Raw genomic sequence first — 108,915 nt, forward strand, 5'->3', positions numbered from 1 at the left:
TTTCTGTTGTTTTAAGCCACCCAGTTTGTGATACTTTGTTGCAGCAGCCCCAAGAAAGGACACGGGCATCTTGTATTTGCAAAGCGTCTTTGGTCTGGGCTCCCGCGTCCTTAGGTTTATGCCTTAGGTCTCTGGCGGACTTAGCCTTTAATGGGACAACACAGTACAGCAAGGCAGAGTTTAGGGTCCAGGAGCCAGCCTGCCAGCGTTCAGATTTCAGTGCCTCCCCTTACTAGATTGAATCTCAAAAGAGGGCCACATGATCCTCCACCCTCCATGCTTTCCTCCCATTGAAAAGTGGGTCCATGTTCCCTCCTCTTGAACCTGGACAGGCTTGTGACTATGGCAGAAGTAAAGCTCTGTGACTTCTCAGGCTGGGTCATAAAATGTTGAAGGAGTTTCTGCTTTGCTTGCCCAGCAGAACACTTGCACTGGAGGCCTGAGCGGCTGTGTAAGGAGTCCGACAGCCCCGAGACTGCCTGCCATGTTGTGAGGAAGCTCAAACTAGCCTGATACCAATCAGAATTCTTGGCCTTCCCCAATCAATAGAAATTGATAAGAGGCCAGACAAGAAATTCAGGCAAGGCTTTATTGAGGCCCCTGCTGCAGCAGGGAGGAGAAAAAAATGAGTAACAATTTCCCTTGCTCACTCCCTGAGGTGGGGGCCAGCTGCTTCCTTATATGGCATGAGGGTAGGGGTGTGTCCAGGGGTCGGGCTGGAGAGGTGGTTTGGGTGTTTTGCCCGCCCCTTTGGTGGTGGTGTGTGCAGGGAACATGTGCAGTGCCCTGCTTTTGCTCCTGACACCTGATTTTTGCTCCCAGCTCTTCAGAAGTGGCAGTTGGGTTATTTTTTTTTTTTTTTTGGTCTTTTTGTATCTTGTTGTCCATAATTTGCCCCAACTATGCATGCATGCAGTTATTTTTAGTCCCTTATAGTTTCTCTGTATTTTGTTGCTCAAGGAGACGTCTGCCCAGGTGCAAGCTCTGCAACAGAACGGCCCCAGGTCCCAGGTCCCAGCCTGTCTCAAGCCCACCTGGAAAAACCCTGAGGCCACATGAGGAGAGAGAAATGCCCTGGCTTAGCCCAGAAAACAACCCCCTTATAAAGGATTTAAACTTCCCAAAGGCGCAAACTCTCTCTCTGAGTTTGCCCGTGCGTCTTTCCGCATGTACTTTGCTTTCCCAATAAACTTTTTACCTTTCTCTTTACCTTCTGCCTCCTTGCCTGAATTCTTCCTTGACAAGGCAGGCAAGAACTGGGGATTTAGGCCCTAGCTGCTGGCCTCTGTGGTCTAGTGGTTAGGACTCCTGGTCAGGGAACTATGGTCTCGCTTCCAGCTACTGCTCGCTGCCCCTTACTGCTGCACGCGTCCGAAATCGCCAAGAACTAGTTAACATTTACTGAGCACGTCCCACAGGCTCTGACCAGTTCTACACGCCAAAGGGAAGCGTCTCACTCACGGGAGGAGGAAGTGGGCAGAGCCCAGCTTTGCAGGACAGATCAGGGAGGCGGCGGGGTGGGGGAAGAGGTTCGGATTTTGTCCTGGGGCATCTTCCCCACCCTTCTCTCACTCACCTCCTCCGGCCTCTGTCTAATGCGCCCCAACACGTCCCACCCCTTTTAAACTAATTTAACTTGTTTTAGTAAGCAGGCATCAGCTTTGAGACTGTACACACAAGTTGAAGTCTTTGAAGACAAGAAAAGCAGGAAACAAAGCAAGTCCTCTGCTCATCTCTCTTTATCCTTGCCGTCCTCTCCTCTCCTGTCCTGTCCCTGCAATGTGCACCTTCTGCCCTGTAGTGGGAACCCGAGGCTGAGCTGCGCCCGCGCTGGGCCGGGCTCCTGGCTGTCAGCACCTGCGGCCAGCAGAATTGTTGCAAACTCTGTCACTCTAACGGCTGATAAAGGCCCACGACCCGCTCGCCTGCAGCCTGGGCTTATAGTCCTGATAAGTTGGGCCTGTCAGCACTGTGTCCACACCTACTCCTGGCCCGGCCTCTGCGCGCCCACCCCTGCTCTGGGCTTCCTGCTGCCTGTTTACAGCCAAGCCCTGGCCACCGTGCCTAGGCCAGGCCCCAGTCACCTTGAGATGACCCCAGGGAGCCAGGCTTGCAGCCGCAGGATCAGGAAGGACAGTTTGCTCAGGACATGGAGTGGGTCCTCCGTGCTGGAGGTATTCTGTCCCCAGTGTTGTTCAGATCCCTACTTGCAGACTGGTCTGTGTGGGATTCTGATTGTACAGGGAGGTGCAGAAGCATCCTGGCCCTTCCTAAGGCAGCCAGCTAGACCAGGGCTGTGGTCTTGACCCCAGAAAGACTTGGCAATGTCCAAGACGTTACTGGTCGTCATAACTAGGGAGGGGGTACTACCTGCTTCTAGTGGGTAAAGGCCAGGGACGCTGCTAAGCGCCCTACGGTGTATAGGACAGCCCCCCAAGAAAGAATTTTCTGGCCACAAATACCAACAGTGTTGAGACTGAGAAACCCTGAGCTGGACAACACAGGGGCAAGCCTGGAAGTTGGACCTCCAAATGCCTCACCCAGAGATGCAAAAGCCAAGTCCACGCACTGCCTGGGAGCCTGGACCAGAGCAGGGCAGGGATCCTACCCTCAGGTACGAAACGCCTCGGGGAAAGGCCAACAAACTACCGCAACATCTCCCCAGGGCTGGCTCCCCACGGCGCCAGGCCCCGCCCTTCCCTCAGGCATCAGATTCACGTACAGCCTGACTAGCAGCCCCTTGGCGGATCTCATCCTAGGAAGGACACAAGAAATAACAGTGGCTGTTTTCCTGAGCACCGACTATGATCTGGGCGCTGTGTTTCTAAACAGCAGCTCTGCGATGGAGGGATTATTACCAACCCCATATTACACATAAGGAAACTGAGGTTCAGAGCTGATATCTGATTCACCCAAGGTCACTGTCATGGTCATGTTGAAGTCCCAAACCCCAGTACCTCAGAATCACCTTATTTGGAAGTCTTTACAGAGGTAATCAAATGTAAATGAGGTCTTTAGGGTGGGTTCTAATCCAATAGGATTGCCGTCCTCAAAAAAAGGAAAAATTTGTGCAGAGACATGCACACATTCAAACCTAAAGGCAGAGACCAGGGTGACGCATCTACAAGCGAGGAATGCCAGCGATTGCCAGGAGACCACCAGAAGCCAGGGGAGACACGACAGACCCTCCCTCGCAGCCCTCAGAAGGCATTAACCCTGCTGACACCGTGATCTTGGACTTCTAGCCTCCAGAACTGTGCAACAAGAAACTTCTGTTGTTTCAGCCACCCAGTCTGTGGTGCTTTGTACAGCAGCCCTTAGCAGACTAATACAGTCACACAGCTCCTAGGGGTGGGTCCACCGTGGAGCTCAGACCTGTCCAACTGCAGGCAGCCTCTGACCATGTTTCCATTACTTCTTCTGGGGCAGGTGCCCTAGCATTCGGCAGGTCCCTTGAAGTAAGGCTACAGTTTCCAGAAGTTTCATTGGGTTGCTGCTCGTTAACCTTTTTTTTTAAATAAGTTCTTGTGTTTTTTTTAATTAATTTATTTTTATTTTTTTTGCTTTATTGGGTCTTTGTTGCTGTACGCGGGCTTTCTCTAGTTGCGGCGAATGGGGGCTACTCTTCGTTGAGGTGCGCGGGCTTTTCGTCGCGGTAGCTTCTCTTGCTGCGGAGCATGGGCTCTAGGCACACGGGCTTCAGTAGTTGTGGCCCGCGGGCCTAGTTACTCCGCGGCATGTGGGGTCTTCCCGGACCAGGGCTCGAACCCGTGTCCCCTGCACTGGCAGGCGAATTCTTAACCACTGCGCCACCAGGGAACTCCCTCATTAACATTTTTAACATAACTCTGCTAAATAACATACAATCACTGTAAGTAAGCACCACCCCAGGCTGCTTGCTGCAGGACGGTTTTTACTGTAATGAATAATTCGTCAGGACCATGTGATTCGTAGGAACACTAGTAGGTGAGTCATTGGGAGTAGAACTTGGACTCTGGAGGTCTGAATGACACACGCAGGTCCAAATCCCAGTTCTACCACCCACCAACAGTGTGCTCTTAGGCAAATCTCTCAGGATCTTCCAGCCTCGGTTTTCCCAGTCTGTAAAATGGGTGTAAAAAGAGTGTCTGCCCTATGGAGTTTTCATGATGATTGAGTGACATCATGCTTGTGAACTGCTCAGCACAATTCTTGACACATCGTACTCCCTGAGTAACTCGCTGCTATCGTGATTATTACTATTAGTATGACGCTATCGTATGGTCCCAGGAAGACCTAGAGACGTGGCTGTTGACGATGACTGAATTCATCTCTGGGTCCCCCTGCCCTGTTTCCCAGTGCTCTGCCGTGTTTCTCAGAGCTGGGCCTAAGAAGACCTTGGAGATTCAGGATCGAGGTGCTGGGGCCCGCCCAGCACACTTTTCTTCACACGGTTCCCAGAGGAAGTCACATGGTGATCACACACAGAGCATGAAGTGCTGTCAGCAGCTCTGCCACGTTCCAGGAATTCTTTAGCCTGTGTGGGACCCAGGGGAGTGTGTAGTCTGATGCGAGCCTGGGCTGCCATTACACAGGATGGCTTTGCCCCCGCACAGAATAACCTGCCCCCATATGGTACATCGTTCTCCCATCCCACATCCCAGCAAGAGTCCCAACCAGGCCCAGGCTGCTCCCACCAGAACCTGTTACCAGAGGGACCGTACTTGCCGTCCTGGTAGGGAGGACAGTCAATGCCTGGTGCCCTTAAGAGACCCTCCGGGGCCTCCTGCTTCCGGAGACAGGCTGGGTCCTCTCCCACCCCCGGGGCTCAACAAACATCCATGAACACTGACCATGATCCTGACACTCTGTTGAGCAAAAGGGACCCCCCAAATGTCCCCAGTTTCAAGGAATTTGTAGTCAAGAAAGAGGGAAAGACCAATACATTTTTTGTTGTATTTTACTTTGCTACGTTACTAAATGCAAAGTTTCTGGCCAAAACCCAGAAATAAGTGATAGAAAAAAAAAACAAGGAGAAGTCCCCACACCATAGAATAAAAACTGGGAACACAGGCTGGGGTAGGGGACAGAGTGGGGATGAGGAGGTCATAGCAGATGACCGGCCTTCTGTTTTCTTTAATTTTACTGTTTGAGAAAAAGTAACACATGTTCACAGTAATAAAAAGGAAATCAGGGACTTCCCTGGTGGTCCAGTGGGTAAGACTTCGTGCTCCCAATGCAGAGAGCCTGGGTTCGATTCCTGGTTTGGGAACCAGATCCCACACGCGTGCCACAACTAAGAAGCCCACATGCTGCAACTAAAGATTGCAAGTGCCACAACTGAGACCCAGCGCAGCCAAAATAAATAAGTAAACAAATAAATATTTTTTTAAAAAGGAAATCAAACTTTTGAAAAGGATGCATCTCTCCCGATTTCATGCCTCATTTCTACTCCCCTCCCGGACACGCCTTCATCAATTTCTTCCTTCTCCTTCCGCGGATATCTCATCCACACATGAGCGCACACGTCTGTGTCTAATTGTGCTCCAGCATTTTGCATTTTTCTGCTTTTTTACTTAAATGATTAAGCTACACAATTACTAATTATCAAATTATCTTAGAGATGATTCTACATGATCATATGTAGACCTAATGGCATAACCATGTAACCTAAGGTCCAAACCAGGATGCTTTTGCGCATGAAACAGGTGGAATTAAACCAGGTGATGGACGTCAACCGAACAGCCTGGACAACTGTGTTTTAGAAGGAGCCCTGAGCAAGGTCCAGCTAAAACCAAGTTGAACAGAGATCCGTGAATGAACACATCGTTTCTGAGTGTTTCATGTATTTCCAAGCAGGCGACAGGAGGCCTGGGGGTGGGACACACCTCAAACCAGGCTCTGGGTCCCCCCAGTCTCTGAGCCACCAGTCCTCACATCTGAGAGACGCCTGGGGGAGACAGTGTGGGTTCAGAGGGGAACTGGGCTGGCCGGTAAGTGACAAGTCTCCGCCGTGGGTGAGCCCTGTGGACACTGCTGCAGCCCCTGTTCCAGCTGCGCCCTCCCCCGACGTCCCCTTCAGGCCTCCCTCGGGGCACCCATCCTCCTTCACCCAAGCAGCTGGCCTGCAGAAGGACACAGCCACTTCCCTGACTTCTAGAGCCCTGTTGTCCAAGAGAGACCAGGGCACTGCCCTCTCAGGTTCCATGGCAGCTCGACTACAGGTGTTTTCGAGCAGCTACTCTGTGCCAGGCACTGGGGTCACAGAAGTAAGCAGCTCTGTAGCTCAGTTTCCACGGGGCTCCCATCCCAGTGGGGCCACAAGCAATGGGCCTGATGAGTATTAGCACAGGGGCCAGGGTCACAGAGAGAAAGGAGCTTTGACCTGGGGTCAGGTCTGGGCAAGCCTTTCTGAGGAAGTGACATTGAAATTGAGAGTACGAGGCTCAGCAGGGCAAGAAGAGGTGGGCAGGCCTCATCAAAGGAACCTGGCAAGCTAGGGAATGGGACAGAGGCCATGTGGCTAGGAGTGGGGTGAGAGGTAGGCAGGGCTGGACCTCGTGGGCCTTTTAGACCCAAGGGCTGCGAGCAATCGTTAAAGGAATCCAGACAGGTACGGTGACAGGATCTAATTTGCCACCTTCCCTGCCTGAGAAAACAACCTGGGACAAGAGCAAAGGCAAATGACAAAGTCCTGGACCCCAGGCCAGGGCGCTGGGGAGGGAGCGAGAAAAGGCATCTCAGAGCCTGAGGCCCACGAAGCCTCACCCCCAGCTTCCTCGGCAGTCACGTCCATGAAGATTGAGGGGAAGCCCAGGGACCAAAGAAGGAGACAAGGAAAGAAAGCCCAGTGCAGTGGGCTTCCCTGGCCTGGAGGCCCAGGCCCCGCACTGGCTCACACTCTCAGCCCAGGCCTGGGAGCCCCAGCTCCAAGACGGTCGCTTCTTCTGAGCACCCCCCAATCTCCGTCCCACACACACCCCCCCGGAATGGAGCAGAAAGAACGCACAGAAGGCAAAGGGACAGTCACGAAAGGAAAAATGCAGCCTGGAGGGCCAGACGGCGCCGGGACTGGGGGGCTGTGCCCCCTCCCTTCCCGCGCACCAGGCGCAGACAGGAAGTGGTTGGAACCAGCTCCATTCTGCAGGCAGTGCAGCTGGGGGAGAGGTGTCCTGACCACTGGCCATCGGGCGGTGCCATTGGTCCCACAGGCTGACCTCACTGCCCAGGCCCGCGGAGCCCTTCCTGGGGTCACATTCCGCGCTGAAGAGCCCCTCTCCAAGGCCTTGGTTGGCGCCAATGTCTTTTTAGGAACCAAGGGTCTAATTTTAGTGTCCCAGCCTTCGACACCTTCCCGAAATAGCTCCCTGTTTTCCCTCTTGTCCCTGCGCCTTCCTTGGAGAAGGTGAACCCCCTGCGTCCCCGTGATCCGGGCTGGTGAGCGCAGGCCCACAGCCTTGTATGGGTCTCGGTGGAGGGACTCATGTCCCGGTGGCCTGTTCCCGGTGACCCGACCCAGAGGGCTCTCCTCAAGCAGGGCAGCTCAGCGCCCACCAGGTCACGGGTCCCACACTCAGGGGCCAAGCTTTGAAATGATCACCTATAGGAGCCAGCTGGGTAGTGTAAGGAGGGAAACAAGCCAGGTGACAAAGAGGACCTGACCTTTGACCTAGGTGTTGAGGATGTCACAGGGCTGTGGGGACCCAGAGAAACTTGTCTGAAAGAGAAGCTCAGCCTGCCTGAGCGTTGTCTTGAGAGGGGCACCTCTGTTGTCAGATGCCGAAGTAAATTCAAAATCTTCTGTAAAAACCTGATTTTTTAATCTTGGCCCAAAGTTATTATTATTATTATTATTATTTTTACTGCTGAGAGCTTCTAACAAAACATGTCTGCAGGCCATATCCTGAGGAGGCAGCATTTGCTGTGAGATTACGCTTTTCTTGTTTACAAAGTACATTGTCTTGTGTAATTGTCACTGGGCAGGTCTGCCGTGTCCATCTGACAGATTAGGGAAACTGAGGCCCACACGAGTGAAGCACTTGGCAAGTGTCACACGGCAGTGGCAGAAGAAGGACTCAAACTCAGGTCTCTCTGGTTCCCAAGGGATGCAGGCTGTGTGGGGAGGGAAGGGGCGCAGCTGCCTGTGGGAATGGGGGTGACTGCACTTTTGCACAGCTGAACCCACCCTGTTACCTGAGCCCCCAGTTCCCTGCTCTCAGCACCCCGAGAAGAGCTAAAGGCGGAGATAAGGTTGTCGAGGTGCTGATGGGGCATGTGACGCGAAGATCTTTGCAGCTTCAAAGATGGCCCTCACCCTCCCCATCTGGCTGGAGGAATGCAGAAGAGAAGGTCAGGTGATGGACAGGGCGTCCGTGATGGGCAGATTCCAGTGTCAATCCCAGGGGCTCCATGCTGAGACCTGCCTCACTTCCAGGGCCACCTCCCCATCCGTGGGTTTCCTGGGTCTGACCAGCCCTGGTTCCTCGCCCTCCAGAGGGTCCTACATCGCTGGGTATTGCCTGCCTCTTGGGATCCCACAGCCCTGAGATCCCAGGTGCCTTCCATTGGACTCATCCATTCCATAAGACAGGAGCAAACACGTTTGCTGTGAATCCTGTCTTTGAGGCCAGATGGCATCTCTGGTGCCCTGAAGGAGACCCCAGAGAAGCTACTTGGGGCCCCACCAGCTCAACGCACCAATACGAGAGGCCCCAGCCTCTGAACGCCCAAGACACAAACACTTCAGAAACACCTGTTTCCCTGGCTCTGGACTCGTGGCTCTCTGCCCACTCCTCCCCAGGGTAATCACTCACTGCCGGTGCCCCGGGCGAGGGTCTGTCACGGGTCCCGTCACTCTCCTGCTCTCCTCGCTGGGGGCTCCGGTCGACCCCTGACATCCTGCTCTCCCTGCTGGGAAACATGCCCTAAGAACCATGGGTTTACCAGTGCGGCCGACCCAGCCTTTCCAAGGGAACTAAACTGAATCCCCACCTCTAGGACTGGGTTTTGTTGCTTTTTAAAGAACTCCCTGATCTTTTATTATATTTTAACTTCACATGTTAACATTATGATGTGTGCCTTGCCAGGCTTTTTCTAGAAAGCAATGATTTTTGAAGTAGCATTTTCCCTCCAGCCTGTTGTGAAAGAAACAAGAGTTACTGGAAAATCAAGGTGATGCATCCAGGTCTCCCAAAGTGGAAGCAGACACTAGTGTGGCCGTTAGTGGGCTTGAGGAAGCAGTTTCTGGGACTTTCCTTGCCTGGCCCCTCAATTCTCTCTTAGCAGGAACCCAGTTCTATACTGGCTCAGGGGACAGCATAGAGTAGTAAGAAATGCAGGCCCATGCTGGGCTCTGACTGCCGGCAGGGTCACCCACACGAGGCCTGCAGATGGAGAGAGAACCAGTACTTGCCGACGACCTGTAGCGATGTGGTGCTTTTGTATGCTGACGCATTTAATCCTGATGCTAACCTGAGCATTATTACCCCATTTGACTGGTGACTAAACTGAAGCTCAGAGAGCTGAAGCAAGTTGCCCACAGTCACACAGCCCTTAACATCAGAGCTGGGATTTGAACTGAGGTCTGTGTAACTGCAAGCTCTATGCCTTTTCAGGGCACCGGGCATGACTCTCAGGGGAGACAGGGTGAGTTTGGCTCTGAGCGCTACGCAGCTGATCCCAGACCAGAAGGGAGACAAGCCCTCCTGCACTTTCTAGGAATGCCCACGCAAGGACGAAAATTTCATATGAGAGTTTCCCTGCCTGGTCTGCTGGCCTGGGGCTGAGCCACTGCCCTGGGTTCCCACATCTGGCCCGCCTGCTGCTTCCCGAAGCAAGGGCGGAACGGGCAGTGTCACCCAGGTGAAGAGAGGCCTTTCAGCGCCACCTGCTGGAGATACTGTGGCAGCATCTCCAGCGAACCCTGCATCCCCAGAGCATGTCATCATCCCTGGCCACTTGAGGGAATTGAGGGTGAGATATGAAGGAAGGCAGGGAGCAGGGCCAGGCTGCCTCTCAGGAGATTAGTCCTATACTTGACCCTATAAACAGGTGTGGGTATTCCTCCTGCCAGAACCTCAGAAAGCTGCACCTGGAGCTCAAGGTAGGTGCCTGACCTTGCAAGGATAGATGGATGGATGGATGGATGGATGGATGGATGGATGGATGGATGGATGGATGGATAGATGGATGGATGGATGGATGGACGGATGGATGGATGGATGGATGGACGGATGATAGATGGAGGCGTGTCAGCTGCTGAGGGCCAGGCTAGGAGGAAGGTTGGCTAATTGTTGTATCATGGAAACAAGGCAATTTTCTGAACAATGCCCTGGCTGTTTGAGTCCAGAGAGAAGATTGGACAGGCCAGCTGGAGCCTCATGTCATCTCTATTTCTGATCAGCCTGAAATTTTCACAACAATCATGACTATTAATGAGCCTGTGGCCACTGCCACTATAAACCTCCCCTATCTTCCCTCTCCCAGCCTAAGTGTCCACAGAGCTTCCGCTGAGGGTTGTCTGGGGTGACTGGCCTCAGGAACCCAGGAGAAGCAGGCAGCTCAGCCCTAGGGAGGGAAAGGAAGAGATCCAGGCTGTTCCCCACAGCTAACATCTATCAAGCATGTCCTTTGTGTCAAATCCTGTGTCCACACACAACACACAGGGTCACATGGACCATGGCTGTGACCAGTGAGGGAGGGACGCTTGTAACCAGAGTCGTAACCATCAGCGTCCACAGCCCTCTGCCTAGATGGAGGTCTCCAGGACCCAGTCCTCCTGACCACCTTCCACTGTTCAGGCCACAAAAGGAGAGGCATGGTTGGAGTGTTAAGCAGGCAGCCTCCAGAGCCAGACAGCCTGTCCTGGTCATCACCGATCAGCAGTGTGACCCTGAGCAAGTTACTTAACCTCTCTGAGCCCCACTTTCCCTGTCTCTGATATAGAGGTTGTGACGGCACATACCCAGGGCTCCTGATCCCCCAGCTGGCACAGCCAAGAGTCAATTCTGACTGGTGACCGTGTCATGTGGTTGTTACATTATTTTTCTATTATAAAAGTGTCAAACATCATAAAAGTGGAGAACATACTATATAAGAATGCCCACAAATATATCATCATCATTCTACCATACATCACCTGATCCTTGTGTTGGTGCTAAAACATTATACACGTAGAAAATGTTCTACTGAAAGAAACATACAGAAAGTAGCCATCTTGGTGGATTTTTCAGTGAATCAGATCAAGATATAGACCATTTCCAGCCACCCCACCTCCACCCTGAAGTCCCTCTCATGGCCCTTCCCAGACATGGGTAATCACCATTCTGACTTCTGTCATCATTGATTCATGTTGCCTATTGGGGGAATTTATAAAAGTGGAATCACCCAGTGTATACTCTTTTGTGCCTGTCTTCTTATTTTCGGCATCAAGTTGGGAAGATTCATCCACATAGTCATGTGTTCTGTGGTTCTGTCTCACTGTGTTTACATTTATGAATGTATCACAATTTATCCATTCTAATGTTCGCGGACATTTGGGATTTTTTTTTTTTTAAAGAGGAAGGTGAATATATGATCCAATTTTTTAAAATTTTTTATTTATTTATTTATTTTTGGCTGTGTTGGGTCTTCGTTTCTGTGCGAGGGCTTTCTCTAGTTGCAGCGAGCGGGGGCCACTCTTCATCGAGGTGCGCGGTCCTCTCACTGTTGTGGCCTCTCTTGTTGCAGAGCACAAGCTCCAGACGCGCAGGCTCAGTAGTTGTGGCTCACAGGCCTAGTTGCTCCGCGGCGTGTGGGATCTTCCCAGACCAGGGCTCGAACCCATGTCCCTTGCATTGGCAGGCAGATTCTCAACCACTGCGCCACCAGGGAAGCCCCCATTTGGGATGTTTTATGTTATAATTCTGCTGTAGATGTTCTTGTCCATGTCTTTTGGTACATATGTATACACACACTTTTTTTTGGTTATGCACCTAGGAGTGGAAATACTGGATCATAGGACATGTACATGTCCAGCCTCATTAGATGCTTCCATGTAGTTTTTCTTTTATATAGATTTATTTTATTTATTTATTTTTGGCTGCGTTGGGTCTTCAGTGCTGTGCACGGGCTTTCTCTAGCTGCGGTGAGCAAGGCCTACTCTTCGCTGTGGTGTGTGGGCCTCTCATTTTGGTGGCTTCTCCTGTTGTGGAGCACAGCCTCCAGGCGCACGGGCTTCAGCAGTTGTGGCACGTGGGCTCAGCAGTTGTGGCTCACGGGCTCTAGAGCGCAGGCTCAGTAGTTGTGGCACACGGGCTTCAGCAGTTGTGGCTCGTGGGCTCTAGAGCATAGGCTCAGTAGCTGTGGCGCATGGGCTTAAGTTGCTCCGCGGCATGTGGGATCTTCCCGGACCAGGGCTCAAACCCACATCCCCTGCATTGGCAGGCGGATTCTTAACCACTGCATCACGAGGGAAGCCAGTGGTGGTTTACCTTTTAACTCTCTTAATGATGTCTAAGCAGATCTTAACTTTAATGTAGTCCAGTTTATTGCTCTTTTCCTTTATGCAAAAGTGTTTTTAGACTCCTGTTTGAGAAATCTTTCAAGGTCATGAAATCCTCTCCTAGTTTTTCTTTTCGAAGATTTATTGTTTTACCTTGACTTGTAAGTCTATGGTCCACTTGGAATTGGTCTCTGTGTATAGTGTAAGACAGGTGTCAAGGTTCTTTTTCTCCATTTGGATGTCCAGTTGATACAGCACCATCTATTAAAAAATAACATTAGGGCTTCCCTGGTGGCGCAGTGGTTGGGAGTCCACCTGCCGATGCAGGGGACGCGGGTTCATGCCCTGGTCCTGGAAGATCCCACATGCCATGGAGTGGCTGGGCCCGTGAGCCATGGCCGCTGGGCCTGCATGTCCGGAGCCTGTGCTCCGCAACGGGAGAGGCCACAACAGTGAGAGGCCCACGTACCGCAAAATAAATAAATAAATAAAAATAACATTAGCTGACTAATATATGGGACTCTTGTACATCAGGTGACTGTATATACGTGGCTCTATTTCTGGACTTACTATTTTGTTCCATTTGACCATCTTTGCACCAATACCACACTATTTTAATATCTGTTGGTGATAATAACTTTAACATAAACAGCTTTATTTTAGCCAATACCATAGTCCTCACCAACATTTGGAGAAGTAGATATTTTTAATTTTAGCTATTCTAAAGGGTGGTATTTCACTGTGGTTTAATTTTCACTGTCCTGATGAGAGACGATGTTAAGCACCTTTTACGTGCTTACTGTGCATTCATATATCTTCTTTGGGGAAGTGTCCATCCAAGCCTTTTGCCCACTTTTTCTTGGGTTCTGTTTTTCTACATGGATTTCTGGGATTTCCTTATATAGTCTGCATACAAGTCCTTTTCTAGATGGTTGTATTGTGAATATTATCACCCTGTCTGCGGCTTGCTTTTTCATTTTCTTATTTTCATTCTCATTGACATAATGAGCAGAAGTTTCACTGTTGGTGGAATGCGAACTATATATTTTCTTTTCTATTTAATGCTTTGCTTATCTCTACAAGTAGTTTTGCCTGTGCCAAGGTCTATCTTTTCTTCTGGAAATGTTATGGTTATACTTTTTATAGTTAATTTTATGACCTATATTAATCCCCACTTCGGGGTTAATTTGCTCTTCTTTTTCTAGCTTCTTAAGATGGAAAAATAGAATATTTATTTTTAAACGTTTCATTTAAAGCTACAAAATTCCTTCTAAGGTCTACTTTAGCTTCATCCCACAAGTTTTGATATGTTCGTTTTTATTATCACTGACACTGCAAAATAGCTCTTAATTTCCCTTTTGATTTCTTCTTTGGACCATGGGTTATTTAGAAGGATAGTGTTTAATTATCTAATATTTAGGGCTTTTCTAGATAAGTTATTTGTTTTGATTTCTAATTTAATTCTCTTGTGGTCAGACAACATATTCTGTAAGATTTTAGTCCTCTTCCTTTAGTTCTGTCAGTTTTTGCTTCACTGCACTTTGAAACTCTGTTATTAGGTGAATAATCATTTAGGATTATGTCTTCCAAATAAATTGACCCTTTTATCATTATGAACTGTCCTACTTATCTCTGGTAATATTCCACGTCTTAAAATATACATTGTTTCATATGACTACAACCACACAAGCTTTATAATGCTTACTAAGGCGTAATTTTCCATCCTTTTCGTTTCAACTATTTGTGTCCTCATGTTTGAAGTGTATTACTTACAGCAGCACAAAGCTGAGTCTTGCTGTTTTTATCCTATTGGATAACCTCTGGCCTTTACTTGGAAGATTTCATTCATTTAGATGTAATGCGATTACTGATATGGTTGAGTTTAAGTCTAGCATCTTGCTGTTTGTTTTCTATTTATTCTATTTCTATTTATTCTATTTCTATTTATTTCTATTTCTATTTATTCTTCTTCTTTGTTGCTCTTTTCCTGACTTCTTTTAGGCTAATTGAAGAATTTTACATTCCATCTTATTTCTTTTACTAGTTTTTTAGCTATACCTTTTTATATTGCTTTAGGGATTATAATATGCATTCTTGATTTTCCAGAGTGTACCTAGAATAAATACTTTACCACTTCAGGTAAAAAGTAAATACTTTAAAACAGTATAATTCCATTTAACCTCCTCCTTTGCACTATCAATGTTATATTCTACCTATGTTATAAACTCCCAAATACAAAATCACTATTTTTGTTTTAAACAGTAGTCTTTTAAAGAGATTAAGGAAATTAAAGATAGTTTTATATTTAGCCATGTGTTTACCGTTTCTGGTGCTCTCCATTCCATGAATGTCAGTTTCCACCTTGTATCATTCCTTTCAGCCTGAAGTACTTGCTTTAGAATATCTTGTCATGCAGTTCTGCTGGAGACCGATTGTCTCAACTCTTTTCCTGTGTGTCTGAAACAGTCTTTATTTCACTCCTGTATTTGAAGGATATCTTAGCTGGACATAGAATTTTACATTCACAGTTGTTGTTTTTTTTCTTTCAGCACTTTAATGTGGGCATTCCATTGTCTTCTAGCTTCTGTTGTTTCTGATGAGAAGACAGTCATCAGTCTATATTCAAATTCCCCCAGTTATCTCCAAAATGACTTTTTATCATTGTTTAGTTCAAATCAAGATCCAGAAAGGACCCTCATATTGCATTTTGTAATTATGGATTTTTTTACTCCCTTTTAATCAATGGTTTTTGTTTCCTGACACCGTGTGTATGACTGTGTGTGAGTGTGTGTGTGTGTGATTTTTGAAGGACTGGATCAGTTGTCCTAAGGAATGTCCTCATAGTGAATGTGTCTGAATTCTCCCCTCATGGTAGGTACTTCTTCCTCCAAATTTAATTTGTCCCTATATCCCCTAAGCTTCTTGTAAACTGGACATCAGCTCTGCAAGCCTGATTAGATTCAGGTGTGTTATTTTAGTATTTTATATTGTCTGACATTAATTATATTGAACAAAATCTCTCCATCTACCTCACAGGGTTGGCAGGGGGATTAAAGGATCATAAAGTGTTTCTCAGCACCTACCTTAGAGCAAGTGAACATAAATGTTAGCTAGTGTCATTATTATCATTCAGTCAGTTATGCCACTGGTTATGCTACTGACAGCCCACTGGTTAAATCCAGACTACAGATGTATCTGGTCTTATTTTTTAGTTTTGAATTAATCGCCACTGTTTTTTTTAAAGATTTGATTATTATTTATTTATTTTTGGCTGCGTCAGGTCTTAGTTGCAGCATGCAGGATCTTCATTGAGGCATGCAGGATATTTCGTCGCAGCACCTGGGCTTCTCTCTAGCTGTGGTGTGCAGGTTTTCTCTTCTCTAGTTGTGGCGTGCAGGCTCCAGGGATCATGGGCTCTGTAGTTGTGGCGCGTGGGTTCTGGAGCTCATGGACTCTGTCGTTTGTGACACACAGGCTCTCTAGTTGTGGCGTGCGAGCTCAGTAGTTGTGGCACTCGGGCTTACCTGCCCCGCGGCATGTGGGATCTTAGTTCCCTGGTCAGGGATCCAACCTGCGTCCCCTGCATTGGAAGGCGGATTCTTTACCACTGGACCACCAGGGAAGTCCCTCTCAATGCTTTTTTAAGTACTGGAAATTTTATATAAAATTCTAAATTTATGGCTTCTCTGGGAAAACGAGAAGTGGCAACACTCGGTCTCTCTTTCCGCATAGCCTTGATCAGCTGGAGCTAAAGTACGGATGCTTCCCTCAGAGGGGTCCCACTCACCCCAGTTGGTAGTCATTGCCTCTCAGTCTATGTGGGTTTGTAATTCCTGGTCCAAGCTCACCCCGTCTCTTGTCTAAAGAGCTGGGACCATTTCTGAGGTCCTTTTCCTGTAGTTTCAGTACTCTGATCTTCAGAAAGGTTGTGACTGCCACTGCTGAGAAGAGTTCCATTTCAATTCAGCAGATGTTCATTGAGTCCTTTAACCACTCAATTAAAACAACAAAAGCCATTCTCAGCAACCATTCTGTCAATAACCCAGGGCTCTCCAAAGGGTTCTACAATTACTCTCAAGGGCCAAGTGAGCTAACCCTTGGGAAAAAAATTTGACTCCATGCTCGTGCTAAAAAATGGACAAACCTACCAGTGGACCAAAGGTGGGGAAATAGGAAGGACTTGCTATGATTCATGTAATTCATTCCTGTGTATAAAGTAAGACCAAGATAGAAGTGGCGTGAGCATCATGGTGGCGTGAAATGCTCTCTTTGTCTCTCCCCTTCAATCTACACACAGAGGAGGTGGAACTGGGGGAACAGTGGAAATGACACCTGCAGTCCCAGACTCCCAGCTGTGGCAGCTGAGTCTGCAGCCCCAGAGAACCCAGTGGCAAGAGGGGCGGTGGTGCATACAACTCCAGTCTCCTGGCTATAGCAGCTCCCATGGCCACAGATAACTGGGCAGCAGTGAGGGCTGTGAACCCATCTCTCTGGCTGTAGAGGCATCCATGACTCTGACCCCCTGTCCCCACCCACTGCGATGAAGCCTGAACCCGACGGACAAGGTATATGCAACCCTGACTCCCCGCTCCTTCCCCTTTCAACTGCAGTGTAGCCTGCAACTCAGGAGGTCCTGGACTAAGCACCTACCATTCTGGTGCCCCAGACGGTGATGCCAGTGACACCAGCAGCAGCAAGGCGCCGACAACCCTTAGAGGCACAAGCAGCACTAATGATGGCACTAGGTGACACCTACGACAGAGGCAGTGGAGGGTGGAAAGTGCTGACTCTCAAATATAACCAGAGGGAGCGCCGCTAAGAGAACACACAAAAAGTGTGCTATAGCGCCACCTACTGGAAAACTAAAGAAAAGCCTCTAATTTCTAATCCATTGAATTGTTAGAATGAATTTTTTTTAAAAAGCTTTACTTAAAAAAGAAAGGTATTCATTACTTCAAATGTGTCAGCAGAGGGACAACTCATCAAGTACCATGAATAAGCACAGTAACTCTATGTCACGAAAAGAAAATGACAATTCTCCAGAAAGCAAATGTAACGCCACAGAATATTGTGATCTACCTGATAAAAAACGTGTTCAAGGGCTTGTCTGGTGACGCAGTGGTTAAGAATCCGCCTGCAATCCACCAGGGGAGGGATAGGTTGACATCCACCCTCCAGGAAGCCTGAAGTTGCTCAGAAACTACCAAAGCATAGACAAAGCGGGTGGCAGCGTGGTACCAGGGCACCACACCACTTGGGGGCAGCTGCCACTGCCAGGCCTGGAGCAGGAATGTCAGGGCCACCATGGCAGCCAAGTCAGGGCCGGTCTTCAGAGCTGCGAGCAATTCCTTCTGGTCTTTCAGGAGCCGAAGCAGCTCAGAGATGGCACCTGAGAAGAGCAAGCTGGGCTCAGGGACCTGACTCCAAGGGCATGCTGGGGTGCCTGCTGCCGTCTCCACGTGTTGCTTGCAGACTAAGCCTGATTTCCCCTCACACTAGGCATGGTGGGCACATATCCTGCCCAGTTCCCCCTGACAGAGGGCCTCCATCCTCTGAGCATCAACCTGTCCAGGACCAGGGCTCAGCATCACCCAGGGCGTCCCAGCAGCAGAGGGCCTGCTCTGCTTGGAGGAAGCAGATCAGCAAGGCTCGTATGACATGCCTGCAGGACAGAGCCCCCAGTGGCCTGGTCCATGGCTGCCATTGGCCAACGCAGGTCCAATATGACAGCCCCCATCAAGGCCACCGGAGAAACTGCACAGGTGGCCAGAATCCTCCACAGCTGACTGGCTCCAGAGATGAAAAGGAGGCACTGGGGATGGAAAGCCCCACCGAGACGCCCAGGGGTGTGCTGCTGGACACCTCAATGAGGCCAGGGGTCCAGGAGTGGAAGGACGGGGAGCTAACAATTTTACAGGAGTTTCCAGGGACGACAAGGATTCATGGGAAAGTCAAGGTCCCGCATGAGAGTCAGCAGGGGTCTTGGACCCAGAACTATATCCAAGGTGATGGCCCTGACCAAGTTATATTTCCTCATCTGCAAATCCCTAATGATGACAACAGTTATCCCATTAAGCTGTGAGAATTAAATGAAAGGATGTGGGTAGAGCCCATGGGAGGGGCTCAATAAATGGTAATCTTTAGATTATGACTGAGGGAGGGTAGTGTCATGATTAGGGGCATGGACTCCGGAGAGAGTCTCCTGGGTTCAAATCCAGGCTCTGCTACTTACTACCTGTGGGCTTTCACCCCTCTGTGCCTGTTTCCTCATTTGTTTGTTTGTTAGTTAATATTTATTTATTTGGCTGCATCGGGTCTTAGTCGCAACATGCAGGCTCTTTCATTGCAGCGTGTGGGTTCTTTGTTGCGGCGCATGGACTTCTCTCTAGTTGTGGCGCCTGAGCTCAGTAGTTGTGGCACGCAGCCTTAGTTGCCCCGCGGCATGTGGGATATTAGTTCCCCGACCAGGGATCGAACCCATGTCCTCTGCATTGAAAGGCAGATTCTTTACCACTGCACCACCAGGAAAGTCCCCCGGTTTCTCAGATGTAAAGTGAGGATGGTAAGAATAGTGACAAACACATAGGGTTGATTTAAGGATTATAAGAGTGAAAATAACTAAAGATAATTAACACTCATATGGTCATCCCAGTATCAGCTCTCATTCTCTCTCGATCTGAAGGTGATTACCAGCAACAAATTTCTAATACTAGCCCTTCCCTTTCTCAAGCCATCTTCTGAAAAATGCAGAGGAATTCTTTTATCTATGACTAAACCAAATATCAGTAGGAAAGTAAATCTACTACAGAGTCACAGCATGCACTCCCAAGCCAAGGCAAAACGATGTAAGTTCCCTGAAGTTTTTGGTTTGCCCACTCTATCGCTGTGGATGATGGGAAGTTAACTGCGTTAGTAGGCGGGAGCTTGGGTGGGTGCCGGGAGTGAGAAAGCAACGAAGCAGGAGGAAGCCGCCTTCTCCTGGATGCCCAGGGTCTAAGCCCAACTGGGAGAAGCGCAGGGGCAGCTACGGAAGGAGGGCCCCCCCCCCCCAGCCCTTCCCTCACACCCAGCAGCGCAAGGTTCAGTCCAGACACTTGAATTCTGCAGATTCAGGGACCACCTGGGGTGAGGGCTTCATCTAATTATCTGCAGCCAGCAAGTCTATGGGAGGGCTGACTGGGGGGATCTTGGCTGGTCCATATTCTGGCTCAGAGCCCTGTGGAAGCCGGGGAGAGCGTGGAAACTGGTCGAGGCTGCGTTTGAAAAGGGGGACACCTCTGGGAAGGACCAGGGAGGTTGGAGGCTCAAGGACTCCAGCCTCTCACCTGCTCTGGGCTCGGCTTCCCCTTAGGGTGTCCCTGACGCCCTCCTCTTCCCTCCGTTCTTCCTTCCTTGCCTCCCTCCCCATCAGGCAGTGGAGACCCTTCGTTTCTGTCTGGGCTGGGCCAAGCGTGTCGGGCAGGGCGGGTCCTCCCCTGCCCTGACTCGAAACAGCACACCTGTCTTGGCCGCGGGGCGGTGGAAAATGAGGACCTGTCTGGATCCGAGGGCGGCTCCTGTCTGGATCCGAGGGCGGCTCCTGTCTGGATCTGAGGGCGGCTCCTGTCTGGATCCGAGGGCGGCTCCTGTCTGGATCCGAGGGCGGCTCCTGTCCACGGTGCTGAAATGCGGCACCCGCTACAGGCCCGGCCAAAGCATCTGCCCTGCGCGCTCCCGGAGGAGCCCTGCCCTCCATGAAGCCCCCGAGTAGGATTTGTGGTGCGGTGTTCATGGCTCTTCTCTCAGCCTCCGTCCTTACGTGATCAAATCCTGCTTTCTGTCCCCTAAAATTGTCCCTAGTGCTTCCTGGGGATCTCTCTGGGCGGACATCACAGGCTGGCCCGTTTGCTCATTATTTGCACCTTTGTCTTACACTCCACGCCACCTCCCAACTCCGCCCCCCACTGTCTTTCTGGGGGGACATTGACGTTTCCCACCCTTAACCAGGCTTTTTTTCTGATTATAAAAGTAACTCTTGGGGCTTCCTTGGTGAGGCAGTGGATGAGAGTCCGCCTGCCAATGCAGGGGACACGGGTTCGTGCCCCGGTCCGGAAAGATTCCACATGCGCGGAGCGGCTGGGCCCATGAGCCATGGCCGCTGAGCCTGCGCGTCCAGAGCCTGTGCTCCGCAACGGGAGAGGCCACACAGTGAGAAGCCCGCGTACCGGGGAAAAAAAAAAAAAAAAAGTAACTCTTGGGACTTCCCTGGTGGTGCAGTGGTTAAGACTCTGTGGTCCCAATGCAGGGGGCCTGGGTTCGACCCCTGATCAGGGAACTAGATCCCACATGCATGCTGCGACTAAGAGTTCGCATGCCACAACTAAGGAGCCCCCGTGCTGCTACTGAGGAGGCTGCCTGCCGCAACTAAGACCCAGTGTGACCAAATGGATAAATAAATAATTTTTTAAAAAAGATCATGTTATTAAAAAAACCCCTCTTATTTATTGCTGGGAATAAATTATTTATTATTAATATTTTATGTTTACTCTTAAACCTTTTATAGGCACACACGTCTTTTTTTCTACCTAACTGGAATATACTTTTGTATCTTTCTTTTCTACCAAATAAATTGTCAACATATTCATATGTCATTATACATTCTTTGGAGAAAAGCATTTTAATGGCTTCAAAATAGTCCAATTTACGGAGCTACCACAATTTAGTTAATTGCTTATTGCTAGATGTTCATATCACTTCCAATTTTATTTTCATTGTAAAAAGTGCATTTTTCCACACGTATATTTTTCTACATTTCTGTTCCCTTAAAATATATTCCCAAATGTGAAATAGTTGACTTGAAGTACATGAACTTTTTTTTTCTTTTTCTTTTTTTTGCGGTACGCGGGCCTTTCCCTGCTGTGGCCTCTCCCATTGCGGAGCACAGGCTCCGGACACGCAGGCTCAGCGGCCATGGCTCACGGGCCCAGCCGCTCCGCGGCATGTGGGATCCTCCCGGACCGGGGCACAAACCCGTGTCCCCTGCATCGGCAGGCGGACTCTCAACCACTGCGCCACCAGGGAAGCCCATGAACTTTTAAAATACTCTTTTTAAGACTCTTGATAACCAAGTGAAATTCTTTTTTTAAATTTATTTTTTTATTTATGGCTGTGTTGGGTCTTTGTTGCTGCACGTGGGCTTTCTCTAGTTGCGGATTCTTAACCACTGCGCTATCAGGGAAGCCCACCTGTGCTTTCTTAATAGCCATTTTCTCTACCAGTTGTTGACTGCAAGGCCTTGGGTGAGCTACTTCATGTCTCTGTTCAAACGTTTTTTCTGCATCTATTGATATGATGATGTGATGGACTAAATGAATTGATTTTCAAATATTGAACCAGTCTTGCATATCTGGGATAAATCCCACTTGGTTGTGGTGTATAATTCTTTTTATATATTGTGGGATTCAATTTGCTATTTTTTTAGTATTTATTTTTTATTATTATTATTTTTTGGTTGTGCCGGGTCTTACTTGCGGCAGGTGGGCTCCTTAGTTTCAGCTTGTGGGCTCCTTAGTTGTGACATGTGGGCTTCTTAGTTGTGGCATGCGAACTCTTAGTTGTGGCACGCATGTGGGATCTAGTTCCCTGACCAGAGATCAAACCTGGGCCCCCTGCATTGGGAGCATGGAGTCTTAACCATTGCACCACCAGGGAAGTCCCAATTTGCTATTATTTTGTTGAGGATTTTTGCATCTATATTGATGAGACATACTTGCCTATAGTTTTCTTTTCTTGTAATGTCTTTGTCTGGTTTTAGTATTAGGGTAATTCTAGCCTCATAGAATGAATTAGGAAGAATTCTCATCTATCCTCTGAAAAAAATTGTAGAGAATTGGTATAATTTCTTCCTTAAATGTTTGGTAGAAGTCACCAGTGAATGTATCTGTGCCCTGTGCTTTCTGCTTTGGAAGGTTATTAATTATTGATTCCATTTCTTTAATAAATATAGACCTATTCAGATTGTCTATTTCTTCTTGTGCAATTTTGGAAGATTGTATCTTTCAAAGAATAGGTTCATTTCATCTAGGTTATCAAATTTGTGAGCACAGAGTTATTTATAATATTCCTTTATTATCCTTTTAATGTCCAAGGATAAAAGGAACCGTAGTGGTGTCAAAAAATAGGATGTCTCATCCCCCAGTTTCTTTCAGTATTGGACTGGGAGTCCTGGTTAGTGCAATATGATGAAAAGGAAATTAAAGGTATAGAGATTTGAGAATTCCCTAGCAGTCCAGTGGTTAGGACTCCGTGCTTTCGCTGCCGAGGGCAAGGGTTCAATCCCTGGTCAGGGCAAGGGTTCAATCCCTGGTCAGGGCAAGGGTTCAATCCCTGGTCAGGCAAGGGTTCAATCCCTGGTCAGGGCAAGGGTTCAATCCCTGGTCAGGGCAAGGGTTCAATCCCTGGTCAGTTCCACAAGCTGCACGGCTTGTGGGAACTAAGATCCCACAAGCCGTGCAGCATGGCCGAAAAAAAAAAAAAAGGTATACAGATTTGGAATGAATAAATAAAACTGTCCTTTTCCACAGATGACATGATTATCTATGAAGAAAATCCAAATTTTTTTTTTTTTTGCGGTACGCGGGCCTCTCACTGCTGTGGCCTCTCCCGTTGCGGAGCACAGGCTCCGGACGTGCAGGCTCAGCGGCCATGACTCACGGGTCCAGCCGCTCCGCGGCATGTGGGATCTTCCCAGACCGGGACACAAACCCGTGTCCCCTGCATCGGCAGGCGGATCCTCAACCACTGCGCCACCAGAGAAGCCCCCAAATAATTTTAAAAAAAAAACACCTCCTGGAACTGAAAAGCAATTATTACAAGGTTGTGGGATAAAAGGTAAATATATTGATACAAAAGTCAATCAATTTCCTATATGCCAGCAATGAACAAGTGGAATCTGAAATTAAAAACACATTACCATCAAGAGAAAGAGAAGATAAGACACAGATTTGGGGAGAATATTTGCAAAAGACATATCTGACAAAGAACTATTATCCAAAATATACAAAGAACTCTTCAAACACAATAAGAAAACAACCCCACGGGCAACAAAAACAAACAGACAAGTAGGACTACATCAAACTAAAAAGTTTCTGCATAGCAAAGGAAGCAATCAACAGAGTGAGAAGGCAACCTACAGAATGGGAGAAAATATTTGCAAATTGTATGTATATTATAAGGAATTAATATCCAAAATGGATAAGGAACTCCTATAACTCAATGGCAAAAAAACAAAAAAGATAAAAAATGAGCGAAGGACTTGAATAGACATTTCTCTAAAAATATACCAATGGCCAACAGGGGTATGAAAAGATGCTAAAAACATCTCTAATCAGGGAAATACAAATCAAAACCACAATGTGTGGGACTTCCCTGGCGGTACAGCGGTTAAGGCTCTATGCTTCCGATGCAGGGGTGAGGGTTCCATCCCTGGTTGGGGAACAAAGATCCCACATTTGGATGGCTATTATCAAAAAATAAGAAGTGTTGGCAATGAAAAACTGGAACCCTTGTACACTGTTGGTGGAAATGTAAAATGGTGCAGGCACTATGGGAAACAGGATGGAGGTTCCTTAAAAAATTAAAAAGTAATACTATCATATGTTCCAGCAATCCCATTTCTGGGTATTTATCAAAAGAATTGAAATCAAGATATCAAAGAGTTATACACACTCTCATGTTCATGGCAGCATTATTCACAATAGCCAAAATGTGTAAACAACATAAATATCCGCTGATGGATGAATAGATAAAGAAATGTGGCATATCCACACAATGGAATATTACGCAGCCTTTAAAAAGAAGGAAATGCTGCTCAATGTAACAACATGGCCGACCCTTAAGGACATTATGCTAAGTGAAATGAGTCAGTCATTGAATAATTCCTCTTATGTGAAGTATCTAATATAGTCAAATTCATGGAAGCAGAGAGTAGAATGGTGGTTGCTAGGGGTTGGGGGAAGGAGACATGGGGAGTTGTTATTCAATGGGTACAACATTTCCTTGTGCAGGATGAATAACTTCTAGAGATCTGCTGAGTCGCATTTTGCCTATAGTTTAAGTGTATTGTACACTTAAAATGTTTTAAGAGAGTGTATCTCACATTAACTGTTCCTACTGCAATAGAAAGAAAGAGAGAGAGAGAAAAGGAAGGAAGGAAGGGGAGGAAGAAAAAGAAAGAAAAAAGAAAGAGAAAGAAAGAGGAAAGAAAGAAAACAAACATTCAGATTAAAAAATGGGCAAGACTTGAACAGACACCTCACCAAAGAAGACATACAGACAGAAAGTAAGCATATGAAAAGACGTTCAACATCATACGTCATCAGAGTTGCAAATTAAAACAAAGAAATATCACTACGACCTATTAAAATGGTCAAAATTCAGAACACTGACAACACCAAATGATGTTGAGGATGTGGAGCAACAGGAACTCTCATTCGTCATTGGTGGTCATGTAAAATTTTACACACACTTCGGAAGTCAGTTTGGGAGTTTCTTACAGAACTAAATAAAGTCTTACCATGTGATCCAGCAGCTGCACTCCTTGTGGTCTACCCAAAGGAGGTAAGAACTTATTTCCACACAAAAGTCTTCATGGGAGTGTTTATAGCAGCTTTATTCATAGTTGCCAAAATCTGGAAGTAACCAAGATGTTTTTCAATAGTTGTGTGTATAAATAAACCACGGTACATCCGACAATGGAATATTATTCGGCACTAAAAAGAAATGAGCTAGCAAGCCATTAAAAGACATGGAAGAAACTTAAATGCACATTGTTAAGTTTAAAAAAGTCAATCTGAAGGTCTACCTCCTGCAAAATTCCAACTGTATGACATCGTGGAAAAGGAAAAACTATAGAGACAGTAAAAAGATCAGTGGTTGCCAGGGGTTAAGGAGGAAGGAGGGATGAATGGGTGGAGCACAGGGGATATTTTACATTGATACTACAATGGTAGATAAATGTCCTTATACTTTTGTCAAAGCCTATAGAATATACAACACCAAGAGTGAGCCCTGATGTAAACCAGGGGTTTTCGATGGTAACGATGTGTCAATGTAGGTTCATAGATCATAACAAACGTGCCACTCTGCTTGGAGACGTTGGTAGTGGGGAAGGTTGCAGGGAGGTGGGCAAGGGTCTACAGGAACTCTCCGTACTTCCTGCTCAGTTTTGCTGTGAGCCTAAAACTGCTCTAAAAAATAAAGTTTGTTAATTTTTAAAAATCTAACGAAACAATTTCACACCAATAAATTTAAGAACATAGACAAAATGGATACATTTCTAGAAAAATATGAAGTGCTGAAACTGGCATAAGAAAAATTAATACATTTCTGTACATTAATAGCCAATTAAAAAATTGATATGAGAATCAAAAACCTTCCATCCCCAAAGCCTCAAGCCAAAATGGTCATAGATAAGTTCTACCAAACTTTTCAGGAGTATTTATCTCCTATCTTATACCAGCTGTTCCAGTCATTTGGAAAAATACAAAATTATATTCATACCTGACACCATACACCAGAATAAACTTCAAACACACCAAAGATCTAAATGTTTAAAAAAATGAAACCATATAAGTACTAGAAGAAAATATGAGCGAATTCTTTTTATAATATGCATGAGGAAGCCCTTTCTAACTATGACTCAAAACCTAGAAAAAAATAAATGATTGATAATTTGACTCCATCTTTAAAAAATACTTTTGCTCCGCAAAAATGAAAAACAGAAAGAAAATATTAGCAACTTACCTGGCAGATAGAGGACTAATATCCTTAAATATAAAGAACTCTTTAAAATTACTGGGAAAATCTTTCCTTTCTGCGATATGCAGCTGCAAGATGGTAGTGCAGGTTTCCAAGAAAAATTAACTGAAAACGCACACAAAAAGAGGTAGACAAATGGCCCTTAAACATACGGAAAGATGCTCACGGTTACTTTAAGAAAGAGAAATGAAAATTAAAACTATATTGGGGGACTTCCCTGGTGGCGCAGTGGTTAAGAATCCGCCTGACAGTTCAAGCGACATGGGTTCGACCCCTGGTCCGGGAAGATCCCACATGCCACGGAGCAACTAAGCCCGTGCGCCACAACTACTGAGCCTGCACTCTAGAGCCCACGAGCCACAACTACTGAAACCAGCGCATCTAGAACCCATGCTCCACAACAAGAGAAGCCACCGCAATGAGAAGCCCGCGCACCGCAACCAAGAGTAGCCCCTGCTCGCCGCAGCTACAGAAAGCCGGCGCGCAGCAACGAAGACCCAACGCAGCCAAAAATAAATAAATAAATAAATTTAAAAAAATAAATAAATAAAATAAAGGCCTTTCTATCACTTAAAAAATGTATGGAATCTAAAAGATTAAAAAAAAAAAAGACATCAAGATACCATTTCTCGCCTATTAAATGGGCAGAACTTCTCGACAATGTCCTATCGGCAGCTCCTAGTGGCCACCTGCACTTCTTGGCTCATGGCCCCTTCCTCCATCTTCAGAGCACATCACTGCAATCTCTGTTTCTACGTTCTCCTGTTCTGTGGTCAAATCCCACTCTGATGCCTCCTTAAAAGGACCATCTCAAGATGTTTAGTGTAAGCACATCTGCAAAGTCTCTTTTGCCATATAAGGGATTAGGACCTAGGTATCATTGGGGGCCATCTTTCAGCCTCCCACACCCACTACTGTCCATTCTAGAGCCAAAATCAGGGTACAGGGATTGGAAGATGTAATGGAAGCTGCTAATTTTCTACGTTGAGCCGCTTGCCCTACTTTTACCTGGGCACTGTGGTGTACTCAAAAAATGGGTTGTGGGACTTCCCTGGTGGCGCAGTGCTTAAGAATCCGCCTGCCAGTGCAGGGGACACGGGTTTGAGCCCTGGTCCGGGAAGATCCCACATGCCGCAGAGCAACTAAGCCCCTGCACCACAACTACTGGGCCTGAGCTCTAGAGCCCGTGAGCCACAACTACTGAAGCCGGCATGCCTAGAGCCCGTGCTCCGCAACAAGAGAAGCCACCGCAATGAGAAGCCCGCGCACCTCAACGAAGAGTAGCCCCCACTCGCTGCAACTAGAGAAAGCCCGTGCGCAGCAACAAAGGCCCAATGCAGCCAAAAATTTAAATAAATAAATAAATGAATAATTTAAAAATGGGTTGTTATACAACAGATAAAATGCATGACCTGGAACTAGGTCTACAGATATACCCACACAAATAAATATTGAAAACATAAATGTTGCATGAAAAAGGCATGTTGCAGAAAGATGGATCAAATATATTATAAATCTGAATTTTAAAAACACAAGATCAAAGCTTTTTGTGTTTGGAGGACCCACCTCAGCTTTACTGGAGAGGAAGCAAATGCAGGTTTCAACTGTATAAAAACAGACCTAAAGCATATTTGGAGAAATGTTGACATCTCTTAAATTCAGGTGTCAGATGCACTTTCATTGGTTACAATTTTCTGTGGAGTTAGAAGTATTTCATGATTTTTTTTTTGGTACTATTGTTGTTAATTTGTTTCCGCTTTATTGATGTATAATTGACAAATAAAATTGTAAGATATTTAAAGTGTATGTTGCATTAATTTAAAATACATATACATTACTAAAGGATTTCTCCCATCCAGTTAATTAACAAATCTATCAACTTACATATTTATATTTTCTTGCATGTGTGAGAACATTTAAGTTCTACTCTCTTAGCAAATTTCCATTATACAGTACAGTGTTATCAACTATAGTCACATGTTATACCTTATTTTTTTTACAGCTGAAAGTTTATAACCTTTTACCGAACTCTCCCTATTTCCCCCACCTCCCAGCCCTGGCAACCACTTTCTACTCTCTGTTTCTATGAGTTTGATTTTTTTTTTAAGATTCCACATATAAATGATACCATGCAGTGTGTATTATATCTGTCTGTCTCTGATTGGCTTATGTCACTTATCATAATGCCTTCAAGTTTCACCCATGCTGTTGTAAATGGGAAGATTTCACTCTTCTTTATGTCTGAGTAGTACTCCACTATCTATCTATCTATCTATCTATCTATTCCATTATATATATATATATATATATATATATATATATATATATATATATATATATATATATAAAACACATCCTTTTTATCCATTCATCTGTTGGTGGACACTTAGGTTGTTTCCATGTCTTGGCTATTGTAATAATGCTGTGATGAACATAACGGTGTATATATCTTTTCAAATTAGTGATTTAGCCTTCCTCAGGTAAATACCCAGAAGTGGAATTGCTGGGTCATGTGGTAGTTTTCATTTTAATTTTTTGATTTAATTTTGGCCTCTCCTCCTACCTCTTTGGAGCAGGTCCTCAGGGCTGTCTGAGGAGCTATTTCCCAGGCTGTAGTCCTCAGTAAGGTCCCTGAATAACGCTGAAAACCACAACTCTTTTTGTTTTTTGGTTTTGGGGTTGTTTTGGCCGTGCCGTATGTGGGATCTTAGTTCCCCTGAAAATTGCAAACCTCAATTGTGCATTTTTTATTGTGTTGACAAGGGGAAGATACTGACCAGCTGGTACATTTGGGGGTGGGAAGATAAGGCTCCTGTTCTCTCAGTGAAACCCTTGGGAGGTCATGGGCTGAGAGTGAGTCAGGGATGGGGGGCATGAAGGTGAGAGGAGAAAGTTTAAAAGGAGCATACTGGGGGTTGGACAGCCAGAGAAATGTCCAAAAAAACTGAGGCCCTCCTTCGAGTTTTGCTCAATTGTCTGATATTTCCAGCAGTTCAGCCGCCCCAGAGCAGATGCTGAAAAGGCAGAGGGTGGGGTATTCCCAGCTGAGGAAGTTGGAGGGAACTTGGGGCAGGCAGAAGGAGGTGGATGGAGGAACGGGCTCCATCAACGCCGGTCTTTGGGGTGGAGGGATCACCATGCTCCCCCTTCCCTCCTTTCCTTCTGCTACCTAGGGCTTGGGGTCCTTCCTCTAACCTGAAGTCAGCTACTGCCCCCTCCCCATTTCCCACCCCACCCTCATCTATTGTTTTTCTTTTTAAAATTTTTATTGAAGTATAGTTGATTTTCCATGTTGTTTAATTTCTGCTGTACATCAAAGCGACTCAGTTATATATATATATATATATATTCTTGTTCATCTTCTTTTCCATTACGGTTTACCACAGGATATTGGATATAGTTCCCTGTGCTGTACAGTAGGACCTTGTTTACTTCCCCTCTCCTGCATCTTCATTCTCTCCCTCTGCGCTGCCTCCTCCCCAGCGAAGTTTGAACCCCTTTAACACTTTCCTGATGTCAAAGAAAGAAAAAGTCCTCCTCTAACCTCACACCCCTTCCGGCCGGTCTCTCTGGAGCCTTCACTCTCCACCCCACTCACTCCCTCATCAGCTCCCCACAGTGGGGCTTCTAACACTTCCACTCCCTGAAAACGCCTCTGGTCAAGGTCATGACTTCTGTCCCGTGACATCCACTGGCCTTTACAGTCCCCACCTTAATTGACCTCTGGTGGACATTTGACACAACTGACTGCTCCCTTCTGCCCTTGATTTCTCGGTGGTCCCCAGTCCTGGTCTTCCTTCTGCCTCCCTGGTCTCTTCCTAATGACCTTCACATGCTTCTCCTGCTGCATCAACTCCCCTCAATGCCACCATCCCCTAAGGATCTCCCTAGAATGTTTTCTCTCCTCGACTTTGACCCTTTCCCAGGCCTTGTCCCCCATCCAGGCCACCGTATTTCTCTCTGCTTTAATTCTCAGGCTCCTAATTTGCTTCCCCAAACCTCCTTGCTTTCCAACAATAGCCACACTTTAACCAGAGTGGTTGTCCAACAGTGTTTCTCAACCCAGCCGGCATCACACTCACCTGGAGGGCTTGTTAAAACCCAGCTGCTGGGCCCCACTCTCAGAGTTTCAGATTCAGTGGGTCTTGGAGTAGGACCCAAGAACCTGCATCTCTAACACGTACCCAGGTGACACTGATCTGCTGGTCCCAGGACCACTGTGTTAAAAAGCTAATCTGATCATGTATTCATTTTTAAAGCTCTTCACTGCCTCCCCACTGTCCTCAGGGTAAATCCAAGCTCTTAGCTGGCACTGATGGCCATCTGGTTACTTGCCCTCTCAGCACTGTGCCTCCCTGCCCGGAATACCCTCACCACCCGGCTCCTGTTCTGCCCAGATGTCATCTTCTGTTAACAGTGCTCATCACTGACACCTGGCTCCCCATCACACTGAGCACTCCTTGAAGATGAAATATTACGGTTATCACTCTATCCCTAGAGGCCGGCACGGGGTTGAACACAGTGTTCAATAAATTTTTGTTGAATGAATGAAGATAATTATTTCAAGCTTTTAAATTATTTTATTTTATTCTATTTTATTATATTTAACTCCAAGAGAAATTTTTACTTGTAATGCCACCTATAAAACAGACTTTTTCTAGCTGGATCAGCCTCAGCTCTCCATCCCTGTTAAGTCTCGCCTCCGTTCTGCCCCCTGGCGGTAGTCTCGGTCCCAGCACAAGATGAATGAACTATTTGAGGTATTTCCGGAAACCGGAGAGTAAAGACTGCGGTTTTAATTTGCATATCCAGAATGCATTGCACCCAGGACAAATTTTCGACTAAAAATGACTCGATTCTCCTTCTTTCTTTAATTATTTTTTCCTAGAAGTGAAAACTCTTTCATAGAATTGTCTGAGAAAAAAGCAGATGTTAATAGCTCTTTCAGTTAAATAATCACCATTACTGTGTTAGGGGTAGCAGTTACCCGAGGAATGCGTGCCGCCCAAAAAAAGGTATACTCTGGTTTCTCTTCAGATCGTATAAATCTTTCGCCTTTTACTAAAGATTTCCGTGGAGAGGAACAATTCTGAGTTTGTACCCAATTTTTTGAGGTCTTGCGTTTTGCAAGGCCAATGATAACGTTTAAAAATAGATTATCAGTTTTGGTTGTTCTAGTTGGAGTGCGATGTTTAACTTCGCGCACCACGTTTGTTTTTCAGAGAGAAATTTGTTGTGGTTTTTCTAGACTGCTACCGTTTTGAAAACGTTGTTTCCGGTCTCCGTCATGGGAGTAAACGCTGTCAACCTACTTAAAACAGAAAAACCGAACTACGGACAGTGGAGTAGTTGCTGTTGTTAAAGTGGAAGGGGTGTAGTTTATTCGTATTCTTTGGTTGCTTTTTCAGTGCGAAGTGCGGCCCGCGGTGGGAGGATTTCTTAAACTGTGGCGTGCAAGTTTTGGCGCCCCGGGATTTAATAATGGTGGTCAGTGGGCATAGTTCCCCCGCGTAATGCAGAATCATAGTTTCGCGACCACGAACCTAGACGCCGTCCCCCGCATTAAAAGAGAGATTCTTAACAGTTGGACCGTGAAGGAAATCTTTAAAATTTTTTCTTCAGAAAGAATTTAAGCGTGGATTCATTGTTTCTTCTAGAGCGTAAGTATCGTTGTTTTATTTTGTTGAGGTAATTTAGGTTTAGAACAGAAACTCTACTATTTGCGAAAAATACCACTCAAGAAAGACGTTTGATCACGGTTACAACGAATTTGATAGAACCCGAACGGAAGTGAATATTTTAACCGATCACAGTGGCCAGAATTCAGCTTTCTGAGCCCGCATAACTGCAAAGCAGGCTGGGAAATGTAGTTTTTTCTCCAGGCAGCCATGACGTTTGCGAGATCCTAGGAGGGAGGAAGTGAATATGCGGAAAGAAAACTAGCAGCGTCTGCCCAGTAAAGAAAGGAGGGAATCCATCCGCACGTTTCCTTCTTGCAAGTTCCTTTGTTGAGTTTCGTGTTCCTGCCTTCCAGGTTTCTACCTGTAGCCAGATCTCCCATACATGTACAAGAAACCTCTCGGAGGCTGTCATGCGGCTGTGGGGATCACCCCTTCCCAGGCCCTTTTGAATGTTCTCTTGTGTAGAAAACCAGAATCCCAGGCTCAGGCAGTTGTCCTCCGTCTACCCCTGCCCCACTGGCGCGGGTAGCTTTCTTGTCCCCCTAGAAGAAGCGCTGCTTTTCTCACGACGAGGTCTGGTCAGTGAGAACGAAATACTGGTGACAGTGCTTTCTTGGGCTCTGAAGACCGAGTGTTCATCCAAAGTAGGGGTTCTAACATTTTTGTTGTTCACTTTCGGCAAAAGCAACGATCCAGAGTAACGAGCACGCCGAGCAGCCAGAGAGCTAGATATTATATGTCTCCGGGTGAAAGAGTGCGCTGCTCCCATGAAATTGTCTGGCCGGGGAAAATCGAACTTGAGTTCGCTGAAGACTAGATCTGACCACTAATTGACAGAAGAGCAGAACACAGTCGAGCTTGTCTGCATCTCTGCGGGGATGGACGCAATCAGCAAAGCCCTGGCTGCGAGGAGCTTTTCAGGGCGAACCATCAGATTTTTTCAACAAATAAATTACAAGAAGAAATGAGAGAGGGAGATAAAAAGGGAATCTATAGGTTAAAAGAGTTAAAAGAACCCATCTTACCAAGCAGAACTTACTGGGATTCCGGTTTAAACAAACACTATTTTCAGAACTTATTACATTTATGAGATGTCTTCATTTTTCAATCTGACCAGATATTTGATGATATTAAGGAATTACTGAAGAGTTTGGGGTACGATTATCATATTGTGGTAATGATTTTTGTTTTAACCTCCTTATACTTAGAAGTAGCTAAAGCAATATCTACAATATAAAGTTTTTTTGGGGGGTGGGGCACACCGCACAGCTTGTGGGATCTTGGTTTTCTGACCGGGGATGGAATCCACGCCTGCAGCAGGGAGAGCATGGAGTCCTAACCACTGGACTGCCAGTGAATTCCCCGGAAATATCTACAGATGAAATGATATTATATCTTGGATTTGCTTCAAAAGAATGAGTGCAAAGAAAAAGCCCCACCCCCCCCCCAAATAAAAAGAACAAAGACAAAAATAAAATTTTGTTTACGTGATGGTTGTTGGACTTGGTAACCAGCACACGGAGGTTCTTTATACTATTACGTCTACTTTTGTGAATGTTAAACATTACTCATAATTTAAAAGTTTTGAATATATTTTATTTATTTATTTATTGTTTTTTTGGCCGCACCGCTCGGCTTGTGAGATCCTAGTTCCCGGACCAGGGATCGAACCCAGGCCCCCTACAGTGGAAGCATGGAGTCCTAACCACTGGACCGCCAGGGAATTCCCTGAATACATCTTAAAACAACTTTGCGGTTGGTAACATATGCACTTCTTTATTAATAGATCAAATATTGGTATCTAGTGGGAAGTCTCATGACTACCAGCATTTCAAAGTCACGATGAACGTGAGCAATATTTCAAGATGCCTGCCACCACCGGGCGTGTCATGACTGCATCTGTGATTTCTATTTGTGACAATGATGCAAATGTCAAAGTTAATCATGGAAGGAGATGCTGAATTTCAGTTGGAGGTTAGCAAAAATAAAGATTTCTTCCAATCCAATTTCGCAGACCCCCTGACTTCTGTTCAGGGACCCAAGGTTTAGAAGTCCTGATCTGCATTCCCTTGCCTCTAGGCACATAATACAAACAATTCCCCCTTGTATGGGGAGAAGGTTTTGAATTTATCAAAGCACCTTCACACACGAGTCATTTATTTCATGGGAATTCCTAACCATCTTTCTGAAGTTGGAAGGTGTTACTAGACCCATTTTACAGGTGGGAACATAGAGCGTAACACATAACCCACTTGTTTGAGGTTACAGAATGATAATGACAGAGCTGGAGACAGAACCCAGGTCCCCTAACTCCCAGCCCACTCCCCACTCTTTCGCATCAAGCTCCCAGCTCCAGAAATGCTGCTTAGTTAACTTTTCTTGAAGTTTTCTTTTGAGAGACGCCACAGCCTTTCTCCTGAGCTCACCTGTCCTCCGTTTGGTCATCTCTCAGGACCCCCTTGAACAGCCACATTGATTCCTGTGGTGCTCGCGGGCAACCAGGAGCTCTGATTTCCAGCACTCTCCTTCACATACTAGCAGAGGTGATAATTAACCTGCCACTGGGAGAGTGTCAATCCTGCAAGGTGGTCAGTGACCTCTGGCAAGTCTCTTTCACTGTGTCTCAGTTTCTACTTTTGTAAAACAGGATGATGAACTGTCGTCCTTGGTTTTGGAGGAAGCTGTAAAATTGGCTAAAATTATGACAGTAACTAGGGGAGAGTAAGTGATTCATCCTCGGGAGAAATTATTACCTGTAATGTTATCATTGCCATGAGTTAGGGCCAGAGCCCACCTATACCTTGCCTTTACAGGTCAATGAGGTAGAACCATAAATCCCAACTCTCTAAGCTTATTACCTACTTTATTTCCCTTCCTGGACTCTATGCTCCAGACAAACTGAAGTATTACTGTCCATTGCCTCTCAAACTTCCCCATTTCTGTATGTCTACTCGTGCTCTGCCCACTGCCTGGACGGTCCTCTCCCACACCTTGACCTAGGATGTGGGATCTTAGTTCCCTGACCAGGGATCAAACCCATGTGCCCTGCAGTGGAAGCGCAGAGTCTTAACCACTGGACCGCCAGGGAAATCCCAAAGATTCACAATGAACATTTACTGAGTCAAATGATTTATTTGAAGCTTCCATCAGCCTAAGTCCAGAGGAGAGGCTCCCAGGAAGCACGATTATGAGACTAGGTAGCTTGTTCACAGCGAGGCTGCTTGCTCAGCTCAGCTGAGATGGGCCTCCTTTCTGCAAGGGGAGTAAGTGCCCCTCAGCAAGTGAGGTGATCCACCCAATCACCAGACCCCTAAGCCGATGGCCGGAGGTCAAACCACTGCTGCTGCTTGGGGGTGGGGTGGGGGGCTGAAAACAAGACCCCAAAGTGCAGGTTATCTTGTTCTTAAGGGTTTTTTTTAAGAGGTCAGGAATCCTTTTAAGAATCTGAGGAAAGCTACAGAAACTCTCCTCATGAAAAAAAAAAGTACATACATTTTGCAATTCCAGGGGTTCACAGGTCACTTGAAGCCAGGTTACGGACACTTGAGCAAAAAAACCTCTAAGGTTTTTTTAATCTAAGACCCTGCAAATGTCTGGATTTTTGGCTTCTTATCACCCTTGAAGAGTTCCATTCCTCCACTGGAAGAATATGACTGTCTTAGTCCGTTTGGGCTCCTACAGCAGAATACCACACACCAGGTGGCTTATGAACAACAGAAATCTATTTCTCACAGTTCTGGAGGCTGGAAGGCTGTGATCAGGTGCCGGCGTGGTCGGGTTCTGATGAGAGCCCTCTTCTGGGCTGGAGATAGCTGTCGTCTCTCTGCGTCCTCACACGGCAGGGAGAGGACTAGAGAGCTCCCTGGGGTCTCTTGTATAATGGCACTGATACCATTCATGAGGGCTCCACCCTCATGATCTATTCACCTCCCAGAGGCCCCACCTCCAAACACCATCACACTGGGGGTTAGGCTTCAACATGTGAATCAGCCCGTAACAACGCCCACAGGAGAATCCAACTTCCTCTTGGAAAAACCCTCCAGAGGAGCCCCAGACCTCCTGGTTAGTGTCTTAACCCGAAGCAAAACTTGTGTTCAGGTAGTTTATTTAGGAAGAGATCCCGGGGGACAGCAGAGGGAGGCTGGGGAGGGTAAAATGGAGGGAGGGAAATTGAATCAAGCGTGTCTTCCCAAGTTCTTCGCCACTGTGGGCAGTGGGGGGCCTGATCTTGCCGTCTGAGGAGCCGTGTAGAATGTGTCACAGAACTGTCCGCCCAGGGGATGCCGGAGGGAGCACTGGTCCACTGGCTCCATCTGTCATGGGAGAATGGCTGCCCCTAGCAGCGATATCCTTGGCCTGCTTTGAGGCTACGCACATGCTGAGCGCAGAGCAGCTTCCTGAAGGTCAGAGAGAAGGTGAGGTCAGATGCTGCCAGGGACCTGCACCTGGAAAGAGCTGGTGGCTGCAACCACGGCAGGAGTGAAAGGTGGCCTGAGAGGACATGAGATGGGGCACGAGAGGCCAAGGTGCCCGTAGGTTTTCAGGGAGTTAATACATTTCCAAACCAACTTTTCAGCTGTTGGGAACTGCTGGGTAGTGTGCAATTCCATACCAGGTGTCTACCCCTGAAAAGCAACTTGACCAAGCCTCTCTGTGCATCCAGCCCAAGAAGAGAGCTCCAGTGCATTACCAGACCGTGAGAGGCAGACCCACTAGAGTTAGTGGATGGCCTGCTCCCAACTGAGGCTGAACTGGAGGCACTGCAGAGGCTCACGGCAGACGCCCAGCAGCTTTCAGAGTGGGCTGATGTCATCCCAGAGGGCAGGAGCAAATGCATTACCCACCCCATCCTGTGGGAGCCATCAGAGGAGTGTGTGGGGAGAGAGCATGGGCAGAAACAGTGTAGGGACTGAGAGAGAGGCTGGGCTGACAGTGAGCCCCAGTTTGCATCCCAGCCTGGGCTGCTCGGCCTTGAGCACATTTCCTCATCTCTCAAATTGGGATCTTAACCCTTAGCAACCTCCTCCCTGCATGAGGCCGTGTTGATGTAAAATACGTAACACACGTGCTCGCTTCAATGACCTATAATTCGCAAGTGTTCGTCTACTGAAATTCTAGTCGTTGGCTCGGTATTCTCCAGGCACAGGTACATGGGTTCATGTTTACATGTATGGGAGCCCACACCATGCCTGGTTCCAAGTTAACAGGGTGAGTGGGAGCCCTGAAGCGCTGCTCCTGTGGTCAAGTAACTTCCAGTTGAACGCAATGACTAGAGGGCATGTCACGCCAGACACCACAGCCCACCACACCCCGCCGCCAGCCAAGGGCCCCTGGCCAGAAGGGTGAGGCACCCCCAGGGCAGGAGTGGAAGGCGCACAGGACTGGAGCGACAGCAGCAAAACCAGAGCAACTCGTAGAAGAGCCTGAAACCCTTGTGTGCTTTCTCTCCCAGCCACCTGCGGGGGCCGGACACTCGGCAACTTGGCAAGCAAACCAGGCTTCCTGGTGAGCCAGGGTGCTCAAAACGCCCATCTGGGAAGCCAGGGAAACCACCAAGACACTGAGGATGATGGTCCACACTCAGCCCGGCCCCTCTTTGCTCCATTCTCCCCACAAAGGAAGGACTCAGACCTTAGCTTCGAGAACAATCTGCAGGAGGCCCACTCAGGGTTTTTCCTGCCCCCGGTCCTATGGGCAGCAAAACCGGGGCAGGCAACTCTCTTTAGGGCAGGCAGGGGGAGAGGCACTGCAGCAGGAAGGGGCCAGGGTAATGTTCCTCGAGCAGCCCACTCAGCTGGGACATGCAGCAATCCCCCAGGTGGGCAGCACGGGGGCCACCTCCACAGCCTCTGAGTGGGCTCCTCTGAAGAGGAGAGGACGTGGGAAAAGTATACTGTCACCACGGCGGGGCCTTTGCTTCGGACTCCACCCAAAAGTCTGGTGACCGAGGAAGGTCCGATGTCTCCAGAGGTCTCAACCACACGCAAACCGGTCGTGGAGGTTTGAAAGAGATTTATTTAAAAACAGAACACAAAAAAAAGCTTTGGTATTCCAAAACCCAACAATCATCGATCACTAGAAAGTTAAACACCTCCCCTAAAGCCCAGAGGTACAAAACCACAGATCTCCATAGGCTCACGATAAGAAAGACGCAATGTGCAAACCCGAGGGTGACGGAGACCCACCCCTTCACGCAGGCGGCGTGCGGGCCTCCAAACCTCCCGAGGTGGTGCACATTGGAAATCATTGCCAAGATTCCCTACCGAGAGTGGATGCAAAAGCCATCCAGCAAAATCTCAACAATAAATTAAAAATTCATTCAAGAAAGAACACATTAAATTAGGAAAAGAACACAGTTTTTCCTAGACAAGAGTCTTTTCAAAAGAGGGTCTATTTCCTGGGACAGAAGAAAGGGGGAAAGTGGAAAGAGTGAGTTCAATTTCAAGTATTTTCCATATAGGTTCACTTTATTGAGTCGAAAGCTTACAAAAGGTCCACCAGCCCCGCCCCTCCCGCTCCCTGATGCAAACTCCTGAACATCCACGCGCACTTCGAGTCACTGGTGTCCCCCAACAAGGCACAAAAGGCTGGGTGCTTTCAAAGGATCCCTTGTTCGCAGCAGCAGGACTTTCAGTGCTGGGTGTCTTGTGCAAGTGGCGACTGAAAGCAGGACTGATGCCACTCAGACACTGGGATCTTCCTGTTCAATCAACAAGACAGGTCGTTACTGCTCACGCCAACCCCGGTGGACAGCTACAGAAATCTCAAGGGAAGCAGGCGATGGAGACACCCTGCTGGCACCCCACCCAGGCTCCGAGCCCGCCTTGCTGACAGCGCTTGGCCCAGGGGCGGGCTAGAGCTGCCACAGACTCGGGGGCCCAGGCGCCTCCTTAGGCGGGTGCGGCGAGTTCACGGGCTCTGCTCTGGCCAGGCCCGGCTGGAGCTCAGACCTGCCTCTGGCCCTTCTCCCACTCCTTCAGGTCAAGTGCTACTTCCTTCTCCAAACCAGAAGCCACAGAGCCCCTCTCTCCTGAGTCCGGGCTCTTTAAAGAGTGGGAGCACAGAGCTGGAGCTTAACGTACCCTCCACCCCACTACACTAGACTCGGGACAGAACGCGAGGCCAGGGCCCCGGGCTCTGGAGGCGCAGTGGCTTTATACCTTACTCCTGAAGAGGGGTTTGGCGCCAGGCCCACAGTACTCGTTGTAGATGAGCTTGAATAGGAAGAGGTGGAAGAGGGTGATGAGGGAGGCCACGCTGAACCAGAAGAGGAAGGGCAGCCCGGGGTCCTGCTGGGCCATGTGCTCGTCGTGGGCCAGGATGGCCTTGAGATGCAGCGTGTGCCGCAGGTCCTGCAGGTGCGTGAGGTCGGTGGAGATGTAGAGCAGCGGCGTGATGGGCTGCGTCACCATGACCGAGAAGGTGTGGCCCTGGGGCGCCGAGGTCAGCTCCACAGGCTCGTCCAGGCAGCCCGCTTCGCAGGCGTAGATCTTGACGAGCTGGCCGCGGGACTCCACAGACACGTGCAGGTACGGCTTGCCCTCGGGGTCCGCGAGCACGGCCAGGTTGATGTGGTCATTCTTGTAGCGGATGCCATGCAGGGCGTAGCTGTTGTGCAGCACGTCGGGGTCAGCCTGGAACTGGAGGTGGTTCTCGGTGAACTGCAGGCCGCCGAAGCTGAGCACCATGCCCTGCAGGATGCCCGGGGCGCCCGCCCGCACCAGCCCCTTGCAGCCGCGCTTCTGCAGGGTCAGCCTCCACAGGTCCCAGAGCTGCAGGATCTGCTGGATGGAGGACAGGCGGCCCGGCCAGAGGTTCCCAGCGTGCATGGTGGCGTGGCCGCTGAAGCAGTGATCTTCATAGTTGAGTGTCGACTCCATCTGGTCTCGCTCCCTGTGGCTCAGGTCGGGGCTGAGCAGTGGCGCGGGGGAGCAGGAAAGCATGTAGTACAGCGTCAGGTTCACGGTCAGGCCTGATGGAGTGTGAGCATCGGTGATCTTCTTCATTTCCACACCTGCAACACCACAGAGGTTGTACATTAAGGAGGAATGGCATGGCCAAGAGGCTGAGGGTATGAAGCAAAGATCAAGAGCAGCAGAGACACGAAGCTTTTGTCCTCAGGGATGAAAACAGCAGCTCCAGTCTCCCACGAGTACGGGAGAGCAGCATTGCCTGGCTTCCTCACGTGACCACCTTGAGCCCTCTGGGCCTGAAACTGAAAATCCCGCCAGTGGGGCTCCTGCCAGAGCCCAGAAGAACACAGATTTAGCCAAGCCTAGGGCGCCAAATCAAAAGGCCAGTTTCCCGACTCCAAGAACTGTCACAACGCCCTGGCCAGTCGTGGGCTGCTTCTCTCTCACCGGGCCTGCAGCTTTAAACAACATCTGAGCACAGGATCGCACAGATTTGTATGAGCTCTAGACTCAGACAGCTCACCGCCCACATGGTGTCTCAAGCTGGATGTCTGACAGGCATTTGCGAACGGACAAGGTTTGAATCCTCCCAGCCCCATGCTAATCCTTCCCTAAATCACCTCCAGACACCCGCTGGAGCCCTCCCCCCAAATCCAGGAGTCACCCTCAAGTTCTCACTCCCCACAGCCAGTCCACAGAACGCCCAGTGGTTGCAGCTGCAAAAGTTTCCGACTCATCCACCCCTGCTTCCACGGTCGCAGCGCTGGTCCCAGCCACCGTCCTCTCAGCTGGGCTCCTGCCAAAACCTCCTATGTGGTCTCCACACTCTACTTCCCCCTCTCCCCCACACTGTCTACACTCTGACACAGCAGCACCGCGACCTTTAAAAACGTGCACCAGATAGTGCCTCCGCCCTGCCTCCCATCTCACTTAGAATAAAATTCACTGTCCTCACCAAGGCCCCAAGGTAAACCCTCTGGCCACTGCCACCCTCCCCTTGCTCACTACCTGCCAGCCACACTGGCCACTCAACCAAGCCCGCCCCTGCCTCAGGGCCTCTGCCCTGCTGGCTCCCTCCAGACCACCACACAGCGCTTCCTCTAGCTGTGTAGGCCTCAGCTTCTGCAATTCCTGCTCACAGAGGCCTGCCCGACAGCGGAGCTACACACTCTTAGCCCCACCCACTGCAGTCACTCACCCCCAAGCACATATTTTTATCTTTTCTCCTTATAACGCTTGAGCCTAAAAAGCTATCTCGCTTTTTTAATCCAAATTTCCGCTTTCTAATATCTGTCTTCCGCCCGCCCAGAATTTAAGAACCATGAGAACCGGAACTTTGTTCTGTTTGCTTCCGTATGCCCCACGTGAAGAACACTTTCTGGCAGAAGCATTCGATAAATACTTGACTAAATTAAAGGCTCTTTGAGCAACTATGTTTAAGGATTTAGACAACTAGAACTCTGGAAACCAAAATCTCTTAATCTCTCTCTCCTCTACACTAGGATTTCCTTTTCTTAAGCAGTCAAGGGGGCGAAGGAGTTTTCATTTGACAGGAGCATCCCACCTGCTGAAGAGATTCCACTACACCCGCCCCCCATGAAAAAGCTGCAGCCACAACAGCGAGGCCACAGCTCAGGTTAGCGGGAGTCATGTCAAGAAGCCCATGCCTGTCACCAGCCAGAAATGTGGGGAACTGAGTTAAGAACCCCGGGATCGGGCTTTCCTCGTGGCTCAGTGGTTAAGAATCCGCCTGCCAATGCAAGGAACACGGGTTCGAGCCCTGTTCTGGGAAGATCCCACATGACGCGGAGTAACTAAGCCTGTGCGCCACAACCACTGAGCCTGTGCTCTAGAGCCCGCGTGCCACAACTACTGAGCGCATGTGTCACAACTACTGAAGCCCGCGCGCCTAGAGCCCGTGCTCACAACAAGAGAAACCCGTGCAGCGCAATGAAGGTAGCCCCCCACTCACAACTAGAGAAAGCATCCGCGCAGCAGCGAAGACCCAATGCAGCCCAAAATAAATAAATACAGTAAAAAAAAAAAAAGAATCCCGGGATCGGCCAGGCCTCTGACCTCCCAAACCACGCTGCTCAAATGAGGCTTCAGCCACAAGAACGAATAACAATAAGATCTGCCCTTTGCACTCCTCTTTCACGACCATCTCATAAAAGTCCTCTGAGGTACGTGCTACTGTTATTATTGAACACAAGCCCAGAGAGAGTAGGGTTCAAGGTCACACAGCTACTAAGTGGTGGAGCAAGAGTCAGCCCCAAATCAAACGCCACGCCCAAGTTTGAACTACCCCGGGACCCCGCCCTTCAGTGTCACCTCTGCAGACTCTGCAGGGGCATCTCCAGGATGGACCGTGCTCACCCTGGTGCAAGGTGTGGACGGTGGACCAAGCACTCGCCAGGCCTCACCTGGGCTGAAGAGCTGGGCCCAGAGGCGCTGGTGGTCCTGAAGCAGCTCCGCCGCCGGCATCTCCAAGAGCTCCAGCATTTCCTTCCGTGCCAAGTCCTGGAGCACCTTGAGCTCCTTGCCTGCTTTGCTTTTGAGCACCTGGGGGTTAAGAGGGCCGGAGACGTGCACCACCCACAGCACAGTCTCGTCCAGTTGCGTCTTGGGAGCCACTTGGAGACGGTTCACTAACTTCTTGGCGGCCACCACCAGCAGGTGCACCAGCCCCGTGGGAAAAGGCGGGGACCGGCCCGAGTAGAGGAGGAACTGATGGTCTCCGACCTTCTCCAGGGTGCTGGTGAAGGCCTTGGGGACCGGGCCGGCAGTGGGCCCGACAGTCTGCAGCGCGGCCACGCGTTCCGTGGGGTTGTTGAGCTGGATGCGCTGCAGATAGACGTGGGGTCGGCCCCGGTGCGCAAGAAAGTCCTCTTGCAGCAGCACGCAGTCTCGGCCGGATCCCGTGACGAGGCCGGAGGCCGAGGCGGGGCCCGGGCCGGCGGCCGCAGGGCCGGGACCCGGAGTCCCGAGCTGCAGGCAGCGCACCCGCCGCAGCAGCCCTTCCCGCAGCAGCAACACTGACTCTCCGGCTTCAGAGAGCGCGCTCAGCGGGCGCAGCTGCACGAAGGGCACGAAGTCCGGCGCCACGGCGGGCTCCCGCTCCCCAGGGGTCACCCACAGCCGGTTGGCGACCACGTCCAGGGCCAGGAAGCCGTTGGCCACCAGGGCCGGCACTCCGGGGCCCAGCGGTACAGCCTCGCCCCGCTCCCGCAGGCCGTGCCACGCGCGGGTGGCTGCCTCCAGACAGGCAGAGGGCTCGGCGGCGCCCGGCTCGCCGCGGGGCCAGGGCAATAGCTGCAGACCGCCCGCCGCCCGCCGCGCCCCGGAGCCCGCGAACCACAGAAGCAGCACCAGGAGGCCGAGCAGGCAGAGTAGGCGGCGGGCCCAGCTGCTCGACAGCAGTCCCGGCAGCCCCTTAAGCCGCTGCTGCAGCCACATCGGGCCGCCAGGCGCGGGCGCGGCGCGGGGGCGGCCGCCGGGCCCGCCGCCCAGCCCACCGGCCCGGCCGCCCGCGCCTCACTCCCGGGCCCGGACCGCGGCGCCCACCCCAGCCCCCGTCACAGGCGCCGCGGCATCCGCCACAGCTGCTCCCTCCTCCTTCTCGGTTGCCTCCGGCCGTCAAACGACGCGGGCCGTCAAGCGCCAGCTACTCTTTTGCGACAGATGGAAAAGGGGAGGGCTGAGGGAGGGGAGAGGGGCGTGCCCGGGAGAAGGAGGCGTGGCCACAGCGAGGAGGGGGCGGGCACCGCAGGGGTTTGACCACCAGTTCTCGGGCCTGAAAAGTCAAGTCCAGAAGAGGAGAGGGGTCTGCGGAGGACTGGAAGCGGCCAATTCATGGGAACTTAAAACAGAAACGAAAAAACCAACCGCGCTAGCCAAACCGAACACGTGTTGTGCCCCATTCGCTACTAATGGATTCAACAGCCCCAAGATTTTTAAAAAATAATTTTAAAAACTTTTTTTCTGTAAAAATGATCCTCACTGCAAAAAAAAAAAAAAGACTTAGTACAGAATAGTACCCCCCAAAAAAAGAAAGAAAGAAAGAAAGAAAAAGAAAAGTAAGCACTGTCAACCAGACTTCCTAGGATATATTTTGTTGACGACTCTTCCAGACCTGTCTGGCTGCATGTACAGCATATAGGACACAAATCAGGCCCAGGACTGTCCATTTCTCTACCACACCAAGTTGTCTTCTTGATGTCAACCGTGAGTCTTAACTTATTAAATAACATAAAACACTAAAGTCTCATGCTTTGAAAATGCTGTTAAATTGTGTATTATCAATGCAAAAGACAAATTTTGTTTCTGGGGAAAAAATTCAATCTGAGCACAGGGGCAGACAATGGGGCGATTGTTTCCACTTTAGTTTCAGGACATTCCAAAGCCAGACAGTGCTTCCCAGTTGTTGAAAATTAAATGGTCATTTGAGGTGGCTTCTTGTGGGCTGTGAGCAGACACATGTGTGTTTGCCAAGTCTTAGGGCCAGCACCCTATAAGAAGGCAGCTGTCCAGGTGATCCTACAGTATGCTTACCTTCTTTGTTTTCTTTTTTAAGATCATTATCAAAACATACACACAAAATTCTTAATTTCCACCAGGATTTCACAAACCCCACAGAATAACTTCATGGATGTGCAGGAATCCATAACCTACAGTTAGAGAGATAGGATCCATCCAAGCCCCTCAGGGAGGCAGAAACACTTGGGAGGCACAGTGAGATGAGAGCAAAGGACTAAACCAGGCTTGATCCCACCTGTGAAATGGGGATGACCAGAGAAACTGCCTCTCAGGTTTCTGAGGAATAAGTAAGTTAATACAGGCAAAGCAAGCAAGGTGCATGACATGGGGTAAGTACACAGTAAATGTAAACCCACATAATTATTTTTCGCTATTATGAATGTCTGTGTAATAGACATATATAGGCCTACTTTTGAGACTGTTTCTGGGGGAGCAATTCCTGGAAGTAGATTCCTACGTTAAAGAGAAGGTTCATGCTGGTGCTCTTAACTCCCTTACCACTCTCAAACACCCCAGGGGAGGGAATCACAGCCCACGATCAGCAACATAGCCACAACAAAGCCAGGAGGTCAAGAGTAAGGACACTGGCACGAGGCTGCCTGGGTTTTGAATCTTGGCCTTGCCCCTTGCTAGCAAGTCAGCTAACTTCCTTGGGCCTTGGTTTCTCCATCCATAAAATGGGGATCATGAGACAGAGTAGGATTGCTCTGAGACTTAAGTTAGATAAACAAGTTAAACATTTAGCATACTGCCTGGCTTAAAATAACCGTTCATTATTTTATTTATTTTTACTAGGAAACAGGAAACACATGTACATGACACAAAATTCAACATATATGAAAGGGTGAAGAGTGGCCATTAAGTCTTCCTCTTTCCTGGAGTCCCAGCTAGTCAGTTCCTCTTCCCAGATGCAACCACTGCTTCCTGTTCCTTGGGTGCTCTTCCAGAAATTCTATTCACTTACAGATATATAGCCATATAGACAGAGACCTATATTTTTCCCTTCACAGAAATTGTAGCATATTATATACTCTTGCATATTACTTTTTTTGTTTGTTTTTTTTGTTTTTTTTTGCGGTACGTGGGCCTCTCACTGTTGTGGCCTCTCCCGCTGCGGAGCACAGGATCCGGACGCGCAGGCTCAGCGGCCATGGCTCACGGGCCCAGCCGCTCCGCGGCATGTGGGATCTTCCCGGACCGGGGCACGAACCCGTGTCCCCTGCATTGGCAGGCGGACTCTCAACCACTGCGCCACCAGGGAAGCCCTTGCATATTACTTTTTTCATTTAAGGGAACAGCTTGGAAATTCCATTATTATTATTATCATCATCATCATCATCATCAAAGGGGGTAGGTGCCAGTGGGACTAGCTGATGGGTGTAAACAGGGAGGAGGCTGAGAATCGGCTGGCAGCAGAGAACGTGGCTCTCCACTGAGGCCATCGCTCTTCCTCGGGTCAAGAAAGGAAATGGTAAAAATGGAGAAAAGCAGAGGATGAGAGGGAGAAAAGCCCCTTGTGGCACCAGACCACTACCCTCCAGTCCAGCTATCCTTTCTGCTTCCCAGAAAAGCAGAGTCCTGTGCCTTTAACTGTGAACAACAGGTGCAGCACTTACCCTGAGTAACATCTAGGCAGCAGCCACCCCTGGTTAAAGAGACAAGTCCTCCTTTTGGGTGAAGCTTGGACCGATTTCAAGTTCCAGCAATTTGGTGAAGGGTGGCAGGCAGGCTTCACCAGGATGAATCCTTTCTCCAGGGGCGGCCAGCAGCCTCCAAGATTGATCCCCCCTCCCGATTTGCAATGACTCTGGGAACTCTACTGCGCAAGGATTTTTTTCCGTCCATAGTATGCCACCATTGAGGTTCTCTTGGGCCCGAGCAAAAGGGAAGTTAGAGCCGGTTTCCAAAGTCGCCTCCCTTACTGTGGTCCCCCATCAGCTGTGTGACTTTGAGGAAGTTGCTTCACATCTCTGAGCCCCGGTTTCCTTATTTCACAAATGGGGGCAATACTGCCTAACTGGCAGGGCTGTAGGGAACATGGCATAAGCCAGAGCTTTGAAAATTGAGCCACTCAACACATGCTCCTCTTCCCCTCTGCTTATCTCTCCATTTCCTCCTCAAAGGAGCTGGAATTTCAGTCTGCATCCTCCTGAATTCAAAAACATCCGGTGGATTCTGGCACCATGTCCTGTCCCCAGCTGCAGAAACTCCCCGCCCTAGGTCCCAGGTCCCAACTGGATGGCAGCCCTGGATTGCACTCCTGCCTCTTCCCTTTACTTGCCTTTCGAATTTGAGCTTGCTGTTGGGTCCCCCTGGGCCTTACTTCTACCATCTTTACCATGAGTAAATCTCTGTTCAGTGAGATAATTTCCCAGGTTCGCAGGGACTGTACCTATCGTCTAAAAAGAACATGTGTTGGCTTTGTTTGGGTTGTACAAATAGTATATATTCATTGTAAAATGATTGTAAAAACAATGAAAAATATAAATAAGAAGATAAAAACTACCTGGCAAGAACACACACACACACACACACACACACACACACACACACATTCCCACAAGTTGGAAATAATGACTGTAAATATTTGGCTGTCATTTTCTTTTAGCATCATCTCTATGCATTGTACCTGTAAGGATATATTTTTGCTGAGTGGGGTCATACAGTATATACTGCTTTTCCCATGTAACGTCATGTTGGTAGTGCATTACCCTGGCTGAATCAGTCTTAAGAGTACTGCCGATTTCTCTTTTCCCCAGGACCTAGCACGGCCTGCTTTATGTTGTTCATTGATAATCATGACATTCCTCCTCCCTCTGCCCTTTCCCCCTGTGGGTGGGGAACCCCCTGCCCACCCAGGGTTGTACTCACTACCCACTCCTCTGGAGCCTAACCTGCTGGAAAGGATCTCCCTTTGAGGGTCTCTTCCAAGGATGAAAATTGTTGTTGTTGTTTTCCCAGAGATGGCTGCCCCTAGCTGACATCTGCTCCAGGAACCCTTGTTCTAGAAACGCTTGAGTTGTGTTTTGAAGACCCACATCTGTGAAGAGACCCTAAACAACTTCTTTCTTCCTTCCTTCCTTCCTTCCTTCCTCCCTCCCTCCTTCTTTCATCCCTCCTTCCCTCCCTCCCTCTCTTTCTTCTCTCTCTCTCTCATTCATTCATTCATCCATTCATTCAACAATGTGACCTCAGGAACAAGACCTTCCTTGTCTCAGAGGTTCCCTTTGCCTCCCAGGGACAAAAAGGCAGATTAAGTGAGTCCCTTTTTGCGGGGCGGGGATGCACTTTTTGCACTTGCAGCAGCCAGGAGGGTCTTGGCAGGCTTGTGGATGCCTCTGAAAACATTCCTGCCAGGCCTCGCCCGCTCCAGGCTCAGAGCCTCACGCCCAGGGCTTTGGACAAGGGCGAATGAAATCTGAATAGCTGAGATTTACTGAGGGCTTATCGAGGGGCTGTTCTAAGGGCACTGCAGGTAACAATGTCATTAACCCGTGCAAGGCCCAACGCATAGATACCATTATAAACCCCACTTTCCAGAGAGGAAACCGAGGGTCACGTTTATCGATACCATCAAGGCTTGGCGCGGGGTCCGGGGTATAGAAATTGTTGCCTCGCCCCCGTCTCCCCTCCTCCTTCCGGTCGGAGTGAAGCTCCCCGGAGACGGGAGGGAGGAGGCCGGCGGCGGAAGGACCCGGGAGCCGCAGGGACGGGCCCGCAGGGAGCTGCCCAGACTCGGAGAGGCGGCGGGTTCGGGCGAGTCTGCAGGAAACCCTTCCCCCCCGGCAGCACGGCGCGACACCGCCCCCGGGGCGGGCCCAGTGCGTGGCAGCGGGATCGCCGACCCCGTCGGGAAGTTTCCAGCCTGCGAGCGAGCGCCGCTGGACACGCCGGACGTTCCCAGACACGGACCATGCGGCTCCAGCTGCTCCTGGCCCCGCTGGGCTGGCTGCTCCTTGTCGAAACGAAGGGTGATGCCAAGCCGGAGGGTGAGGGCTCCGGGCCGGGGGCGGGAGGGGGAATCCGGGGCCGGAGGTGGGGTGGGGGGGATGGGGGCAGGTGGGCTGGTCTGGGGGCTGCCTCCGTTAGGACCGGCCTGTAGGGGAGGCCTGGGCTTCCGAGGGGTTCTGGGTTCAGGCCAGTTGTCCACTGACTCAGTGGTGACTTGGACAAGGCACTTCCCCTTTTAGGGTTGCGTTTCCCACTTTCGGGCAGCTGGAGGGGAGGAACGGCCCAAGTCCCGTTCATTACCCAGAGGGGCAAATAATAATAGCACTCATAATAATAAGGACGATAACTACGTTTGTGGGGCACTGGCTATGAGTCAGACGTCGATTAAGCAGGACCCTAACCTTCAGAAGTGCATCCTTCTGTCATTTCCATTTTCTAGCTGGGAAAACTGAGTCTCCAGAGTTGATTGACTTGCCCAAGGTCACACCGCTTGTGGGCTTTGAACTCAGGATTCACACCTAGGCCTCATAACTATGGAGTGCGGGGCACCTGGGTGGGGTGGGAGACAGAAGGGGTGGCTCACATCACAGAGCCGTTTGTACTTTCACCCGTGTCCTCAGTGGTCTGCTCTGCCCCTCCCAGGTGGGTCTTACTCTCTCTGGGTTGCACATGAGGAAACTGAGGCCCAGACAGGTGTAGTGACTGCCCAGGGGGATCCAGCTTTGGAGCGGTGGGTCTCAGGTCTGCTGGACTCCGGGTCTAGTGCTTTTTCTACAACCCCAAGGCAGATTGGATTTCAAAGTGTGTCCCACTATCCTGAGCGGGTGCTACTCTCCTCCCCAGCCCTCCCTGGACCACCTGCAGGGCCGCCCAGTCAGCATCTGAGAGCCCCAGGAGGACACAGACCACTGGCAGTCCCAGCGAAGCAGAGCCAGACTGACCACACCCTCCATCAGCCCCCGTTCCCCTTGGCCCACTCTTCTAGGGAAACTGGGAACCAGAGTGGGGCAGGATGGTAGTTTAGCAGACCCTTGGGCCAGGAAAAGGGATAGGAACCACCATTTCTTGAGTACTTCCTTTGTGCCAGGTTCTGCCCAAGGCCACGCGTCTCCCGTGGTAAAACAGTGGTGCTTAATCTCCACAAGGCTTGCTGTTCTAGCCTGCAAAACAGGTGTGATGATGCCTGCGCCCTAGAGCTCTTGACAAGGATTCCGTGGGATGAGGCCTGTTGGTGAGAGTTCAGCTCAATGCCCAGCCCATAAAGGCATTTTCTTTCTTGGCCCAGCGCTGCCAGCTTTCCTGGAGTATCCCAGCAGGACAGTAAGACAGGTCAAAAAATACAGTGAGGGAGGTGCTAAGCACAGGGCTGGGCTGGTGGTGTGTGCAGAGGTCCTGTGGCCTGGGTCCAGTTGCTGGCTTTTTTCCCCCTGGGCCTCTCTTCCCTCTGCTTTTGCTGATGTAGGCTCCCTCCACCCCAGACCATCCCAGGAGAAAAACTCCAGCTGCCCAGGGAGGTGATGAAGCCCGGGAGGTGAGTTGGAGGGACCAAATTGATGACAAGGCTTCAGGTGCCCTGACCCCTAGCAGGTGACGGGAGGGGACAGAGTAGACACAAGGCAGCCCCCACAGAGGGTACAGGATTCAGGGTGTTGCTGAGATAATCCAGGTAAAGCACCTAGTAGATAGTAAGCGGGTCCCCAGGCATGTGGCGAAAGTCAGGCCGCTCTCAAGTTTGAGGCCCTGTGCTTCCCTTGCTCCATTCAGACCCTTTTGATACATAAGGAATCATTGGCCTCATTTTACAGATAGGAAGACTGAGACCCTAAACGGTTAAACACCTGGTCTCAGGTTGCCACAGCTGATTGGAAGTAGCATCATTGACTGGGACTCAGACCCTCTGCTCATTCCTGCTGACCCCCAGCTCCAGATGGGGGGGCAGGTGTTGCCGGGAGATACCCGGATAGAAAGAGGGACAGTTGTCCCTTTCAGCGTGCTCCCAATCTGAGGGAGGACACAGAGCTCCTCACCCCAGTGGACGCCCAGTCTGATGGGGGAGACACAGCCCTCTGCTCCCAGAGAGCCCTGTGCCTGAGGGAGGAGACAGTGCCCTGCGCTGGGGGGCCCCCAGACTGATGTGGGGGAAAGAAAAAGGCCTTCAACAAAGCGGCATCCAAACAAGCAAATTTGCACAGAGCTGAGGGGGTGGGAGAGTCCAGGAGCAACATGGTCCGTCCTTCTTTTTTTTTTTTTTTTTTTTTTGTGGTACGCGGGCCTCTCACTGTTGTGGCCTCTCCCGTTGCGGAGCACAGGCTCCGGACGCGCAGGCCCAGCGGCCACGGCTCACGGGCCCAGCCGCTCCGTGGTACGCGGGATCCTCCCGGACCGGGGCACGAACCCGCGTCCCCCGCATCGGCAGGCGGACTCCCAACCACTGTGCCACCAGGGAAGCCCTCGTCCTTCTTTTTGTAGTTGCTTCTGGCTGAGACCCCCTCTCTCCCTGGGCCCATGCCTTTCCCTGCAGGCCTTCATCTGGCCACGGAGAGGGAAGGAGGAGCCTGAGCCTGATGGCCACTGAGACCTGAGACTCCAGGGATGCCGGTTGGTCTTGGGTGGGAGCTTCAGGTTGTGCTGTTCCGCTGCAGGAAATGGAGAAGCAGGCAGACCCAGCTGGCTGTGTGTGTGTCAGGGCGGGGGAGTCTCAGGAGCCCTGAGGTGGCAGAAATGAGTGGGAGGCCGGACCTGGGGAAGAGGCAGGGCTGGCTCCAGCCCTGGGAATCCCCATCTCCTGGCTTCCGTTCCAGCCCCAGGTGGGTGTGGGGGATGGGAGGAGCTTCATTCATTCCCGCCTCCCCAGAGAGCAGCCTGGGTGTGTCATGACCCTGCCTAGGGAGCCAAGGCCACACGCTGACCCTCCACCCCCTTGCCTGGCCCGGCACTGCTTGGGGAGAGGAGGTGGCATCTGAGGGAGCACAGCCGAACGGGGCCTGAGTCCTCAGCGTTCTCTTAGGATCCCAGAGAGATGTCTGCACTCCCCGCACGGCCCCCGTGCCCCCCCCACTCCCCGTCATTCTCACCCTCAGGAATGCAGCTCCTCTCCATCCCTGCCCCCCAGGGCAGCACTTTAATTCCCTGACCAGGGATTGAACCCGGGCCCTTGTCAGTAAAAGTGCAGAGTCCTAACCACTCCTGGACCGCCAAAGAATTCCCTGGTACTATTGTTATTACTCCCATTTTACAGATAAGAAAACAGAGGCACAGAGAGGCTAAGTTACTGTCCCAGCAATCTGTGGCAGTTTGCCACTCCACTCTGCTCTCTGGTTTGTCTCTGCTGACCCTGGATCATGGGTCATCCATCTGGGGAAACCACTGCTGGACTTTGAGCAGCGGGTCAGGGGGACCAAGAGCCCTGTATGTCGGGCCTCATGTGGGCCCTGGCCTCAGCCCAAGGCGGCTGGCTGGGCCAGACAGAAGCAGGTGGGCGGGGCCCTGGGCCACGTTGTCACCTGTAGGCTGCCCAGAGCTCTGGCTGTGCAGTGAGTTGGGAAGAGACCTCATCCGGGGACTGGAGCGGGTGCCCACACTGGGGAGGCCTGAGAGAAGGTGGCTGGAAATGCTGGATTCAGTCTACAGCTGGGATTCCCAGCATTCCGGGTTGTTGGACAGGGAAACAGTGTGGTGAAGGGCATGGGCATTTGGAATTCCAGCTCGTTTCCTCCTCACTTCGAGGTCCGGTGACCTCGAGGTTATATAGCCTCTCTGTGCCTCAGTTTCCTCACCTGTAGAAGGGGGAGTAGAAATATCACCTACCGCACAGGGTGCTGATGGTTAAATTTGATAACGAATGTAACACGCTTCACAAGGTGCATGGCACCTAGAAAAGGCTCAACAGTGCTAGCGTTTCCTAGTCACCTCCACAGGGCTCCTGAAGGCCAGACACTGCACCTGAGGCCCAAGTCACACTCACTCCGAGTCCTGGGGAGGGGGAGGGACACCAAGGAAATAGAGACGTGGGCCTGGCCTGGCAAAGGGAGAAGCAGGTTTGTACCGGTACTTCACCTACTGTGCACACGGAGACTTCACGGGCCGAGGACTGACTGGGTAAGGGGATGAGATTGAGGAGGGCTTCCTGGAGGAAGTGGCCTGGGGCCTTTTCAGGGGAAGGAGCAAGTTTTGCAGGCAGGACAAAGGAATGGGGTGGCTGGATTCAGCGACGCAGTTTCATGGGGGTGTTGAGGGGTGATGCCAGGGTCCCTTAGGGGAGGGGCCTGCCTTGAGTTCTCTTGCTGTGAACCACCTCCCAGGCCCCTGCATTGGAGCCCAGAGTCAGAGGACCAAGGGATGGGTTTCTAAACGTGGCTGACATCAGAAATCAGCAGGGGAATGTAGGACAAATCCAGACTCCTGGGTCCATCTCTGATCTGTGGTCCTGGGGCCCAGGAATGTGGATGTCACAGCCTCCCTTGTGATGCCGATATGCAGGCAGGTTTGGGGCCCTCAGCACTGGGGGACTGTGGGGTCCTTGGCCAGGAGAGTGGGCGTTGTGTTGCCCAAGGAACCCAGGATTTGTTAAGGCGCCGTTGCGAGCACCTGGCAGGAAAACTGAGTGGAGACAGGCTGGGCAGGAGGAAGGGGGCATGTGGGGAGGGTCCAGCATGGCCTGAGCTGGACACTCTCATTAGACAGATGGAGATGGACGCCTGGTCACGTCCCAGGCCTGAGCGGTGCATGCAGAGGTGAAGAGAGGGGATTCTGGGTCCGGGTATCTGGGTCCAAATCATGGTGCTGCCACTTCGTGGCTCCCTTGGGCAGGTTACCCTGTCTGAGTCTTGGGTTCCTCACTTCCCCTCCCCCACTTCCTGACTTCAGGAGCCCTGGTCCAATGGAGAATCCAGAATCTCACATAGATACACACGCTGGCTTTTTCCATCCATGAAATGTGACACTCTTCCTGTCCCCAGCAGCCCCTGTTGTCGACAAGAGGGCCTCAGAGCTGGGGCTCTGGCTCTCCTTGCCTGAGGGCAGACTTAACCATCCTGGCAGGAGCTGGGGGGAGCCCTTCCCCAAGTGTGAGCAGCACCCCTCTTTCCTGGACCCCAGGGTCAGATGGTGAGGTCTCCCCTCTCCGTATCTGCCTAATGAATCCACCCGCTTCTGCCCCAGGTCTCTGGACCCACCCGCAGCAGATTCTTGCCAATCCTGGCTGGGCCACCTGGCACCAACCCCCTTGCTCTGGGACCAGCAGCCTGCCCCTCGGCTCAGCCAGCTCTGTCAGGCTGGACTCCTTTGTTCTTTTAGCCCAGGCTCCTCCTGACTTCCTGGGGAGGTCGAGGTGGGAGGGCCTTACCTGCCTGTGCTGGCCTGGCCACTTGGTGAGTCTGTTCACCCAGAAAAGTGTTAAGACCTGGACCCCAGGGAAGTAAGGCTCACCTAGTGAAACAATGATGGGCGCTGCAAAGTGGGGTCCTGCCCTCTGCCCAGAGAGAGGTCAGGAGAAATCCAAGAAGGCTTCATAGAGGTGGTGGCAGGGAAGAAGTATCACTGGCCCTGGGACCTGGAGGAAGGTTAGAGAAAGAGCAGAGAGAGGAAGCCCTAGCAGGAGGGAGGAGCCCAGCCAGGAGGAGGGCCCACTCAATGGAGGGAATGAGTGTGTCACCAGGCCAATCAACGGGGGCCTTGAATGCCAGAGCAAGGCGTTTGCCTCTCAGTAATAAGCACCAATAATAGCTTAGTGTGTGCCAGTATCCCAACAAGGATTTTACAGGCCTGATCTCATTTAATTAGTCCAGCAGCCCTGGGAGGTAGGTACTACTACTATCCCTATTTTACAAGGGGGAAACCAGCTCAGAAGGGTCAAGGACTTTCCCAAGGTCACACAGTTGGTAAGGAGCAGAGCTAGGAGCCTAACCAGGCCAGCTACAGGGAATTTTTTTTTTTGTTTCTCCTGTGCAGCGCGGCATGTGGGATCTCAGGTCCCCGACCAGGGATTGAACCAGGGCCTCAGCAGTGAAAGCCCGAAATCCTAACCACTAGGCCACCAGGGGACTCCCAGAGCCTTCACTTCTCGTAGAACACAGCCTCAAAGTATGGTCTGGGAGGTGCTTCTTCACGGCTCCCAGAAATGGCATCTGGGAGTGTTTTCAGCAGGTTCTGTTGCAGAGGTGAAGCCACACTACAGAGCCCAGAGAGGTCCCTTGTTAAAAAGGTAGCATAGCCGCTCTGGCCAAAGGCCAGGATTTCAAGTCAGTTTCCACTGCAGGCCAGCTCTTATTGGTTCTCACAGTGTTGGGAGAATCCAAGGCCCAGTGAGGCTCAGCAAGAAAGTCTGTTGGGATTGATTAGCGATGTCTGCCCTGAGTGCGGGCATGGAGAGCTGTGATTGTTGCCAGGCTAATGTCTGATATTGGCCAGAGAGGTCCTCCTGTTGTTCAGCATTCAGAGCGAATCCTTTCCTCTGCTCCTAAATCCAGAGAGACCCAGTCTCACAATGCGAGGTGCAGACACCTCTGCTCTGGGTACTTCCTGCCACATTGGTCAGTTACCAGATGAACGGAGCCCTGAAGGAGAATTGGGAGACCCAGGTTATGTCCCAGCTCTGTCATTAACCAGCTGAGTAGTCTTAGGTGTGTCTCTTCCTATCTGGGCCCTGGGCCCTTGTCTATAATGGGTTGACATGAAGATACGTCCTGTGGGATTTGACACATCCCGCTGGGCACGGTCATCCATTCCTGCTGTCACCTCTCTTCATCCTTCATTCCCTTCTCTGTCCCTAGACAACCTTTTGGTCCTCACGGTGGCCACAAAGGAGACCGAGGGGTTCCGACGCTTCAAGCGCTCAGCTCAGTTCTTCAACTACAAGATCCAGGTAAGGGGCTCCCCAGGTGGGGCAGAGATAGCCGAGGGGTGGTGGGAGAGTCCAGGAGCTGGATGTCTGCCTTTCCCAAACTGACTTGGGCCCAAAGGGAAATCTTCTGGAAAAGTAAGATGGGAAGAACATAAGCAAAGTCTAGGAGGTGCTGGAGATAGAGGGTGTGGGGAAGGTGAGACTTGAGAGGTATGTGGGCGTACTCATGTTAATGCATAAGACTCACCTGGGGACCTGTGGCTAGTTTAGAGGGTAGGGCCTGGGGATCAGCATTTCCACAAGGCCTCCCAGGTGATTTGGAGATGCCCTTGTTTATACAGATATCTTACCTGTATAAACACTGCTGTAAAGAAACACAAGCTAACACCATGTCCATTAGTGGCATGGATTTCATGTCCTGTGCGTGCAGTCTGTGGGGCTGAGCCCTGCAGGGAGAGATTTCTCCATTTCACTGAGTGTGCTGAGTGCCTCCTTGTGTCAGGTGCCGTGGTTGGCACTGGGGACAGAATGATGGACGAGACAGACCAGGGCACTGCCTACACAGCTTGCAGTGTAGTGGCTTTAAGCCAGAAAGAAAGTGTATTAGTTTGTGGCTTCCCTGGTGGCACAGTGGTTAAGAATTTGCCTGCCAATGGAGGGGACAGGGGTTCGAGCCCTAGTCCAGGAAGATCCCACATGCCGAGGAGCAACTAAGCCCGTGCGCCACAACTACTGGAGCCTGCGCACCTAGAGCCCATGCTTCGCAACAAGAGAAGCCACTGCAATGAGAAGCCCGCGTACCACAATGAAGAGTAGCCCCCGCTCACCACAACTAGAGAAAGCCCGTGTGCAGGAACAAAGACCCAATGCAGCCAAAAATAAATAAATAAAATAAATAAAATTTTAAAAATTCATTATAAGAAAGTGTATTAGTTTACATAAATGGGGCTTGAGGCAGCGGGTTGCTTCAGGCATAGCTGGATCTAGGCGTTCAAGCAGCATGGTAAGGGCCTTGTCTTTCCATCTCTAGGCCCTGTTTGTTTTCATTTGCAGACATGCTCTCTCTACATGGTAGCAGGATGACCACCAGCCATAGACCCACATGCCCCAGCTTCACAACCTCAGCAGAACAAGACAACCTTTCCTTACTTTTAACAGAACAGTCCCAGGGAACACTCTGATAGGCCCTACTTGGGTTACATGCTCAAACTCATGGCTCTGGGAGAGATGGGAGACTCTGATTGGCCAGCCATGGTCACATGACCACACCAGGAGCCTGCTCAGCCCCACATATGTCTTAGAATGGTTTCCCACGGGGAGGGGAGGAGGTGCTGGACACAGACAGAAGCACAGATGTGCACTGCCCAGGTGGGGTTGGAAATTGAGCTGGCCAGATCTTTTCTTTACCAAAAGCTCATGTTAAGGGGCCTTTCTCTGCAGGCGCTGGGGCTGGGGGAGGACTGGCATGGGGAGAAGGAGATGTCGGCAGGTGGAGGGCTGAAGGTTCGACTACTGAAGAAAGCCCTGGAGAAGCACGCAGACAAGGAGAACCTGGTCATTCTCTTCACAGACAGGTAGGCAGCTGAGAGGTAGAGGAATATTCTAGAATGAGGTCCTGCCAGGACATCAGGGTTGAGGGGGGTTACTCTAGCTAAGGTTGCCTGCAGTTTTAAGGGGTCTGTGAACCCCAGAAAAGACCCATGTCCACTCTTGGTGAAAAGATGGGTGGGAGGACCTGCCCAGGTATGGTGAGCTATGCTTTGAGTGTGAGATGGGCACAGATTATGGGGACCACGTCTCTGCCCAGGAAGGGGGTGGAAACGTGGTGGGCAGGGGCAAAGGCAACAGAGCAGATCTATTTCCCAGACGTGGCCTGGGGCTGGCGTGGGAGGAGGGGGGGAGCCTTGATCCCTGGTCTCCTCCTGCCTGTACCCTCCTGAGCCCCTGCCTCCCTCTCCCCCGCCCTGCTCTCCCCCGCCCCTTCTCCTCCCTGTTCACCTTTGCCCTGCCCTGTCTTCTCCCGGCTCTGGCCATAGCTACGACGTGGTGTTTGCCTCGGGGCCCCGAGAGCTCCTGAAGAAGTTCCGGCAGGCCAGGAGCCAGGTGGTCTTCTCTGCCGAGGAGCTCATCTACCCGGACCGCAGGCTGGAGGCCAAGTACCCGGTGGTATCTGACGGCAAGAGGTTCCTGGGCTCTGGAGGTGAGGGGCCCGGGTGCAGAGTGTGTGTCAGGCTGGGCAGGCTCCAGAGGGGTCCGTCTGCTGCCCGGGTGCGGATCCCCCCCGGCTTGACATCCCATGCGGATGGCTCACGGGTCCTGAATGCAGAATGACCTCAGTAGAACTCCTGATTTTTTAACCCTTAAATCAGCTTCTCTGCAATCTTCCTTGTCTCATTCAATAGCCCCCCATCTGCACAGGGCAAAACAGGGAGTCGGGAGTCACCCCTGATTCCTCCCTTGCCTTCCCGCACCTTAGTCCATCAGCAGGTCACACCACTTCCAGTTCAAAAGATCCCTGGAATCTGCCCTCTCATGTCCACGCCCCTTGCCGCTGCCTCATGGGGCCCCTGGCATAGGCAGTAGTCTCCTAACTGATCTGCCAGCCTCCACCCTCGCCCCTTCCAGTCCATCCTCCACCCAGCAGCCGGATGCGAGTCTGCACACATCACTCAGTGACTTCCTACTGCACGGAGAATAAAATCCATATTTTATTTTGGATTCCTCTGTCCAGCCACGGAAGGGGGATCCGCCCCCAGGGACCACGTTTCCCCATTGGCCAAGAGAGTTAGCACAGTCCAGATGGCCTGGCCCTGGCCCAGGGGTAGAGGTGTTCCCTAGGGCAGGGCCCTCCCTGGCTGCCCACCTTCTCCCTTTTCTCTTCCCTTCTCACCAGTCTGCACTGTAGCCTGGGGTCTGTGTGGGCCTTACCCTCTAAGCCCTCCTGTACTGTGTGACCTTGGCTCAGCCTCTGCCCTTCTCTGGGTCAAGTTTCTCAGATAACTGTAGAAAAGGGGCTCCAAGCCTATGCCCCACCAGCCCTGCTCTCCTGGGCTTCTGGTCTAATTCATTTATTCACCACCTGTGTGGTGCCCAGGACCTGAGCTGGTGCAGCTTAATGGACAGCACTGATTTTTCTCTCTGGGCTCAGTGGGAACTTGTCACCAAGTGGCATTAACTGGCAGGCTGTTTCCAACCTGTAGACATCACCTCTTCTCAATCCAGGAGGGCTTCTGAGAGGAGGCGGGGCTTATGGGTAAGGAAGAGGGAGGTGGATGAGAGGGGAGGCTGGGAAGAGGCCCCTGGCTTAGAGGCCGGAAGCTAAGTGTCTGTCTCTGTGTGTCCCCCACCCCCAGGCTTCATCGGTTATGCCCCCAACCTCAGCAAACTGGTGGCCGAGTGGGAGGGTCAGGACAGTGACAGTGACCAGCTCTTTTACACCAAGATCTTCTTGGACCCGGAGAAGAGGGTAAGAGGCAGTGGGTGGGACTGTGGGATCTTGACGCTGGATTCCCCCAGACCAGGCGGCACTGGGAGCAGCCCTTGCCCCCCAGGCCTGACCCCCTGGGTTAGGCATTGACACTCCATTTATCTATTCTTCGATTCACTCATTTTTTTCAGCAGGTATTTATTGAGTGCCTGTGGTGTGTGAGACACTGTCAGGTGTAGGGCAGGGATATGGCAATGAACAAGACAGTTGGGGTCTCTGCCCTCATGGACCTTCAAGCTGGGGACACAGGGAATTTACAGCCTCATGTCAGGTGGTGAGGATGGTCATGAAAGGAACTGACAGGCTGAGCCGCCCCTGCCCAACCCTACCTGGAGGGTTTCTAGGGGGCTGATGTGGTCTTGGCTGGACCTGGGCCCCAGAAGCTAGGCCTCTCAGCCTGTCTCAAGGCAGGGATCATTGGGGAATTCCCTGGTGGTCCAGGGGATAGGACTCTGAACTTTCATTGCCGAGCATGCGGGTTCAATCCCTGGTTGGGGGACTAAGATCCCTCAAGCCACGTGGCAAGGCCAAAAAAAGAAAAGCAGAGATCATTGAGGGGAATGGAGGCCGTAGAACTGGGCCAGTGTAGCCCCAAAGCCAGCCGGTGTCCTCTGGGCAGGCAGGAAATTTAGGGAGCCCTTGAGGGGCGTCAGTATTCCTGGATTCTTCCCTGCTTACCCGCCCAACCCCTGTTTATTCTGTGCTGCGTGATGTAGGGTAACTCACTTTCCCTCTTTGGGCCTCGATTTTGGTTATCCATGAAATAATGAAATGAAGCAATTGGGCTTGTGCAGTGGAAACTATGAACTTGATCTTTAGTTAGCTCAGTCCTTGCTCCTCCTTCCCCTTTGCCTCCAGTGACATTGCTAGGAGAAGCCCATGGTCTAAAACAAAACAGTGGAGCTGTTCTCTGTGGGATGAAGGCTGAGCCTAGAGTGTCACTTGGCCTGGCCTAGGGCTCCATGAGACACAGTCAGATCTCGAAGAGGCAGCATTATGCAGTGAACGTGGACCTCAGGGCCAGGCTGCCAGGCTCAGATGCCAGCTTAGCCAATTACTAAGTGTGTGACCTTGAGCAAGTTATCCAACCTCTCTGTGCCTTGTTTGTTTTTTTTAATTTTTATTTATTTATTTACTTACTTATTTGGCTGCGTTGGGTCTTCACTGCTGCGCACGGGCTTTCTCTAGTTGCGGCGAGCGGGGGCTACCCTTCGTTGCGGTGCGCGGTGCGCGGGCTTCTCATTGCCGTGGCTCCTCTTATTGTGGAGCACGGGCTCTAGGCACGTGGGCTCCAGTAGTTGTGGCACGCGGGCTCAGTAGTTGTGGCTTGTGGGCTCTAGAGCGCAGGCTCAGTAGTTGTGGCGCACGGGCTTAGTTGCTCCGCGGCATGTGGGATCTTCAAGGGTGTTGTGTGGATTAAATTAATGTACATATAATACTTAGGATGTGATTGGCACATAGTAAAGTGCTAAACAAGCATTTGTTGTTACTACGGTGGTTGTAGTAGTTGAACGAGCTGTTTCCTTGGATTCCTTCCAGTTCTGAGAGTCCCTGGTTCTCTATGAATAGAGCCACTAGACTAGTAGATCCCAGGGGCTTGGCCACTGGCTGGCCTTCCCAAGGCTCCCAGCTGCCCTGATGTGACAGGGCGAAGTGGGTGTGGGGAAAGGAAGTGGCAGAAGTGGGAGGACAGATTCCCCACACTGGGTGATGGAGCCTTGTCCTCTGCCAGGGCCTGTCCCTGCTGCAGCCTGGTGCCCTCTTTCCTGCAGGAGGGGATCAACATCACCCTGGACCACCGTTGCCGTATCTTCCAGAATCTGGATGGAGCCTTGGGTGAGCAGCCCTGACAGGGAGGGGGATCCTGAGAGGAGTGGTAAGGAGATGAGGATTCCAGGTAGGGCCTGAGCCGAGGAGGTTCCTCTCGGGTTGTTGTGCTGGGATGTCACCCACCTCATGCCCAGGTCCCCAGAGACCACCTGGATGTCCTCTGGGGGCAGAGCTGTGTCTCTCTAGGGGTGGAGAGAGGAGGGCTAAGAGGTCATTCCAGAGAGCCTGCCGGCCACCAGGGCTTAGCCTGGGAGGGGCTGGGTGATGCGCTCAGCGGGTACCGGATCCCTGCCCTGCATAACTGGTCTTTAGAGGTGAGCCTGCTTCACCTCCTTCCCCTGCCCTCCCACCTCCCAGGTGAAGACTTCCTGGGCTGGGGGCAGGGAGTTGATGGATGACTTCGGGAGCAGAGAGGCCCCTTGGCCCTTGAAACCACAAATGCTCTTGGCCTGGTCCTGTCGGTGGCTGGCGATGACATTGCTTTGCCACTATCTTGCTGGGTGACCTCAGGCAAGACACGCACACACACCCCTCAGGCCTCAGTTTTCCCATGCTTAGAAAAGAGAATTTGGACCAGATCATTGATTGGTGATTTAACGGGGTAAATGGACCCCTTTGAGAATCTGAGGAGAGCTCCGGCTCCCCTCCCAGGGAGGTGCAGAAGCATGGCACGCTTTGGCCTGTGGGTTCTGGGAGTTTGTGGACCTCTGTTAAGAAGCTGGGTCCAGACCACCTCTTAGGTGGATCGGGAGCTTGCACAGAGGGGCTCCCATCACGTGATCACCTACCACAAAAGGCCTCCCAGCCCGGCGTCTTCTCAGGCCTCTGGGAAAAGGCCCTTCTGCCTTTTATAACTGTCAGGCAAGGCAGCGTCCTACCCGCTGTCTTACGTGCAGACTGACCAGGTCAGAGCTAGGATATTGGGACCCTATTGCAGGGGCTTTCTCCACTGGGACAGGATCTGTCCCTGCCCGACCCAGGCCTCCCTGCTGGTTGAACTGCACCTGGAGCTGGGATGTTTCAGGTCTTTGCTTGCTCCCATCCTCTGCTTCTGGCTCTAATAAGTAATCACAACAAACAGTAGGGGTTGCCATGGATTCCATGCCTACCACGTGCCAGGCGTGGTGCTAAGTGCTCGCAGGACACGGAATCCTCCCACTCTAACCCCCATTTTACAGATGAGGAAACTGAGGCTCAGAGAGGTGAAGTGACTAGCCCACGGCCTCACTGGGGGAGGCTTCGGATTCCAGCCCATCCTGTGAGCCCTGGAGCTTGGCCTGTGGGCCTGATGCTGGACACGTCTCTGCTCTCTGCCCCCACAGATGAGGTGGTGCTCAAGTTTGAAATGGGCCAAGTGAGAGCAAGGAACCTGGCTTACGACACCCTCCCAGTCCTGATTCATGGCAATGGGCCTACCAAGGTAGGGAGGGGCCCCAGCTCCCGGGGGAGAGTGGGATGGGGGTCCAGAATCCCAATTGTGCTCCCACTGTGACACCACAGCTTCTCCTTGGGGTCAGGGCCAGCCACCTGGGACCCACTCATTGCCTCTGACCTCACATCTGAGTTCAGTATGGTGCCTTCTCTCCTTACTGTGGTGGTTGGTGATGCCCTGTCCATCTCTGCTGGACCACAAAGGAGGCTCCTGTCCGTATCCAGGCCCAGACTGGGCTGCCCTGAGTCATCTGTACTCTGCCACTCCCGGGCAGGCTTGTTTCTACATTCAACAAACATCGATTGAATGTTTGTAGCAGGGCCTGAGGACTCGCCAGCCCTGAACAGGACAGACTGTTCCCTGTGCTCCCAGAGCTACAGAAGGGGCGGGGGAGCAGGCCAGACCCAACTGGCCCCTGGGGAACGGTCCCCTGGATCACAGCACATTTCTTGGAGTGTGGTCCTTGACCACCCTCGTCGGAATCACGTGGACGGAGGGGAAGGAGAGGGTGTTCAAATGCAGATTTCCTGATGCCACCCAAGAGCTGCTCATTTGGAATGTCTGCAGGGGTGGGGCTCAGGAATCTGCATTTTCCAAGCTCCCAGGAGATCCAAAGATGAAGAAGCACCAGAGCGCTGAGTCCTCCCTCGGCCCTCCCTCAGAGCAGCTTTGGTGATCTCCAGGGGGACGGACATGCTCTCCAAGTCCCACCCCAAATAAAGCCACATTTCTGCCCCCTTAGGGGAGGCTGGGGTGCAGGCCCACAAGGGGCCCAGGGAGATGTGCCTTGTTGGTTGGAGGGGGCGGGGGGGCTGAGCCTGTTTCCTCTCAGACCCCTCGTCTCCCCACAGCTGCAGCTGAACTACCTGGGCAACTACATCCCACGCTTCTGGACCTTTGAGACGGGATGTGCTGTGTGTGATGAGGGCCTGCGCAGCCTCAAGGGCATCGGGGTGAGGCTGCTGGACCCCGGGGTTCCGTTCCTCGGGCAGGGGAGGATGGTGGATTCTGGAGACTCTGTTGCCTTTGGTGGGAGGTAAAGGGGTCACCTCCCTGTCTGGGGTTCCATCCTCCCCCGCCTCACCTATGCACCTCCTCCTGGAAACCTTCTCAAACTACACGCTCCAGCTTCCCCCAGATGCCTACGTTCCGGTTTCTTTTGCCTGGTCCTTCGGGTACTCCTGCAGCCTTCTCCCCATCCCACAAAACTTACTCCTCATTTAAGGCCCACCTCAGACCCCATGCCAGCCAAGCCCTCCCGACGGCGTGCCGTCAACCTGTCCTCGCTCCACGTCTGGGCTCACGCTGCTCTGGTCCCCGGCAGGGACAGCCTCCTGCTGCTTCCCTGCCAGTCCCTGCCTCTGCCATCTGCACATCCTGCTCGGAGCGCCCCGTCCCAGGCCCCTTTCCTGCTAAGTCCGCAAGCGTCTGCCTGTGGTCCAGATCCCTCAGGCCATCCTCGGGGCTCAGCGGTGGCGCAGTGGCTGGACATCGCCGGACTCTTGTGCCGCCCTCTCCCCATGCAGGATGAAGCTCTGCCCATGGTCCTGGTTGGCGTGTTCATCGAACAGCCCACGCCGTTCCTGTCCCTGTTCTTCCAGCGTCTCCTGCGCCTCCACTACCCCCGGAAACGGCTGCGGCTTTTCATTCACAGCCATGTGAGTAGCAGGCACTTGGTGGGGTCGCCGTGTGGCTTGGGTCAAGGGCTCAGCCTCACAAGACGCCCTGAGACCTCTGAGGAAGTGACTGAACGAGGGTTGTCTGGGCCAAACGGAAGTGGGCAGTGGGCTGTATCCCCAGTCGCTGGGTTCACTCGGGAGTCAGACTGGCCGGGTTTGAACCCCAACATCACTGCTTATATTAGCTGTGTGACCTTGGGCATGTTATTCAACCTCTCTGGGCTTCAGTTTTCTCATCTCTTAGGTCTATTAGGTAGGGATAATGTTAGAGCAGGCCACGTAGAATTGCTGCAAGGGTTAAACAAGTTGCATAGTAGGTGCTCTCAGCTGATGTCATTGTCATTGTTTCCCTTCCTGGTCCAGGCTGTCTTTCCTGATTTGACCTGGTGATGGTCAAATTGGTTTTCATTCTTTGAGTACCTTCTGAGGAATCGGGGAGGGCCTGGAGGCCTGCTACTTTGTGGCTCGCAGGGCTAGCTCCCTCCCTTGCCTGCCTCTCCTTCCCAGCCAGATAAAGTCCCACCTCTCAGCTTTTGCTGAGAGAAGCCAGATACGCTCTCCAAATTCTACCTGCTGTTTAGGCTCCTTGCCTTCCCTAGAGTCTTCTCAGCTGCCCCGTCTAGGGCCACCCCTTTCCGAGACCTCTCGGCCCTGACTGTCTGCACCCCACCCCCAGGGACCTGTGGTCCCCCACTCAGCTCAGCTCTGCGTGGGTCACAGACATTCATTCAACTGTGCCACCTGGAAACAGGACGAGGGTGTAGGTCCTGCCCTTGGGAGGCTCCCAGCTTCCCTGGAGACATCAAACCTCACACGCATGAACTGTGACTTTGTATAGAAAAAGAGAAGTGTTCCAGGCAGTCTTTGAGGACCTGCTTTGTGCTCTGCCTTGTTGAGTCCTTGCAGTGACCCCGTGAGGGGGGCATGATCACCCTCCCATTTTACAGAGGAGGAAACTGAAGCTGAGACGGGTGAAGTGACTTGTCCAAGTTCATGCAGCGAATCAGAGCAGAGCTGGGTTTCTCTCTGAACCCTGGGTTTGTTTCTAAACACCCTGCTCCTTCCGCTTCCCGGTGCAGGGGCTCCAGGTATAAACTGTTTTTCAGAGTGCACTTTGAAGATCGCCTGGAGCATTTTATAGCAAAGCAGACTCCCCCCTGAGCCACACCCTGGCCCAGCAGAATCAGCGACTATGGGTGTGTGGCTTGTGGGGTGAGGGGCACTGTTCTGGTGACAGAGGCTCTTAAGAGGCCTGTGGGCCTGGCCTGGTCAGAGGAGGATGGTCCAAGGATGGCCAGGAAGGGCACTGCATGCAGAAGGTCTGGTGTGGGCAGAGTTCTGGGGATAGGAAAGCAGATGGCCAGGATGCTCCAGGAATGATGGAGAGCAGCTTGCAGTAGCAGAAGGTGCTGTGGTCCCTGGGGTGAAGCCTCATCCTCACCCTCCATCCCCTCACCCCCAGGAGCAGCAACATAAGACTCAGGTGGAGCAGTTCCTGGCAGAGCATGGCAGCGAGTACCTGTCTGTGAAACTGCTGGGCCCCGAGGTGCGGGTGGCGAACGCGGACGCCAGGAACATGGGCGTGTGAGTTGGGGGTGGCGGCAGAGGGGCTGCAGTATCAGGAGCACCAGGCGGGGAGACAGGTTCAGAAGGCTGTGTGGTCTCCAGCAAGTCCTGCCCCTCTCTGGGCCTCAGTGTTCCCATCTCTCAAATGGGGAAATAGTTGAGCCAACCTCGGTGCTCCTGGGAGGGGCTGAGCACTGTCAATTGGATTCAGGAAGCAAATGAGAGAAAGAGGAAGGACTGGAGGCCCAGAGTAGATAAATGCTGACAATAGAGAAACAATCTCTGATTTTTTTTCCTTTATCATTAAAACAAACAAGTAATTTGTGTTGACTATAAAAGAATTAGAAAGTCCAGATCCGAGACTGGCAAATGTTTTATAAAGGACTAGCTAGTAAGTCTGTGTAAATTGGCTTTGTGGGCTCAGCCGTGACCACTCAGCCCGGCTATTGGAGCATGAATGAGTGTGGCAGCGCTCCAATAACATTTTATTTATCAACACTGAAATTTGAATTTCATAGGATTTTCACATGACTTCTTTTGATTTTTGTGTTCCCCAACCATTTAAAAATGTAAAACTGTTCTTACAGAGTTGTGGGATGGGGTGGGGAGGGATGGATTGGGAGTTTGGGATTAGCAGATGCAAGCTATTATCTATAAGATGGATAAACAACAAGGTCCTACGGCTTCCCTGGTGGCGCAGTGGTTGAGAGTCTGCCCGCGGACGCGGGGGACACGGGTTCGTGCCCCAGTCCGGGAAGATCCCACGTGCTGTGGAGCGGCTGGGCCTGTGAGCCACGCCCGCTGAGCCTGCGCATCCGGAGCCTGTGCTCCGCAACCGGAGAGGCCACAACAGTGAGAGGCCCGCCTACCGCAAAACAAACAAACAAAAACAACAAGGTCCTACTGTATAGTACAGGGAACTATATTCAATATCCTGCAATAAACCATAATGGAAAAGAATATGAAAAAGAATGTGTGTGTGTGTGTGTGTGTGTATGGGTGTGTGTATAACTGAATCACTTTGCTGTACAGCGGAAATTAACACAACATTGTAAATCAACTATACGTCAATAAAATAAATTAAAAAAACACAACAAACCGTTCTTAGCTCACGAGCTAACCAGGCAGTGGGCTAGATTTGGACTGTGGCCCGTAGTTTGCTGAGCCCAGCACCAGATAAACAAAAAAAACATAGATTTTTTTTTTTTTATGTAACTATTGTTGACTTACAATATTGTGTTAATTTCAGGTGTACAGCTTCAGATTCCTTTCCATTATAGGTTATTATAAGATATCGAATATCGTTCTCTGTGCTGGAGAGTAAATCCTTATTTTTTATTTTATATCTAGTGGTTTGTATCTGTTAATCCCATACTCCTAATCTATCTCTCCCCCTCCCCTTTCCCCTTTGGTAACCATAAGTTTGTTTTCTATGTCTATGAGTCTATTTCTGTTTTGTAAATAAGTTGGTTTGTATTACTTTATTAGAATCCATGCATAAGTGATATCACATTTGTCTTTCTCTGTCTGACTTACTTTACTTAGTATGAGATTTTTAAGGCTTTGGGTACAAGTTGTCAAACTCTCCTCCAGAAAGGCAGAAACAGTTTACCCACAGCCCCGGGCAGTGTAGGCACCTGTCTGTGGGCCTGCTCTTGCCAGTAGCAAGGTTTTCAGGGCACTAGACACCACTTGCCAGGCTCTGGGCCTTGTCTTGACAGCTCCGTAGCCCAGGGGTTGTGTCTCAAAGTTGGGAGGGACCTGGAGGTGGCTGGTCCCAACCTGCAGCAGGGCCGGCCTGAACTCCCTAAAGACCCTTGGCTGGTACCTGGTGATCGTAGATAATGGGCAATGGTTGGGGACTGCAGCCTGAGGGTAGCTCTGGGATCCTGGGTGGGGAGGTTGGTGCCAGAACCCTGTCCCCGCTGACCCTGTGTCCCCCTCCCTGCAGGGACTTGTGCCGGCAGGACCGTGGCTGCACCTACTACTTCAGCATAGATGCCGATGTGGCCCTGACCGAGCCCAAAACCCTGCAGCTGCTAATCGAACAGAACAAGTGAGGCTTGGGTGGGCTGTGCCTGCTGGAACAGCAGGCCCTCGGAGCCAGGGCTCACGATGTCCCTGGGCCTGGGCCTGGGCCTGGGGTGGGAGCCCCTCCCCTGTCTTTCTCCTCCTCCCCCGCCTTGGCCTCACCTATGACCCCAGGCTTTTCCCAGCCTGGCTACCTTGGTCTAGGACGTTCCCCACCTCCCGGCCACAAGCCCCAGCCTCACCCCCCCACTCCCATCCCCCCAACCCCCCCCCCCAGCCTTTCCTGACTGCCCTGTGGGAGGGAGCTGGCACCAGATGGGCCAGACCCAGCTCCAGGCCCTACCCTAGGGAGGTGCTTGCAGGGTGAAGGCACTGTCCCTCCCCTTCCCCATACCTGGGTCTGCCCCAACCTCCCCGTGGCAGAGGGACTCCCTCTGAGGTGCTTCCTTCCCCAGGAATGTCATCGCCCCGTTGATGACCCGCCACGGGAGGCTGTGGTCGAACTTCTGGGGGGCACTGAGTGCAGATGGCTACTACGCCCGCTCCGAGGACTACGTGGACATTGTGCAGGGACGGCGTGTGTGAGTACCTGCAGGACGGGGGGCACCCTCATCTGTTTCCCTCCCTAGTATTCCTGTCCTATTGCTGTCAAATTCCTGTTTAACTGAAGAAAGGAAGACTGCAGTCAGACACACAGAAGGACTTTCTGATTGTTATCCTGGGCCCATGTGCCCAGGGTGGGGGAATCAAATCACCACCATCGTGCCCTCCCAGCCTGTGACTGCCCCTTTCCTCCTCCCCCTGACCCCCAGACTATGACCCCTCGCCATCGCCTGTGGCCCCCTCCATCTTCCTTTCTCTCCTTTAGCGGCGTCTGGAACGTGCCCTACATCTCAAACATCTACCTGATCAAGGGCAGTGCCCTGCGGGCTGAGCTGCAGGAGATGGACCTATTCCACCACAGCAAGCTGGACCCGGACATGGCCTTCTGTGCCAATATCCGGCAGCAGGTTAGCCCGGGCTGGGCAGTCAGAAGAGGCCCTGTTGACAGGGAAGATGGGCCACCTTGTCACCATAGGCCCTGCAGCTTCTGAGATCCCAGCAGGGCTGCTTCAAGGCTGCCAGGCCCTGGTGGGGGCACTTGGGGCCCCGGGCATGAGGGCTGGTCCTCGGGATCTGCAGGATCATTTTTTTCACACCACCTGTTTTCACACCACCTCTTTTATTTACATTTTCGACAGAGCCTAAAGAAAACTTTCTACCTAAAACTTTCCACCTTTACACCAAGTAATGTGCCCGAGATGCCCTTACCCTATCCCCGTGCCCCACCCAATATTATTTTGTGGTTATTTTAAAGACTATAACGGCAGGGTAATGTTTCCCCTGTGCCCACAACTTACTCCAGGATCAGAACACCATCCTTTTCTTTTGCACATTCATTCTTTCATTCCTGTTCAGTCCTCCAGGAAGTCTTCCTTGATTGCAACCCCAGTGTCAGGCCTCATCCAGGCACTGGGGAGATGAGGTGAACTCAAATTCGGTGGGCAGAGGAGGCTGCAGTCGTGCCCCCCCACCCCACCCCTGGGGGCGTGCAGGGGAGAGGGAGGGTCTCTTCCATCCGGCCCGTTCTCCCCAGGATGTGTTCCTGTTCCTGACCAACCGGCACGCCTTCGGCCACCTGCTGTCCCTGGACAGCTACCAAACCACCCACCTCCATAACGACCTCTGGGAGGTGTTCAGCAACCCCGAGGTGAGGCCCTTCGTGGGTGGGCAGGGGTGGGAGCGGAGGAGACCCCGGTGATCCTGTGGCCTGAGGAGCCTCCCTCTCACAGCCTGACCTTGGCTGGGACCCCAAGCCACCCCCACCCCCGCCGCCTCCCTCTGCCCCAGGGGCTTGTTGGGCAGGATTTCAGTGGGGAGAGGAGAATATCGCCAGAGGCAGCGCCGTCTGGTGGAGGAGGGACCAGGAGTCAGAGGCCGAGGTTTGTGGTCCATCAGCTGTGACTTAGTTGAGCCTCTCCACCTTTGGAGCCTCGGTTATCTTAGCTCTAAAATGGGTGTACTGTCCCAGCCTGTCTCACCTCTGAGGGTGTTGTGATGACAGCATCCCTAGACGTTGCAAGCTTGTGGCTGATGTGGGCACATGTACATACCTGCAGGCAGACCTGTACACACACACACACACGTGTACACGCACATGCAGACACCCCCTCCTGCAGGCACACTTGTGGGCCCATCAGCTCACATGACCCAGTGGCACAGGCACATACCGGCTCCCCACCCCCCCCCGCCCCACCCCCCAGGGGGCTTGCGGGGCAGAACTCCATCTTGGAGCAGCGCATGCGGTGGAACAAGGGGTGAGCCCGAGCTGGCCCAGGCAGGCCCGAGAACCCCACCTCTCCCACTCCCCACAGGACTGGAAGGAGAAGTACATCCACGAGAACTACACCAAGGCCCTGGCAGGGAAGATGGTGGAGATGGTAAGGACTGGAGGCCGTTTGGGAACAAAGCTCCTGGATTCACATCCGGCACCTGCTGCAGGGAGGGGGACAGACAGCAGAGGAGCAAAGCCGGCTGACCCGGGCGGGGAGAAGGCACCTTTCTATGCTCTGGCACTGCGTGGGGTGAGGGAATGGACAGTGGGATGGGCGCCCTCCTCCTGTGGGCACTTTCCAACTGGAGTCTGCAGGGGCCTGGGGGTGCCTGACGCTTCTTCCCTGGCCTGAACAAGAAAGAAGAAAATATCCCCAAATGTGGTCTCAACTGTGGACCGTGGGCCTAGGATGAGAAACAAATGCTTCTCTGCTTCTCCCGGAGCCTGCGGGCCTCTGCTCCCTTGGGGCACTGGGGATACGCACGTCCCTTTCCTCGCCCTGGCTGCTCCTGGCTGAGAAGGGCAAGCTCTGAGCTCTGCTTCCTTCTCCCTTCAGCAGCTCACTGAGCCCCTGCTCCCTGGGGCCGCTGGTGGGGACATGGAGGGCCCACAGACTGCAGTGTGTGGGACCGGGCATAGACCACATGATGGGCCTTGCCTGCGGTGGGTTCTGCAGAGGGCCATGGGGGCAGGGGGAGAATGCGGTGATGCCACTCTGGACCCTGTGACCGAGTCCCCGCCCTCCCCAGCCTTGCCCAGACGTCTACTGGTTCCCCATCTTCACGGAGACGGCCTGTGATGAGCTGGTGGGAGAAATGGAGCACTATGGCCAGTGGTCTCTGGGAGATAACAAGGTAGGGGTCCCAGGCGCCTGGACCGCGGCTGATGGGGGCCGCCCCTCCCACCATGCCTGCCCTCTGGGCTCTTTTCCTGGCAAGCCAGCCAAGCTCTCTGGGACTCTTGGAGATGGGGGCACTGGCAGGGGGGCCTGCAGGTGCTGAGGAGTAGAGGGATTGAGAAATGGGATGGGGTGTTGGTCCTCAAGCTGCCACTGCCGCTGGGTGACTTTGAGCTACCTTAAGCTTCAATGGCAGGTTTTCCAGTTCCTGGTTTCTCATTAGAATGATGTAGCTTCCTTCCCCAGATGAGGCGTGGATGGAGATGGGGGAGGAATGAGCAAGTGTGGGACGCAGAAGAATTAGGAAGCAACAGCAGTGCCAAGTTCACCAGACAGCAGAAGCAAGGGGCATGGTGGATGTGACAGGCTGTGCACTCCCTGAAGGAGGGATTCATACCTGCAACCTGCACCCATCTTGGAAAGTTCAGGAACCATTTTTAAAGGCACATGAGCCCCTGGGCCTCTGTGCCTCAGAGACCGGCTAACCTTTGGGCTGGCAGCTTGCCTAAGCAGTGGTTCTGGTTACTGCCTAACCTACATGCTTGGTGGCAGAGCTCATCCGCAGAACCCAGTAACTCACGTAGCCCATGTGTGAGGTCTGGTGAACCCTTGTGCTCCACTGACCGGGCCAGCCCTGGGATGCTAGTGCCCCAGCTAACCTGTGGCCTTCTGCATCGGCTTCCTGTGCTGTGTAACAAATCACCACAAAGTTTATCAGCTTAAAACAACACCCATTTATTATCTCCCAGTTTCTGTGGGTCGGGAGTCCGGCTCAGGGCCTCACAAGGCTGCAGTCATGGTATCAGCCGGGATTGGGGTCTCATCTGAGGCCTGGGGTCCTTTTCCCAGCTCATGTGGCAGAACTCATTTCTTTGCAGCTGTAGAATTTCAGGCAGCTTGCTCCTTCCAGGCCAGTAGGACACAGAGTCTCCCTCTTCAAGATCCTCCTTGAAGGGCCCACCCAGGATGAGTTCCTTTTTGATTAACCCAAAGTCAATAGACTGCTTACATTAATTACATCTGCTCATCCCCTTCACTTTTGTCCTGTAACCTAACCTTATCCCATCGGGTTCACAGGTCAAAGGGAGGGGATTAGGCAGAGCCTGTACACCAGGGGGCTGGAATTCCAGCGGGGTGGCAGGGGGCCCATCTTAGAGTTCTGCTTACCACACTCTCCTTGGTCACTTCCAGGACAACCGCATCCAGGGTGGCTACGAAAACGTGCCGACCATAGACATCCACATGAACCAGATCAACTTTGAGCGGGAGTGGCACAAGTTCCTGGTGGAGTACATCGCCCCCATGACGGAGAAACTCTACCCAGGCTACTACACCAGGGTGGGCGTGCCTGGGGTGCAGCCAGGATGAGGGCTTGGGGTGGAGTGGCTGGGGCTTGTGGGGAGGAGGGTGTTCCTGGCTCGGGGGAGAAGTGATGGAATATTTGGTCTCCAGGAGTGAAGTCTCCTCCCATCAGGTGTGAGGCAGGGCCCTGGGAGGCATCTAGGGTAATGGAAGGCCCCTGGGCCTCTAGCCTCTGACTCACTCCTTTGCATCTTTCCCTGTGTACTTAAATCCTGCCTCAGTGACTCCTATGCTAGCCCACCAAACAAGCCCCCAGTTAGCTGGCCAGCGTGCCCATTCCTTCAGCTCCTCCGTCGTGTGTCTTTTGACTGTCTCTTTGGCTTTTGCACTCCTTCTCTCAGTCACCTCCTCTTTAAATGGTTTTCTCCAAATACCTGCTTTGAGTGTGCCTGGGCCTTACCCTCAAGGAATCACCAGCCAGGACGGGTCGTGAGGATTAAGTTCATTTCCTTCCTTCTTTTTCTCCCCTCCTGTCCTCTCCATCCTCTCTTTCTCCCTCTCTTCCCTCCTTTCCTCCATGTCCTCCCCTTCCTTCCCTTTCCTTCTTTTCCTTCCCTTCCTCCCCACATTTTAACTAAGAACCTTTTCTGTGCCACGCACTGGAGAACACAGCATAAACAGACTGCTCTCCTGGCTAACGTTCCAGCGATTGGATGAGGGGTCCCTTCTATGCACCCCTGCCTTTCCCGGCCTTCGGGGGCCTCTCTCTAACTCCACTTCTCTTGTCCCGCTTCCTCAACGCAGGCCCAGTTCGACCTGGCCTTTGTTGTCCGCTACAAGCCTGATGAGCAGCCCTCCCTGATGCCACACCATGACGCTTCCACCTTTACCATTAACATTGCCCTGAACCGGGCTGGGGTGGATTACGAGGTGAGGGCAGGCCGGGGGGAGGGCTGGCTGGGGAGTACTCACAGCGTGGTCGGGCAGAGGGGCCCAGGGTATGCCGGTGCCAGGGAACCCGAGAGACAGGATTCCAGGTCCATGGGGACGGCTTCTTGGAAGGGGTGGGTTCAGAGCACAATTTGGTGGGAGGAAGAAGGCTTTAGACATAATAGAGCAGCGGCACAGGAGGACCAGGACCAGGCTGCCTGGACCTGGGTCCTGCCTCTCCTCTCACCAGCTCTCTGTAACATATAACCAGGCACGTTTCTTAGCATCTCAGTTTCCTCACGTCTTAGATGGGAAAACCTAGAGGGGCCCCCATAGAATGGTGAGAATTAGATGAGTTCATCCAGGTAATTGCTTACATGGACCCATAATGAGTACTCAAGGAATGATAGCTATTAGTAATCAAAAGCTTAGGGTTTTCTTCATTCTTGAAAGTAAGATGCAGCTTTGGGAATGACAGGACAGAGTTAGTGCAGGTGTGGGGCACAAGCCAGAGGCCAGAGGGGAGGGCTGAGGAAACCAGGAAGACGTGAGGGTTTCGAAGGAGCAGTTGAGGGCCTCAGGGCCCCAGGGAAGGCCTCTAGGTGTGATCAACTAGGGAGCCAGCCATTCATTCATTCACTGACTCCTTAAGCTACTATTTTCTAAGAGCTTTTTGGGACTCGGTCCTGAGCAGGCACTGTGAAGGACACCCATAAAAACACCTATCATTTTTTTGAGAGTTTACAATGTATCAAGGTTCTCATAGGGGATGATGTTGCCCCCTCCCTGGGGGGGACATTGGTAATACCTGACGTTGTCACAACTCTGGGGGTGCTACTGGCATCTAGTGGGTAGAGGCCAGGAATGCCCAGGACACCCCCCGTAAGAAAGAATTATCTGGCCCATGGTGGTGATAGCTGTGCAGCAGTGTGAAAGTGCTTAATACCACTGTACGCTTAAAAATGATTATGATGGTAAAGTTTATGTTATGTGTGTTTATCCCAATTAAAAAAAAAAAAAAAACGGGGGGGGAGAATTATCTGGCCCAAAATGTCCGTAGTGCTGAGGTTGAGAAACTGAGCCCTAAGCTCTTACTTGTATCGTCTCATTTAATTCTTACCACCCTGTACAGTTTGATGCCCATTTTCCAGAAGGGGAAACTGAGGTTCAGGTTGGTCACAGAGTTGCCTCCCTGCAAGGCCAGCGCTCTGGGTCCCTTGCTCTTTGCTGAGTGTCTTCCTTGGGCAGCTCGTGGCCGTCGCTCTGCAAGGCATCCCCAGGCAGGCTGTGCTGAGAACCCCTTGGCTGTGATGGCTCAGATGGGAGAATGGGGGTAGTAGGGGAAGGGCCCAGCGTCCCATTGGGGAACTGGTGCTTCCTGTTGCGGAACTGACTGACACCTCCTGTCTCCCAGGGCGGAGGCTGTCGGTTTCTGCGCTACAACTGCTCCGTCCGAGCCCCACGGAAGGGCTGGACTCTCATGCACCCCGGGCGACTCACGCACTACCACGAGGGGCTCCCCACCACCAAAGGCACCCGCTACATCGCAGTCTCCTTCGTCGATCCCTAATTGGCCCGGCCCGGCCACCACAGACCTTTTCCTCTTTGTCAACAACCGCTGCCCAGCAGCCTCTGGGACCTCGGGGTCCCAGGGAACCAGATCCAGCCTCCAGGCTCCTGACCTCTCATTGCTCTTGGAGCCGCCATCCGAGAGACTGGGCCACAGGCTAGAGGCAGAGCACACCTCCTTGGCTGGGACCTTCCTGGTGCTCTGGACACAGCCCCGGGAGAAACTGTTCACTTTCACTGCTTTGTAGCAACTCGTCCTTTCCCATCCCTCTTCCTGAAAAACCCAGTCCCACTTCCTCTGCTTCTTCCAAGGGGCAACACTTGAGCAGAAGAGGGGCTGACCCAGCTGCCCAGAGAGACTCTCGGGGTGAGAAGCCACGCCCCAGAGCTTCTCCCCGGCAGAGCCGCAGCCCCGAGGACTTCTGCTTCAAGCTTCGGGGTTGACACCGAGACCTGGATCAGACTCAAGTCCCCACCCTGACCGTGGGACTGCTGAAGCCCCATCCTCCCTGGCTCCTATCATGAGAGCAAAACTCTGTCCCTTGGAGACGGTGACTCAGAAAACCTCCCGGGAGACAGGAAATGCACGGATGCCACAGCTCCATCCTCTACTTGACCTTTTCTGGGGGCGCAGAGCAGGGAGTGGTATGTCCAGACACTGCACTGCGTCACCCTGTCCTGAATGCCTCCGGAGAGAGGGACAGACAGAAACGGGAGAGTTTCTACTAAAGGTCATTCAAACCACTGAGTGGGAGATGCTGGGGTGGGTGGGTGTCTGCAGGGAGAAACTTTAACAGCTCACGATTGGCAAGGAAGGCCGGCTGTGGGTGACTTGGCATATTGGGTCAGGCAGATTGGGTGACTTGTGTTTCCCACACTCAGTCACGTGTGATCTCCATGTCCTTTGTATATTCCATAAATCCTCCGTATAAGCCAGGCACTGCTACCTGGGGCACACTGTGTCATCTCTTAAGATCTGAATCTGGTGTCACCCTCCTCCGAAGCCTTCGCTGACCACCCTTCTTGCAAACATGAATGTCAGGGAACAGTGAACTTCTGCCCCACCGTACCCTGGGCAGATTTGTAGCACCAATAACACTTCAGGGCGTTTATTAATAACAAGCAGTAACCTCTATCCATCCCTGCTCTGGGCTGGGCATCGTGCATGTCAGGCCGGCTCAGCGCGCGGTCCTCTGGGGTAGGGGCTAGCATCACCTTTTTATAGATGAGGAGATGTAGGCTTGGAGAAGCCAAGTGATTGGCCTAAAGTCACACAAGTGCTAAGGACAGGGATTTGAATATGATTTCAGCAGAAATCTGGTCCCTGTCCCCGCCCCCCTCCGCCCCAGGCATCCTGTAATCAGTGGTGAGGACAAAAAAACCAAATGCAGTTCACTGTGGACCCGGTGTGGACGGGTGTGATAAGTGCCACAATGCTTGTAAGAACTGCTGTGGGGAACAGGAGGGACCAGCAGCGTGTGTAATAATGCTTCTCACCTGAGGTGATTTTGCCCCCAAGGGCATTTGGCAATGTCTGAAGGGATTTGGGGTTGTCACACCCTGGGAAGGGGGGTGGAATGCTGCTGGCACTAGTGAGTAGGGGCCGGGGACGCTCCTAAACATCCTGCAAGGCGTCCCTGCCCCCCAACAAAGAACTACCCAGCCCCAAATATCAGTAGTGCTGAGGCTGAGAAGCCTGCTAGCAGATGCCATTGAAGCTGGGCCTTGGAGGGGAAGGAGGTATCCAATAGGCAGAGACGCTCTTTAGGTCAAGGGCTAGAGCCGGGAAGGCACAGGTGGGATCTGAGAAGCAGGTTGGCTCGTGTGGGTGGGGTGGAGGGAGTCAGATCGCAAAACCCATTTTCCCCGGCTAAGGAGAGTTGGACTTAATTTAATTGGAGTCATTCAGGGGGTTTGCATATATATACTAAAGATAAGTTTTTAAAAAAAATTTTTTAAATTGAAGTATTATTGATTTACGATGTTTCAGGTATATAGCAAAGTGATTCAGGTCTATGTATATTCTTTTCCATTATAGGTTACTACAAGATATTGAATATAGTTCCCTGTGCTATACATTAGGTCTTTGTTGCTTATCTATTTTATTTACAGTAGTTGTGTACATGTTAATCCCAAATCCCTAATTTATCCTCCCCTCTAAAGATAAGTTTTTGTGTTTAAAAAACCCATGGTGACGGGCTTCCCTGGGGGCGCAGTGGTTGAGAGTCGGCCTGCTGATGCAGGGGACACGGGTTTGTGCCCCGGTCCGGGAAGATCCCATATGCTGCGGAGCAGCTAGGCCCGTCAGCCATGGCTGCTGAGCCTGTGCGTCCGGAGCCTGTGCTCCGCAACGGGAGAGGCCACAACAGTGAGAGGCCCGTGTACCGGTAAAAAAAAAACAACAACAAAAACAACAACAACAAAAAAACCCATGGTGGGGCCTCCCTGGTGGCGCAGTGGTTGAGAGTCCGCCTGCCGATGCAGGGGACACGGGTTCGTGCCCCGGTCCGGGAAGATCCCACATGCCGCGGAGCGGCTGGGCCCGTGAGCCATGGCTGCTGAGCCTGCGTGTCCAGAGCCTGTGCTCCGCAACGGGAGAGGCCACAACAGTGAGAGGCCCGCGTACCGCAAAAAAAAACAACATGGTGAATTCAAACAGTGCAAATCTTAATCTCTTTCCCGTCTCTCACCCCTGGCTTCCCAGTTCTCCCCAGAAGTGACCATGCCTAATCAGTTTCTTGGGTGTCCTTTCTGAGATGGTCTGTGCTATACGTGTGTGTGTGTGTGTGTGTGTGTGTGTGTGTGTGTGTGTCTTAGGGTTGTTTTTCATTGTTAACCTTTTTCTGATTATAAATGCAATTCATGTCCACCGTGGAAAAGTTCATCAAAATAGAAACAGGTAATGTGGAAAAGATGTCCTGCGAATGCACCGCACCCCTGCCCTGCAGCCCCACAATCACACGACCAGCCAAGCTAGGGGAGCCTTGTTATTAGAGGCCTCACAGCTTGAGGCAGTGCTTCGGAGAGAAAGCAGGGTGCTGGGTGGACGGTCATACTAGAGGCTGGGGATGGATTCCAAGGCTCCTGCAGCAGCCCAGGCAAGTGGCCAACGCCTAGGCCAGAGCTCGCAGGAGGGAACGGACAGGACAGATGTTTGAGGGGGAGAACCTCCAGGCAGAATCTTGCCCTAACTTGGGCAAGATTCTGCTGAAGAAGGGAAATGGAATTCACTTCGTGCCCTTGGAGTATTGACAGTCCCCTTAGGGAGGCCAGGGAGCTTGGAGGAGGAAAACAGACAGCTGCTCTACAAGGCAGCAAGTACAGGCCCCCGTGTGTGCCACATCCAGAGGCCTGGCCACACCCTGAGGCAAGGTCTGAGTGTGGCCTCACAGTCTGGGGTCTGACTCTTAGGATGCGAGGCTACTAACTCACTTAGCACAGAAAGGGCGGGACAGCTACCTCTGACCAACCTCACTGGGAACTGATAAGCTGGTTGGTCCAGAGGCTAACGATTTGCTTCTTAAGGTGTCCGCAGGCAAGATTCTACCATGGTTATAAAGCAGTGCAGTCCAGTAGGAATAAAGTTGGCCTTCCTTATCCAAATACGTATTTGGACGTGGAGGAGCTGTTCTATGCCATTTTATATAAGGGACCTGAGCACTGAAGGATTTTGGTGTTCCAGGAGGGTCCTGGAACCAATCCCCTGCGGATACCAAGGTACAACTGAATAATGTGAACCATAAATCCTAGTGTAGAGGAAAAACTCTATTGTTTTTCCTTATACTCCACACAATACTCCACTTAATGACACTTCTGGTCACCAAATGTGTCTGGGTTTTTCCCACACCAAGCAGTCCTCCAATTCTGAGTGAAAACAGAAAGGCTGTCTTGGGGATAGCATCAGATCCCATAGGTTAAGGGCTCAGTCCCACAAGACCGTCCCCACTTCAAATGCCAATTGCAAGTCCAGGTTGTCACCTGTGCTTCTGATGAACCATTTATAAATTTCAGATTCCCATGAGCCCCTCCTGAACCATTTATAAATTTCAGATTCCCATGAGCCCCTTAATTTAATTTAATTAATCAAATTAAAGTTTGATTAATTTACTAGAGTGGCTCAGAGAACTCAGGGAAACAGTTTACTTACTAGATTACTAGTTTATTATAAAGGGATACCACTTAGGAACAGCTAGATGGAAGAGATGCAGAGGACAAGGCATGTGGGAAGGAGTGAGGAGTTTCCATGCTCTTTCTTTTCTTTTTTTATAAACTTATTTATTTATTTTTGGCTGCATTGGGTCTTTGTTGCTGCGCGTGGGCTTTCTCCAGTTGCAGCGAGCAGGGGCTACTCTTCATTGCGGTGCTCAGGCTTCTCATTGCAATGGCTTCTCTTGTTGCGGAGCATGGGCTCTAGGCGCGCGGGCTTCAGTAGTTGTGGCTCGTGGGCTCTGGAGCGCAGGCTCAGTAGTTGTGGCGCACGGGCTTAGCTGCTCCGCGGCATGTGGGATCTTCCCGGACCAGGGCTCAAACCCATGTCGCTTGCACTGGCAGGCAGATTCTTAACCACTGCGCCACCAGGGAAGCCCGCCATGCTCTTTCTGGGCACGCCACCCTCCCAGCACCTCCACTTGTTTACCAGCCTGGAAGCTCTCTGGACCATAGTTCAGGGCTTTTTATGAGGACTTCATTACATAGGTGTTAAAACAGGCAGGTAGGGCTTCCCTGGTGGTGCAGTGGTTAAGAATCTGCCTGCCAATGCAGTGGACATGGGCTTGAGCCCTGGTCTGGGAAGATCCCACATGCCACGGAGCAACTGAGCCCAAGCACCACAACTACTGAAGCCCATGCCCCTAGAGCCCGTGCTCCACAACAAGAGAAGCCACCGCAATAGAAGCCCACGCACCGCAATGAAGAGTAGCTCCTGCTGGCCACAACTAGTGAAAGCCCACACGCAGCAACGAAGACCCAACGCAGCCAAAAATAAAATTAATTATTTTTTAAAAAATACACCAAAAAAACAGGCAGGTAGCTAGATGTGAGCAGAGAAAGGGGAGCACAGGCCAGATGGCAGGAAACCATGCATCTTGGGGTCCACAGGCAGACAGAGAAAAGCAGGAACCTCCAGACTGACAGGAAAGCACATATCCTGGGGTGGCAGACAAAGAAAGGTGGGAAAAGGTGGGAATCTCCGGTGTCCAGATGTAACCTTTTGCTCATTATGCTCTCATTACAATAAAAATTAGCCTTGCAGATAAGAAATACCCATCATACACTGGCACCACGACACTTCCAATCAAGGGTTAAATAAGGACAAAAATCCCTCCTCCCCTTGGGAAGGTGGAGCTGGAATGAAAATCAGGGAACACGACCCCCAAGCCTTCCTTCTGCAATGAATATTCCGCCCCACATAACCGACTTGCCAAGAAAACTCGGGGCAGCCACTCACCTGTCTGCCCGCTCTCCCTTTGAGAGAGTACTTTTGCTTAAATAAATACTCAGTTTACTTTCTTGACCTCCCTGTCTCATCTCTGAATTCTTTCTGCCATGGACAAGAACCTTTCTTTCACTGAGAATATAGGCATGGTTGATTAAATCATCGGCCATTAGTGATCAAGTCAACCTCCAACTCCTCTCTCAGGAGGTTGAGAGGGGTGGTGAGGCTGAAAGTTGCAACCCTCTAATCACGTGGTTGGGTTCCCCTGGCAACCAGCCCCCATCTTTAGGAGTTTTCCAAAAGTTGTCTCATTAACACAAACTCAGGTGTGGTTGAAAGGTGTGAATAACAAAAAGACACTCATTTCGCCTTTATTTGAATAGCTCTGAAGCTGTTTCAGAAACTGAGGACAGAACTAAATATTATGACAAAAGATGCCCCTATGGCTCTTATATAGGTAATTACCAGGGCTTTAGCTCTGCCAGGCACAGTAGACAAAGACCAAATATATAGTTCTTATTATAAACCACAATATCACAGCGAGCCACTTATGTAATTTGAGATTTTTTAGTAGCCACATTTTAAATAGTAAAATGGACAGGTGAAATTCATTTTAGTAATATATATTTTTTTAACCCAATTTATCCAAAATACTATCATTTTACAATACAAAAATATCAATGAGATTGTTTACATTCCTTTTCTTACCGAGTCTTACACATCTCAGTTTGCACTGGCCACATTTCAGGAGCTCGTAGCACATATGGCTGGGGGGGTACCATACCTGAGAGCGCAGGCTTGGAGCCTTCCCTGCTGTTGTTGAGGCCATCAGGAGTCTGTTTATTGCGGTGTCCCAGTGCCTGGCACATAAGGAGGCCTAGTAAGCTGCCATATGTGAGCTGGGGTAATCTCTCCTCTGAGCCAACTGGGACCGCTGTGAAAGTCAAAACGATGTATGTTAGGTAGCCTGCTCAGGGACTGTTGCTGTTCTTACTTCCTCAAAGTCAATTGAAGGGCGGCAGGCCCAGGCTTGCTTCCTGTCTTACTCTTGAGAGCTCTTGTCTAAAATACCAAACGCAAGCTTGGATTCCAGAGCAGACAGGGTCCTTGGGGTCAGGCTCTGGGGCAACAAACGAAAGAGCGGGAACCTCTAATCCACGCCCTTGGTTTCTTTTCCCCTTGACAGCTCGTGGCCCCGCCCACCCCAGCCCTTACCGGCGCCTGGCGGAACTACAGCCCCCATGATGCAGCGGGAGACCCGAAATTTACGTCATCGGCTTGGGACGCCTGGGCGGTGAATAAGATCGCTGAGGCGCTTCTCCAGGAGCTGAGCCAGCTGACCCCTGACCCATAAGCGTTAGTAGGGTGGAAGCTGCTGAGCTCGGAGTCCAGCGACTCACTGAGACCAGAACGGCGAACCTGCGGCGGCTGGTGACGCGTGCGTCCTGCCTCCTCCTCCCGCCTGGGGGGCGCGTGTTGGTGACGTCGGGGTTATGATGGCCACCGGGAGGCCGGGAAGGTGAAGGTGAGAGAGCGAGCGCGTCGGGTGGTGGGGCCCGGCCCGGGCCAGCACGGCGAGTCCTGAGTCCCCCGGCGTGGGCCTGTGAGACGCCGGGTTCCCGGGGGCTCAGGATCCGGGCCGGCGGACGTCCCCACGTTCCGGCCTCGCCGCCGGGCCCTCAGCGGCCCTGACAGGAGGGGGCGGGACGCGGGACTCGGGAGTGGGGTCCCCTAAGGCTTCTTATCACCCCCGCTTTCTCACCCTTCTCCACCACATCCCACCCCTGCCCTTTCCCCATTTCTCATCCAGTTCTCTGTATTTGCCTGCACTTATTCAGCGCGAGAGGTGCCTACGTTCATCACCGTAGGCGCCCTGCTCTGACTTCCCCAAATTTGGGCATTTCTTGCTGTCGCACAGTTGTCTCTTGTTTGGCTTCTCAGTGGACGGTAAGCCTCCTTGAGGGCAGGGACTGTTTTTTATCCATCTCTACCTCTAGCGCCTAGCACACACACACACAGAGGGCAGACGGAAAATGTCGAATAATTAGCTGCTTGGATGCTTGAAGACAGAGCTGCCCATTCCCGTCTGTTTTAAGCCTTGATTGCCCTGTTTCTTTAATTTCTCTATTTACTCTCTTTGTCTCCTCCCAGACTGTCACCCTTCCCATCCCCAAGGGTCGGGTGAGGCAGCTTCCCATAATTGAAAATAAGTGAGCTTTACAGTCAACGGGAGGTGATATCTCAGTTCCCAGCTTGGCCGCTTAACCAGCAGCCCATAAATCTCTTAAGTGTTCCAAGCGTCTCTTTGCACCATGGAATTGAGAATTAAGTAAGATATTTGACAACATCTGGTAGATAGAGGCTTTCAGTAAGTTCCACTTCTCTCTCTCAACTCCACCTTCCCGTCTCTAATCCTCGGTGCCACAGCCCTCAAGCCCAGTCCTTGACCTGGTTCTGCCCCCTCCTGTCACCCCTCTGGATGCCTTTACCAGGGTCCCTGCTTCTCACCAGCACACGTCTGAACACGTGTTTGTGCACACCCGGGCTTGGCCTCGCGCCTGTGTGTTGTGTTTTTCCCCAGGGCACTTCCTCACATACCACCCCAATACCTCAGTGAGTAAGCTTCCCTCGGGGATGAGTTTGTTTGGCTTTTAAACCTGATTAGACTTCTTTGGCTTTTTTTTTTTTTTTTTCTGCCCTGTTGACATGTCCCTTTTCCTTTCCAATAACTCAGAATTGGTGGAGTCAACACAATCAGTAGCCAACCTCAACCTGAGACAGGACAGAGGAGAACTCAGATTCTTTTCATCTTTTTGCCTCCAGCCATGTCCATGATGCCCACCCTGTGAAGGTCTCTCACCATCCATAAAGTAAGTGGGGTGGCTGTGACACCTGGCACCCTGGATCTGGGTGGAGGGGAAAGGGGTGTACTCTGCTGGCCATCCAGCAGCAAGTCTCTTGGATGGGGTCATCTCTGCGCGGAGCTGGAGCATTCCAACCCACGTTGGAAAGAACTGTAGTTCCTTTTACCTTCCATGGAGGAGTTCACTGGTTGCCGAGAGAGCCCGGTTAAAGATTGTTCAGAAAGTGCCTGGGATCTCTGGGCTCCCGGAAGAATGAGTCTCTATCTCCCTCGTGTGTTCTCTGCTGTGCTGGCTCCTCCCTCCCGTCTCTGCCCAGCAGACGCTGGCCCACTGGCTCCTTATCACAGCTCTTCTAAGAGTCTGCTCTGCCCCTTTACCCTGCATACTCTTTTGTTTCAGTTTCTCAGCTTTTCCTCTGTTCCAGTTGTGCCAGCAGACAGTCCGTGGATCCATTTTATTTTCCCTGCTAGGAGCTGCTCTGCATGAAACTGGGTAAAGAGGTGGTGTGGATTCAGGGACTGTGCCTGGGATCCAGACACACCTTGTGGTGAATTTTGCTGTTGCTATCCCTATACCCAAGGCACTTAATCCTCCTTAACTAACAGCCTAGGTTGAGGCAGAGCTTTTCAGTACCTGGGAGTGCTAATAGCTGTTTAATTTCTTTTTTTTTTTTGGCTGCATTATGTGAGATCTTAGTTCCCTGACCAGGGATTGAACCCATGCCCCCTACATTGGGAGCATGGAGTCTTAACCACTGGACCGCCAGGGAAGTCCCTAACAGCAGTTTAGAATTGGGTTTGGTTCTGGTCTTAGGTTAATATCTGTTAATATTGTGCCCCCAGCACTTTTTTGGGGTGGGAGTGGGAAACTACTAGGATGAATTAGGCTTTTCCCAAAGTATGACCCACAGGGTTTTAAAAACTGTGACATGGAAGAAGGGTTTCTGCAGATAAATTTGTGAAATGCTGCGTTAAATACAGTTAAACAGGCCTTCCTTCCCAAAGTCTTTGCTGTGCTCGTGTACTCCAGTGGAGGGGGACTGTAGCACATAGTGTTTTACAGATTGATTCTGCTATGGGATCATTTTTGTCCACTGCAGTTCTGTGGACCACGCTTTGGGAAATGCTGCTGTAAACTCTCTGAAACCACGACCTCAGGAGCGCTTTGAGGCGGTCACAACAGCTTGAAGCGTGCCACGTAGTGTATAGCTGATACCGGAGCTCAACTCTGGCCCAGCTGTGCTTGGGGGACTGGCTGTGCCTGCCTGCTGTGAGCGCTGCGGTGAAGTAGGGGCTGTCAGGGCTTTCCAGAGGAGGAACAGGAACCAGCTGTTTCCCCCAGCTCTAGAAGCATAGGAAGCCAGCAGGTGGAACCCCAAGATAGCTGGGGCCCTATCTTGGCTTGTGTGTGTGTACTTGCAGCTGTGGTCCGTTTGTGCACGTACGTATGCCCAGCTTGCTCTTTGGAAGGATTACATTCTGGAATCTGAAAGATTTGTTTAACTCTCTTGACTCACTGAACTCCAAATAGTAGGAAACATACTTAGCCAAAGGCTGCTTTTTAAGAAAAAAGTAAATATACGTATTCCAGGATTGGAAGGGTAGGAAGGTAATCCCCTTTAGGGCATTCACTATCTCAAACGCTGTCTCTTACAGTTGTAGAGGAGGAAAGTAGAAATGGAAATAGGTCACTGCTGTGTATTAGAGACTGGCTTTCTAGAAGCTCACAGATTAGACAGGGAGAAAGTATGACGAAAAAAAAAGCCAAAAGTCTGGTAAGGTTGCACGGCCTCCACAGAGATGTCAAGGAAGGCTTCATGGAGGGGGTGACACTAGCGTTGGGTCTAGAAGGACAGGAGGAGTAGGCCAAATGGGTGAATAAGGAAAGAGGATTCCAGGCTGAAAGCAACATGTGTAACACGAACATGGAATCTCAGCTCAGGCACGAACAGAGGCAGAGAAAGCAGTTTGGAGGGGTTGGCGGTTCGGGACATGCAGCTGCAGGCTGGGTAATGTGAGAGCAGGGCAGCACCTGGATGGGCTGCGCTCTGAGCAGCCCAGGTAACCCGGAAGCACTAAGCTTTAACTAGTGTGTATGCTTTTAAATCTTGCGTTTACTGAACACTGACGCCTTTGGTGTCATACCCTTTGGACTTGCAAACAATGGCCAGAATTTGAAAGCACTTGCTTCTAAAAGCCCAGCTGATCTGAGAACTTGCTGCCTGCAAGCAAGTCACTTCTGGGGTGGGGCACTGCGGAGCCTCGCCCCTGAGCTGACCTGTGTCCTTGGTCCCCATGGCAGCCGTCAGGCAGCTGTGGGTGTGCTGGTGGAGGAGTTGCCTCTGCCCTCCCCTGAAGGCTGGCTATTCCAGGGGGAAGTCTTGTGATCTTGCTGGTGGAGTTTATTACTCTTGTTGTTTTATAACATGTAAAACTACCTTTGAGTTCGTGCCATGTCATCTTTAATCTTCTCATGGTCTACGTGATATCATGCTTGTACATGTGACGAATCCAAGCTTCTGAGGTTTAAACAGCCGAGATATTTACAGTCACGATTTGAACCCAGCTCTGTCTGATTCCAGAATGTATCTATAATGCTAGCTACATCATGCCATCCCAGACCCAGTTCTCCTTTCGGTGACTTTCCTCTTCTGCTTACACATATCCCCTGTTTCTCTAAGAGTCTTTCCTGCTGGGCCACAGTAAGCCTGATTTCAATGTACTCTCCTTTTCTGCTTTGGAGGAGCCAGTGGTATTTTCTTCCTAGTTCCCCTTCTCAGAGCTCTGCTGTCTTTCTTATTTCAGCCTTTGACACGTGGGCTCCATGCTTAGAAAATCTCCCAGCTGTGGTGTATTCCTGGGGAGGGGGACACACACTCACTTTCCTCTCTCATCTCCCCAGAAATCAGGAACAGCGCAAAATAATTGGTAGGTTTAGGCAAAACCTGTGGGTCCCCATTTCCCTGTGTGTCTCTCTTTCTGCCCACCCTTTGGGATGGTTAGTTCCTAGGGGCCACTTTTCAGTTATTATGCATTTGTTCTAGATGTTCTTTCTGCTTCTCAGGAACTGGTTCAAATGCTTTGGCAGTTTCTCGTGTATGTTCGCTTGTGGGCAATGCGCTGTCGTTTCCCAGCTAGAGCGAGTGCCGGGTCTGGTGGAGAGCGGCGTGATTAGGGTGGCTGGGGGAGAGGGGCCAACAAGAAATTGCTGGGTGTTGAGGAGGGCAGAACCGGGCACACACAGCTGTGCACACTCCCCTCATCCTCAGAAAGGCCTTTTCCCTGTGACTTCCCAGTGTCTGAGGGCTCTACTGAAGAAATGGCACTGTGCGAGCTGGGAACTCTGAGGAACGATCCAGGGATGCCCAGCCACATCTGGGGACCACCTTCTCTGGTCTGTCTCCCTCTTTTGACTTTGAGCAAAGATCTCTAGGGCTTTGGAGTTAAGCCTCATGGCCCCTCGCATGTTATTGCCATGTGAAGAAAAAGAGCCTGCAAAGATGTGCGTGTGATTGAATAAGAGCAGGAGAGCTACCCACACAAAAACAGACTGATGATAGGCAAATGTTAACGGTGCCTGTCACAGAATGGTGGGGTTGTGGATTTTTTTTTTCCTTTAGTTTCCACATTTTCTACAGTGTACACATTTAAAATGAAAGAGAACAGTAAACGTTTTTAAGTAAATTGTAGAAGTAGACCTCTCTCATTTGAAGATCACCCTTCCTTGCCATCCACTCCTCCACCCCTCCCCAGCAACCAAAAATAAAACCAAACACCAAAAACCTGTTAGGAATTAGGGCCATCAGGACTGGGCAGCAGAGTAGCCAGGGCAGGGTGGTGGGAGGGCCTGACCTTGAGTGTCACTATGCTGTCACTGCTTTCAATATTCAGCGCTTTTTCTCAGGGGGGTGATGTATAGGAAATAAGTGAAATTTCTGTCACTCTTTTCTGCATAAGGCTAGGAAGAGGGCTTCTCTGTGTGTTACCTTGTGGTTCCCCTCTGTCTCTCTCTGAAATGGGGAGGGCAGGCCTGTCCCTGTTCACCAGGCAGGGAACAGCCAGCGCTAGACCTGAGCTCAGGGCCCTGGGTGCCCACACTGTGTGACATGGAGACAGGCCCAAGTGGTCCCTTCCTACTCTTGAGGTGCTGGTTCTGATCTTGCTGTCCCTGATCTAGTCCTGGAGGGCCCATGTTCAGGATGGACCCTCGAGCTGGTGCCTGTCTCCCTGCTGCACCCCGCTGCATGCCAGCAGAACGTCCTGAGCTGGGTGTCCCTGGGTTCGCTCACGTGTCTTCTTTCTCTTGCAGCGCAATGTCCCTGCTCTTCTCTCGATGCAACTCCATCATCACAGTCAAGAAGGATAAGAGACACATGGCTGAAGTGAATGCTTCCCCGCTCAAGCACTTTGTCACCGCCAAGAAGAAGATCAATGGCATTTTTGAGCAGCTGGGGGCCTACATCCAGGAGAGCGCCACTTTCCTTGAAGGTGAGACAGGCAACCCACTCAGCCAGGCCCACGCCTGTCAGCCTCAATATTTAGGTGGCAGGATTTGGGGATGGGGAAGTACAGCACTGCTCTTGAGGAGCTCATGACCAGATGGGTTGTCACCTTCAGTGGTGCTCTGCTCTTGGAATCATGGAATTGGACTCCGGGGAGATTGGGCCAGGAAAACAAGGGACCTGTCATTGAAGAATTCTACGAACTCTGTTCCATTTAGTCACGAGGGGTAGGTGAATCGTCTCCTCATCTAAGAGACAAGCAGATTGAGGTTTTGAGAGTTGTTTGATACCTTGGAAGTGACACAGCGGCCTTTACCCGGGTGTCTCTGGCTCCAAATCCCAGGTGTTTTCCTTGGCCCGGTCTGGCTGCCAGCAGTCCGGGCACTGTCCGGGTGTTGGTTGTTCCTGACCAGGGTGTTCTCTCACGGATATTTTTAGACAACAGGACTATGAATAAGAAACTTGTGTCACCAGTACCTTTTCCTCTAGTTACTAATCTGAGCCCAACCTCTAATCCCTGCTCTGTCAGCAGAGAAGGACTGGTTCCCAGGGCCCCACTAGTTCTGAGCACCAAGTCCAGCCACCGGCTTCTCAGACTCCCTCTCTAGAAGGCACACCTTGGCTCTAGGTCCTGGGATTGTCAGTGAAGACCCAGTAGCTGAATCTTATCTGTCCTTGGTTTCCTCATTTGTGAAAGAGGGGCTCAGGTGAGACCAGGGGGTTCCAAATTCTAGTCTGCAGAACCCTAAAAGTTCAATGGGAACGCCCCTGGGCCACACTGCTCTCCACGCTCTGCTTCCCACTGGAGCACCTTGGCTTCTGGCGGGGTTACATGTCAGGCTGCTACTTCAGCTCCCTTTGAAGAAGGGAAATAGTTCCAGTACTGTGGTGTACATGTTTGTCCCTCCATGTTCCCATGTTGGAATCCTGAGGCCCAAAGTGTTGGTGTGAGGATGTAGGGCCTTTGGGAGGGGATTATGTCACGAGGGTGGAGCCCTCGTGACTGAGATTAGTGCTCTTATAAAGGAGACCCCACAAAGCTCCCTCGCCCCCTTCCGCCACGTGAGGATACAACAAGAAATCTGCCACCTGGAAGAGGACCCTCACCTGACCAGGCCGGCACCCTGATCCGAGACCTCCAGCCACCAGCACTGTGAGCAATACGTTTCTGTTGTGTCTAAGCCCCCAGTCATGGTGTTCTGTTCGAGCAGCCCGAATGGACTAAGCATGGACTCTATGCCCTGCCCTCAGCGTGGTGCTTGAAGCAGGAGAGGCGTTCCCGAAGTATTGGTTCCATTTAAAAATTTGAATTTCAGGGTTATAAGATTGGTGGTTGCAATTATTCCAGTTTATTATCGTTTGTTTAGCAATAGTTCTGGTGTGCCTGGCCCTGTGCCTGCAGAGATGGGACAGACCAGGCCCCTGTCCCGCCGGAGCCCAGACTAACCCTCTGTGATGCTCTGACTCACTCAGATGGTTCTGTGGATGAACACGTGCTTAATAATGAAGGTGTTTGTGTGATGGCATCAGGAGCGGGTGTTTTGGTTTCTCTTTTTGTGAAAATATGGAGCTTCTCGTATTGGCGGACTAGAAGGGAAAGCACTGGAGCGATCCTGAGATGTATTTGGGATTGTCCTGGCTAGCGAAGGGGTTGGCTACTGCCTTGGGACTGTTCTCTAAAGGGCAGGTAACAAGAGCTTGTTGGCCTACTGCCTGTTTCTTTTAAATGTAGCCACAGGCTTAAGAGCCAGCTTCCTCTGGGGCGCAGTCCAAAGGCCACACCCCGGTGCCCACATAAGGGAAGAATGTTGATGGGTCTGAGTAGCGGGTGACCAGTGGATGTGGGGAGGTCTTGTTGGTTTGCTCACTTCCTTTCGTGGCACCAGCTGCGGGGGAAACTCACTGGGCATCTCTGAAACGCGCTCGCCGTGCTCTGGATGCTGTGGGAGTGCTCTGCGTGCTGGGGCCTGTCAGCCCAGTGGTTCACAAGTGCCTTAGTCTGTTTGGGAGGCTGTGACAGATACCATAGACTCGGTGGCTTGTAAACAACAAACCTTTGTTTCTCACAGTTCGGGAGGCTGGGAAGCCCAAGATCAAGGCAGCGGCAGATTTGGTGTCTGGCGAGGACCAGCTTCCTAGACTGCTGTCTCTTCTCTGTATCGTCACATGTAACCACACGGCAGGAGGGGCTGGCTAGCCCTTTGGGTCTCTTTTGTAAGGGCACTAATCCCAGGCATGGGGTCTCCATCTCTATACACAGTTGACTCTCGAACAACATGAGTTTGAACTGCGCGGATCCACTTATATGTGGATTGTTTTCAATAGCAAATACTATATAGTAGTACAGAATCCATGGGTGAATCTGGGGATGCAGAACCGTGGATGCGGAGGGCTGACCAAATTACATGCTGAGTTTTGACTGTGTGGAGAGTCGGCGCCCTAACCCCCGTGTTGTTCAGGGGTCAGCTGTACCATCATACCGTCATCACATGGGGGCACATAAACATTTAGTCCATTGCAGCAAGAGTGTGCTGAGGGGCAAACACCCGTCTGCTGTCCAGCCAGCTCGTGACCTTCCTCGCGCAAGTACTAGATGGGATGGGGTCAGGATCTTGCTCAGTTGCTCCCGTCTGTCATCGTACGTTATCCACCTGCCTGTCAAGGGCCCTGGGAAGAAGCAGTGCAGTGATCCTAGTATCTGTTTGCTTAGTGAACATTGTGTACCTGCTGAGCGCTGGGTGCTGGGATCAGACAGCTTGGCCTTCACGTGGTAGGTGGTGCAGACAGGTGAGCTAGGCGGCTACCCTGTGGTGAGATAAGGGCTAAGATAGGAGAAGTACAGGGTGCTGTGGGAGCATAAACAAGGGGACCAGACTCAGGGGCGGTCAGGGCAGGCTAAGTGGGAAAGAGCCAGGCACCGTGAGGCGGTGCATTAGTTCTTCAGAGTGGGGGAGGGGCGTGGGGAAGCACTGAGCAAAGCCCAGAGCAGTGGCAAGTGTGGGGATGTGGTGAGGCAGCATGCGAGGCAGCGGGTGCCCAAGACCTGGCTGGAGCAGCGAGCGGGTCCAGAGCAGGCAGGGCCTCGTGAAAGTGCACAGGGACCCGGTCCCAATCGCAGCTCTGCCATCTGCTAACTCTGATGGGTACACGCCGTGGATTAAATGAGACCGTATTTGAAAAGTGATCAGGGGCTTCCCTGGTGGCGCAGTGGTTAAGAACCCACCTGCCAATACAGAGGACACGGGTTTGAGCCCTGATGTAGGAAGACCCCGCATACCGCGGAGCAACTAAGCCCCTGAGCCATAACTACTGAGCCCGCGCTCTAGAGCCCACGAGCCACAACTACTGAAGCCCACATGCCTAGAGTTCATGCTCCGCAACAAGAGAAGCCACCGCAATGAGAAGCCCATGCACCACAACAGAGTAGCCCCCGCTCGCTGCAACTAGAGAAAGCCCACGTGCCGCAACGAAGACCCGACACAGCCAAAAATAAATAAATAAAAATTAAAAAAAAAAAAAGAAAAGTAGTCAGAACAGTGTCTGGCATATAGTGAGAACTTGGTAAGTATTTGTTAAGTAAAAAACATATAACTTAATTAGGTACCTGCCCCCATTCTTAGCGATTTTGTGTTTTAATCCATTTAATCCTTTCAGTAGTCACATGAAGTAGGTACTGTTGTCATCTGTGTTTTAAGGGTGAGGAAACTAAGACCAGGAAGGTTCATTTGCCTGGGGTCACAAAGAGCCAGGAAGAGGTGAGAACCAGCACTTCTTGCATTGGGATTCAGGCAGACTTGCTCCCAAGCTGTGTTCTTTGTTTTCTGGCTGCACGGCCTGCGGGATCTTAGACCTCCCACCAAGGATCCAACCCACACCCCCTGCAGTGGAAGCGTGGAGTCTTAACCACTGGACCGCCAGGGAAGTCCCCCAAGCCGTGTTCTTCACTGCACTGCGGCCCACAGTAGGGAGTAGCAGGGAGCCATGGTGGTGGACCCTGCCTTCCAGACTTGTGACTGTGGGACTCTGACCGTGGGGTGAGCCATTTTCAATCTCCGCCTCCAGACACCTACAGGAATGCGGAACTGGACCCTGTTACGACAGAAGAACAGGTTCTGGACGTCAGAGGTTACCTGTCCAAAGTGAGGGGCATCAGCGAGGTGCTGGCCCGGCGGCACATGAAAGTGGCTTTTTTTGGCCGGTGAGTCTCAAAGCCCTCATACCTTCTTTCTTCCCAGCGGGGGGCAGGCAGGGAGGCAGGCACTTTGTGTGGGATCACAGCCTGAGGGCCCCAAGGCAGAGAAGCAGCTGGCGTGCTTCAGTGCTCTCCTTCTTATTTATTTTTAACTGTGGTTAAATACACATAACGTAACATTTACCATCTAACTATTCTTAAGTGTATGGTTCAGTTTCGTTAAATACATTCCCGTTGTTGTACGACCATCACCACCGTCCATCTCCAGAACTTCTTCCCCTTGGAAAACTGAAACTCTGCCCGTTAAGTAACAACTCCTGTTCCCCTCTCCCCACCCCCCTGGCAACCACCATTCTCCTTCCTGTCTCTATGAGTCTGACTACTAGAGGTGCCTCAGGTAACTGGGATCACACAGTATTTGTCTTTTTGTGACTGGCTTCTTTCACTCAGCATAATGTCCTCTAGAATCATCCATGTTGCAGCAGTTGTCAGAATACCTTCCTTTTTAAGGCTGAGCAATATTCCATTGTGTGTATATACCATATCGTGTTTATCCATTCATCCACGATGGACACTTGTTGCTTCCACTTTTTGGCTATTGTGAATAATGCTGCTATGAATGTGGGCGTACAAATATCTGTTTGAGACCCTGCTTTCAATTCTTTGGGGAATATACCCAGAGGTGGAATTGCTGGACCATATGATCATTCTGTTTAAAATTTTTTTTTCTTTTTGGCCACGCTGCACGGCATGTGGGATCTTAGTTCCCCGATCAGGGATTGAACCCATGCCAATCTGTGCCCCCTGCAGTGGAAGCTCAGAGTCCTAACCACTGGACTGCCAGGGAAATCCCCTGTTTTTAATTTTTTGAGGAACTACCCACCATATTGTTTTCCATAGCGACTGCACCATTTTAATTCCTACCAGCAGTGCACAGGGGTTCCAGTTTTTCCATATCCTCCCAATACTTGTTTTCTGTATTTCTGATAGTAGCCGTCCTAAAGGGTGTGAGGTGGTATCTCTTGTAGTTTCGATTCGCATTTTCCTAGTGATCAGTGATGTTGAGCAGCTTTTCATGTGTTAGTTGACCATTTGTATATCTTCCTTGGAGAAATGTCTATTCAAGTCCTTTGCCCACTTTTAAATTGGGTTGTTTGGGGGTTTTTTTAATGTCGTTTTGGTGTGGTTTTTTTGTTTTTAAGTTGTAGGGGTTCTGGATTTAATTCCTTATCAGACATATGATTTGGAAATATTTTCTCTCATTCTATAGGTCGCCTTTTCACTCTGTTAACTGTCCTGTGACGCACAGAAATATTTTATTTTGATATAGTCCAACTTATGTATACTTTTTTGCCTATACTTTTGATGTCATATCTAAGAAATTGCCAAACCCAGTGTCATGAGGCTTTTCCCCTATGTTTTCTTCTAAGTGCTTTATATTTTTAGCCCTCAGATATCCTTCTTGTTATACTTTGTGGTCTGGTAGGCACCTCTGGAACGTCTGCCACAGTACCAAGGACTTCTCCAGTTCTCGGTGGGCACTGACTGGGTGGCCTACACAGTGAACTCAGTTCTGACACGCTGCCTGGAGGTGGCGTCAGAACCCCCAGGTTAAGAGCCCGGTCCCTCAAGACGCCCCCGCTTCAGGTGCCATTTGGAAACCTGGGCGTCTGACCCACTGGCTATAGATCAGAGGTTCCCACGACCTCTTCCTCTTAATTTGCTAGAGCGGCTCACAGAGCTCAGGGAAACATTTACTTACATTTACTAGTTAGTATATAAGTATGGGATACTGTAAGGGATACAGGTGAAGAGGCACACAGGGTGAGGTCTGGGAGGGTCCTGAGCACAGGAGCTTCTGTCCCTGTGGAGCTGAGGTGCACTGCCTTCCACCCTGAAGCTCATCAGTTCTCATTGTTCAAGAGCTTTTGTGGAGCTTAATCCACAGCGCCCTCCTTCCTTTTCCTGGAGGTCAGTGGGTGGGGCTGAAAGTCCCAACCCTCTTATCACTTGGTCTTTCTGGTGACCAGCCCATCCTGAGGCTGCCTGGGGGCCCCACCTGAGTCACGTTACTAGCATAAACAGGTGTGCCCAACAGGGGCTCCTTAAGAGTAACTGCAGACACTCCTGCCACTCAGGAAATTCCAAGGGTTTTAGGAGCTCTGTGCCAGGAACTGGAGACAAAGACCGAACATATTTCGTGTTACACCACAGCACCTTTAAAAAAAGCAAAGCCCAATACAGGAAAAAAAAAAAAGACACCCAGACGGTTGGGTGCCGTGCGCACAGTGGTAGCCTGAGGAATTGGCACTCTGCCACCTCTGCCCCTAATCACCTCAGGGGTGGCCCTCAGACCTCTGGGCTGACATTCTGCGTCCTCCCCTCAGAGGTGTGGCCCTGGCTTTGGTGAGCTGAAGAGATGAGTCTGCAGAGTAGAGCTGTTTTCAAGACCCAGAATGTCGGAAAGGGGTGTGATGGGCAAGAATGCTACAGCAATCTGCTCTGTAGCAGGCCCTTATCAGCTGGGACTGACAGGTGGGGCTTCATGTTTGGGAGGAGCATGGTGGGAGAAGAGCAGCAAAATTGGCCTTTTGTAGAAAACCAGGGACTTTGGGGTCATTCAGCTGAGGTCACTTAGACTGAGGAAGACACCCTGGGGGTGAGTCAGTGGTTCCAAGTAGAAGAGGAGGAGTGGGTTGTCCCTCGGAGTCAGGTCATCTCCAGAGTGATGCTGAGAGCCTCAAGCTCGATGGTGGGCTCCCTTGAGGGCAGTGAGTGTCTGCGTGCCAGTGCCACACCGAGGGAGCCCCTCGTAGGCTGGTTTGCCGTGATGGACCGGGAGCACATCACAGACACGGGTCACGGTGTTTGTCCAGCATTTTCATAAACACAGAGAGCCCTCCCTCTCTGCCTGTCTGGGCACACGTCTCACTGTGGAGAACAAGACTTTGGACTTCCAGGCTGTAACTTCTTAGTGACAGCCTGAGACGCAGATAGTGGTAGCTTCACTGACAGCCGGGATTTCCTCGTAGGACAAGCAACGGGAAGAGCACTGTGATCAATGCCATGCTCTGGGACAAAGTGCTGCCCTCCGGGATCGGCCACACCACCAACTGCTTCCTGCGGGTGGAGGGCACGGATGGCCACGAGGCCTTCCTCCTCACGGAGGGCTCAGAGGAGAAGAGGAGTGTCAAGGTGAGGGGACAGCGCCGGCCCGACTCTCAGCCCTGGGCGTGCTGGTGGGTTAAATCTGGGCTTAGACCAACCAGCGCATCCACTGTGCCAGGACCACTGGAAGCTCTAAGGAGAAGGCAGTGCCCTCCACTGCGGTGGAGTCTGGGAGGCCCTGTCCTAGCCTGGCTGCTTGGGAGTTGCGAGAGCTTCAGGGAGGGTCTGAAAGCCGGAGCGCCTGAAGTCGGGATTCACAGTCCTTGTGAATTGCTGGGCAGGCCTTTTCTCTTTGTGATGAAGAGCATATGTGCCTTGTTCTGTGGCGTGTTGCCAGAGAGCGATCCCTGCATTTGCTCTGTGATTCTGACACGTCAGCTCGGGGCTTGCGTGTTTTCATTTTTCTGAGAGCCAGCTGCATTCTTGGTTGGGGCCAGATGCTCATTTTGGTTCATAAAGAATTAATTAATGCAGAAAACCCTCAGTTTTAGGACAACATCCAAGAAAGAAACTCAAAAGAGGAGTGAAGAATAGTTGGTTCTTATTGACAGCTCCCAGCTCTTGACTTTTTATGTGTGAAATGAAAGAAAAAGGGGTAGCAGATCAGGCAGCAGTCTCAGGCCATCGTGCTGTGGCCACATGGCACTGGAAATCTCCACGCTGGAGGCTCTTCCTCAGCCCTGATCTTTCTTTCCCTTCTCTCCCATCAGACTGTGAACCAGCTGGCCCACGCCCTTCACCAGGACGAGCAGCTGCATGCCGGCAGCCTGGTGAGTGTGATGTGGCCCAACTCCAAGTGTCCGCTTCTCAAAGATGACCTTGTGCTAATGGACAGGTAAGAGGGCAGGTGCCTCCCCAGGAGGTCCAAACTGGGAGGGCACCAGGTTTCCATTTCTGGATCATCCAGGCCAGGATCCCCTAGGTCCCGTTGTTGCTCTGCTTAAGTATTGCTTTTCAAACTGGCTCAACCAAATCTTCCTGCCTCTTGGATTTCCTCCAGGGTCTGGTTACTGTATCCCTGGGCCGGTGTCAGGGCCCTGAAGATGTCCCAGTGATGGCCTGTAAAGAGGGATAGGGAGGATGCTCAAAAGTTGGGAAGGTTCTCAGCCTCAGCCCAACATTAGTGTGTTTATTGGGGGCGGGGGGGTGGAGCTTGCGGTGGTGAGGTCCATGTTGTATTTTATTTTTCTCAAAGGAACACTTTGCTCCTGCTTTGTGGACAGGCTGTAACTATACCAAGAAGTGGGGTACTAGGGTGCTTGCCAGACTCACATAAATACAGAGCTTCACCTTAATTATATACCCCCAAAGTAAAATTCAGATCATTACGTTTTTATAAAAGTGATAGACGTGTATGGCAAAAACCACATTTTCAGAGTCTGGAAGGATATGAGATGAAAAGTAAAAATCCCTCCAATAAGGGCCAGGCCCAATTTCTCTCCCTTCTGTAGCTTTCTCCTCCTTTGCCTGGCTGCCTCAGGTCTGTTCAGAGCAGGAAGGATGGGGCCCATGGTCTGTGTGTCCGGTGACAGTTTATCCTTGTCGCCTCTAGCCCTGGCATCGATGTCACCACAGAGCTGGACAGCTGGATTGACAAATTTTGCCTGGACGCCGATGTGTTCGTGCTGGTGGCCAACTCAGAGTCCACCCTGATGCAGACGGTAACCCCTCCTCCACCTTTTCCCACACTCCGAGGACCCAGCTGAGTGGGCGGGCTGGCAGGGCCTCGGCTGGCACAGCTCCTCCCCCACTGAGGTCTTCCCCCCCATCCAGGAAAAGCAGTTCTTCCACAAGGTGAGCGAGCGCTTGTCCCGCCCTAACATCTTCATCCTGAACAACCGCTGGGACGCGTCCGCCTCGGAGCCTGAGTACATGGAGGAGGTGGGTGCCTCTTTACCCAGCAGTTTGGGGAATGCTACCCCATGTGTCTACCCAGACCCTCTTTATGCTCTCCCAGGCCACATCCCTGAATGAATTTCAGCACCAAAGAAGTCCCAGGTGTTCCTTGGGGTCGCTGATGGCTTTAAAAATACCCCTTCGTGGGAGTTCCCTGGCGGTCCAGTGGTTAGGACTTAGTGCTTTCACTGCTGAGGCCCCAGCTTCAATCCCTGGTCAGGAAACTAAGATCCCACAAGCTGTGCAGTGTGGCAAAAACAAAACCAAACAAAAACAAACTGAAAAAACAAAAACAACTCTTTGGGACTTTCCTGGAGGTCCCGTGGTTAAGAATCTGTGCTTCCAGGGGCTTCCCCAGTGGCGCAGTGGTTGAGAGTCCGCCTGCCGATGCAGGGGACACGGGTTCGTGCCCCGGTCCAGGAAGATCCCACATGCCGCGGAGCAGCTGGGCCCGTGAGCCATGGCCCGCTGAGCCTGCGCGTCCGGAGCCTGTGCTCCGCAACGGGAGAGGCCACAACAGTGAGAGGCCCGCATACCGCAAAAAAAAAAAAAGAAAAAAAAGAATCCACGCTTCCACTGCAGGGAGCACGGGTTCAATCCCTGGTCCGGGAACTAAGATCCTGCCTGCTGTGTGGTGCGGCAAAAAAACACAACAGCAACAAAACGCAAACCCTTCACTTCTCCCATTCGCTTTCCCGGACCCCTCTACTCTTCAAAAGGTTTTCTTCCAGGTCTGAGAAGCATCCCTACCACGTTAGCTGCTGCACCCTTGCTTGCTCTCTTTATTTAGTTCATAAAGAATTAATCATTATAGAACAGGCTTAGCTTTAGAAAGACATCCAGGAAAGAAATTTAAAAGAGGAGTGAAGAATAATTGGTTCTTACCAACAGCTCAGAATGCTTTACTTTTTATGCGTGAAATGAAAGAAAAAGGAGTAACAGACAGGTGATATGCGGTGATGATAAAGCACGTAGTCAGCAGGCTGACACTGGGCAGTGTGACTGGTAAATTCCCTAATCCCTCCGGGAAATCCTCACCTGTGAGTTGGATATAATAGAGTTGTTGAGAGGATGAAATCTGTTAACTTTGAGAAAAGGCCTGGCATGTGGCAGGTGTCCACAAGAGGCTGTCATCACTTTTAAGTTCCAGTAGTAGAACCCTAGGGCTTCAGAGCTAGGAGGGATTTTGGGGTGCGGCCACTCATGTAATAAACGAGGCCCAGGGTAGACTCAGCTTGTCAGTACAGAGTCCAGGTGTAGGTTTCTTGACCAATCCCCCCCCCACCCAGGTTCCTTTCCTTCTGGGGCGCCAAAGTGAGACACTCTGTAGGCTCTAACAAGGCAATTTGGGGCACATGTAAGCATTTCATCTTGTTGATGCACCAGCTGTCTTTGACAGGCTGTACCCGAGGGAACCCCTGTGACGTGGGTTCTGGGGAGCCTGGTGGCTGGAGAACAGATGGTGGGAGATGGTCGCTGCATGTGTGTTTGTACCTTTTGAATCCTGAGCTGTGTTAACAGATTATCTGTGTTTTAGAAAAGAAGCAGTTGGGGGCCGCGGGCTCCATCAGGAGGGGCCCACCTGCACCCTGCCTGCTCACGTAACGCCCGTCTGCTTGGGCTCCAGGTACGGCGGCAGCACATGGAGCGCTGTACCAGCTTCCTGGTGGACGAGCTGGGCGTGGTGGATCGAGGCCAGGCTGGAGACCGCATCTTCTTTGTGTCTGCCAAGGAGGTGCTCAACGCCAGGATCCAGAAGGCCCAGGGCATGCCCGAAGGAGGTGACGATGGAACCAGCTTCTTGCTTTTCCCGAACATTTGAGTCTTTGGGTCTCATACTAAGTCAGCCAGTAGAAACAGTTCTGAGAACGAGGTGGTGAGAAGAGCCCTGAGTGAGAAGCTCTCGGCTGCGAGTTATTTCTCGACTAATGTGGTGCAATTCTCCTAGGGGGCGCTCTTGCAGAAGGCTTTCAAGTGAGGATGTTTGAGTTTCAGAATTTTGAGAGGAGATTTGAGGTGAGCACAAGCCTTTGATCCTGGTGTCTGGCGATTCTGTGCCTCCCCGGCTCTTTCCAGCCGTGTCCCTGGCAGTGGATGCCAGAGCCTGGCCCTTGGCCAGCGGCCTCTGCCCCGCTCTGTGCCTCTTGTGTTCCAGGAGTGCATCTCCCAGTCGGCTGTGAAGACCAAGTTTGAGCAGCACACAGTCCGGGCCAAGCAGATCGCGGAGGCTGTTCGCCTCATCATGGACTCTCTGCACATTGCGGCGCAGGAGCAGCGGTAAGAGCCCCGGAGGTGACAGGAGGGAGCGTGGCAGTGACCGCCTCACCGCGGCCTGGACCCGGCCCAGGGCCAGAGCCTGGCCGCCAGATCGGAGTCTCAGGGCTCCCTCCAGGCCCCATTCGAGCCACGAGGAGCAGCCTGGTGAGGAGGCCGTGGGGCGTCTGTCCGTCCCACCTGGCCTGTGCAGCGAGGCTCCCCACGAGCCCACATTGGCGGCCTTGGGCCAGTGCTGCGCCGAGCACAGCAGCCGTTCTCAGAGTTGAAGCAGGACATACTTCTTAAAAATACCCTTTTTTTGGAGAAATTAAAATATAGGAAAGTACAGAGAATAGCATACCATGCTTCCATTGCACAGAATTGACAATATTTGCTATATTTTTAAGTTAAAATAAAAGACATACGGCAGAAACTAACACAACATTGTATAGCAATTATACTCCAATAAAGATGTTAAAAAAAAAAACACAACAACAACACAGAAAAAAATGTTGAATACCCTTTGATTCTTCAGCCCCTGTCCCAGTGTCCCTCTGCCCACTCCTCAGAGGCAACTGCAATCATGAATTTGGTGTGTAGTCCTGTCATTCATTAAGCAGTACTTTTTATGTAAGTTCTGAAGAATACATAACGTTGCTCTGCAAGTGCTTTAAATGTGCAGGTACGGGATCATGCTGCACCTGGCTTCTCTTTCCACTCAGCATCGTTTTTGCCCTTTGTCCTTGTTGATACCTGTAGATGGAGTTTAGGACTGTTAGCTGCTGTAGAGTAGTCCATTGTGAATGTACCTCATTTTCCCGTAGATTGATTTTTAGATTTCATTATTTTGCTATTGCAAACCCTGCTGCAGTGGATGCCAGTCTGTGTGTCCACTTGTGCACATCTGCGAGAGTCTAGCATTAATTCCTGGAGGTGGAAGGTTTCCTCTTAGGGTATATGCATTTCAGTTTTACTCAGTTTTACTTGTGGCTTTCTGAAACATCTGAACCCGTCCAAGCTCCCACCAGCAGTGTGTGCTGGAACTCCCATTTCCCTGACCCCATCAGTAATTCAGACTTGGGGAATTTGGCCAGGCTTCTGGGTAGTGTAGTACCTCTTTTTTCTTTTTCTTGATTATCCTAGTGATTTTTTTCTATATTAATTGGCAGAACTTGTTCTAAAGCCCCTGAAAGCTCCCTCCCCTGTCGGTCACCACCACATCTTCCAAATTTGGAAAACTTGAGTGAGTTGTCGGCGCCATCTCTCCCTCATACCTGGGAAGGGGAAGAGCAGGCGTCCGGGGATGTGCGTGGAGCTGCCAGGATCACCGCTGGGGCCCACACAGGCTTCCCCGCGTCACCTCTTGCTTCTCTGCTTAGTCGTGTGGGGACCTGCGTCGCGTAACCAGAGCTCGCTCTTTCAGGGTTTACTGCCTGGAAATGCGTGAAGAGCGGCAGGAGCGGCTGCGATTTATTGACAAGCAGCTGGAGCTCTTGGCGCAAGACTACAAACTGCGAATTAAGCAGATTACGGAGGAAGTTGAGAGGCAGGTGAGAGGCGGGAGAGGAAGCACACTGGGGAGATGCGGACTCCGAGTAGAGGCTGGGGAGCTAGAAAAGTGAAAACACAGACGTCCTATTCCTTGGGGGCTCCTCAGCCTTCCAGGAGGAAGTCGTGGCCCTGATTCAAGAATGTGGCGCCTCCCTGGGTTTGCTCTTCCATCGTGTGACCCTGGGCAAGTCCCCCCTCCTCTGGGCCTTCTCCTCCATATCTTACAGGAGTGTTTGGTCAGCCAGTCTCTCTACCTCAAAAACTTTTAATTCCGTAGATCAGCTGAGGACACTGCATGGGCGAGGGGAAAGATATCCAGTGTGTTAGAGTCTGTTAGACTCTCTCCTGGTGCTGCGGAATTGAACCACGTTCCTCCTTGACGCTTACCAGCACGCTGCTTCTGCTGTAGGTGTCCACCGCGATGGCTGAGGAGATCCGGCGCCTTTCTGTGCTGGTGGACGAGTACCAGATGGACTTCCACCCTTCCCCAGTGGTCCTCAAGGTTTATAAGAATGTGAGTCGTTAAGTGGCAGGTGCTCTGGGCAGGGGCTCCCCTTATTCCCTGTTGGCTACTGGAAGGGATCACCAAGCAGACGGCGATTCAGCCCTGCTGCTCTGAGTCAGGGCCCCTCAGCCGGGGACACGAGCCCCGGGCTCCCATGCGGCCTGCCTGCCGCTGTCGCCTGGTGGGCCTGGGCTGACCAGCCTCGGATTTCCCTGTCCCTGGGCTCCCCAAAGGGAACCTCTGGCAGAGGGCGCCGCTTCCCTTCACCTCTCTTCTGGCTGCAGGAACTGCACCGCCATATAGAGGAAGGACTGGGCCGAAATATGTCGGACCGCTGCTCCACGGCCATCACCAGCTCCCTGCAGACCATGCAGCAGGAGATGATAGGTCAGTGCTGTGGGGGCCTCGGGACCTGGTCCCTGGGCTGCCCAAAGATCAGTTCCAGGCCAGTCTACAGAAGTAACGGCCTTTTCTTGTCTGTCACCTTTTATGATGAGTCAGCTCCATACCTTGGGGTTCTGGGCATGTGTCATGAGTTCATTCCACACATAGATGTGGGGGGTCGGTCGTGGGGGGAGGGCGTCCTTTTTTAATTTTTTTAATAAATTTATTTATTTATTTTTGGCTGCGTTGGGTCTTTGTTGCTGCACGCGGGCTTTCTCTAGTTGCGGCGAGTGGGGGCCACTCCTCGCTGTGGTACGTGTGCTCCTCATTGCAGTGGCTTCTCCCGCTGTGGAGCACCGGCTCTAGGCATACGGGCTGCAGTAGTTGTGGCGTGTGGGCTCAGTAGTTGTGGCTCGCGGGCTCCAGAGTGCAGGCTCAGCAGTTGTGGCGCATGGGCTTAGCTGCTCCACGGCACGTGGGATCTTCCCAGAGCAGGGCTCGAACCCGTGTCCCCTGCACTGGCAGGCGGATTCTTAACCACTGCGCCACCAGGGAGGTCCCCGTGGGGGTGTGTTGTGTTACCACCTGGAACTAGCAGAGGCTGAGAGCTCGGCCTGCTCCTTAAATCCGCACGTTAGCTGGTGTGGAACCTTGGCCTGCATCCCCTCGCCCACTGGCCCACTCTTCCAGGCCTGGTTTCTGGGCCTCACCGTCAGCATCCTGGGCCGCAGCGAGTGTTCTGAGGCTCAGCCCTGGCGTGGCACGGGGCTGAGCTGCTGTGCTTTCTCCGCATTTCTGTTCCTGACAGACGGCTTGAAACCCCTCCTTCCTGTGTCCATGCGGAGTCAGATAGACTTGCTGGTCCCTCGGCAGTGCTTCTCCCTCAGCTACGACCTGAACTGCGACAAGCTGTGTGCCGACTTTCAGGAGGACATCGAGTTTCATTTTTCTCTCGGGTGGACCATGCTGGTGAACAGGTTCCTGGGCCCCAAGAACAGCCGCCGGGCCTTGATGGGCTACAACGAACAGGCAAGCGAAGTCCCGCACCCTCGGGCATCAAGGGAGGTCAGTCTGCACCCCAGGCACACAAACTGTTCTGAAAGGGGTGCCCTGAGGTCACAGCCGTGGCATGTGGGCCACCACCACGGTCAGGTTTTTGCCACAAATCAACCTAGCTTTATCCTAAGCACTAATATTTGTGAAATTACAAATGCAAGCTGCATTTTTTTTTTCTATTACATGTTAAAGTGAGCATGTAACTATTAAATATAGATGACCTATCTGTCCACATACCACCATTTTCATGTTTGGATGTTGAACCCCCCATCTCTGTACCATTGGAGTTACTGCCCGGGCTGCTCTTGGGCCACGTCCCACACCTGGGGACCTGTGCTGAAGCGTTCCAGGGCGGCCACTGCTCCCGTTCTGTGGTACCCCACGGTGCTCACCTTTGGGCCGGCAGGTCTGTTAGGAGCTTAAATTCTCTGCTACATGTGAAGCTCATTTTCCCTTTTGGGAAATTGAAGAGCCACTCCCCGTGCCCCTGTTCTGGACCCTAGAATGAGAGACTGGCCGGTATCTTCTTAGCCCCGCCTCGTTTCTCTCTGCAGGTGCAGCGGCCCATGCCCCTGACCCCGGCCAACCCCAGCATGCCCCCACTGCCCCAGGGCTCCCTCACCCAGGAGGAGCTCATGGTTTCCATGGTCACCGGCCTGGCCTCCCTGACCTCTAGGACCTCCATGGGCATTCTCGTCGTTGGAGGAGTGGTCAGTGACAAGCCCTGCTCGGGAAGGGGGGTGGCAGGTGTGTGGGGACCGAGAGGCACAGTCTGGTGGGTGTCCCCGCATCGGCCCTGCACTTCACATCCGTGATGACTTTTTGCTGTGATCTCAGGAGCCGTGTAGCCTTAGCCCTTTAACATACATTTATTGACTTATTTAAGTCTCACTCAACTAACGTGACATTTAGGTTCCCGTTCTACAGAAGAACATCTGCAGTTGGCTTGCCAAGTACACACAGCTAGGATTTGAACTCTGGCCCCATCTGACTCCAGGACCATATTCTTTCCCCTGTAGGGCCAGTAGGGTAGGGAAGTGACCTGAGAAATTGACGGACCTGGGTTCTAGAGAGGTGGGTATGACCAGGAGTTTCTCACTGGTAGGTGAGTAAACCGAGAGCAAAACTTGCAAGGGCTTGAGACAGAAAGAGGCCAGGCTGGGCCTTGAACCCTTGTCTCTCCAGCTGCAGTTTTATTGCCCTTTCTTTCTGCCCCAAGGCCTGAGATCACAGGCTGCCTTCTTGATTACTGGGGTACTCCCATGTCTTGACCCAAGACACACTGCAGCTAGAGTTATTTATGCCTTGGATTTTCTTGATGATGTGGGAAAGTTCTCTTTGTCACGGTCATTTGAGTTGTGGAGTGGTGGCAGAGCGTAACCGTAACGAAGCTGCCAGGAGTTCCATTCTCAGCTTGTAAGACTAGGGCGGGCTGGAGCTGAGGTCCCCTCCCTCCTGGCTGTGGATGGTACATGCTCTGGTTTTTTCCACAGATGGTGACCTGGCAGAGGGTCATGATCTGAGAAGCTGACACTTGATGGTTATGTAACCCTTTTTACAGTCAGTGTCTCATTTTACCCAAACAACCCTGAGAATTGGGTGGGGGCCGTTATTCCTATTTTGGGAGGAAACAGGTGTAAACAAACTTGCCCAAGTCACCAGCCAAGGAAGAGCTTCACACTAGAGCCTCGATTTCTGGCTCCAAGTCCAGTGCTCTTTGACTGTAACTACACTGCCTCCAACCAAAGTGTTACAAACCAGACCAAAAGAAGCCATCTACTGAGGACCGATGTGCAGAATTCTGCTTGTCAGTGTCACCAGAATGGAAGGTCCCTTCAGAGTACTCCAACGTTTATCTTTAAGATTTTTCTGTGCCTGGATCTGTGCTTCTGGTGCTCACAACCACAGAGGTGGACTTTGCACAAGTCATGTTGTGTGGCCCACACTAAGTTTCCCTCGTCTCCAAACTAGACAAGGTCCCTGCCCTTCTGGCCTCAGTGAGACCAAGGAAGACATTGAAAGGAGTGTTCTGAGTAGAAGCACAGAGGCTCTTGGGAAAGTCCTAGCTGAGAGGATGGGCGGTGGGATGGCAGAGGGACTGTGCCAGCTGACCACTGTGCCTCTGCAGGTGTGGAAGGCTGTGGGCTGGCGACTCATCGCCCTCTCCCTTGGCCTCTATGGACTCTTGTACGTCTACGAGCGTCTGACCTGGACCGCCAAGGCCAAGGAGAGGGCCTTCAAGCGCCAGTTTGTAGAGTACGCCAGTGAGAAGCTGCAGCTCATCATCAGCTATACCGGCTCCAATTGCAGCCACCAAGTCCAGCAGTGAGTGGCCCCGTCAGCCCCGAGGGGCCGGTGCCGGCTCCCGTGGTTCAGGACTGCCCTCTAGGTTTCCTCCTAACCTGACCTGGAAACCACTGGGCCCTGAGTGCTGTCTGACTCTGGCCTTCAGCTGTGCAGCGCCAGCGTGGAGGCTAGGGATGGGGGAGGGGTCTCCAGGGACACCTTACGTCCTGGGCTGGGACCAAGTAGGCCTCTGGTCTCCCAAGGAAGGAAGACATGGGAAGACGAGGGGTGTTACCTGTAGCCATCTTTTAAAGGTTACCTCGAAGGGCTTGGGTTGTGGGCGTAGCTTTGATGTTCTGAGCCACAGCCCATTCTTCATGGCGTATCTTAGGGCAGGTGGGAATGGATGGCTTGCTCTGGGTGGTGGTCGGGAAGGCGCTGGCTGCCTGCCTTTTACTGCTATGTGGCAGGCCCTCTGCTAGGCGTTTGGCACCTAACTCTTCATTTTCTCCCCGAGCCCTTTGAGGTAGACGTTTTTACTGGCACCTTGTTTTTCAAAATGAGGAAACGGAGATGTGAAGAGGAGTCATGTGTCTCCTGCACTCGGCTGATTAGCAGCGGGGCCGCGATCTGCATCCTGGTCTCTTGTGCCCGAGCCGGGGCGCCTTGCTCTGTGCTCCGGGTTCTTGCTCTGTGCTGACGCTAGTGCGTGTGGTGGCTGTGATGTCCGCGGCCTCAGCAGCGGGCGGGGGCGATTCTGACAGACCAGGACAGGCGCAGGGGACAGATGGGCTGGCTGCTTCACCACCGACGTGGCCTGCTTGATCCTGACTCTCCCCCCTCAGGGAACTGTCTGGGACCTTTGCTCATCTGTGCCAGCAAGTTGATGTCACCCGGGAGAACCTGGAGCAGGAAATTGCCGCCATGAACAAGAAAATTGAGGTTCTTGATTCACTGCAGAGCAAAGCCAAACTGCTCAGGTGAGGTTGGCCATGTGGCAGCAGAGGAGGTCTGGTCCCTGGGGTTACAGCTCACAGGCACGTCCTTAACCGTGGTGTCTCAGGCACTTGACACGTGCTGTCCCATCTTCAGCGTCCCTTTAGGGACGTATCATCACCTTCACCTTATAAAATGGAAGATCGAGGCCTAGAGAGGTTAAGTAACTTATCTGGGATCCCACAGTAAGTGGTCAAGCCAGGAGGAGAAGAATCCAGGCGTGCTAGGCTCCAGCACTCTGTGACACTCCACACGTTGATTGTCCTTTACCGTCGGCGGGAACAGTGGGCTACACCCGGCCCCCACTTTCCGCCATTTCACGGTGCGGCACGGCAGCATCTGTGTCCACAGGGGAGCCGGCCAGGTAGCCGGTGACCGGCAGAACCCGGAGCAGAACCCAGGTCTGCGTAGGGTCTCTGTTGAAAGTCAGAGCTTCCAGCAGCAGGCTGCTGGGGAGAGGATGGGTCTCAGGAGTCAGGAGTCCTGGCTTCTGGTCCTGGCACCCCCATTTGGGCAAATCGCTGAGCTTTCCTATGTCTCATTGCTTTCATCTGTGAAATGGAGTAAGGTTTCATGACACAGTCACAGAGCTGAGTGTGCGAGTGCTCTGCAGAAGCCCTCGGCCCACTCAGGCCGGGATAACATCAGCACACGGGGACTCTGTTCTTCCTGCCCCTGCCCTGACGTCAGCACAGAGGGGAGCTGCATCAGAGGGCACTGGTGGGCCTTGCCCTCCCCGCCCACTGCCCTGGGACAGCTGTGTTCTAGAGACACGCTGCTCATCCCCGGGGAAATCTCACGCGGCGTGTGGCTTCGGGGTGGCGGTGTCTCTGCTGCTTGTCACTTGCAGCGACAGGGTGAACCTGAAAAGGGCTGCGTGTGAGCAGCCCAGCCTCCTGCTGACAGGCAGGAAGACTGTTCCCAACAGTCCAGGGACTTACCCGTGGTCCCGGCATGAAGCAAACACAGAGCTTGAGGGTCAGAAAAACCTGATTTTATTTCCACCGCTGATTGGTCGCGTGACCGTAGGAAGTTATTGAACCTCTCTGGGCCTCATTTTCCTCATCGGTGAAGTGGAGGTTATTGAGGGATAATGAGTAAATGAGTCTGTACAAGTCAGGCGTCCGGTAGAGCAGCACTTGGCCTTGGCACACAGTGCTCTTACTTGTTATCAGCTGTTACTGCTACAAGGTAACCGTTTCTCTGCAGGAATAAAGCTGGTTGGTTGGACAGCGAACTCAACATGTTCACGCACCAGTACCTGCAGCCCAGCAGATAGTGGGCAGCCCGGAGCCGGAGCCCGCGTAGGGAGGGGCAGCGCTGCCAGCCGCGAGGGGCCTCCCACCAGGGCCACGTGCAGCTCCTGTCCGTTGCCGCCACCGTGAGAATGAAAGCACCCACTGTCTCCCACCGTTTTGAGCCCTGAGACGCTAGTTATTTTCCCCCTCCTTTGCCTGCTGTTGCAGGAAGATATTCCAGCTCATACCCCTAAAGGAGACTTGTTTTTTTCAATGATGACTCTGGACAGCATGATACTGAGGAGTTAAGTCGAGTCTATTCTCGGTTTTGTCAGGCTCTGTTGATTGAGAATCATGATTGCTTGATGAGGTCTTGGGATCAGCCAGCATTGCAGAAGGCCTGGTTGGGCCTTTAAGGATATCAGGCAAGACACCCCCTCCTCCAGCCAACGCTAACACTGACCCACGCGCACCTGCCTACCACGCACCCCAGCGCACCCACAGAGAAAGGCCACCTTAGGAGGTGGTTGCATTTTCTTCCCGGATTGCGCTGGGAACAGTTCCAGGAAGGCCAAGGCCGTCCCAGGATGGTTGTGGCTTACGTGTCAGTTTGGTCCTTCGGCTTTCATACCTCATCCCATCTGCAGAGCCTTCCAGACCAGCCCTTCAGTCTTGGTGGCGGGGCTGAGAGTGCAGAGGTAGCTGGAACGCTGACTGGCATGTGTGGAGGGCGTGTCCCAGTGCCCCTGCTGTCACAGGCGGCCGGGGCCGTGATGGGGGGAGGCTTGCCTCCTTCTCCTCATTCTGTCTCTTGCTCTGGTTTCGGTCCTTAGCCTATCAGTCTGGTTTCTTATTTATGAAAGATAGGTTGGTGCAGATAGTTAAAGGATGTAGTAGAAGGAAAGATGGCGGAAGGAGGGAACCTTGGCAGCAGGCTAAGAGGAGTGGGCCCCTCCCAGGACAGCTAGAGAATCTGGAGTTGATGCAGAACAGGACCTTGCATTTGACCTCGCTCTGTGAGGGGTTCGTGGGGTCTGAGAGCCCACTCTACTAGCTTGATGCTCTATAAGAGACATGTTCCCACCCCTCACCCCACCTCGACCCAAGCTGCCCTTGGCCACCAGACCTCTGGATGCAGTCTCCTGTGCCAGCGATGCTGCACGTGGCCAAGAGACAGTGCGGGGAACCCAACACCCAGCCTCCCACCCTCCCTGATCCCAGAGCCTCCAGGTGACACATGGGGCCTCGTGTTGATTTTGAGAAGTGTTTCCTGTTGTTGAGTTTGGGGATTGTTACCGGTCAAAGTGGGGGCAGGTTCCTGTCTCCAAGGTGTTAACTGTCTGGGGCAAACAGCCTTCGGGTGACAGCCTTTGCAGGGTAGGTCAGAGAACTTCCTAGAAGCCAGCAGCACGTCTCTCCCAGAAAGAGGCTCAGGCAGAGAGGTGGGGCTTGTCCTGCTCTCTTGAATCCACCCGCCCTCCGACTTTGGGGAAATGACTTGGTGACCTCTGCTCACTGGCGGGTGGCATGCAGGTGGCGAGCTCTCCAGGTGCCCGCTTGTCCTTCAAACCCTCAGTCTACCCTGGTGCGTGGAACAAAGCGATGGACTTGGCCGAGGCCGCCGTGTGGCGGGACGACGCTCTGAGCTTTTTGCCAGCCTGGATGGTGGTTACCTCCCAGTGTGTCTGGAGAAATCAGTGTCACACAATTCCAATGAATCTTGTGCTTTTGGGGGGGGGGGTTATTTAGAATAACTAAACATGAATTTTTTTTGAATGTAGCCTCTGGGCAGTGAATGAGATTTTGAGCTTCTTATACAATAAGTAAAATTGAAATTACACCACTGAGGGCGAGACTCTGAAAGAACTGTGGCAAAAAGCACTTTAATTTAATGCTGCTGACTTCGTCCTCTGTTTTTATGTTCATTTGCTGGAGTTCAGGATGTGCTTGACATGGTGGGTTTTTTCTCTGATGTATTTAAGGTGATATATTTGCCTGAATTATTCCTGTATCATTGCTGATAATATTGAACACTAAAATAAAACCTAGTTGGAAACCATTTGTGTTTTGTGTGTCTCTTCAGCTTACTGTTCCTATGCAAACTCTTTGACGTGACAAAGTCTGCAGGCTGTATTTTGAAATGACCTTAACTTCGTTTAGGGGAAGTTCCCACTGTAATCTGCCTGTGGGTTCCTCCTGACTCTTGGAAGGAATCTGATACTCTCAGAGGAGCAAAAGGCGTAACTGATCTTTGAGAACCAGGAAATCTAGAGTGATTTCTTTACAGATTTCGCCATAACTCTAAACCATT

At 51.6% G+C, this 108,915-nt stretch overlaps 3 protein-coding genes and 1 non-coding gene across 6 annotated transcripts; 3 read left to right on the top strand and 1 right to left on the bottom strand.

Moving 5' to 3' along the window:
• The first annotated feature begins 31,274 nt into the window (after positions 1-31,274).
• Positions 31,275-31,391, top strand: LOC132416719 (U5 spliceosomal RNA). The gene has a single exon (XR_009517694.1). It is a non-coding gene; the product is annotated as a U5 spliceosomal RNA (small nuclear RNA).
• Positions 31,392-37,940: 6,549 nt separating this feature from the next.
• On the bottom strand, positions 37,941-43,490 carry KIAA2013 (KIAA2013 ortholog). The gene is made up of 3 exons (XM_060014524.1): positions 42,275-43,490; positions 39,099-39,952; positions 37,941-38,638 (listed from the first exon to the last, which is right to left on the bottom strand). The coding sequence occupies exons 1-3, from the start codon at positions 43,305-43,307 to the stop codon at positions 38,621-38,623; spliced, it is 1,905 nt and encodes a 634-aa protein (XP_059870507.1). The 5' UTR covers positions 43,308-43,490; the 3' UTR covers positions 37,941-38,620.
• Positions 43,491-48,225: 4,735 nt separating this feature from the next.
• PLOD1 (procollagen-lysine,2-oxoglutarate 5-dioxygenase 1) lies at positions 48,226-76,347 on the top strand. The gene is made up of 19 exons (XM_060014539.1): positions 48,226-48,376; positions 55,109-55,200; positions 56,620-56,753; positions 57,216-57,379; positions 58,533-58,645; positions 60,439-60,502; positions 61,819-61,916; positions 62,780-62,881; positions 63,455-63,586; positions 65,070-65,191; positions 67,125-67,229; positions 67,660-67,785; positions 68,073-68,214; positions 68,841-68,954; positions 69,619-69,684; positions 70,328-70,432; positions 71,668-71,814; positions 72,583-72,708; positions 74,123-76,347. Exons 1-19 carry the CDS (start codon positions 48,301-48,303, stop codon positions 74,276-74,278), a joined length of 2,184 nt encoding a protein of 727 aa, XP_059870522.1. The 5' UTR covers positions 48,226-48,300; the 3' UTR covers positions 74,279-76,347.
• A 4,776-nt stretch (positions 76,348-81,123) lies between these two features.
• On the top strand, positions 81,124-108,663 carry MFN2 (mitofusin 2). Of its 3 annotated transcripts, XM_060014553.1 has the most exons (19): positions 81,124-81,236; positions 82,446-82,581; positions 86,884-87,062; positions 91,139-91,274; positions 94,301-94,463; positions 95,147-95,271; positions 95,989-96,097; positions 96,210-96,317; positions 97,960-98,113; positions 98,281-98,348; positions 98,488-98,609; positions 100,012-100,138; positions 100,549-100,653; positions 100,929-101,031; positions 101,837-102,057; positions 102,639-102,794; positions 104,213-104,409; positions 105,216-105,350; positions 106,576-108,663. In XM_060014553.1, the coding sequence occupies exons 3-19, from the start codon at positions 86,888-86,890 to the stop codon at positions 106,643-106,645; spliced, it is 2,274 nt and encodes a 757-aa protein (XP_059870536.1). In that variant the 5' UTR covers positions 81,124-81,236; positions 82,446-82,581; positions 86,884-86,887; the 3' UTR covers positions 106,646-108,663. The 3 variants fall into 3 exon arrangements, with proteins under 3 accessions (XP_059870536.1, XP_059870545.1, XP_059870554.1); XM_060014562.1 differs by lacking the exon at positions 102,639-102,794; XM_060014571.1 differs by lacking the exons at positions 81,124-81,236; positions 82,446-82,581; positions 86,884-87,062 and adding an exon at positions 88,139-88,229.
• The last annotated feature ends 252 nt before the right edge of the window (positions 108,664-108,915 follow it).

Source organism: Delphinus delphis, chromosome 1, assembly GCF_949987515.2.
Source record: "Delphinus delphis chromosome 1, mDelDel1.2, whole genome shotgun sequence".
NCBI lineage: Eukaryota > Metazoa > Chordata > Mammalia > Artiodactyla > Delphinidae > Delphinus > Delphinus delphis.

Bases quoted from the DNA above. Each gene is read 5' to 3' on its own strand.
- KIAA2013 (XM_060014524.1), bottom strand. From the start codon at position 43,307: ATGTGGCTGCAGCAGCGGCTTAAGGGGCTGCCGGGACTGCTGTCGAGC. The intron at 39,953-42,274 runs GTGAGGCCTGGC...GTGGTGTTGCAG, and splicing joins GGCCCAGCTCTTCAGCCCAG to GTGTGGAAATGAAGAAGATC.
- PLOD1 (XM_060014539.1), top strand. From the start codon at position 48,301: ATGCGGCTCCAGCTGCTCCTGGCCCCGCTGGGCTGGCTGCTCCTTGTC. The intron at 55,201-56,619 runs GTAAGGGGCTCC...CTTTCTCTGCAG, and splicing joins TCTTCAACTACAAGATCCAG to GCGCTGGGGCTGGGGGAGGA. The intron at 62,882-63,454 runs GTGAGGCTGCTG...CTCCCCATGCAG, and splicing joins GCAGCCTCAAGGGCATCGGG to GATGAAGCTCTGCCCATGGT.
- MFN2 (XM_060014553.1), top strand. From the start codon at position 86,888: ATGTCCCTGCTCTTCTCTCGATGCAACTCCATCATCACAGTCAAGAAG. The intron at 91,275-94,300 runs GTGAGTCTCAAA...ATTTCCTCGTAG, and splicing joins AAAGTGGCTTTTTTTGGCCG to GACAAGCAACGGGAAGAGCA. The intron at 105,351-106,575 runs GTGAGGTTGGCC...GTTTCTCTGCAG, and splicing joins AGCAAAGCCAAACTGCTCAG to GAATAAAGCTGGTTGGTTGG.